At 41.0% G+C, this 121,896-nt stretch overlaps 6 protein-coding genes and 1 non-coding gene across 10 annotated transcripts; 4 read left to right on the top strand and 3 right to left on the bottom strand.

Moving 5' to 3' along the window:
* Positions 1 to 3,111: 3,111 nt before the first annotated feature.
* ppil2 (peptidylprolyl isomerase (cyclophilin)-like 2) lies at positions 3,112 to 29,752 on the bottom strand. Its single transcript, XM_041936877.1, has 20 exons — positions 29,616 to 29,752; positions 29,353 to 29,402; positions 27,766 to 27,811; positions 27,554 to 27,616; positions 26,027 to 26,078; positions 24,870 to 24,921; positions 24,357 to 24,448; positions 23,906 to 23,995; positions 23,722 to 23,797; positions 23,373 to 23,533; positions 20,624 to 20,699; positions 19,867 to 19,973; positions 16,244 to 16,333; positions 14,010 to 14,043; positions 10,895 to 11,012; positions 10,137 to 10,193; positions 7,449 to 7,521; positions 6,929 to 6,991; positions 5,864 to 6,006; positions 3,112 to 3,368 (listed from the first exon to the last, which is right to left on the bottom strand). The coding sequence occupies exons 1-20, from the start codon at positions 29,645 to 29,647 to the stop codon at positions 3,266 to 3,268; spliced, it is 1,578 nt and encodes a 525-aa protein (XP_041792811.1). The 5' UTR covers positions 29,648 to 29,752; the 3' UTR covers positions 3,112 to 3,265.
* A 532-nt stretch (positions 29,753 to 30,284) lies between these two features.
* LOC121606154 (STAM-binding protein-like A) lies at positions 30,285 to 37,691 on the bottom strand. The gene is made up of 10 exons (XM_041936342.1): positions 37,575 to 37,691; positions 35,404 to 35,628; positions 35,132 to 35,207; positions 34,945 to 35,040; positions 34,034 to 34,433; positions 33,699 to 33,823; positions 33,025 to 33,162; positions 32,064 to 32,176; positions 31,848 to 31,947; positions 30,285 to 31,349 (listed from the first exon to the last, which is right to left on the bottom strand). The coding sequence occupies exons 2-10, from the start codon at positions 35,607 to 35,609 to the stop codon at positions 31,293 to 31,295; spliced, it is 1,311 nt and encodes a 436-aa protein (XP_041792276.1). The 5' UTR covers positions 35,610 to 35,628; positions 37,575 to 37,691; the 3' UTR covers positions 30,285 to 31,292.
* A 313-nt stretch (positions 37,692 to 38,004) lies between these two features.
* Positions 38,005 to 38,076, top strand: trnap-ugg. Its single transcript has one exon. It is a non-coding gene; the product is annotated as a tRNA-Pro (tRNA).
* Positions 38,077 to 39,862: 1,786 nt separating this feature from the next.
* On the top strand, positions 39,863 to 63,717 carry slc39a14 (solute carrier family 39 member 14). Of its 4 annotated transcripts, none has more exons than XM_041936340.1 (10): positions 39,863 to 40,066; positions 45,698 to 45,785; positions 47,514 to 47,854; positions 49,912 to 50,089; positions 54,812 to 54,981; positions 56,868 to 56,990; positions 59,705 to 59,878; positions 60,629 to 60,863; positions 60,972 to 61,156; positions 62,156 to 63,717. In XM_041936340.1, the coding sequence occupies exons 3-10, from the start codon at positions 47,543 to 47,545 to the stop codon at positions 62,306 to 62,308; spliced, it is 1,530 nt and encodes a 509-aa protein (XP_041792274.1). In that variant the 5' UTR covers positions 39,863 to 40,066; positions 45,698 to 45,785; positions 47,514 to 47,542; the 3' UTR covers positions 62,309 to 63,717. The 4 variants fall into 4 exon arrangements, with proteins under 4 accessions (XP_041792274.1, XP_041792272.1, XP_041792273.1 ...); XM_041936338.1 differs by having other exon boundaries at positions 45,698 to 45,887; XM_041936339.1 differs by lacking the exon at positions 54,812 to 54,981 and adding an exon at positions 53,559 to 53,728 and having other exon boundaries at positions 45,698 to 45,887.
* Positions 63,718 to 66,116: 2,399 nt separating this feature from the next.
* On the top strand, positions 66,117 to 76,858 carry ascc2 (activating signal cointegrator 1 complex subunit 2). The gene is made up of 19 exons (XM_041937275.1): positions 66,117 to 66,212; positions 67,282 to 67,386; positions 67,505 to 67,663; positions 68,937 to 69,110; positions 69,264 to 69,393; positions 69,526 to 69,593; positions 69,755 to 69,868; positions 70,180 to 70,292; positions 70,380 to 70,454; positions 70,575 to 70,679; positions 70,767 to 70,835; positions 70,965 to 71,039; positions 71,869 to 72,124; positions 73,296 to 73,492; positions 74,121 to 74,240; positions 74,479 to 74,703; positions 74,837 to 74,927; positions 75,230 to 75,321; positions 75,705 to 76,858. Exons 2-19 carry the CDS (start codon positions 67,303 to 67,305, stop codon positions 75,874 to 75,876), a joined length of 2,319 nt encoding a protein of 772 aa, XP_041793209.1. The 5' UTR covers positions 66,117 to 66,212; positions 67,282 to 67,302; the 3' UTR covers positions 75,877 to 76,858.
* On the bottom strand, positions 76,288 to 83,716 carry rnf215 (ring finger protein 215). Its single transcript, XM_041937277.1, has 10 exons — positions 83,201 to 83,716; positions 82,650 to 82,802; positions 82,487 to 82,558; positions 82,275 to 82,360; positions 81,499 to 81,553; positions 81,274 to 81,378; positions 80,714 to 80,830; positions 80,095 to 80,238; positions 79,865 to 79,967; positions 76,288 to 78,721 (listed from the first exon to the last, which is right to left on the bottom strand). The coding sequence occupies exons 1-10, from the start codon at positions 83,432 to 83,434 to the stop codon at positions 78,699 to 78,701; spliced, it is 1,092 nt and encodes a 363-aa protein (XP_041793211.1). The 5' UTR covers positions 83,435 to 83,716; the 3' UTR covers positions 76,288 to 78,698.
* A 653-nt stretch (positions 83,717 to 84,369) lies between these two features.
* Positions 84,370 to 98,234, top strand: LOC121606474 (SEC14-like protein 2). Its single transcript, XM_041936807.1, has 12 exons — positions 84,370 to 84,681; positions 86,273 to 86,348; positions 89,782 to 89,825; positions 90,667 to 90,729; positions 90,854 to 91,042; positions 91,624 to 91,719; positions 91,837 to 91,897; positions 92,053 to 92,136; positions 92,260 to 92,366; positions 95,492 to 95,631; positions 96,320 to 96,489; positions 96,587 to 98,234. Exons 1-12 carry the CDS (start codon positions 84,628 to 84,630, stop codon positions 96,736 to 96,738), a joined length of 1,236 nt encoding a protein of 411 aa, XP_041792741.1. The 5' UTR covers positions 84,370 to 84,627; the 3' UTR covers positions 96,739 to 98,234.
* The last annotated feature ends 23,662 nt before the right edge of the window (positions 98,235 to 121,896 follow it).

Here is a 121,896-nt window from a genome sequence, read left to right as displayed (position 1 = left end):
TGTCTAGGCTTTAACACTTGAGTGCATTATGTGAGCAACTTACTGCCTAAAGTTACAGCTTGTCTGTCACTTCCCAGTCTCTAAGAACCACAGATCTCAATTATTCATTCAATTAGTGACTTACAGCCTGCTGAAGTCATTTTATGCCGCTGCGCTGACAGGACAGTTGGGAAAACGAATGACTTTTCCATCACACTGCGGCTCAGTTTTAGCACTCCATGTGTGAAAAGGATAATCGTGTAGGTCTGCAACTTCAGTTTTGGAGGGCACCAACTTCATTTTCCACCCCCTGTATTTACAGAGCTTCACCTCGCTCAGACGCTGAGGACACTCGAGGGTGTATTCATTCAGGTAAAAGCCCAAAGCTTGGCAGTTGCTGCCAAGAGCACAGCTAAATAATGAGGCTCGAGTGGAGCAGCATTAGGGCGATAACCAAGCATCCAATAAATTACGTGTTATGTGACACAAGGGTGCTATCACCAATACTGTCGTTTAACCAGTGCAAGACGATCTTAAAAGGAATGATCCCAGTTTCATTCAACTTTATACATCCATGTCTGTCCAGAATCTTAAAAAAATAGTAAAAAAAAACGTTATTTGTATAGTACCTTTCATACAGGAATTGCAGCTGTGCTTTATAACAAAGAAAGGTCACATGGAAGACAGAATGGACATAAAAACAACGCTAGAAAAATGTACGTAATGTAAGATTGAGAATAAAAAACACTTGATAATGATAGTACAAGTATATGTAGCAAAGACTTTGAAGGAACCGTGCTGGCCATTTAGGATTTCACCATGTTCAGTTTGGGCCATTGCAGGTCGAATGCTTTCCAAAGAGTTTCAGAAGCATCTCGGCGTCAGCTACATTTTTTGAGTTTTATATATTGGAAACACGTCTGCAGTTTTGTATTTCTGTATTTGCTGTATGTAAAGACAAAAACAAAATCAAGAACTATCAGTATTTACATACAATCACAAGTAAATTTCATGCTTCAGAGACGCAAGCTGCTCCAGCAAAAATAGACCTGGCAGGCAAAGAGAGTGGTGTGGAGGACAGAGTCCGGAATGAGACGCTCTACTTGCATGTATGTCCACAGTGAGCCAGTTCAACTTGAAAATGCATAGTCTTCGTCTCCCTTTAGGTTGTCCATGCAAACATAAGCTGGGAAATAAAAACGCTCTATAGAGTGAATAAATCTGGAAAACTCCAGCTGTGCGTTTTAATGGATGGAGACTGTTTGGAAAACAAAGTCAAAGTGTGGCTGTCAAGTTTAGCAGGGAATGTTCCGTTGCCTCAAATGTACTTTCTGATGGCCAATTTTAAATGCCAATATATAGCTGATCACACAGAACAGGTGTCATGAAGCTGCGTGTATGGCTAGTTCGTCAGACGACTTCACGGGTGGATTTCATGATGTTGGACAACAAAATAGAAATATATGTGAATGAGAACTTAATTAGAAATATGACTGTTATATTGTTTGCTGACTGAAAAAATGAAAAAGATTTAGCTATTTTCCTGGAACGGAGATCTTTACAAAAACACCCTGAAAACACCAGAGACGACCTTCAAGCTTCATTAAATCCCTTCAAAAAGCCACAGATGTCATCAGACAGACACTTAATGTTTTTCTACTGCCTTAGCTTTGTGTATAGATCTGATTCCAAAAATAAATTTAAAGGATGTGTAAAACATAAATAAAACAGAATGTGATTTTTTTTTATTTTTTTTACATATATTTGATTGATAGTTAATGTTTTACCTCATCACCTTCATTGATTTTTGTAAATATCTGCTTATTCTGAATTTGATGCAGCAACACCTTTCAAACACGCTTGGACAGGCGCAACAAAAGACTGAGAAAGATGTGGAACGCTCCAAAAACACCTGTTTGGATCATTCCACAAGTAAACTGGTTGATTGGTAACAGGTGATGGCATCATGATTGGGTATTAAAGGAGCATCCTGGAAATGCTCAGTCGTTCACAAGCGAGGATGGAGCAAGGTTCACCACTTTGTGAACATGATTGGATTAAAGATGTTCGTACATGGGCTCAGGAACACTTTGTAAAATCAATGTTGGTAAACAGTTAATTTGCAAATGACTGCATTGTTTTTATTTATGTTTTATACAACCTCCTAACTTTTGCAGGTTTTATAGTGTAAAACCCTTTTTTACCTATGAGGCAAAAACCATGGCAGGACAACAATTTCAAGTAACCTTCTGGCAAAATAATTAGATAGATAGAACTGCCATCACAGTAGATAAGATGAGCTTTTATAAAAAGGCATGATGCCAATTCAATACACTCTGAATTTAACAAATGACTAAAAATGACTGAAAACATGAGAACAATCCACTGCAACAATCACACCCCAACTGTATGCCACAGTCAGCAACAACAATAGTGTAACTTCCTTCATTGTTGCTCACTGAAACTTGAAACAACCATTCAAGAATATGTCTTTTGTGCTGGTGAAACACAAACCTGGAAGTTCTGCTTTTTTTTTTGTCCATTTAGACTTGCAAAGTGTTTTGAGAAATTTTCAAGCATTTGTGCTAGGTGAGGAGAATCAGAGCTGAATTTTCAGCTCCTCCGAAATAACCAGCCCAGCAAGTGTGAATGTCACAAAAGCACCAAGCACAAGATTAATGTATGTGTGGGCCACCGTGACTTTGATGTAATCTATAACTCATGCTTTCTGCGGCGCGCAGTGCAAAATGATTATGGAAACGTGACAAGCAAATCCATTAAAACACTCTGGAGTCGAGCCAAAGCAGCTGGCTCAGAGCTCCAACTGCCGCAAGTCGTCATTCTTTACCAGAAAATGAACCCTGACATCCTAAAACCTCTCCTCACAGCCACCGCAGTCTGGTGTTGGGAGTTAATGATGCTCACAAATACTGATTAGACCGTCCTGGACCAAAGATATTGATCAGGTGGTTTTAGCTCCTTCTTCTCTTTCTTTGATGATGAATATAAGATGAATTACTTTCTACACAGCGTTTCTTCTTAATAGGTGCTGATATAGTGTTGCTTCATCACACCAGAACTGTGCCAATACAATACAAAACGTATAAAATGAGATTATGACACTATCGTTGAAAAAAAAACAACAACTTTAATGTCTCATTTCACAAGACGGCAACACTACTGAGAGATAATAGACAATTACATTAGTATGAATGTGAAATTAATTTCGCTCACGCTCAACCGGGCTAGTAAAAAGACAGGCTGGTAAATGTTGAATGTGTCCTTGCTACCAGGAGCTGAAGTCTCCGAAGCTGGTCTTGCCTTTGGACTTCTTGGCCACCGCTCCGCTGGTGGACGGTCCGCTTTCATCGTCAGCAGCCAGACGTTTTCTGGGGGGGGGGGGTGTAATTTTACAATCAGCTGTGTAAATACAGATAGTGCCTACTGTCTTGTAGACTGTGGCTTTCTCTGATGTGTTCTTCCTTTTGTTCTTGCACATACAGCTTTGTTCTTTGCAGATTATGTTCTTTGAGTGTTTGAAACGGCATACAGGCCGTCCAGGTTTTTTCTTCTCTTACTGGAAGTGAAACTACAGTCTGGGCAAGTCATCAAAATTTTTGCTTATCTCTTTGTGGTCTGACAAGGTCATGGATAAATTTGCATGAGACAGACGCTGTTTCAAACAGGCTGCACAACATTCTTTGTCTTTAATCAGATATCAACATGAACCAAGGAGAATGCGTGACTTCCTGAATCTGACCTTTGGAGCTGCAGGTAACGATGTTTGTTAATTATCGATTCATCTGCTGATGATTTTCTCAATTAAATAGTCTATAAAATGACAAAAAAAGTATAAAAAATGTCCATCACAGTTTCTCAGTCCACGGGGAACTCTTCAAATGTCTTGGTTTGTCTGAAAACCCACGGATATTTAATTTACACTCAAACACTAATATAAAACAAAGAAAAAGAAACTCTTGGAGGAGCCAGCTTTAAGCTTTTTTGCTAAAAACAAAAACAAAACAAATGACCTACGCATATAATTTCCAACATTATTTCTAAATCAAAAGCGGATATATTCAATATTTTTATATGAGCAACAGATCAAATGACATAACATAATAAGCATAATTTCACCTGAACATTGATCCCAGATCGTCAAACTGGAAAAAAGTGACACCTATTCTGGAAATCTCTCTTCACCTGTCTACCAAAATCAGCTTCCAACATCTCTTTGTCTTCAGCCGCCTCTCCAGCTGCTTATTTACTCCTGCTCTCCGCTGTTTTATTGCTGAGCAAGTAGCTACACTCGGCTTGTTTCAGCTTGTTTGGTGGAAACAGCTGCCTACAGTTGTAAGTGAGGGGTTGTTGAGAGGCAATCACTGAGTCAATGTGCACTTGGAAAGCTAAAACAATTCGCCAAAAGCGGTTAAAAGATGTTTAGAGTCATTTTTTTCATGAAATGTCACATCCCAAAAAATTGTTTGCTGCAGGGTTGTTAAGTGTTTTTCTATCATTTCTGAAATTATTTAAAACATTTCAACCCAGAATCAAGGGTTCAAATTACTGTAATTATGCACCCTGATATTTGAGCTCCATCATATTATTTCAATCAATAGAGCATTAACAATCATGGACAAAACATTCTAAAGTCTACATGAAATGAAAAATTTGACAGCTCCAGATAGTGCATGAGGTATTTTACAGCAGACTGCCTCAGCTGCTTCATCTGTCTCCCTGACGGATACTGCTGTCCTGTCGGTGTACATGTCTCCTATTACACACCCAACTTTCAAATAAAATGATGTCCCAGCTGCCTATTCTCTTCCACCTGCTACAGAAGCTAGAAACGGCCATTTCATCTGGACTTTAAAGCACAGTACTTGTCAGCAATATACTGTATTCCTCTGTTGATCAGAATCATCCTGGAAATGCACTAATGAACAAGCATTTTCTCCACTGATAAAACCCTAAAAAGACCATTAGTGACTGCAGAAACACCCCAGAGGTCACTTTTACATTTAACTGTCTGGGAAAATGGGTGAACTGTTATTTGGCAGCATTAGTACTGACATGTTCCACATAAATCTACATATGTGAATGTGAAGTGAGGACAGGGATAGGATAAAACAGGTCAATTCTGGATATACAATATCAACAAATAGAGAAAAATCATGAGCCCAATTATCTCTTAATATGCGCTCAAGCCACCATACGACATTTTCACTTCCATTAATGCACCTTAGTTTTGGTCATTTCAGTATTCCCACAAATGCTCCTGGGTTATACATTGTGTTAAGTGTCTTAGCTGTAACGTGTTTTTCTCCTCATTGAACAGATTCAAATTCAATAAATAAATAAATAAAAAGTGGGACATAAGGGTTTTTTCTATGAAAAAACAGCTTAAAAACTTGATGTGGCCATTAGGAATTTAATAGGGCAAAGGGACAATAATGTAATGTTTCTATATTTCTAAACCAAGCAAAATGATGGCCTAGATAATAAACCTGAAGTAGCCCCATAAGGAAAATGGGCAGTCTTCTCCATAATTGGCAATTTTACACATTGTGTTTGTACTCCTTCTGTGTCGCTATGTAATCATCATGTTTTATCATCCATTCACTACTATCCTGTTTCTCAAGTCGCAAACATCCCACTGTGAGAAGAAATGTTATACCGCTTTTGTGGGAGGCTGGGTTAACTTTTCAATCCAAATTCTGCCTGGAGAGTGGAATAAACAGTCTTTAACTTCTGTTTTGTGCATATGCAGCTTTTCTATATGTCACGGTGATGCCTATGGATGAGTCACTACTAGAGGCAGAAGCAGAGGGAAGAGTGCAGCTGGGTGAACAGTAAATCAGTATGCGAGTGTGTGTGTCCTTACATCTTGGCAGGGTTGATGTATTTCCCTACACCTGCTTTGAAGGTCTTTGGTGCCTGCTCCTCCTTAGCTTTCTTCAGGGCGATGCTGGTCTGCTGCCTCTCCTCCTCCTCCTTCTGAAGTTCCTTTTCTCGCTCGGCTGCAATCTGAGAAACACAAATTATGTAAATCTCCACAACTACTGTACATACCAGATCAGAGGATAGAGAGGCTGCGCTCACTTTGCACGATTTCATACTCAGTAACTGTTAGCCTTATGCTGACAGTTTCACTGTGCAACCCATGTTTCAAAAGCAGGTGGGACAGCAAGCATCAGGTGGATAATCTACGGTATACAGTGAAGTAATCGTAGCTGTATTGTTGCACTGTTAAAACACTGGAGGGACTGTATGTCATAAAGGGCCATAAAACCCAGCACTGTTCACTACAGTTGGGTGACATGAGGATATAACCGGCTAGACAAACATTTGTCAACCAACAAGTATTTTTCTGTACTGTTGACCCAGGCAGTTGTGCATGTCTTTAATATCTTATTTATGCTATGGAGGGAAATGTTCAATCAATCAACAACTACTTTAAGGCAATATTGGAATTAGATTTTTGCATCAATGTGATAACGTTGCTTTGATTTACAGGTATTTCATTTAGATTGAATGTAAGGCCGACCTCCACTCAGAAATGTGTGTTACTTGGAGGATTGCGTGTCACTGTAGAGAATGACGTATGTGCAGAGTTTGACACTAAAAGGCTGCTTTCACATTCATCTGCTGAGGGGTGAAAGTGTCTCTGTCCTTAAATCTCCGTTTACGGCGTGTACGTATAACATGAATTTTGTGACATTGATCACAACTAGTTTGGAAGCCAAATGCCCCCCAATATGCAACTTACACGAGTGTGGAAACTCGAAGGCTCGCGTTTAGTGAAATAGGAGACATCTTGTGTCCATCAGTAAAACTTTTAAAAATGAAACATACTTATTAATAGATTTTGGAGGGAGTCTTCATCAACCACTCTGTGTTTTATGATGATGTCAGTACTGTTCATGTATGCAAACAGAGAGATACAAACCTGAGCATCAGCCTCTTCGTATGGGTCCACAAACACAGTCGCACTGATGATTTTGATCTCCGACTGTAAAACAGAGTCAAACAGAAATATTAAGAGCCAAAAAGCATTTGGTTCACTCAAAGGAAAACCAAATATTATGTGTCCTTATGCTGGTTATTATTAACTGATCTATAAATGATAAAGCAGAATGACAACACTTCTGATTTGCAAACACTGAATTTAGCTCCTCGTTGTCATTTCAATCTGGCCTCTGCTTTATTTCTTGTCTTAGGACCTGACCTTTAGATGATCCATGTAAGGATCAAACTGGCACAATGGCTGAGTCTTGCACTCCTCAGCTTCTATTAATGTTATGATCTAGGAACTTGAATGGATTCTGCAGTTGCACACTAGACCGGGCTGTCAGCTACATTTCAAGATTGAAAGGTGATATTTTTCTGATTCCAGTGAGAACTCCCATACATTTCAAAGTAAAATCAAATTATGTTTAAGCCAGACCCTAAACATCACTGTTTATTACCTTTGGTTTGTCTGTTTTGGGATCGCTCTCCACATTCTCCATGGCTGTGAGTGTCTCAAATCCACCAACAATCCTGCAAAAGAGAAAAACACAAAAACATTTATTATGTTGACAAATCATCCATACATCCTGATAAGAGCAAGAGGGACCTGGGCTTCTCACAAAGGTCCCAGATCACACTGATCGTCAACAGGAAAGATAAAGCAGAGGCAGCATATCCCTCACAACACTCCTATGTAAGGACTGATGTGCTCAATCATGACAGTAGGGGTGTAGGTTTTTGAGGAGAAGGGTGAAACCAAGTTCAAATCCCTGTGACACCATCCATCCCGCTGACGTGCCCTTGAGCCATCTCTGTAATGTTTTAGTATATCATTTCGCAGCTGAGGGATTTGTGCAGACCTCATTATATGCCTCACACAAAGGTGAACATGAGTTGCTGCTAAAAGCAAATGTTTATAGTCTTTTTCTATCAGCACATTGGCCTCATGGTGTAAACGCAGTAGAAAAAAACAACCACTGAAGATACAGAGTCTGTCAAACGCTGAGGGCCAAAAGGTGATCTGTTAGCGACTCCCCTGGTGCAGAGCACTTTAAAGAAGTTGCTCTCACTTTGCTCTTTAAACTGCAAAGTCTTTATCCAGCTGCCCCTGTGGGGGCTTCCTGTTACCATGTGTGGAGTGAGAAGACATGCAGACATAGTGCACCTAATAGCTAGCAGGGGGTGCCTCTCCCAGCCACGTGTGTTCTGCTTCCACATGTCCAGATGAACAGGACCTCCCACACTTAATAACCTACTGACCTTGTAAAATCTCAAAATATTAAGTCATCTATTAGTACAAAAATATTAAGGTTACAACATTTTTTATGCCTATGATCACCCAAGAAATTCACTTCAACAACACACTTCGTCCCAACAACTCCCATCTCGTTCAGTTAAACACCTAAAGGATCTGGCATAGCATAATTTTCTTTCATTACAAAGCTATTTAGAACAAAAGCAGCATTATCCCCACAGACTGAGCAGCAGATGACAAATCTGTAACCTATGACATTTCACTTTTAACTAATTACCCAGACAGCTGTATCTGTGGTGTTAAAGATAAAGATCTATTGTGATGTCATACAATTTCGGGAAAATAATTTGAGGAATTGTTGCTCGATAAAATAACATGGCAGGAATGTCTGTTTTGGGTAATCCAGTGAATAAAACACCCGAAAAAACAAAGTACTCCATCACATCGATGCAAAAATCATATAAAAATTCAATATTGCCATAAAGTGGCCCTGCTCGCTGTTAGGCAGGCTTACAATGGCCCTTTCAACCAGGAATGTTAAAGAGATAGCTACCACAGCTTAAATACTAGGGCCACATCTCTATATCTTCTCACAGTAATCATCATATCACCCACCAGTACAAGACAAAAGGTAACCCACTACGCTTTTTGAAAATTGTAGGGAAAAGTCAGCCGGTGAACATCAAGCATCATGTCTACCCTATGAAGGTATTCTGAGAGGATTAACAAGTCGGACCAGCCAATGGGATAAACAGTGATTCACCTACATAATACTACATACACAATAAATCATTAAAGCAGCCTTTGTGAGGATTAAGAATGCTCTTTACAGTGCTGTCACTTGAGACAAGAGGAGAAAAAGACCAAAGCCAAAGTTTGAGGTCAAGGAAAAGTCAAGTCATACAGGATGAAGACTGACATCTCAGAGAGCTCTGTCTGAAAACCTAAATCAGATACATGAAGCTAGAAGTGTTGCAGGCTCCATTTGTTTTTGGCTGTTTATACAGTGGGATGGATAAAACTTTCTTATTAAAAAAAAAACAAAAAACACACACAGACACAGACACACACACACACACACACACACATATATATATATATATATACAAACCTATATTTACGTTTTAGATAGATTTATAGATCCTAAGATATAGAGATTTTTATAGAGCCCAAAAAAATGGCAATAAAGACCCTCTGGTCCAGAAAGAGCATTTAATCTTTCAGCGCCACAGTCAAACTACCTGGCTTAAAAAAAGGTCCTGCCTAATTTGCACTTTTAAGGAGCCTTCCTCTGTCAAAGAGTTCACATTATGTATGGAGCAGGTTAAGTGGACTGACTCTGCCAGTTCCATTAAATGTGCAAATACTGCAGTCTGGAAAAAAAGTTGGACACCTGGTTAAAACAGAAGCTTTTTAAATGTGTTGACCATGTAAAGAATCAGTCAGTTGAAAGCAGCCTGAATATTTTTAGACAACGTCCAGGGCTTTTGGCAAAAAGACAACCATTTAAGATCATGCTCAGCAGAGACAGAGAGAGAGAGAGAGAGAGACAGAGAGAGAGAGACAGAGAGAGAGAACCATCAGTTTAGATTTAGCATCTACTAAATTTTTCACTGCTGTTGGCCAGGAGTCATATTGGAAGTCACAGTACTGTTTGTACTGTCTGTCTGGGACTCCAACGGAAGCAAATATGTATTAAAGGATAATATGATGGGGTGACAAGGAGAGACAGAGAGTGAGGAGAAGAATAAGAGGAAGAGGACAAGAAAGAAAAAGAGGAGAAAAAAAGACAAGATGTGGCTCTGACCACACTGTCACTATTAAGTCACTTTAAAAACATGAAGAAATATATAATCAAGTGTATGCACACTTAAAAAAATAGAAGGCTTACCTTCCAAATACTGAGTGCTTCCTGTCGAGGTAGGTGCATGACCGGAACGTGATGAAGCTGAGAGAAAACAGAAGAAAAACAACAAAACATTAGCATGAAACATTCAGAAGATTGAAGGTTCAGTAAATGACGTATTAGAAACAAACAAGACATCTAAAAGAGAGTTTTGCCTTTACATTAGGTGCTAAATTAGTTTACAAAATACACAGAATAACCTTCAAACACAGTAATAAACAGCACATTTATTAGTTCCTCTCAAACGAAATCCATCAGGCAAAAGATAACGCTTGACTTTAATCCCCCACACCCCTTTTTTATCATATTTAAGCCATATGTAATATAAGTACTTAAATTTAACACATTATGATGTGGTTAGAGCATAAATGATTGTAAATGATCAAAAATTAAGTACTTATTAGGTTTAATTATTAATCAACACTTTTCTCTAATTGTTCAAATTGATATGTTTTTTTTATTTATTTATTAATGACAACATTGCCAAAATCTATAATCTATAATGTTAATTACTAAATAAGTACATGCTATAATACATGAAATGTTGCCTGTGCATTACATATATGGCATTTTATTCTGGAAACATTGCATTTTTCTCGTCTTATTCACCTGTGGGGCCTCAGCAGAAAATCAAAAGACAGAAGTGAAGGAAAAAAACAAAACTGAATTCTCTGTTGACTGACTTTCTAACACAGCGACTGTTCAAAGTTTAGAAAAGACTGCTTTAAAGAAACACTTCTTACAACTGGGACTTGTTTGTGTTTGGACCAGAGTTTGCCATGCTGAGAACCCCCCGGCCGGTATGGGACAGGTTGGGCCGAAACTCATCCCTGAAAGGCTTTCCCCAGAAGGACTCCCCTCCTGGGAGTGGAGAAATTGGAAGGAGAGAAAAAAAGACACAAAGAAGGAGGGAGAGAGCGACAGAGACAGGGAGAGACACAGGGGAAGACGAGGAAATGGAAACATTTTTCTGATTATTACTGCAGGTAAAACTGCAGACGGACATATCGACATCCTCAGAAACATCAACTTGATTTGTCATGCTCCAACCAAAGCAGTAATCCCCAAAATGTGTCTCGTTTTAAATGTCAGCAGAGCTTATTGATTGATCTTAATACAGTTTGCAGTTGAAGAAAAAAAGTGTTTCTGTAGGTGAAGCTTGAATATTTGTTCAGACTATTGACCCTTTTCACAGGATAAAGTTTGACATTTAATAGCAGAAAAAGCACAGGTGTAATTAATTACATTTATGATGGCTACAGTCCATTTTGGTGTGCAGGCTTGAGGCATGCTGGCTCCCTGGCTTTGCTAACCAGGACACTAAAATGAAACAGAGCATCATAAAGCTATCAGTTATACCGGCCCTTGCCCTGTTATGACATGTCAAAATGTCTGCTGTGAAAAAGGTCTACTGGGGTGTCCCAATACAGCCAGCTCACATTTCAGTGTGATATACAATATAGAGTTCACAGTTCAATACACTTGCCACATTTTTTTAAAAAGGTAAAAAAATATGGTGTTTCCTTATTTATTCTATCTTGGGCTTGATTTAAACCTGACTGTAAACAATGATTGTTTCAAAAATTAAAAAAAACTGCCAGAAATCACCTCAGGGTACCTTCATGAACACAAACATCCTTGTTAAGAAAAAAGAGAAACTTTGAACGAACTTTTCTCACTTGTCCACGAAACTCAATTCAAACATCTCTGGAGAAACTGATTTCATGTTGCTGGTAGGACAACAGTTAATCTGTCATTCAGTTTTACCATCTGGGATTTACTTTACATAAACACAAATGAGTTCCCTTTGACAGAAAACTGACAAGGTTGAGTCCATATAGCATTTCATTTTCAGCCTCACAATGCATGTTACATTTTCACTTTGTGAAGTATGAGTAAACCTATTGAAAATGTATTTAGTTTGTGTGACACTAATTATTGGCCATATCACCAACATTTATTCAAATTACTATGGCACTAGAGAAACTAGTAAACTAGAGACATAAGGCAGCATGTATTTTTGTAAGACACAAAAGACCTGTTTGCCCTTGAACATGGAGCCATGTTGAGAGCCTTCAGCTGTGAATCATTATTCAGACTGACTTCATCATTAAGAATCATCATGATGAGCTTACAGGAATTCACACTGCAGGAGCTTATTGGCTCTCAACGGGGGGAGAGGATCTGTCGCCCTGAGGTGTGTTTCACTATCCTGCGTCCTGCCAGCTGGTGTATGTGCATGAAGCAGTCTGCACATATATAGGCACAGTGAGTGCTGTATTTGTGTGCTAATGGTGGAGTGTGAATGCATACCACCAACCAATCAACTCTTCAGAGGCTTGATGCAGCCGCCACCTTCCGCGGGTGACATTTTTGCATAATTTATCAAGCAGCTGACATTTTACCTCAGCACGACTGGATCATAAATGAAGGGAAAGCAAGAGAGGAGGATGAGGAGAGAAATTCATTCTCACCAAGGAGTTAACCTATGAATCAAACAGCATTCTCTCTGATGTTCATTTGAAAATTCAATTACAACAGTACAACCTCAGACTCACAGGTTTAACAGGAATGAATGCAGAAATATGAAAATGTCCTTCAGTGACTGACAGCAATGAAGCATCTCCACTAATCAAAGAATGATTTGGACATTACAAAACAGGGGAGCGTGTGCTTTATGTTACACATTTTGAATACGTGTGTGGGATTTCAATCACAAGTCCATGTCAAAAACATTTCTTCCTCCGAAGCATCTGGTTCTTAGATAAATGAGGCTCTTCTGAACTTGTGGAAAGTGTTAACGCTACAGTGAGCAGTTTGCTGGATGTGTGTTTTCCAATTTACTGTATGTACAGGCAATGAAAGAGAGGGATCACTCAAAATGTATGGGCAATTTTTGTTGGACTTTCTTTACACTCATATCTCAAAATCCAAGTGTCAAGAAAGTCACATCATGGTTCAATGTCTTATTTTGTCATCACTACACCTTCCACATAAAAGAGAGCATGTTGCAATGTTCCTGCATCTGCTTCTCCATCTTTACCACTAAAAGTGAGCAGACAAATTACCTCTTCAAAAACCACAATATCAAACAAAAGAAATTCGTCACCCTTTCTTTGATCTGACAAGTTTTAAAAAGGCTATTTCAAACAAAAGGAAGGAAAACAACAAAATGAGTGACATAAGTCGAAAGCTTCACAGCAGCTGCCTGTTTAGACTTGCTGTTCTTAATGATAAACTTAATGGTAACTTCACAATTACTGCATGATACAAGACTGCTGGATACTTAAGAGAAATCCACCATGAAAAAGCCAGTAAGAGATCTGTTCATGGGTTGTGTGCACATGTTGTTCAGTCCAGGTAATGAGGACAATTTTGCCCACAGGCCACGAATTCTACACCTTCATAAATCTGTCATGGTGGACGCATTTTGCGTAGTGTTCAGAGACGCCCACAGATACAAAGCACACTCTGTGCTGCAAACTCTCAGAGCAGCACAGATGACATGAAGGCAGGAAATTAACTGTTTGAGGCCGAGCAGTCAATTACACTGAGCTGCCTTTTAAAAACAGGAAAATCACACCAAATGCTGGTTGACTGGTTGTTCACCATACCCCCATTCTGTACCCTACACTCAGCCAAACACACGCAAAGAGAGAGAAATGATGTAGATGGAAGAGAGCTAAGTGTGTACTGTGCTCCTATGTGTCTTTACAGAGTATATATAGTAACACTCTTGACTTGCATCTTGAGTTGCAAGCCATAATTACGCAAAGCTTCCAAAAAGGAACTATTAATAATTCAACAGAGAGGTGTTATGCAATTCAAAATGTGGTTTGAGTGCAGTCCTCATCTTACCTGTGCCGGTGCCAGTGGGGTCCCCTCCTTGAATCTGGAAACAAATGAACTCTGTTACACTTGGCTGACATTAGATGCTGCACATTGAAAGTCAAACACTTAGAATAAATGTAAAGTGGTCAAATGAGACTTTTGTCACATATCCAACCTGGCGGCATGTTTCTCGTGAGCACTAGTAGCCACTGACAAAGCTCTCAAGGACACAGGTCTCTATTGTTCATTGTTAAGGCTCAACTCTCCTATTACTGTTTACACAGTAGAGTATGATGTATACAATCTGTACATTTGTTTGGACTTCTTGGTCACTGATACACTGTGGGTTTTGATGACTAGTGCAGTTGTGGAGTGAAGCTGTGATGATGGGGTCCCAGTACTGTTTGCGTGCAACAACACAGATGGAAATGAGGAAAGGGCTGGGAAAATACTGATTTCTCCACTTTTTGATTGATTTGGCCGGCCACATTTCACCGGACAAGTTTAATCTTAATTGGCACAAATAGCCATAACAGCTGATTTGGATTATTCATTATAAATACAGTGAGTCAAAAATGTTCAAGTAAAGACTGAGAATGAAATAATGCCTGCATCACATGTGAGACGACAGTGGAAGACTGCAAAATGGCATAAACACGGAAAGTTAGCAATGCACATTACAAAACATGCATAAAGAAGTTTCTGTTTTCGTAAAGAAATGCAAACAACATGCTTGTTAGATTGAGGTCATACACACAGGGCCTGTGTGCTCGTGAGGAATTTTGAATGTAAACTGTTTACTGCAAAACTCTGCCGCCTACCATCAATAGAGCTTAATGGGCATTCAGAATCACAAGCTCTCAGAAATGTGCAACACTTACATACGTGTATATAGTTTACTTTCACATTTTTAAATGAATGGCTGTTCTTTCATTTCCATGTCACACAGCATCACTGGCAAAATGTGCTTTTGGTGATATTTTTAGTTTGTTTCGGCAAACACAAAGCCTATCAGTGCCTTTTTGTTCCCTGACTCAGTGGAGAGCAGCTTTATAAAAAACTGCAAGGTTGCTACGTAATGTTTAATAGTTCCAGGTACCTAGGCAGACTTACATTTAAATTACCTGCATCATATCAGTTTGAGCCTGAGGGGTAGCAGCCTGGTGGGGCTCTCATGTGTCAAAGGAAATCTACCAAATTCTTAGAAGTAACATCTGAGGATGTTATGTACACTCACGACGTCCTGACAAACTGCTTTAAGGGAAGTGAGGGCTACGTTTCTGTTTCCATTAACAAACTGCTTAAAAAGTGTTTGTTGCTATGAAATTATTCCCTCCAAGCCACCCTTCTCTCCTTTTCAGCAGCAGAGGATAAGTCGAAGGCGTAAGTGGCACAGTAATTATGGATAAACAATTCACAGCTTGCCACTGTGTATGAAAACCACGGGACAGGATGAAAAAGGTAAGGGTCCTCTTGAGACCAGATGTCCACTCAGAGCCACTTTAATTATGAGAGCGGCAGCTCTGAAATAAACAGGCGAGTGGCTGATCACAGACCTGTCATTTCAAATTCTCAGTCTGGGTTAAGAAGCTTCAGTTGGAGAGAGAGTGGGAAGAAAAAAAACTGTGTTTACTCATCTTTAAAGCAGTACTCTACACGAAAATATATTAATATTTTCACAAAAGACGAGGTAATTAAACAATGAAGGACACAGTGGGTATTAATTCATTTATATTTTGGGTTAAAACTGTTCAGTCAGTGAGTGACTTGAACTATTTTACACAAGAATGAGGTGGAGGAAAAATCTACCTAATCTAGTGCATGATTTTTCATGAGATGAACTTTGGTCACTTACATGCATATAAAATGTCACAGTAATCAGTGCGTGACCTGAGTTATATAAGGTAAATTAAATTAAGTCCAGTCTAATCACACACTACTAATTAAGGAGCAGAGAGCCCCAATTTTAGCGTCCTCACATTTAGTTTATCCAGTCAAAGCTATGGCCAAACATAAAAAAACATATCTTTATAAATATGGAAATCAGGGTTAGCCTGCTTGTGCTTAATGCAGCCATCAAAGACAAAGGTGGCACTGAGAATGTGCCAAAGTGATTCGGGGGCACTGGTGACCTATACGTTGGAGAAGTGGGCTTGTGAACCCCCCCCCTGAATAAATTAAGGTTAAAAAAAGGCACACTGGGGGCAGGAGTAGAGGTAAGTAACAGCAGAATAGCATTTTTATCTTGTCAAAGTCCTTACCATGAAATTCCGGATGGACCTGTGGAAGACTGTCCCGTCATAGTAGCCTTTTTTACACAGACGGATGAAATTCTCTCCAGCTTTGGGAACCTGGAGAAAAGATCATACAGAGAGTGTTACAAACTTAAATAAAATAAATTTAAAAAATTTAACACTCGCAATAAAACTTTCAATTTTTACCAACTATTCTCAACAATGGCGTAATCATTTATCGACACAAATCCTCACACCCGGTAATGTCAGCTGTTATCAGCTTATTGTTAGTGAAATTAGTGTAAAACTAGTAAGTAGCACTGAGAACACAGTCTGCAGGCACAGTACACACACAGGCAGTGTTGGCAGAAATCACTGTTGAGTCTTCTGAAAGTGCTGAGTTGTGTGCCAAAATTAATGAAATGTCTGTGAAAGGAGGATACCTTTTGATAAACCCAGTCACATACTCACATTCACACATTAAGCTTTGTAACTTTTAGACGAACTGTCTGATGCCACTGCACTTTTAAAACAGCCTAGCCTGATGTCACCTATTATCCATATAATGAATGAATTGAACATAGAATAGACACAAAATAAGACCAACAAACTTTTAACCTCAACAAATGGGTGTCTTCATTCTACATGTTTATGATGCTAAAAATCCAAACTGCTGTTTGTTCAGTCCCTATTCAGCTAAGCAAAGTGATTTGGAACCCACACAAAGCAGACCGGTACTTTATCCTCACCTGGGAAAAGTCACCATTGTAGCTATAGCGATTTTAACAAATGAAAATGATTCATCTTCCTGACTGCCTTCATCCTAGATAAAACCTACAGATAAATAAATGCTGGGTAAACAAGGCCACGTGATGGCCAGAGGTGTTCACATCATGACATCTCTTCATCTCCAATTAATTTCTTACTCGTAATTTACAGTAGATAACCCAAACAAAAATTAAACAGGGAACTACAGCATATAAATACCAAAAATGTGACAGCATTTGACTCAGTCATCTTTGTGCATAGCTGCCTTTAGTGACAAGAGTGTCACAGGATATTGGACAGGTGTCAAGCTACAGAGGCAGGATATATTTCAACTTCCAGGTAGAGCTGACAGACAGAATGAAGCTGTGCATTCTCATAAACAGAGTCACGCATTTGCAACTCTGTCTGACCTGTTGGAAAGTGTGTGTTATACACATAAGTCTGCAGCGAAGTAGGGTTCAGCTGTTGCCTGAGGCATATCTATGCAGCGAGAAGCCAGGCTTAGGAATCATGCACAAAGTTCTGTTTTGCTGAGGTAAAAAACAGACATCTGGATTTTTCCTCTTGCTGAAGGTACATCCTAGGTCATAACAACTTTTAGGCATCTTATAGACCAGTACAAAACACTCGCTGACAGCAGCTCATTTTGACTGACTGATTAGCACTGTGTGAAATAAACCTGTATTTGTCTCCAAAGCAGGAGGCGTGGCTTTGACTATGACGCTAGTCAGGTCTACTGTTATTAATGTCAACAGCCTTGAGGAACACTTCTCTCTGTGTGTGTGTTTGCATGAGAAACTAACTTTTTCCCCTAATGGTTGGTGGTTTCCAAGAATCACCAGATGCTTAGAACCTATTTTTATTCATTGGCCTTTCTCTGTGTGACAGATCCTTCTAAGCTCTCCTGGTCTTATTTCCCCCTACGTCTCAATTTTGCTGTTGGGGTTCAACGCTCTGCCTCTTTTTCCCTCTATTATAAATCCCAGATTTTTAAAGCACTCTGGTACAAAGAGGCTTTTTGTTTTAAACCTCTTGACAAAAAAACTGGACTGACTGTGAGCGTTTTAGCCATAAAATTGATTGTTGGAATGGAAAAGAACACCTAAAAACAGTTATCTAATGATGAACTGTCTCAGATAAATAAGAATAGAACAGAATGTGTGACATCCAAGTATACAATACAAGCCTTTCTTTTTCCTGTGTTTTCCACTACGTTCATCGTAATCATTTTGATATCTAACCACAAACTTTTCACACTTTTCTGCATCTAGACGCTGGTGCTGCCCTGTAATGGTGGTTAATTTAGCATGTCTGGATGCATGCTTTTGTGTTTGTGTGTGAGTTTGAGCCTGGGAATGTTTAAAATGCAACCCAATTTAGAAACATGCTTCGGTGCCTAAAATTGGCAGCAATCAGTGATGTCAGCATGGAAACAATGTTTGCTGACGCAGACAGAAAAAAATTCCCAATTCATGCATGCTCACAGGCTCTTCTCCTTTTCAAGTCTCTCTCAGGCAATAATGCAAAAATGTAAAGGCATGCAAAATATTAAAATCGTTTAATTAATGTAATTTTTTTATCTAATGAAACACTTTTTCTGCCAGAATTGTACACATTTAACCAGTGTTCTATTAGCCTACGTAGTAACTTTAATTTCATGTTTTATTTCTGTTAATTTCCAGCCAAATTTGAAGCGTCTGAAGAATACTGTGAAAGGGAATAAACTATTCTGTATCATAACATATATACATATCTTTTCAACGGTGTGGATTTGCTTTATATTATTTAGGTAGAGGTAATATGTAACCATTATATGAACCATTTTCTAAATCTTACAGTCATCCTGTTTCACCCCCCTCAGGTGAGGCCTATCCATCATATCCACAGTGCTTTTGAAAATATATCATGTGTGACTACGGTACAGGCCATGTCATCTGATCTCCAACATCTGCCCCCGCACATTTTACCTATATTGTGGCAGGGCAGGGGCATCAGCACATCCAAAGGTGGGCAAGCAAATGGGCACTTTACAGGGAGGTGTGCTCTGGATTTGTGTGACTGAGAGTGTATGTGACAGTGAAACAGCACTCATTAATTCATAAACAGCAGGCCACGAATAGAGCTGCAATCTTGTGAGAAAACCACTGGGGAGGAAGGTGGGGAGGAGGAGGAGGAGGATGTGGGGCGCAGAGGGCAGGTTGTCTAACCGCTGCAACTTTCCCCTCATTATTCTGATTCGACAGCTCAGAAGCCAATGAAAACCAAGCACATGAAGCGCCTGGTTACCAGGGCAGAAATGCATTCCTGGAACTCATGCTGCCTCTCTGGAACCCCACACCTAACCTTAAAAACAAGGCACACAAGAAACACATTTTTGCCAAGATGTAAACCTGGCAACCTGGGGGACAGACTCTGCAAAAGGGCTGATTTCAGTGTTATGAATGCGTCACCCTAAACACTATTTAAATAGCTGCTCAGGCAAAACCTGCGTCATGACAGCATTATTTGAGAATCGCACACCAGCAAATTAAATCAGCCAAGTCTGAATCAAAGCCTCAGTGTCAGTTTAGAAAACTATAAATTTTGTGTCTATATCTGGCTAATCTGCTCCAAAGGTCTCCAAGTATCATGAGCACAATCATACTGCTCTTTTTTTCTTTTAGAAATCCCTCCAACACTCCCTGTCAATGGCCTGAAAGTATAGACCATGATCTTCGTTGTAATTCTTTACTTTGGTGATAATGTGGAAATTTTTAAAAGTCACAAGGGAGGTTGTGATATAATGTTGTGCTGGGGAGACATATAAACTCACAACATTTTTCTTCTTCTGATTGGTTGGTCTGTGATTTCTTTGTTGTGTATGTGTGAATTTGAGTTATTACCTTATCACAGTGCAACTCAAGATTCAGGTCTCCCTTGTTTGTATGCAGACGGACATAGCCTTTTTTCTTCACATACTGGTAACGCACGGTGTCATCCGCAATGGCATCTGTAACATAAGAATACAAATTTAGTTATTCAGTATCTTTATAGATGACGTGTGAGATTAGGACTGACCTGTTGTTTTGAAACAAATAATCTTCAAATTTTATTGATTGTTTATGAGTCTCAGCTTGGTGCTGCAGGTAAGATCTCTGACCTTTAAAAACCCTTAGAGCCTCTGCAGTGAGGGTTGTTATTTGGATTTATGAAAGAGTTATTCTCCTGTGAACAATGTTGAAATTATATAGATCTGATATATAGAGAGAGATGGACAGATATACACACATCTCTCTCTCCACACACACAATAATATATGGCGTGTTATCCTTTTTCCAGAAACGTCAACTAGGTCACTAATTCCAAACATTGTCCTCCTCTTCTGAAGTGTACTGAACCTACTATACAGTTGCATAACTGCACATCTCTCCCATGGAGCAGCTCAGAGGCTGACAGGAGAAGAAAACACAGTTGAACTGAGCAGCTCTCACTTGGAGCTACATTCAACTGCGTGAGCATGGAGCTGCACTTTGCTGCGTATGAGCAGGCAAGACTAGACCAGTCTTCCCTGGACAAATAAAGATTACAGGAAAAAAATAAGGGGTGAATGTGTCTGTCTGTTGGGAATCTGCAGTTTTTTTGTGTGAAACGTTCACTTGCCTGCTTCGTGTGTTGTTGCAGGAGTCATGGCCGTGGATGTGAAGGAGGCGGAGACTCTGCCTGTGGAGTAGTGGGCCTGGGGATAAAAAAAAAAAAAAAAAAAAGGAGAGACAAAAAACAAAAAAATAAATAAAAGCTGCTGTCGTGTTTTTTAACCCTACTTTTTAAACATGAGTTGTTGACCTATTAATGCATACAGTTATGGTGTCGGGTAACTTGTCAGGACGATTTTCCAAAGCTACTGAATGTTTAATTCAAATCAAGGTCCACTTATAGCTTTTTCTAGAGCTTTTGACCGCATGTCGGGGTCTTCATCAGTGGTTGGAGTCCATCACTGTCATGCGACCTATGTACTGAACTTCAGTCATCGTTCGTCATCTGGAGATCAGGATCAGCTAAATACGCCTTGCTGGTCTTCTGCTCAGAGGTACTTCAACAGGACGGACACTTAAAGGAGTTTCAAGCTTCATCCTCCAGTTGAAGAATGATCTTTCCCACTCAAACACACCTCTTTCCAGCCGCATACTTGGCTGGCCCCCTCTTTTGCAATAAGTGGTGCATCAACTGCAAACTAACTAAATGACAGCCTCTGCAGCTTCTGTGTGATTAAGAGGACAACCTCCTCATCTTGGAGTGATTCTTAACATCTCATAATTAAAAGGGGCATTGGAGATGCTTTAAGGTTCTTTGAGCTTAAATTATAGTAGAATACATTTACTGAATATCTGAACTTCCAAAAATACCACAAACAATGCAGTGAGCTCGGAGGAGTTATTTAAGTCAACAGAATAACAGCTCAGGGAGATGAAAGCAGAGAAGTGAAAATGTATTTCAAAAGCTCAAGTCTACTCTATAGTCCTGGTTTAGCATTCTTCTGCTCTAGTTCTTGTGAAGGCGCATGAAAGCACAGACTTTACCTTGTGTGCTCCGGCTGACCTATATTCCCTGTTCTCTCAGATGCTGTCAGAGCGTCACCTCAACTGTGAACTCGAGACGGAGAGCAACCAAGGAGAAGCTCTGGCGTAAAAACGAGACATGGCGTGGCATCAAAGGAGAGCTGATAAGAAAAGCGGCGTTGATGCCGTTCAAATTGAATCAGACTTTCTTCCCCCGGTTACTCAAGGACACAGTCACAGTGGTGACCACGGTTGACCTTTTTTTGTTACACTGGGTGTTTAATTCCCCTGCAGTAAAAACAGGTTTATAATAACTGACAGGGTGGCAGTAGGAAGGTAAAAGTCAGTATCCAGAAGGCATTTAAAAATAAAGAAAATAAACCTGGTGCATATCTAAAGAGGCATTTGTACCAATTCTGTGTCTCACTCAGGCTACCAATCTAATATAATATTTGCTTAAATTCCTGTCATGTAAGTGTAAAATAGTTATCTTTTTGGCAGCACTGTAAATGGTCTTTGTGTTGTTTTTGGATGCAACTGTTTGCCTAGTTGCCCACAATAGTCCTGTGACTGTGTGTTTGGTGCCCTCCTGTGCATAAAGTAAAAATTACACAGGACCAAATGAATGCCCTCTTGAAATGCTGCAGCAACAAGCCTGAAGAATTCATTGATAAATCTGATAAATCATCTTTGCTTAATTATTCATTAAAAAAAGTCAGCAAGTGTTGTGCATCAAAGTTCCAGTGTGTAGGATTTAGTGGCCTGTAGTAGTGAGGTTTCAGATTGCAAACCAACTGAACACCCCTCGCCTCACACTCCCCTTCAGTAGCCAGTGTCAGACAGTATTACTATTCTGGGCTACTGTAGAAACATGGCGATGCAACATGGTGGACGCCGTGGAGGAGCACCCGCTTCCTCTGTAGTTATAAAGAGCTCATTCACTTATTTTAAGGCAACAAAAACAAAACTATTCTTATTTTCAGGTGACCATTTGCTAATTACTTTGAATATTATATTACATTTCTGCCAATTGATACAATTTTTCTGATTCAGCAACTGAGAAGGCTGGACACAGAGCGGTAAAAAAAAGGCTCCAGAAAAAGCCAGTATGTGCACCTTGAGTCGAGAATGTCTTGTCAAAAGACTACTTCCACGGTCAAGAATGATCTCTGGTTGAAACTTAAACCAACATGGACAAGAAGGGCTTTGGATTAAATCATGACAGCAACAAAGTTAGCATGTCACCGGATCTCCATGACAAACAAAATCCCATGTGACGTGGCTGATAGCTTCAGGAAAAGCCAGCACGCACACCTCAAGTTGGCATTGTTTTGTCAGAAATAACAATGACGTGATGCTTTACTGATTTTGGGAGGAGAATCCCCTTTAGTTGGCCTCTGCCATGAAGCCAGAGGTCAGCCTCAATCATTAGCGACTGAAACTGGTCCTCAGTCAGATGGAGCTGGTGATTTTTGAATAATCGTGGAATTAGAGCCACAAGGAATCTATTGAGAGATCATGATGAGGATGTTGTTAAGACCTTAGCTTGCGTGCCAGGAAGCTCCTATTTTCGGCCAGACACGGATGATTTATACATTAATTTAAATGCTAAGTATCCAGGTTGACACACAGCCACATCCAAACAATCTTTGGCTGGTTGATTATCCCAGGCAGTCTGGGGATTTCAAACAGCAGTTTTGGTCTACAAATATTTCATTTGCTTAAACAACTTCCATGACCAGGAGAGATTTTTAGATATCCAAGTCTTGTGTCTATATAGTCTTTGGTGGCCTTCCATAAAGATTTCCACCACCTCTTTTCTCATAACTTAACATCATAGTGTTTTTGCTTACAGCATTTAATTTATCTGTCTTCTTGGCCTCTGGCTCCTTCATAGTGGAAGCCAGGAGCTGATCCCCCTTGTAATCTTTGTACAACTCAGCTAAGGTCTCCCTGGTCTCGAGATTGGTGCTGTTCAGGTGGTATGCTGGGTCCAGCTTGGCCTTTTCCTCATCTGAATCATGCCGGAGAGAGGAGAGCAGGAAGGAGGAAATAGTTTAATTAAAGCACTTTCATATTTCCTGGAGACTTAACTCCAAAAAAGGGTTAACTCTGAATACTAATTAGAATTTAACAAAAAAAGCACAATTCCCCATCACAAATAGTAACCAGCTAAATGACAGACAAAGGTTGGGGACTCACCTGGATCCAACACCTTGAGGTTGTTTTTTACATGGAAGAAGTTGGAAACATTGAATTTATCCAGGTTTGTGGGGTCCTACAAACCAAACACAAAACCAAAAACAGTTCACCATCATATTAAAGGTTACTTTTCCCCAAATTACATGCTTTCAACTTTGCAAAGCAAAATAAAGCAATGACCCACCTGAAGTGTTATTATGTCCTTTCTGGTAAAGGGTTCATCCGTCAGCAGATCTTTAAAACTCTTGGTCTTAATGTTGAGTTGCTCAACAGCCTGAGCAGAAACAGAAACATTTAAGACAACAAAAGCCTCTCTTGGCACACAAGTTACTAATTTGGGGGAAAGTGAAAATGAAGTTGATTGTATTAATTTTTAATTGTTGCTCAATATCTGTATGACATGCTTGTTTTCTTTGATTGGAAAAACTTAAAAGGCAGATTTTACTTCAAATCTATAGGTGAAACCAGATGAACTTGTCCTGTACAATGTGCAATCCTTAGCAGCGTTTGGAAAAACAATCCTTGCACAGAACTAATTTGGTGTGATGTAAGGCTGCATCTTGTGAGACCATGTGGGCTGAGCTTCTGCCTTTTGTACGAGGACCAATGCAGGCAAAGTGTGTGAGTTCACCCACCTCATGAGAAAACACGTTGCCGGTGACCTTGTTGGCAACAATGTGAGAATTATTTGTGAAGACGGTGTACAGAACAGGGCAGTGATACTTTCCTGGAACAAAATGAAAAGAAAGTCAGAAGCAAGCAGAGCGGTACAGTCACTCTCAATCTGCTGCCACAGGCTGAACACTCATCTCCTCCAGAAGTCAAGAAGTACCTCATGTAATGTGCTCCCCGCTGAATTATATCATCTCTCCCACGTCTTCCTCCTCCACTTGCTTTAATTTGCTCTTATCCCCTTTCCCAAAAATTACCCTCGAACACTCCAAGTCAAAATGTCTTTTTCAAGCTGCCCTCACACACAGCAGTGCGGGAAGATAAGTGTGGCTTTGACCTATTCAGTCCTACATACTGGCTGATTTCGATTATTAGAATCAGGAAAATTGCGCTAATGACAGCATCGCCCTATTACCCCCCCTTGTTTTTATGTGAATCGTTTAAGGTTAAAGTACATTGAACACATGCATATCTACCATCATTGTTCTTGGCAAAGTTCAGCTTGATGAGGGACTTCGCTTCAAGTTTCTGTGGGACAGAAGAAAAACTGAAGTGTTTGTGTGCAATCATAAAAGTAATGTGATCCAAAATCAATCCAAAATCCCTTCTCCTTAAAAGCTTAGCAAAACATTTTACAAAACTCTCACATAGACAACCTTTGTGGAGTCAATTGAACTGTGTGCTGATGTTTTTCCAGTGCTGCAACATTTCAGTTTTTATCTTCAACTATTCAGTAATTAATACATAATAAACTTACTTAACTGGATATACAACTACTCTACTAATGACACTGAAATACTGGTAGAAGACAAGTTCTTCACCTGAACAACTCCTGACCAACACTGGTAGTTAATAGTTAACATTGTGGGGCCTCTAAAATCAGTATTTTGAAAGATTTATGGAAAGTCTCATTTAATATTTAAAGCTTCTGTGAACAAAAATATTTGCCAATCGAAATTTTGAACTACAACAACTATCAATATCGTCAATGAATCTTTCAATTGATCTGTTCCATTATTTTGTGAATTAAATGTCAGAAAATAGTAAAAAACTTTGTTGGACCGACAGACCAAAACCAAAAATGATTCAACATAAAATGATGTAAAACTGAAAACAACAGCAAATCCTTACATGTGAGAAGCTGGAACAAGCCAAAGTTTGCATTTTTTCTGACAGATTACAACATGAATTATCATTGCTTTTTTTTTTTTTTTAAACTCAAATGATTAACTGTTTCAGCACAATTCTGAAGCAACATATTGAACAGGGCTGGCTGTAATGGCTGGAATTTGTATATACTGTATGTTTGGGTCTATTATTGAATTTAGTATTTACTGCTTTTTCTTGTATTTGTATCAATTGTACTTGTAGTAGTGGTGGTAGTAGTAGTAGCAGTGTTTGTGTCTAGCTGCAGACGAAAAGTAGCTAGTAGCTAAATCTGGTACGATGCATCTCTTCTGTTTGTATGAGATCAATGGGGTTTTTTTTTTTAATATGATCACTGACATATAAGTGTAGGTTCATGTTTCAAACACAAAGATGCTGCCTTGCCAGGATGGCAGTACATAAAAGGGGGAGCAGTGTGTTGATTCCACGTGCTGTTTGGCTGCAGGAAGCTGTGTTAGTTGCTTACCTCACCAGAGGCCGGATTAGTACCATACTTCTTGATCCATGGTACAATGCTCCTGAAACACAAGGTAGAAAGGATGTGATCTTCAAATAAGTACATCTACTACACCGAATGAGCACAACACATGAGCTACAATGTTTTCAACAACATGCTACATCCTCTTCATCACATTTACTAATTAACCTTCATTACAGGGCAGGTTAATCATTCCAAAACACACATAGGTCTATACCTCATTTTCATTTCTATTTGGAGTCAATATCTAGTTTGTTTTTTTAATCTTTTTTTCTCTCTCTCAAGTTCCCTTACTAATAGAGTGAAAAGAGGTAGAATCATTATTTCAGTGGAGTACCCTTGTTAATTTTGGGATACTGTGATATAATACTATCATTAAAAAATAAAAAATAAAAAATAATATTAGGCCATATCGCCCACCCCTAATCAGAGCTAGTGTTGAGTTGACTGACAAATCACGCAACAAACAGACCAGCAAAGTCATCCTTATCATTCCTCCACTAGCAGGGCCAAGTCACAATAACACATGGTTGGTATTTGATTGGTTTGAGTGACTAATTAGAGCATGACATTTAATCCATTTTTCTTCCCAGGTTTGTCTCGTAGCCTGCGTGAGAATTACATAAACTGTTGACAGCTGACAGTCAAAAGGTCAGATATAGTCAGACATGACCAGACCTGTAAACCCTCCTATTTTTCAAGGGATTCTCCTTTATTTTATTCATCTCTTCTGCTGTATAACATTAGCTGTAACATCTAGTGATGAGGAGCCATTCACTCAAAAGGCACCCACCAATGAAACATCAACATGGAGGAGAAGAAGGAGAAGGAGAAGAATGATCACGAGTGGGATAAAATAGCTGTCAAAAAGGATAAAAATTTGAGCATGTCTCTCATCAAATAGGAGGCTCACTGTACTTGAAGAGAAACATCAGTCGAAGTCATGCTCTTTGTAAAATATGCCACACTGATTTTAGTGTATAACACAGAGGGACAAGTGAGGTGAGCCAGCATGACAAATTTGCCGAGCATAAGCACACCCAAGAAAAATGGTCGGCCAAGGACTGCATTTATATTACCTCTAACATCCATTTTCATTATCATTCTCTCCTACCAAATGTCTCACTTGCCAGCAGCCTCTCTTAAAATCACAACTGAAGTATAATGTTCAAGTGACGTGTACACATCCTTCAAGTAAATAGCAAAACGTAAACAAACTAAGTTCTGTATTTATATCACCTTTTGTGTTTTCATTTACATAATACAGGGATGTTCACAGCATTCCACTTTCAAGCAGGTATGAAATTCTGACCAAGTCATTTAAGTCACTTACTTAATGTAGGAACTAGCTGACCCAATCCTTGTTGCTCTGATATTCTAGAGGTTGCCTGGTGGTGATTTTTGGATTCACTGTGTGTAACCTTTTCTTAATGTAAGGGGTATGTGGTGGACAGTGGAAAGGGACAGGTATGCATGCCTATTATAAAAATGTTAAAATCAGCATTATCTACTTACAGCAGATCAAAGACAACTCCCTCCTCAGTACAGACAGGATACTCAAACGGCTGAAGCGACAGGCTGAAATGTTTCACAGAAAACAGTTAAGCCAAAATGGGACAAATGTTATATTATTTATAATTACTCCTACAGCAAATTCATAGTGCAGAATACAACGATGACAGATCTAAGGCACCTCAGCTAGGGATGGTAAACTAATCTCTTCTTACCTGCAGTGGTCAAATGGAAGCCGCCTGAAGTTTGCCTGTGGGATTTCTGAAAAGTAAGAACATAAAGCAAAACTAAAATAAAACACAAAATGTCATTCATTTCCATACATCCAATGGATTTTTACATTTTCCAAAACTGGTCTGTGCAAATAAAAACATCAAATATTCCCACAAGCTTTCACAAAGATAAAAGCTTTAAGAACAGTTTTAAAAGACACTGGAGACTTTGTGTGTCTGAGTTCATTTGGCAGAAAGCCTGATCACCCTTAGACACAAACTGTGGCCTGGGAGTGATCAACACAGCTCCATACGTGGATCCTTATGGTCAAGGGGCACATACCAGGTCAATAAATCAGAAACGTATTTAGGAGAAAGGCAATTTAATCAATATGAAATCTAATATGGAGCCAGTGTAAGGAGGCAAGCACAGGGGTGATGTGATTATGCCTCTTTGTCCCATTAATGAGTCGGGCATCAGTGTTTTGCACCAACTGGAGAAGGTGGAGGAAGCCCTGGCTGATACCCACGTAAAGTGCATTGTAATAATCAAGCTGAGAAAGGATGATAGCATGAACAACTTTTTGGAGATCAACAATTGCTTTAAATGTTTAACGACTAATTTTAGAGAGTACTTGAGCTGAAAGAAACATGACTGAATGACATTTTCGACTTGATCGCTGAAACAAAGGTTAGCATCCAATGCTATAATGATGGGTGGAACTGTGGATATTACAATACTGATACCAGCTTCTATTGAAGTCAGTGATTTAGTATAGACTGAGTTGTCAGAGTATTAAGTCAACCTACTGTCACTAAATTCAATGCAGTCAAATACAATAGTTCCCAACATAGGGTTTGGGACCCTCACAAGTGGTCACAAGATCATAAACAGTCATCCAGTTTTCCAGTCTTTCATCTAACTTTTGCTTTTCTCCTGTGAATTACTGGATAAGTTCACCTCCTTCAGTCTGTAAAACTTATTCAAATAAAAAAAGGACAAGGAAATCATTCTTTGGTTTAACTGGTAGAAATATGCAATCACTGACAAGGACACGCAAATAACATTGCTTTGTTCTGAGGGGTCACAAACGAACTTGGGAACCCCCGGTCTCGACACCAGATCTGCAATTAATTCTACATTTGTTAAAGTTATAGTGGTCAGTTTTTGGATAGTTGTATATTAGACTTTATGGTAATTTTAGAGGCTGTAGTTTGTGGTGCTGTTAAATGTTAATCTATACTTAGTATGAACAGGGTGGACAAAGGGATTAATCAACACAGCAGAATTCAACAGCAAAAAAATAAACAAACAAAAAAAAACGAACACAATAACCTCCATGACAGTAGGACTTATGTAGGGCTATTCTGACTGCATTAGTTTGAGCTAGGTAGACCTAATAAACTGGCAAATGAATGTAGATTCACTAACTATAACCTCTTTAAAGTTTAATGTGGCAGTGTGAAAACAACCTGGGAAAACTATAACGATACATAACGGTCACCAAACAGCGACTTCATACGTAGCTATAACATCAAGCGTTAACGGTACAATTATTATTGGTGATCGACATATAAAATACAACTCACCTGCTCGCTTCCCTCCATAAAAGTGTGTGTACTCTGTACATGTGATGTACCTGTAAAGAGGATAAAACTCACACATAAGTAAGAGGAACGACAATGAAGAAACTTTTAACAAAGTTAAATCTAAAGTAATGCTATGAATTAGCTAGCTACTATGATTTAGCTGGCTAACGTTGGCTCGTTAGCAAACACTATCTGCTAGCTAAGCTAACAACAAGTACGGTGTCAGGGTGCGCTGTATTTTTCAGGATAACTTTGGTACTTACATTTTGTCTTTTTGGTGCTGTCGCTTCCCCATTTTGAGTTTTTGACTTTTTGTATAGGTTTGAGAGATTAGTTCCGATACAACGGTACACTTGGTCGAAAAACAACACAGGACCCTCAGTTTTTGTATCTTCCTGTTTGCGTTCTTGGTCGTCGTCGTAATTAACGGCATACTGCTTATAACAACGGCACTCTGTCGCCCTCCACTGGAAGAATGTTTAAAAAAAAGAATACATTTTCACTTCTGCAGGTCTGTCTGTCTTAATGCTCTTGCCTTAGCTCTACCTGCATAAAATGAGTTGTGATCACTGTATTTCATAAAAACAATCAATGAGATATTCATTTATCATCTGTCATCTGAAGAAATCCATTCACTTCATGAAAAACCCTTGAAAACTCTATTTTTATCTGATCTTTGCAAATGTTGTCTTTGACCATCTGTAAAATATAGATTATTTTGCTATATAATGCACACATTTGGCTCTTTCTCTTGTTCATTTCCAAGCATGCATGTTACACTGAAAACAGCTGTGGGATGTATTATCTAATACATTTTGCACCCTCATATACACTCGGTGCATAGCAATCCCATCCCTGTAGTTATGCTTTAAATTTGTACCTTGTAGCTAACTGCACACACATGACAAACAAAATGATGCAGAATAAATTAATCTACAATGCATTTATTTTATCTTGGCATTTCATTCATTGAGGGTATTTCCACAATTATGGCTAATGATTTACTTCTTCTAACAAGAGAATGGAGAAAACAAAAATGACTAGAGGCATGAACCATGGCCAGGTGGTTAGTAATGTGTAGTAATGTGTAGCAGAAGGTACAGATTGCCTGTTGCACACGTACCCCCTGAAGCATGGACACATTATACAGGTACTACCAACCCCTTTCCACACGAAACACAGAGAGGAAATCAGAACATGTAAAGGTGGATCCATTATAAGCACAAATTAAACTTCAAACAAAACCCTTCATATATAAAGGATAGTGGAGTGATAGTGTTTGTATATAAAAATATAATACAGAGCAGCAACACTGCCTGCATACCTGAGTTACAACTGGCTTTCCTGTCTCTCAGCACTCATAGCACTTCAACAGCGTATGTAGGAAACCAGGTCGAAAGAACAAGACATAATTACAAACAATAGACTCCACATGAACTTCATGAACTTCACAATGAACAACTCGACATGTAAATGTTCTCGTCCTTGGCACTTTATCTGTCAGGCAGAACCAAACTTTGATGACAATTATGAAAGAAAGGTTGGGTTACCAGACACTTATCTGTCACTGACAAACAGACTTTTTTATTAATGGCAAAAACAAAAGTAGAACAGTTTGGAGCTAGAGCATATACTGACAAAAACAGAGGAGTCCAAGAGCCGGAGGTTTGCCAGTCCATGAAGCGGATAGTAGTTGTTTGTTTGAGAAGAACAATATGCAGAATTTTTCTTTAAGAGCCACAACCCCCCACCCCACCCCCCAAAAAAAACAAAAGGTTCACAATGTTGTTCTCTTTGAGAACAACTGAAGTCCATATAAATGGTAAACTTGTGGCGGGCATTTGCTCGGTATCATCCTGCAAATAATATGAGTGTTTCCTCCTGTAAAATGTCTGCAGTCTGATAAAACAGTCTATGGTGAAAAAGTGTGTGTGGGGGGATCACCGCAAATCCACCATGGACACAGTGTCGTCGGTGATGGTGACGTGTCCCGCGTGCTGAGAGGGAGAAACAGATTTGAGTTAGGGTCTGCTCATATGGACAGGAAAAGAAGTTACTTACACACACATGCACGCACGCGCATGTTGCGTTTCTGTCATTTCTGGGGACATTACCTAGACTAACATTCATTTCCTGGAGACTTACCTTTACCATAACGATAGCCACTACTTGCCTAACCCTAACCTTAAGTTTTGTCCACATGAGGAAGGCGAGTCCCCATAAAATGACTGACAGACAGACAGACAGACAGACACACACACATTACAATCAAAAATCTCTCTTAATTTCAGTGGTACAATTCTAGCGTGCAGATTTTCTGGAGATCACATTCATTCATCCAGAATTTTCTCGAAACAAAACTGGATCAGGCAAACTCTGCAGAAATTAAATTGGAAACAGGTGAACAATCTTAACATTACCACATGTCTTTCCCACTTGTTTCAAGAAACAAATCCGTGTTTGCACTAATGGTCTCGGAGTAGAGCTTTACTCACTGTAAATAGAGGGGGGTCTTTGCTGTGAGGGTGAAAGCCTTTCTGTTTACATGTGGAGATCTCCTCTGTTCCTCGATCCGTCAACCTGAAGTAGCCGATTCTGGGACAAACACGATCACACACAGTCACACTTTAGCAGAGAGAAAAAACGAAAGCACACTGGCAGTAAACATCCCGTGTTTATAACGACAGGACACCGGCCGTTTTCTCACTCACTCATTGAACTTAGGCGAGCAGACGATGGCAATGGCCTCCGGCAGCATCATCTGGTAGGAGCAGTGTGTGTGGAGGTCGACGCTGGACAGGAAAGCCGTCTGTGTGGGATGAGTCTGGGAAACACAAATGACAGACGTCACTTGAACTGGCTTTCAGTGCACAGACACAATGACAAAAAACAGTATCAGCACTGGCTTGCATCAGCTAGTAAGTTCAAACATAGCCTAGTTTACATGCTACTGACAATTTAAGCATTGCACCAGCTGAAATAGTTCCAACACAGGTTTAAGTTACAAATTAAATCATACACCTATCCCTCAGTAGGTGTAAGGTCCTCTGTAAAATAGCGGTTGGCATGGCGCATCGTTTCGCAGTTGATGTCACTGTTGTTATTTTTGTTGTTATTTTGCACTAGCTGTAGATTAAAGTTGAATAGTTTTCACTGAATCACTTGTCCTAGTTAACGTACCTTTTGTTGTTATTTGGTGATTAATGTTGGCTATTTTTAGTCGTTAGCCTCTTTCCTATTGGGCAGTGGAGTGTTCAAAGATGATTAAGAACAGTGCTTTTCACTGATTGGCTACAGGAAGCAAAAAGGTCACTTCCTGTTTTGTCTCACAATATTTTAGCTAGTTTGGACTTTATTCCAGAGGAGTTCAGATGAACCTCAAAGTAACTAGTTTTAATATCTTTTGTTATGAGGAATTTCTACCCAAACTTAAGACAGAACTTCCATACAGCTGGTGCAACGGGCCGCAGGTGTTCATGACAAATCACCACGAGAGCTTGTTCTTGCCAAACCACATTCTCATTCATGTGTTCTCTTTATATTTTTCTCAGAGTGAATTTTCCCTTTAAGGCGCAGCATTAGCTCGCACTCCTGAGAACAGTGATGCAGCTGCTGTCGTTTCCACACTGTGTAAAGGCGATTACTGGACAGCACTGGCCAGAGTTTACTCACATGTATCCAGCCCAGGGTGATGAGATCGTACTTGTCCTGTATGAGGAAGAGTTCCTCCTCATTTTCTGTGTCACAATAGTCCGGCCCTCCGCACTGCTTTGGTACGATGACGTGAGTCACGGTAAATGCATTTCTGGTCTGGAACAAACACAGAAAGTGTAGCAGTATTATATTCCTTTAAATTATGCACAGCCACCGTCTGCCAAGAAGCTATCCAAGGACTCTGTCTGAGTTAAATTTACAGAGAGCTGACTTGTTGCTGCTGGCAAAAATGCTCAGTCATGCTCATGAAAAAAAAGGGAAAAGCGCTTTAAGTAAACCCGACCAGCAAATGATATAATTCTAACAAAAACCACAGCAGATTTGGGACAGTGGGAGAAGTGTCAGATTATGTTCTACCCCTCTGGGAGGGGAGGTCAGCTGATGTCTCACTTTCACTTAAAAATCTATAAATGTACATTTCACACACATTCATCGAAGGATGATCACAGAATTTTCTTCTTAAACCATCTCAGGTTACGAAATTCAACAATGAAAAATTGGATTTTTGCTCCTGATTTAAAGGTGTGATAAAAAGCATTTATTTAAATCTAATTAATACAAATGTGTGTGCTTCCTGTAACAGATCTGTTCAGAAGGGGGTTCAGCACAACCGCTCTGGTCCAGAGTCTTACCAGTTTGCCACACAGGATGCCGCAAGTTTCTACAGCTCGGCTTGTGTTGGCCTCAGCCAGCCTCAGAAAGCTCCGGCACAGCTCAGCGGGAACAGCCAACTGCTGAAGGGCATCCACCATTGTATCTGCGAAAACCATGTAGAGAGATCAACAAAAGCTGAATGCGAAAGTTAGATTCTTGTGATGTTCTGAAGCAAGGCATGGTGTAAACAGGAAATGAAGTAGGTCAGGGGGAAAGGAATGAGCTCAGGAGAATAAATACTTTAAATCAGGTGTGGGGCAGTATTTAAATCCTCTGCACGCCAGCCCCTCAGGTCTGAGAAAGATTAACTCACTGTTGTTCCCCGGGCTGACCAAAGACCCGGGCTTGAGCGACCGGTCGAAGCTGGGCGGGCCGGTGCCAGGTGTGCTGATGTTTGCAGGAGGGTGATCGTACTGGTAGTTGTTGCCGCCAGACAGGTCCTGTGGGCTCTGTGGGGCGGTGGGGGAGACCAGCGAGGGGCCCTGGATGCCTGGAATGAGGGGCGTGTCAGGGGAGGGTGTGACGGGCGTGGCGAACTCCAGGAGCACGCGCTGGCGTTCTTTCTCCAGCTCCTGGCGGCGGATCATCTCCTCGAAGGCACTGAACTGCTCCTGCTCCCGCTGCCGCCGCTGCATCTCGGCGACGCGCTCCCGCTCTGCGTCCAGCGCTCGCTGCCGGGACTGCTCCCTCGCCAAGGTCTCCTCCTCCGCTTTCTGAGCACACAGCAAACACATCGCACAAAATACGAGTTTGAGGTTCAGCAGAGGGGCTCTTTTTTTGTCTGTAGTTCAAAAACGATGTGACGTGAGATTTCTGGTCTTCAGATCTTTGGCGATGACGTTGTCTTCTACAGCAGCAGTTTGGTTGGAGAATAATCTTTGTGAAGTGTAAACTGATTTCGTCAGTAACTAGAACAAAAAGTGACTATTCAAGGTCAATGTCACTGTTTTGCCACCACTTATTCTGTTAATGAACAAATGACTCCTTTTATAAGAACCATGGTATGCAGCTGCTGTATTCCTGATTAATGTTTCACCCATTTAGGGTTTATACCCCGTGTTTATTACCTTTGTAAAATCAGTGTATGATGCTTGTTATTTGCAAATGTTTAAATAAAATATTTTTCTTCTAAATATGTTTCTATAAGTGGCAAAACGAATTTATTTAAATAAATTTAAGATCAACAATCAATGAAGCTGTGGCAGGAGATGGCAGACCGTTTACCTTTTTGACGAGATACTGTGCATACTCTTGGTCAAATCTCCTCAAAAGAGCTTTTTTCAGAATCTCTGCTTGAGGAAAGGCCACATCCTTCAGTTTCTGAAGAAGAAAGCAAAACATTAAGCTTAAACATTTTCTCTAATTCACTTAAAGTTTGTTATATAGGGCATTACAAACACTGTATGCATACTTTTAGTGTGTCTTTCTTCTCAGGAATGTTTGCGGTCTTGTAATCCCGATGCTTGGGAAGTTTTTCTATAAAGAGCCTTGGTGAGAAGAAAAAAATGTTGTTATTAACTGATGAACTTTTTGCCGACCTCTTCACTAGAGGACTAAACCAATTACAATGAAGGACAAATTAATAAGCACCTTAATAAATGCAACAATACAATCGAGCAAATAAAGCTCATTACAAAAAGCTCAACAGCTCAGTCAGTCCGGCCCATGGCCAGAAACACTTACGTGATATATTTATTGTAAAGGACAAAGGCGTGCTCAATGTTGCCTTCCTCTGTGTAGATGTTAGCCATGCGGATCATCTCCATGCCAGAGCGGAAGTAGCGGCGCGGGGGCACATCATCATTAACCTCCACTGAGCTTCCCTTCTTGGTCAGGGCGCGGACTCGCTCCTCCGGCTGCAGACTGACGTCAGTGTGGTCCGCCATCATGACAGCTCAACCTGGAACACTGGGAAGACAAGCTGAAGTTTTAACACTGTATTTAGTGGAATCTGCTATTTAACACTGTGGTGATAAACCTGAAGCAAACCATGTACTCTGTAAACACTGTGTGTGTGTTTACAACACTGGTCTGACAGACACTTTTTCTTCCATTTCCAGTATTTTTGTAATTTCTCTGTGAGGCTATCATGGTTCCTTAGAATAATAATAGCTTGTGTTTCCTCTGTTGTGAACTAACATTTTCCTTCCATCGTGACTGCTGAGCTTCTTCCACTCATGACCAAAACCTTAGCATGTAAGAATGCATAAAGCACTCCAGTCCCCAGGAGACTTGAGCTAATTATTAGAAGCTGATAGTCGAATTCTTTAAAAACGCAACACAATCTAGGGTGTTTCCAGTTGAACTTTAAACAAAAATGTATTCATTATGAATTCACAATTACATAATCTAAAGAAATATCAACTTAATAAGGATATGATGTGAAGAGATGAAGACTTGATTATTAATTCTCAAGCATGCATGTGTGCTGTTAGTAAATCAATTCAGTAAGTGTTCAAGGCCACACAATATCCTGCATAAACTAGCAAAAAGAGGCAGTGTCTCCCTCCTCACACCCTGTATTGAGGCCATAACTCAGTCTGAAAATCACTGGCTGAGTATATTTAGAAAAAAGCAATGACTCTGCTGGGAGGGTTCATTTTGTATGACTTGAGGTTTTCTGCTCCTTATTGATCAAATGAAGACAGATGTGAGAACGCTTCATCAGCATGCTGACTAATAGTCAGGTGGCTTGTATTGATTCTGCCATGATGGCTTCTTGGCTAGCTGCCTCAGGCCACAGGAACACAGTACGTCAAGAGACGACCAAGCATTAACGTTTAAGCTGAACAGGAGGTGTGGCTCTGATAAGGGGAGAGAGGTGAAGGCAGAGGTGACGGGTTTCTTCTTTCTTTGTATTTTTAAATAAGTTATTTTCACTTTTATTCAACTGTATTTAGTTTAAACAACTGTACCATCAGTACAGCCAACAAATAGGCAGAAACTGAACATTTATGGCTCTATACACAGGAAAGAAATAAGTAATGTTTTGTAAAATTAAATTTGGCACTGCTATTTTTTGTTCATAACATTTTTCCCCATTAAAACATGGAAAAGGTTATACTGAGATGGTACAACAAGGATCAAGATTTTTGATACAAAACATTCAAACAACTTTAGGACATGATGCATTGATACATTATATAATGTAGTTCGAATTAACTCACTATGACAGGCTACAACATTTAAATGCTCCGTATACATTAATGCATGTGTCATAATAATCTAATAAACAATAGTATGCTCTCTAAAAGGAATCACTGGGCATAATGAGTACTTTTGATACTTTAAATACATGTCGTTGATATTTTTTCTGTTGGTTAACTATAGTAAAATTGAAAATGCAGGACTTTTAATCGTGGCAGAGTATTTTTACCATCGCTGCTTATGAGTGAAAGAGCGAATAATAAGTGTAATCAATCAGAGTTTATCACCATACTTACTGTATGTTTACAATCTGACAGACGCAGTCAGACCACAAAATTTCGTCTCAAAATTACGTCGAAAACCAACGAACCCTTACCTTACTGTCACCTAGTAAGGGTGGACAAAATGCGAAATAGTGGGCCCTTTTTGGTTCAAGTAGTGACTGACAACGTTACTTTCACCTCATTTAGAAAGTCTTTCGTAATGTAGTCAACTGGCATGCTCTGGGTGTCATAAAAATGTGCTTTTCCCCCCCACGGACTCTTGATATCTCGCTCGCCCTGTCACTTAAGTGATCAATGTCTACCAGCGACGTCGCGTTAGCCGCGCTAACTTAGCTAACATAGCAAAGCCTGGGCTCTTTACAGCACGAGTTTAAATGATTAAGCGACTGGCAACCAATCGGGGCACGTCATCTTCATTCTTACCTGATCGAGCTGTAAGCTGAAGTTCCCCAAGGCCTACATACAGCTAGATCAAAATCCGATCAAATGACAGTCCTAACTCAGAGTGCTTCAGTGGGCAGCTCCTACAACATCTGTACACTTCCGCAATCAAAGCAACTTCCGCCCGACTAATCATCACGCCTGCGCAAAAGGATATTGCGATGATGTCAATTACACATTTTTAATAGCGTCAATAAACATCAGTAATGACATAGTTTGCAGGGGAGGGGGGTGTATTTTCTTGTTCGAGTAAGTGTAACATGCATATCAATATCTCATTCGTAAAATAATATGCTTGTTTATTTTGGATAGTAGAATGCGACGTTTGATTGATAAGAAAACAAAACCTACGTAGGTACAACTGCACAAATCGAGACCTCTGCTAAGGCAGGCTACCTTTAGTAGTGTAAGTGGCTCGTTGGTCTAGGGGTATGATTCTCGCTTTGGGTGCGAGAGGTCCCGGGTTCAAATCCCGGACGAGCCCACTATTTGGTTCATGTGAATACAACCTTGATACCATACAAAATGAACTCCATGTTCAACCTCTGTTTGTTCTCCATACATGTTCTGCTCTGTCCGACTATGGAACATTCTAATGACACAAGATATATCTGTAAACGATGGATGTATCATATGACGATGTCTCTCTCAGACAATATATCATCTACTGTGCAGTGGAAATTATGAGTTAGTCTCTTTTCAAATTATTGTCTTATTTGTTTATTTGGGTCTGGCTGTGTAGAGATCTGTGCAGTGGCTCATAGTCCTCACAGTGTCTCACTCCAGTGAGGGGCTGCTGGGGGTGTTCGCTCTGACAGCCCTGGGGAAGAAGCTGTCCCTCAGTCTGTTGGTGGTAGTGCAGATGTTCCTGGACCGCTTTCCTGATGGAAGCGGTACAAACAGTCTGTGGCCCGGATGGCTGGGGTCTGTGGCAATGGATCTTGCCCTCTTCCTGACCCGGCCCGCATATATAGAGTCTAAGTCAGGAAGGGGGCAGCCCACGATGCCCTGTGCAGTTTTAACCACCTGTGCCAGTTGTTTCCTCTCCTGTGCCGTGCAGCTGCCATACCACACTGTCACATTAAGGCAGAGGATGCTTTCAATTGTGGCCCTGTAGAAGTTGATGAGCAACCGAGAGGAGAGTCCAGCCCGTTTCAGTTTCCTGAGGAAGAAGAGCCTTTGCTGTGCCTTATCACCAGGTGGGAGGTATTCATGGACCATGGAACTTGATGTTGTCCACATGCTTCACCACTTCTCAATCCATGAGGAGGGGGGCGTGATCCATCTTTCTGGACCTTCTGAAGTCAACATGACCTCCTTGGTCTTCCCTGTGTTCAGCACCAGGTTGTTGGCTGAACACCACTGGGTGAGATGGCGTATCTCCTCTCTGTAGTGGGTCTTGTTGTTATTTGAGATGAGACCCACCACTGTAGTATGGTCCGCAAACTTCACGACTGTGTTGGTGGGGTGGATGGCAGCACAGTTGTGAGTAAACAGGGTAAAGAGGGCTGGGCTGAGCACACAACCCTGTGGTGTGCCCGTACTGAGGACCAGAGGGGATGATGTTGCTTTCCCTATTCTCACCACCTGAGGCCTGTTGGTGAGAAAAGTCTCTGATCCAGTGGCACAGTGACGCAGGCAAACCCACCGCGTTTAGCTTCAGCGCCAGCTTGTCTGGGATGAAGTTGTTGATAGCTGAGCTAAGTACAAAAAGCATTCTGACATAGGTGTTGGGCTGCTGCAGGTGGGTCAGGGCTGTGTGCAGGGTGATGAAGACAGCATCCTCTGTGGACCAATTCCCTCTGTAGGTGAAATGAAGGCTGTCTAGGTCCGAGGGGATGAAGCCTCTGATGTACCTGAGAAAAATTCGCTCAAAACACTTCATGATTACCGGAGTCAGAGCAACAGGCCGGTAATCATTCAGGCAGGTGATGGGTGTCTTCTTGTCATGTTCTCGAAGTCTTGCCTGACACTTTATCTGGTCCTGTAGCTCTGCGGGTGATTTGATATTGAAGTAAAAAAAAGGAGAAAATTAATACAATGCAAAAAACGGTTTAATCTTGCTAATGTTAATGTCAGTACTCTTAAATCCCTACAATACACCACTGGTTCTAGAAGTCACAAAAATAAGCTTGATTACTTCATACTGATCTGTAGCCTTGCAGTACCGCGACCGACCGCATGAGGGAGACACGGCCATCTTGAAAAGAGCGAAATGTTGACGTCACGACTGAAAATGACCCCACCACATCCTCCACGCGCTGCTACCGTAAGATTATAGTCTGTTTGAATGGTGAGGAAGGCATAAAGGGAAAAAAATCCTCTACGCTTGTGAATGAACGTAACGCACACATCCTGTCGCGCACATGTGGCATTTTCTGTGTGACATCTTGGATCTGTCATTGCTAAAGGGAGTCTGTTGTTGAGAGGAGTTGACGTCAAGCCTTCTTTTCTGCCCCCAGCAGCATCACCGGGTAAGCTAACTGTCAAGGCTAATAAGAAGCTGGCTAGTATACCACAATATGCCTGAGCTAGCCACTGAAACCGGCTTCTAATTAACCGTAAGACGTTTATTTAACGTTACTGAGTGAGGGTTTCGCGCACCTGGTTTGCTTACCAATGGGACCGTAGTGGAAACAAGGACTTGCTGATGAAGCTACCTAATGTAGCTAGATCAAGTTAGAGTAAAAACGCTGTGACTCGTTCATCTAATCCTCTTCATCATTCGGCGGCTCTTGTTTCGTTTTTGTGAGAATCGCGGAGATGAAGGGAAAGAGCCCGTGTGTGAACGTGGGTCCAGGCAACATGAAGTCAAGTGGGCTAACCTGGGAGCGAGCAGTCGTCCAGTCAAAGCATCGAATAACGAGATGAGTGCTCGTCGCGTCGCATAGTGATGGAAGTCGTGGAGGAGCCGTGGACATTTATGGGGCTAAATGTGTGTGAATTCTCAGCAATGACTTAGTGGAATGGTGGGCAAACAAAACCGGCTCGATAAGAAAAAGTTGCATTTAAAATGTGCCTATGCAGCCAGAAGTAAACAGACGGTAATGGTGTTATGTAAGTTACAAATGAATCTCAGAGTTTCTTTTTAGTGCAGTCAGATAATGCAATGGCATGTTGACATGGTACTCGAGCTGTCACTAAACGATCAGTTGATTGAAAGAAAATGAACTGGTAACTATTTTGCAAATCAATATGTAGTTTTCATCGTCTTTTCAAGCACTTGCTGGCTCCAACTTCTTAAATGTAAGAATTCTATTCTTTTTCTTTGTCATTTAGGACAGTAAATGAAGAGTCTTTGGGTTTTGGACTGTCGGTTGTACAAAAGATGCATCATTTTGGGCTCTGGGAAATTGTGATGAGCATTTTTCAAAATTTCTTGTCATTACATAGACTAAACGATTAATTGCCTAATAGTGAAAATAATTGACAGATACATCAATGAATATTGTTGTTAGTTGAAGCCCTAATAAACACCATGTGTTTTACTTGTTAAGCTAAGTTGAAATAGTTATGAAGATGACAAAGATAACTACAGGTTTTAGATAAGTATAGCCAGTTAAGTAAACTGTACAACATTTCTGCATGAAATGTATCTTGAAATGGAAAATATTAATAGTGGCACTTCAAAATTGTGCTTAGGTGCAGGACTTAAGTACATGTGCTCTTTGGCTTTCTACCTCTCAGTGTTTGACCTCTAAGCTTGCCTGTGGGCAATAGTGAGGGGTTGAACCAGACCAAGTCATGTACAAACCCTCAAATTTTGTGGTAAATGGTCCTTTGTTGGATGAGTGGAGCACATGGACAATGCGCTCGGTGAACCAGCATCCTGCCCACTGCCATCACTCCGTCATCTAATGACAGTCTTGTTTGATGATATCAGCCTAAGGACTGGGTGAAACAATAATTATGGGCCTCGGGTAAAGGTCGATGAGCCTGCTTTAACCTGCCCTTCGCCCTCCAACAGTATATAAAGTGACCCAGGATGAGACAGTTCAGTGTGCAGTAGGGAGAGAACAAACCAGAGTCTGCTCTCACAAGGAACCTGCGACAGGCGTTTGCTGTTTTTGTGTCTGCATTCACAGAAGGTACTGTATGCTTTATGCTTTATAAATCAGCAGATTTAGTTTTAGTCTTTTTTTTTTGAAGGGGAATGTGAAGCAGAATTGTTTCTGCCGGTGTCTGTTTCTGGACCAGCAGACACACGCTACACAGGGCTACATTTTATTGTGTGTAGGTGGCGGTGCTGCTAATCAGCAGACCCCACCAGAAACACAATTGTCATGATGTAGTGCTAAAATGATTAGTTGCTCTTCTTTGTCTTGATAGTGAACTGAATACCTTTTGGGTTTTAGGTAAAACAAGACGTGTCTGCATGGACTGGGAGCTTGTGATAGGAATTTTTCCGATTAATGACAAAATCAAGAAAAGAAATCAAAAATGAAAAAAATCATTTAATTTTTATCATTTAGTCTTATCTTGACACAGAAGCCACATTTGTATAATGCTGGGGTTTCAGTGGTTTGCTGAATATTCTGGTGAAGTAAATGATGCTATTTATGTGCTATTCGACCCCAAAGTTTGTCCCCACTAGGTGCACCTGCAAGTGTACACACAGTGTACTTTCAGCTTTACTGCGTGCAAACATGTGCATGCCACAACATGCCAAACACTTAACAAAAGTATTTAGTGTAAGATTTTGGATTAAACAATTGCTGCAACAGTGTGTGGTGTTACAGTACAGCTGTGTATACTTTTTGCATCTAGCTGTAGATGCCACTAAATTGATTCAAAGATTGTCTTGCTCATTTAAAGATCCTGACCAAAAGTAAAAATGGTGTCACTTGAGGTGTACCGTATATGTTCACCTACCACCAAGACTGAGATCCTTTACATGTACGCCAGGGTAGAGTCCCTTTACTTAATTTTGTTGCTGCAGGATGAAAAATAAATGTGGGTGGCTTCTCTTGGACATATTTTTTAGAAAGATAAATGTTCAGTTCAGTTGTGTCAACAGGTGAAAGTAGGATGGAAAATTTTATCACCAAGAGGAAATTTGACTGTGAAAAATGCAAACAAAAAGTTTCCATGAGCACTTTCATCAGTCATGACTTTGCCTTGATTGAGTTTGGTGTTCCCTTTACAGAACGATAGTGTGCTGATGATCAACACCAGTGAAAGCAACACTTTTCCATGCAGACAGGGTCAAACATTTTTTTGGTCACCGTTGTGCAGCACTGTAGCTATTCACTAATTTCTTTAAAAGGTGTTTGGTTTTGGAGTAGTTTGCTTAATTACATAAACCCTGGAAAAACAGGTAATTGGGCGTTTGTGTACCTGTGTTCAGACATCGCTCTTTCTCTGTGCCGTTCACACCCACTTGGTAGATAAGTGTTTGAACTGGCAGCGTTGCCTGTTGGTAAAGGCTCAATCTGCACTCCTGTCAGACTTCTGACTTATCAGATGTTTTATTTATTCTTAGTCAGCTGGTGAAATTGATGATTGCAAGGGAAACTTCTCACTGAGCTATGTTTACATATGGGTGTAGGAGCCATGAGTGTGTGTGACGTGTGTGTGTGTGTGTGAGGCCGTAGCACTGATAACACTTAGTTAGCCTGGTTGTTCACACCCGGTGCTTAGATTGCCAGTTGACAGTGCTGATGAGAGTAATTTGCGTGTGCTTAGTACTTCCTTGATTTTCTTTATTTATTGCGTGGTTAGTTGTGGATTGTTTGAATTTTTTTGTGCCAATTTGTTTGTGGTTTCTAATCTGACAAAAATGCCATGAGAGGGCAGTTAAATATGAGGCAGATTTGCAAGGATGGGCAGAGAAGAACAGTTTCCCACCCTGCCCTTTCCTCCTTTCTCCTCTGCTGCTGGCTCTCTTATAAAACTCATATTTAACATCATGGCAGTGGCCTTCACCGTATTGTTGAAGGACTAACTTCTCTGCTGCAGACTACCTGTCTCTCCCCACCACCCTTTATCTCCACAGCTACAAATAGGCCTTGGACTCTAAATACACATGCACCACAAGCACAGACGTAGTGATTTTGTGAGTGTGTGGTGACATCAGTCCGACCTGACATGCTGACATTTTATAACAGCTTCTTCACTGTTTTGATTGGACTGTAGCCACACTGAGGCCAAGGCCAAGGACTGCCAGTGAAGAAAGCTGCCTCTCCTGATTGGGTGTTGATTGTCACTCGGCTGTCTGGACCTGTATGCTCTCCAGAGTAAAAGAAGGACTTATTTAGGAGCATGAGTGCATGTGTATATTTAGGGTCCGTACCACATCCTGGGTTATTATCACAGCTGAGGAAGCAAGCTGACAGCTATTCTTCCTTATTGGTTAGCATGCTATATTTAGATCACTGCCAGTGCTGGATTTTTGGGGATGACACCAGTATCCAATATAGTGTTTATTTGCTGACACTTGCGTGTATTGTGCCTTTAATCCATGTGTGTATATGTTTATGCAGGGCATGCCTGTCTTTGTGTTTCACTCATGTGCTGCTGCCTTTAGGCACTCCTAAACACCTCCTCACACACTGTGCCTCTTCCCCCTCTCTTAATGAAAAATAAATGTGGAAGAACAGAGAGATATCATTTTACCTTTGGCTGCTTTCCTGCCAGGGAGGAGCAGACCTTATTGTTGGACGTTTATTTGCTTAGACTTTTGACCAGTGTACTTCACCAGTGTATGATGAGATATGAGATGAGGAGGTAGGGTCATACAGGGTTTTTGCATTGCATGGCTAGTTGCCTTGATTTGTCAGGTATTAGTAAATTCATGGATTAGCCAAAAACAAACATTCCCATCTCGTATTTTAGGAAAAAATGGCAAATTAATTGAGAGAAAATGTACTACATCACAGTAATTATAGCCATCCCAGTATGATATAGAATTGTGTACTGTAATGAAAGGACTGCAACTGCAATCACTTTTTTTCACTTTTCACTAATTTAATTTATAATCATCAGACAAATAGAAAATTGAGTATCAAAATTTTTGGCAGTTGACTTTCTGTCAATCAGGTAATTGTTTCAGCACTATTACCCTCTCCTGGCTTCGACCTGTATTTCACCAACAATAGCAGCCAGCAGTAAGGAGGGCAAGGTTCAGAGCTCCTGGAACTTTTACAAGGACTGTGTAAGAGAGAAGTGCTAGTTAGAAAAATGAAAAACTTGAGCTAAAGAGAATTTTATATATCTATATAAGGATTTTCTCTTATTTTTTGTACCTTGCCTCCCCCCTTTCCCCCTACTTCAGAATAAGGCCTCATTAGAGCGAGTTGAAGAGGAAGATTTGGGAGAGAGGGCACAATTCATCTGAGAGAGGGTGTCTTTTCTTTGCCTCCTCAGTTCAGAGACCTAGGGAGAGAGAGATGAAGGGGAAAAACTAATGACTGAACGCAAATTAGAAGTAAGAGAGAAAACAAAATGACCCTTTTCAAACTTGTATTTTATCTTGGGAAAGGCGACTGAGCAGGTTACACATCTTGACAAATCTTTTGCTTTATATTCATATCGTCTCAGATTTCCACACAGCTGGTCAGCAGGGGCACAGCTGTATACTGTTGGCCACTGAGCAGTTTGGGGTGCAGCGCCTTTCGCCAGGGCATCTCAGCAGTATATATAAAGAGAGGGAGGGTTGTCTCTTTTATTTTGACTCTCCTGGCCTGTGGTGTTTTAAGTTTTGTAGTTTTCCTCAGTGACACAAACTTGATCATATTGGCTGGCAGTGTGTTGCCTTCCTCCACAGCTGCAGCTGAACTGTGTGTTGGCAGCTGCAGTACTCCACTACAGGCTGACTACATGACCGTCTCTTCATACAGCCAAATAGGAATCAACATGGAATGCTCATTGCAGTTTCAGTGAAGGAATGATGTGGGTTTGGCTCAGTGCTGGGCTTTGTGGCCTGAGTGCTTGATTGGAATTTGACGAAGGCAAGTCGATGGGTAGAGCGAATACAGAAAATTGCAGCTGCCATTTCAGGTTTCTTTTCTTCTTCACTGCCTCTTTTCTTTTCTTCCATCCTTTCCCATTCCTTTCTTCCTCACCGGTGAGTCGTAACCGTCATTTTATCTGTCTCTCCTCCACAGTCCGCTGCACTCCTGAGGAGTCTGCTGCTCTCTTCAGACATTTCTTGTTCTCTGCCAGCTATTCCCCCGACTCCATCTCTGCTCCCAGGTAACCTGTGGGCATCACTCAGCACGCTCGGAGCCTCAGGGCAGACAGACTGACTGAGGCGCTTTCACGCACCAGCTATCATTAGAGGCTCTGCAGGAAAAGGAAAAGCGTTTCTTTACAAAATGTGAATGAGGCTGTTTATACACCCCAGCATTGCATATGGACCTGCAGGGTGAACTGAAGTGAATGAGTGCTCTGTGTTGAAGCAGAGGTGTGTGTGTGTGTGTGTGTGTGTGTGTGTGTGTGTGTGTGTGTGTGTGTGTGTGTGTGTGTGTGTGTGTGTGTGTGTGTGTTTTGTCACACAATATCATAAGCTGATATCACTTTACAAAAAAATCAGTGCTGATACGATGAGTAATCAGTGCATGCCTGGCTTGTGTAAGCGAGCGCTCCTGTATTCTTTTGCTGGTTTGTTGCACTTGTGTCATTGATAGTGTGCATGCTGTCGGCTGCATGTGTAATAGTCTGTAATTGGTGGCTGTGTTTATCCCACTGGTTTCCTGTTCTCTCTGTGTGCTTTGTGCCAACAGTGGGCCTTTGGGGCGACGTGTGTTTGGTGCTTCATTTGCCAGTAGGATTGACCTACTAAACAATTGGATATTCACATATTTAAAGCCGCACCATGCAAAAGAAATTCAGTTCCCACTAGTGTTAGGTATTGTTCTCTTTTTTGAGTACTGACCCACAGTTAATGTGTTGTACAGAGTATACAGAACTGTTGGGTATTGATCATTGGCACTGGATGCTTAATCAAATTCTCTGTTTTATTACTTATTATTTGATCAGATATTGCTTAATTTAAATTTAAAAACATTTAAAAAACTTTTTTTTATAGTATGTTACTGTACGATGGTATTTTGTAGCTGTATGTGTTGAAATGGGTTCACACACAATTTTGAAATGTTCAGCATTTTTGTTTAAGTTAGTGGAGTTTTCTGTGTAAGGGATAATGCCCGGCGCAATAATTTAGAACAATCAGGCTATTTGACCGGAACTTCTTTTATAGGTGTCCTATAACACTTTTTAACGGACACCCTGCAGCCAATCAGAATCAAGTATTCACCCAGACCGTGGTATAAAAACTGTTAACTCAGTGCTTCTCACCAAAAACACATTGTGTTTTATCCTCAATGCCGAATTAACATGTTGAATGCATTTACCTCAAAACACACAAAAACATGTCACAGTGGATTTTCAATACACAGAAAATCATATTTATATTCACCAGGTAAGATTTCAAAAGGTGTCATTTTGCCATTCATGCTCAGGTGTCATGTTGGCATATGGATTGAATTTCCAGAAAATGTGAAAAAAATCAGACTTCATGCAAATATACAAAACTTTCTCATACTTTGTCTTCTTCCTCTTCCTTTGGTAAAAGCAGCCTTTGGTTGATCAGCCACTCTGGTATACACAAGCTTGCTCTACTGATTTAATGGTGATAATTAAAACAGTGTTACAACCCTCTGTCTGCATGCTGGAGATTTACTTTTCTCCTCTCTTAGGAGCCCACGATTAGTTTAAGTTTGTGTATTTAAAACATTTATTTGCACTTGATCGTGTCTCCCTTCCATGTCACACATTTGGAGCCAGTTTGTGACAACAATTACATTTCTCTGCCATTTGGAGCTAACAGTAAGAAATGGTGTGTAGTTTAGAGAGCAGTGTATTTTTTGTCATAGATTTAAAAGTTTGATTTAAGTGTTTGTTTGTTTGTTTTTTTTTCAGATCAACGCCCTCCAGCTAGTGAAGAAGCCATGCTTATCTGGTCCCCTCATGGCTGTGCCACTATGACCATCACCCTCCTCCGGTCCCAGGTTTTTGTTCTTGCCCTGGCTGTGCTTCTCTGCCCTTTGAGTCGAGTGACAGGTCAGGGGGAAAGTAAGACCCAGTCCCCTGCCCAGGTGCTCCAGGACCTGCTGGCCCGCCATGGAGACAACAGCACCATCACAGTGCCCCAGCTGCGTGCTTTGCTGGCCCTCCTTAGCCAAGGTCAGGCTGAAGGTGACGGTGACAGCAGCAATGTGGTGACACCCACAACCAAACCTCCCAAATCTAACATCTCCAAGGTGAGAACAAACCGATTCTTTTATCTTGTGTTAGCACTTTGAGGTGATAAGGTTCTCCTTTGTGGTTGGTATAACGCAGGGGTAGGGAGTCATTTTCCTGTCAAGGGCCTTTTCAGTTTTTAGACACCTTTGAAGGGCCACACTAAATGACTGAAGACACACTGTGTTCTGTGCTGACTGGAACTAATTTTCTTGGGCAAGGCATCTGATGTCAGATGGTATTGATGATAATGATGCCACTCGCAGTTGTTTTTCCAGGTTTGGGTCAGTCAGCCTTGAGCGGAACCGAGTCTGTGCAAGACAATTTTGAAAATAACTGCTCACAGTAGTAGGTCTTTGCTTTGAGGTGATTTTACGTTATAGGTTGCCAGGCATCATTGAACGGCATAGCAAATATGTTGAGTTCTTGTACTTTTCATGTCCTGAAACCCCTGGCCAAATGTCTGAAGGAGTTTTAACACTCACCAGCATATTCAGAGGTCATAGCAGGCTTGTGCTCTTGCAGAACAGGAAAATTGTTTGTCCATTTCTCTTGGAAAGCATGATACTCCTCATCTGCTTTTTTCTTGACAGTTGTGCACGTTACTGCACATTAATTTTTAGTGCATCATGTTGCTGCCAGTGTTAAGACAGAATCAAACGAAAGAATGCAAGCATGAGTGCCAAGCACCTACCCTGCTTCTTTACAGGTGAGGGTAGCCTCTCAACTAGGAAGGTGTGACTGAGTATTTGGCTGAAAGCCAGAAGCAGAGGGAGACAGATAAAACACCTAAAACACCCCTGCCTAGATCACTAACTCTCCTTAGTTTTTGATGATATGGAAAAGATGACTGATCCTTTCTTTGCTGTGCCACATGTTGTCTTCACAATCAACAATCTCTACCAGCAGCAGAAGCATGTTGTAGTGGTCTTTTTATGTCTATGTGGGGTATCTCCTTAGCTAGCCTCAATGTGTATTCCCATTTTTGGAATAGGAGCGCATTAGTGGCAGCTGTACCTCCTCTGCAATGTTCAGATGGTTAAATCCAAGTTCAGTCTAATCTGGAAGAAGCTGGTGCCACATAGCTGAAATATATAGCATATTTCCCATGCTCAGTGTCGTGGATGATTGAGTCAGTTGCTGATCTGCTTTTGAATAGATTTACTCAGAGTAATGATGGCAAAGTTCTAAACACTTCTGAGATACTGAATAGAACAAGAGGTTAAGGTAGCAAATAGTTCAGATGTTGGATGTTGGGCAAGCAGCATGTGTGTTGCTGTCTTAACTCAGAGAACCAAAGTAAAACTGTGACCCTCCTGATAACTGTCACTGCTCTCCGTATTTACTGAAGTATGAAGCACATACCTCTGTTCAGTCACGTGTGACCTGCGTGTTGTTAAACACCTTTCAGAGGCAGCTATTCATCGCTGGACACGTCACATTGAAACGCTTGTGGCTGCCACAAAGGAAAGAATGTTTTGTTGGCCGTGCTCAGAACAGTTTATACAAACACTGAATGGAGTATTGAATGTATTTTCTGCTGTTGTGATGGGCTTGAAGTGATTCATGCATTTTAATTATGTGGTGAGTCACTATCAAAAGCCCCACTTGTGTTTGATTCAACATCATTTTTTTGTCCTCACAGATCAAAATCCAACTGCCTTTAGTGTCCCAATATAGAAATGAAATATTTGGATGCAGTCTGTTGCCTTTTCAATGTGACTTTCGAAGTTTGATACCTCAGGTAGATGGATGCCATAAGCTGAGTGAGAAATGTTCGCTTTCAATTTTATTTGAAATTATATAGAATTGATGGATTGCATCTTAACCATTGCATTTAGACAGAAGAATGCACTCTCCAACCTCCATTGTGTCTGCATCTCTTTGCCTACATCTGCTTTTTTATATCTATATCTAAGTTTAATTCTAGCCTTCTGAGCCTGCCCACCATGTGTTTGGCTAAAACTGACAGCAACCTGACCTGTTGCTGAATGTGCATCCTGGCAAACTCAGTTGTTTCTAGATTAAACAAAAATTGTAACTTCTTTTGGCCAACTGACTATGTTTTCATTTCCAGTGCTTGCCTGCAGACACGCTGGCTATTTACAGCATCAGCGAGCAGTCCCGTCTTGATGGGCAGGGCTTGCAGGAGCTGTGTCCCACCATGCTGCAGCAATTGGATGCTGGCACCTGCAGGGCGCAAAATAAGGAGGAGCTGAGCGGTGACACCTCCCCCAGGCCCACAGACGCTGAAGGTGAGCGCTGAGTTGTTATTCAAGATTAATGTAAAGTGTTAGCTATTTGTCCATTTGTGTTACCACTCAAGGTATTTAAAAAATTTCCTGTAATGAATAGTCATTCCATTCTATTGTAGATTGAAAGGATAAGTCTGGTGATACTGACATGTATTGTTTGAGTGCATCAGAGCTCCAAGAACTGTCAAAACACTGCTAAAAAGACATCATTGAGCCACAGCTTTGCAATATATGACACTTTTTTGTACAATTAACTTGGCCATTGTTGTGTATTTTGTCTCAATCCTACATACGCTGCCTTGTACTGCCATATACTCATGCTCATTAGTGCACTGACTCTGCAGTTGAAAATAGGAAAGCAAAGGTGGGATTTACTCTTATTTGCTTATCGTTCACTGAAACTACAGTGCCCAGCTGTTCTATAAAGTTATTTAGCTTTTTTTTTAAATGAAAAAATATGCTATTGGCCCATTTTTAAAAAAGATTTACCGTACATCTTCAGTAGGAACCAAGGGGTTTGGGTGCCAGGGGTGGGGAAATTGTGAAATTAAGATGGAGTAAATTTGTTCAAGGAAATTGTGATAATTTAGAAAATCAGTGCAAAGAAAACATTACTTACAGTATGATCAGAAAGTAGTTACATTAAAGCACATGAATAATGAGAGGAAGTAAAGGGGATCTTGTGCTGTGGATGTTAGAAAGATGGCATAAATACAATTCTTATTGCAAGAGAGAGGGAGAGAAAGTCTCTGCATGTCTGTACCAGGACCATCCTTAGACACGAAACAAGGATTAAGTTCATGGAGGCAGGTGTTTCTCTTAGCAACACTTATAATGACACATGAGTCATGTCTCTGCAGTGTATATTACCAATCAGAGAGCTCCGTGTCTTATTATTGACCAATCAGAAACATCCTCATCCCATTAGGAGGAGTTGGTATGGGAGCCGGCTGTGAGATTTAAAAGATGATGGTGGGAGAAATGTTGTCGGGCCGCATTCTGAATCCAGGCCCTTTGTATCGTGGTTATTTAGGTAAAGGTACAACACGTTGAACAGAAAAGAAAAACCACAGCAACAATATTCATGACATTTGTTGACAATAACAAACATATAGAATATCGCCAGCCTTATCCTTCAACTGTACCTATATTATATGTTTTGTACGTTAGATGAACAATGTTGTGTAGACTTTTTAGACTTTTTAAAACATGTGATGGCATTTGTATTGTCTGTTGTTCAAACTTTGCTATTTGCTGTCACTTTCTTTTTACAGCTTCTTAGTCCGTCCATTGTATATTGTAATTATTTTGCTCCTTCTAGAGTGAGTATATCATCATATCTGTCTGTGACCAACTCGATTACAGGTTTTTTCTCTGTGTTCTCTCTCCTTTTACAACCGTGTTTTACCGATGTGTTACCAATGGAAAACCTCATGCAGTGAGACCTCGAAAACACATTTCTTCATCAGATCTGAGCTCCAGAATGTGTGTTTTGTTGCCTAGTGATGGTGATATCATGATGTCCCCGAAGCAGATGAAAGCCAAAATAAGCGTGCACCGTTAGCCAAGGCTCAGATTGCGTTTCGCAGTTTGGCTTAAGAGCCCACACATCCTGCCTATCACATGTGTAGCAGACATCCCATCCAGGTGAAGACAGTCAGGCAGGAAAGCATTCCAGCAACAAACTGCTCCTTTTTCCTTGGCTGCTGATCTACTGTAATGCCATATAGAGTGCAGACTGTACACACACACCAGGATGTCCTTGACAGCCCTGGAAGCCGTTTGGCATCTGCATCCAATCTGAAGTTCTCAGAAGTGTGAAGTACAGCGTAGGCTGTTGATTAAAAAGCTTTTGAACTCTTGTTGAATGGAAGCTGAATTGGCTAACAACAGACTCTGAGACTTTGGTCAACTTACATGATGTTCTGCCATCGAGGATGCAACAGAGCTCGTGTCTGAAAGCAGCAATGCTTCAGGAATGTTCATAGCACTTCATTAGTTTCCCCAAGAGGAAAAACAACAGCTTTCAGTATGAATGTGATGGCTGATGGCATCAATGTCTTCATATTCTTTTTAATCTAATCACACTTGCTGTTGCCTTGCTTAGCCAGCTCACAAATTTCAGTTCGACTTTTAACCCAGTTCAACTCACCTTTGCAGGTGGAGGAGAAATGTGTTAGTGGCCTAAGGCTCCTGGCTATCTCTCCCTCAAATTTGTTTTCCCTTATCCTCCACTCGTATGGCCTCAGCTCACCTCACACTGTCCTCTGTAGGCAGCTTATTTTGGCTTGATAGATATTTTTCTTTGCCTAGGCTCTGGAGGTCTGCCAGCAGCAGGGAAGCAGCATGCCATGGGAATTCATCCCTATTGCAGATCTCACTGACTTCTACATCCTGATCTTTTCTCAATATCTAAATGTGATGCACCTTTTGTCTGAGATCAGATAACTCACATTCCATCAGATACACTATCAAAACACTTACTGGTCAAGTTGAAGACATGCCTTCAGAACATTTTGCACTAGAATTATCCCTCCTCATACAACCTGGATGCCAGAGAGTCTTCACAAACAACCTTTTTACCTGTTTTAACATCATTGATGCTTATACCAGTATATTCTCTTAAGTCTACTACTAGTGCGTTTGGTGCCTTGCCTAGCCGTCTTCAGATTGGCTTTGACTGTTTGACAGCAGAATTACTGCATATTATCAGCCTTTCCCTACAGCTGTTTTCAGTGGCCTTCCAAACTGCTTTGGTTTTACCTCTTTTGAAGAAAAGAGATGCCAGTTACAAGAACAGCTGTAGGCCAATTTCCAATTTGGGACTGTTTTTTTTTTTCTTTCTTCAGTTCAAAAAGGATAGATTTTTCATGCGGTATGCCCCAGGGTTCACTCCTGGGCCCAGTTAAGAAATACAAGAAAGAAAGAAAGAAAGAAAGAAATATATACATAATTTGTGTAGCAGAAAGTTTTTTTTTCTTATTTCCTATCTAGTTAACCACCTTTCAGCCACTTGGCAGGGTCCCAAACCCTAGTTTGAGAACCACTGAGTTAAAGTACTTGTCTACTGCCTCAGGAGTGGAGTATCTTCACCACAATTTTACATAAAAATATGTTTTTGATTAAATGATTGCATTATGTCAATTGCTGAAATCCCAAATCACATGTCAGTCACATGCAGATTTATGGCATTGAAAAACAAGTAAATGTCATTTTATTCAATACAGCTGACACAGATAAAATGTATGAGATCAGTGTTTGATTTCTGACATCATTTTAGGTTACCACATTTAGCATTGCCTTTATTTGATAACAGCACGATTGTTTTGGGGGGGGAAAGTTGTCTGATTGATGATGCATAGCTCAAGCTACATTTACAGCTGCATTACCACACACACTATGCATGGCAGTTTGTTTCAGTGTTAAACTTTCCTCTTCCATCCAACCTCCCTCTCACTCAAACCACCAGTGTGGGGCTTTTCTTTCCTGAGTGTGACAGTGATCAGTGCCTTCTCACTCACCGGAGTCTTCGTTGTTCCTCTCATGAAGACACGCTATATGAAGTATGTGCTCACCTTTTTCATCGCTCTTGCCATTGGCACACTGTACTCCACTGCCATCCTGCAGCTCCTGCCAGAGGTTTGCCATCCATCCACACATCTTCCTGTCTACACCTTTTATCTGTATATCTTTGCACATTCCTATGAACCTTTTTTGCTTCTTGAAAACACAAACGCCAAAGGCTCTTTAGTTTCACTGCAGTGCCACATGGCTGTTTGTGAAACTTGTGCACCTTTGGTCAAGCACTCCTGGTCTGTCCTGTTTCCTCTCCTTCCTGCCTTTGTTTTCTCCCGCTGGTTTTATCGGGCTGTAATGAGAACTGTGGAAGGCCTTTTGGTTTCGCTTTACCCTGTCTGCATCATCGATCATCTGTCAGGGTATTTATATTTGCGTGCACTGTGTGTTTGTATCTGTGTCTGTCACCTTGAGATCCAGGCCAGCTATGAGGTTTTTCTTGGAGAGATGGTTCAGCTCTCTCTTCTGCCTCTGCAACATGTAGAACAGCAAAACAAACTTCATAACAGTGTTTCACTCCCTCTGTTTTTAGGCTTTGGTAATCATAAATTTCAGTTTGTGTAAGACAGTCCAGGAGAAATGGAACACAGCACCCTTAAATCGTCCTTCAAATTGGAATGAGACCCATTGTTAGCAGTGCTCCTTCTGCTACTGTTAGGCTATTTAAAGTTCATCTGAGCCCTTTTGTGTCTGCAGTGATAGCTTGTGTGTACCCTGAGGCTAGGACAGTGATACAGATGCACCTGAGTGGAGTAGGACAAAGTATTTGTGTGTGTGTGTGTGTCTGTGCACAAGGTTTCAGTAAACTGTAGTTTTCCCTTAACCCCACCCCCGCCCCCTCGCCCTTTGTCAAAAGAAATGGGGTTTGAAGAACACTTCAATGGACAACCATTATTGTCTTCAAATGTAGATGAAAGGTGGTGTCACTTCTGTTGATCTGTTTTTAATTGACAAATGAGCCTGTTGTCTGTGTAACGACTGATTTCATTCAATTCTTCCTTTCTTTTCAGGGAGTTGACTGATTGGTGTTGTCTAATTATTTGTTTCCTTACCCTGGTGATTAATCTGATAAAATCTGCTCTCGACTAACTACTTCTCTTTATTTTCACCTTCCCCTCCTTCCTCTTCCTCCTCTCTGTTGATCAGTATGGGGTTATGGAATCCTGTGTGTGACACTGATCTCTCTGTGCTCGCTGGTCGGGGCCAGCGTGGTGCCCTTCATGAAGAAAACCTTTTACAAACGACTGCTGCTCTACTTCATAGCCCTGGCCATTGGCACGCTCTACTCCAACGCCCTGTTTCAGCTCATCCCAGAGGTAGTGTCGATGCTGCTGTGGCTTATTGCAGCTCCTTCACAGAGCCTCAGTGCTGGGTTACGATTCAGGAAAGAGCATTGAATCAAATCAAATCAAATCATCAAATATCCCATAGAACATTTAACTGTTTTGTCCCATATTCCTATATCGCATTCTTATATATTGTGTCTTATCTCAGTTAATGTAATGTTAACATCACAATCAGGACAATGAGTTATTGCTGTGTTTTATATTAAGCTGTAGAGTCTTATGCTCCAATTGGTTGTCGTCTTGCACATCAGCCATCGGCATAAATTGACTTCAGCAACAAGAAAAAGTTCCACCATAATTACAAACATTAATGCAGAGTAATCCCCGTCTCTGGAAATAAAGGTTATGTTTAAAGAGTGATTAAAGTGATTAAAAGCAGCATTTGCAGAGTAAATTCACAAGAAATTCAAAATGCGTAACATTTATTGTCGAAATATGTGATATGGCTGCCCTTCTCAAAAGCAATTCTAAGATGACTCACAGGTAGCAGTGTTCAATTTAAAATATACCAAGTCAAGTATGAGTGCATATGGTGATACAGAACGTTTTCACAAAATTCAATTGGAAAAATAGTAATGGTAATACATAAAATCACTAGATGAGAATCGTTGAACTAAATACCTGACAAATCTAGTTCTGCTAAAAGAGTAAAGGCTATTTCCGGAAAGACTATCAGTTCCCAGCAATAGCTGAAACAGAAATGTTTTATTCATCAGCCTCAATGAATATTTGAATACTTTTCTGAACTGATCATCACTTTTGATCTTTGTGAGCAGGTTTATATTGGTTTCTAAACATTGTGAAGCTGTCGGTGTGCTTTCACAAAACCTGCAGGATGCCAGTTAGAAAAATAAAAACACTGAATACATTTACATGCACATTAGAAAGCAGGTTATTGGAAGAAACCAGGTCAAGGCAGTATTCTGGTTACTTTAAAACCTAACCTGTGTTTGTGTTCAGCTGATGAGCTTTCTCCCCTACAACAAAGCTGGCACATCTGTGTATTAGTAATATGTCTGCCTGAACTCTTTGTACACCCTGAACTGTTAGAAACCAGATTAAAAGTAAATATGGCTGTAGTCCAGTTTCTACAGAAGTAACATTCCTCATTAATCAATTCAGGTTTAATATGTCAGATTACCAAATGAAGCTTAGTGGCATGTCAACACACTGACTGAAGAGCAGTTTTCCATGATGGTTTTAAAAGGTGTCTAGACGGTATACACACCCATCACGGCAAAGATTACAGCTGTTGTGTAATTCAGTGCATCAATTCACCTGGGATGAATAGAATAGAAACACATTTGTATACCTCGTATCTGAAGCAGTTATGATAAGGTTGTGTCTGCTGAATGAGAGATGATTACCTAAATTATTCAGCCTGTCTCTCAGATTAGAGGTTGCTGTGAAATATTTTAGCAATATCTTAAAAGGATGTCCGCTCCAGTTGATGTTATTGCTCATGTATCCACTTAACAATGGACAACAGTCAGACCGCCCAAAGACATTCAGCAGGGTGACGTTCTCAACAGAGATGAAAGCAGCTGACTCTGACAGAGCTTAGAAATGGGGGAAAAAGTTTTCAGTCTTTGCCAGAATTGAAACTTCACTCAGACAGTGAAGCCGACTACACAGCCTCGACCCACTTAGAGTTCAAAACAAGCAATTTACCAACCACTAATTGTTCACTCTAAAAACCCTGCTAAATCATGACTGTACATGTGACAGTCGTTTCAAGCAAAACCTCATTTCAAAAATATGCACAGTGAGTGATGCAAGGCAGTAATGATGTTATTACAGCTACTATAAATATTTCATCATCACAAGCTTACATCATCTTCTTTCCTGTATGGCAGGCCTTTGGTTTTGACCCTATGGTGGATTTCTATGTGTCCAAGTCTGCGGTGGTGTTCGGAGGCTTTTACCTCTTCTTCTTCACTGAAAAGGTCCTCAAAGTTCTTCTCAAGCAAAAACAGGGGGTGAGTAGATAGCAAGAGTGATGTGAAGTTGACCTTATATATGTTCTATTGTTAGATTCGGGTTGTGATAAATTATAGTGACAGCAACAAGTTTATCCATAAGATAAATATGTAGCAGCAATGTGTGTCTGAACTATGATCACTATTATGTGGAAGTTGTCAAAGTAGGGGGCAGCACAAGACTGAACTGAATATGCATAAGCCACTAAAACTCTCATAGTTTGCCATTGCAACACAAGAGAGCAACAGTCAAGACAACATAAGTCAGATGCTCATGATGTCTGCAAAGAACAGTGCTCTAAGTTGACGAGACAGAAAAACAGGTAAAAACAATAGTCTCAACAAATCTGTTTCTGAGCTGGTATTTATGGAGGGTTAAACAGCTTGTATCTAGTTTGGATAAACTCACTATCAGCACACAAATTTTACAGATCATGGAACAATCAAGCAATATGTTCGTAACTGGATCTCGAAAAAACACTGTGCAGAGCAGAGAAACTCAATTGAAATCAGTAGCAATATATTGCTACGAATATTTTTCCAATACCAATATGTAATGAAAATGGTAAATGTGCAAAAGAAACACACATAAAATAAACAAATTGGTGTTTATTGCAATTAGCAGTTTCTAAGATAAGATATGACTTTGCTAATCCCACGCCAGGGAAATTATGTTGTTATAGACACCAATAATAGCAAGACAAGGTTTTGTCTGATGTATTGCATTACATCAGACGAAACTCCTGACAGATGTTCAATAATATATCAGTATTTCATTTATAATTTCTCAGAAACACATTTGGACAACAGAAATTTGTGACACACAAAACATGATGATGTCATCACAGCGTGATCCTACGCAAAATCGATAAATGATAATACTGACTTATCGTTCCGCTTTAACTGTGCCATTATAGTATTTCTATAATCACTTATAACAATGATATACAGTTAACCTGTGAAACACATAGACATTTCACTGAACATCATTTTGTTTTTTTATCTGAAGCTGGTCATGTATTGTTTTTCTTTCCGTTATTCATTCATCCTTTAATATTTCTTTAAGTTATCACACCATACCATGTTGTTACAACGTTATCAGGCAAACAATGGTTTTGTCCAATGAGTTGCTCTGATGTACAATTTAATTGTTCCCACGTCATTGTTCAACATCAGGGGCAGGTTTAACCAGTTGTACTGGAGGATCAGGCCAGAGACAGTAGGGAAGTTCACAGTAGTTCCCTCAGAAGTGTACACAAAGGTACACACCCTAATACAAAACTAGCTACCTGCTATATATTTAGTATAGCCGACTGTTTACATTTTACACTAAAAAAATGCATTCGACAAAATCAAGTGAAAACTCTCGTTTGCTACACTAGAGATATTTGGCTTTGAAGAATCAAGTTTTTTGCACTACATTCATAGCCTGTGTCATCAGAAACAGATTAATATCACAAAGTTTTAATCTGCTCCCAGGCATCAGGCCAGCATACCCTCTTTTCCCTTTGGCTGAAAGTTGACTGTTGAACACACATTCGTGCTCAAGCAGTCAAGTACTATAACAGATTGTTAATTGTCCAAATCTTTTGTAAGTTAAAAAAGATGAACATCTGGTTCCAGCTTCTCAGATATTATTGTATTGAATTTGTGTTTTGGTCTGTTGGTTGGACAAATAACTCTATTTTAAGACTTGTCCTTGTGGGCACCTGGGTAACATTTTGCCCAATTTATTAATTGAAAAATCAAAAGATTTATGAATAATGGAAATGATCATTACCTGTGTCTGTAACTGTAATTCACCTGATAATTTAACATTAGTAGGCCATAGACTGTTTGTTGTAATATCTCTCAAATTTCTCTAAAATCTGGTGACATGCTGCACGCATCTATGAAAGATGCTCTTTTTTAATTTTAGATCATAGCTCTCTTTCGCTGCAGAGATTACATTTTTTTCAAATCTTGATTCCTCCCAATAGGTTGAGTGTTGTATTTGTGACTGTGATGTGATCTGGTTAGTGAGCATGTGTTCTTATTGACTGTGAGCTGTTTAAGTGTGGCTTGTTTTTGGCTTTTGGCCACTTGCCAATGGTGCCTTCCGTGCATATTTGCTCCAGTGCAGTACTGTAGTAGTGTACGTGTCAGTGATTTTTAACAATTTTCCACAACTGCAATACAGTCCTTTAAGTCCTTTGCACTGAATTCTAAAACCAGCTTTACTGGAATGATAAGCTGCAGAAGTTCATTCAGTTTCCAAGTGCTGCTGATTTCGTTCTCAGAAAGCATCAGGACAAGTGAGGCAGCGTCTGCGGGATAGTTACTCCACCTTGTGGTTACTGTGCTTTGAGCCATATGGTCTAGCCAACCTCATTAACAACTAACACGTTGACCTGTTGATCCAATTACAGACGCACTTTGACCCAAATTGGCACCTGCGTAAATGCTGTCGGGTTTTTCATTTCACTGTAGATGAAGAGGAAAAAACCCATTAATAATTTAATAAAAGTGTTGCCGGAGAGGTGTAATTTTGTACAAAGGAAAGTCACGGTAGCTGCTCTGGTGAAGCAAAACACTGAATTTGTTCTGATTCCAGGAGTGTTGTTGTCCAACTGTACCTCCTTCTTCTTTTGTTATTAATTTACCAAAATTCAAGGTTATTTCATTCATCAAACTCTGTTATTGATCACGATATCTGCTTTCTCTCTATCTCTCAGAGCCACGGTCACAGTCATTACCCCGGTGCAGATCGTTACTCGACACCTGATGGGGATGTGGAGGAGGGGGAGAAGGAGAAGCTGCAGCAGAACGGAGAAGCCAGCAGCCTGGCTCTGGGCAAGGTGGACGCAGGGGAGGGCGAGCTCATGCTCAGTCCTGCACAGACACCACAGGTAAGGGTGGGAGATCAAGAGCTTGATTTGTTTGGTTGCCATTGTTTTGTGATTGTTTATTTTTCATAATTGGACTGGATTCTCAGCATTTTTATGTTCCTAGTTGATGGATTTTCATCTCTGAGAATGAGTTCATAAACCCAGCATCATAGAGGGGACATTACATATTAGGCTGGAAGGAAATGATATGAACTCTTTCACTGTAATAAAATAATACTATAGAATATTATGTTAAGAAGTGGTCTGACTGTTTGTTGGTGCATGATTATTAAAGAAAAAATTAGTCTATTTGAAGGTGATTTAGGGTAGTTGTTTCTAACCGTCGGGTCGAGACCACTTGAAGGGTTCACAAGATGATAAAACATAATGTTCTGATTCTGAAATTTAGATTCTTTTTCTCAGATTTCTCTCGAAACTGTTTTTGTTAAATACTTACATTGTTACCTCTTGATGACACAGACTGAGAGGTTAAGTGGAGAAAATCTCTCTCTGGCTGAACTGCTCACTTTTCAGAGATGTGTTCAGCCTGTGACCGGGGATTGGCAGAAATGTTGAGAACCAGTGATTTTAAGATGCACATAATAATTTACCCAAAAACCTTGATATAAAGTACTTCAAAGTCTGTTTTTGTAGCCTGATTATCAGCTGACTTCACCAACATATTTTTGCTCATGATGTGTATTTGCATATTGCTGCTCTGTCCACATGTGTTTACCTGTCATAAAGTGCCCCTCACTCTGTTCCTCCCAGGACTCCCAGAGCCCAGACAGCGGTGGGCGGTCTGCCACCAGCGGCGGTGGCTGCTACTGGCTGAAGGGAACGTCCTACTCTGACATCGGCACGCTGGCCTGGATGATCACATTGAGCGATGGCCTGCACAACTTCATTGACGGCTTGGCCATCGGCGCCTCCTTCACCGCCTCCGTTTTCCAGGGCATCAGCACCTCCGTGGCTATCCTGTGTGAGGAATTTCCCCACGAGCTGGGTGAGTCGAGCTGGGATTAGAATGAGAAATGTGTTCCTGTTGTTTTCTGACAACTTTTTGATACATTGGCTCCGAAATATGTCGTTCTCCCTCTCTCTTTGTTACCAGGAGACTTTGTGATCCTGCTGAACGCTGGCATGAGCATACAGCAGGCCCTGTTCTTTAACTTCCTGTCAGCTTGTTGCTGTTACCTGGGCATGGGCTTTGGCATCCTGGCTGGCAATAGCTTCTCCCCAAACTGGATCTTTGCCCTGGCAGGGGGAATGTTCCTCTACATCGCTCTGGCAGACATGGTCAGTGTTTGGAGAAAAGGGGAGGAGGTCAATACACATGCTTGAGTTGTAAGGTTGGATGTTTGCTTGTGAGCGCTTTCATAAGACTGCAGACTCTTTGGAGAACTTGTTATAAAGATGTATCCGCTTAAATTCCATGGACAGGAAGAGGTGATGTTAAAGAAATTATTCTGTTCTTTACCAGCTACTGCAGAGTTACCAACTAAAGGAAAAGACATGCTGAAGTTACATCATGAACATTTGGTTGAGAAGAAAGAAGAAAAAAATCTCTGACTAAATGAAGGGTTTATCGCCAGCAGTAGACCTTTCAAATGGATCCTTATTAATCCCTATTAAAAGTAACTTCATACCTTGTAGTTACCCAACAAGACAAACAGATGTTGTTTTTGGTTTCATAAATGGGGTTTGTCAGGTCAGCATCTATATTCATGTCCTCACATACATAAGAAAGAAAAGTCACATGTCTAATACAGGAATTATGGTGCATCTAAATCTAAAAAAAGGTACCCCAGAAAAGAAATCAGAGTAATTATCTGCACTGACCTTTATACTTTGCCAGTAGGTGAGTTTTGAGGATGGATCCTTCATTTTATATCGTGCTGCTGCAGATAAACTGAATGTTTAAAGGTGCACTCTAGCAATTTAAAATTGCATCTCAGTAAAGAAGGGGCACTCACAAGAGACAGATCAAAAAATGTCCTGACCTTCAGACTGTAGTATGGGTCAGCTCCCAGGAACACTCCATCTTAAACCACCAATTAAAGTTCCTCGACAGCCAGAAGACATACAACCAATTACACAGGCCATGTCATACTCCTCCTGACAAGTACATTGACTTTGACTTTGACTAACCCTATATTTATATAGTGCCTTTCAAAACAAAATGACAAAGTGCTTTACAGTAAAAAAATGATGATAAAAGTAGATACGATCCAGAACAGAAGATATAAAAGAGGATTTTTAAATAATTACAGCAACTCTCTGTTTTATGCCTCTCAGTTTCCAGAGATGAACGAGGTAAGTCGTGAGCAAGAGGACGCGGGCGGCAGCAGCTTCCTCCTCACCTTTGCCATCCAGAACGCCGGCCTGCTGACGGGCTTCTCCATCATGCTCCTTCTCACCACCTACTCTGGACAGATACAGCTGGGCTAGCACCGGACCCCCCAGACCAACACCCAGCCCTACACCCAGCCCTGACCAGTGCGAAATGAAACTGAGATGTTACCTGGTTTGTGCTGGTGTGAACTGACCCCAAGAGGAGAAATTCTTTCATTTTTCGCTTTATCTAACGTCACTTTTCAGGACCCTGGAGTTTGGGGAGTTTGGCTGCTGTGCGGCAGGTACGCACACCACTCTCAAAAATATGCGAGAGGCCGTTCGTTCGCAGTTCCCAGATGCAGTAGATCCCAGTAAGAGGGGATGGCAGCCTTTCCTGACAGCTTCTCCCTCTAACAGTCTAGAAATATCAACTGAAGAAGTGTTCAGCCGACAGAGACAAAGTAAAGACGTGCGACTCAATCGCTGAACGTGAACTGAAGTGCAATACTCACTTACTCTTCAAACTCTTGACTACTGATCAGCCATTTTTGCTCCTGCTCTTATTTTTTTTCCTCTTTCGGATGTCGTTGAGCTTCAACTGTAAAGATTTAGTAGATACAGAGTATTTATATTACTCATCCTCTATGCCCACAACACTTCCTCAGGAGGTGGGAAAAGCACAATCAGGTAACAGCAGCTGTATTATTGACATCCTTTAGTCTTTGTCTCCTCAGACTTTAACAACCCTCCCCCCCTTCAGTCCCCCTCTCCATACCAAAAACAAATCGGACCTGAACTGGAATTTTAATCAGGAGTCAACATCAAACTGACTTACAGCTGGACTTTGTTGTTTGTGTGTTGATGTTATATTTTTTTATACATGATAAACAAGAAAAATGATCAGACTTGATCAGACCAAATATGGGCCGACCGTTGAGAACGGTGAAGGGCTACACGGTGGCGTTTGGAAGGGGCACACTTATATTCTCCTCAGTTTGGACTCTTGTCTACAACCTCAGCATGCAGTTAGAAATTCCTCATGATGCCTGGGTCAGATATGTAAAGCGACATGAAGTCCAGAGTTTGATATCAGTGGCTTTATCCAGATCAGACGCAACGACATTCAGTGTCCAGCAGCTTTTCTCCACATAGTTTACCATCTGTGCCCTTCATTAATATAGTGTTGAGTATTTTTTTTACTCCTTGAACTAAAAGTGCAGATCGCTGGTCTTCACACATCCCATAGACTATTTTTATTATTTTATATTCTTTTACTGTATTGTAATAGTCTGCAGAGAATACTGTAAGGGGAACCATATGAACATGCACGCTATGACCTTAACCATATTAATCACACGTAATAAGCCCCACTTTATTCCCCTCGAATGTTCTTATTATTTTTGAGTCACTTGGTTAAGCAGAGGATCATTTCTTGTAATAACACCACTGTTCTGAAGGTCTTTCAAGAATCCTCAAAGGCTCTTCTAACCATATGGATGAGAAATATTCTGACTGATGCAAAAGAAAAGAAGAAAGATCTGTAACCAGTTTCCCAAGTTACCGCATGAACTGAGGCTCAGGTTTGGGACGAAACCCCAGTTCCAATAAAGACAGACCTTAAGAGCAGCAACAGTTTGTCGGTTAATCTGTTTGTCAATTAGCGTAAGTTTAAACGGCTGGCTTTTGGAAACGGTTGTAAGCTGCAAGTGGCAAAAAGGTCACTGCTTCCAGCCTCTCAAATATCAGTATTCGCTGTTTCTTTTTTCTGCGAGTGCTCTGCTGCGATCGTTAATTGATCATCTTTGGGATTTTCACATGTTCGTCGAACAAAAAAAGACATTTGGATAAGATTGATGAAAAGATTTTTTTTTTTTTTTTTTTAACCATTTTGTATGGATCAAACGAGTAATCAGTGAATCCAGAAAATAATCCAACGATTAATCAATGATGATTTTCAATTTTAGCCATAGACATTTTGTTCTTATGCTGAAACATATGGTAATGTATTATGGTATGTAATACTGAGCTTCCAACTTTGTGGAACATGTTGTAGAAGGTCATTTCCTGTTTCAACATGACGGCGCCCCAGTGCACAAACTCAGGCCCGTTCAGAAATGTTTTTCCCAGTTTAATGGGGAAGAACAAGCTGCATCAGAAACCAGAGGGAGTGGAGGCTGTAGCAGCAGATTCATGCCCAAAGATTGGATGGATGTTAAACATTAATAGACAGTATGAGAGAAATGGTGGGCGTCTATGTACTTTTGGCCATATAGTGTAATTCAAATCTGACGGGCACTGGTGAAAAACAGTTTAAAATCTGTAATGTTTATTGTTTATTGGAGCGTTAGGGGGGACCAGTTCTTCGTCATATTGTGCTGTGACTGGTTTCACTTGAACAAGCGACAACAGTGTTAAGTATAAAACAATGATGCACACCATAATAACATCATCCTTTGTGCTACGATGTACACTACAAATCTGTGCAAGTTTGGTGGGTCTCTGTTCATCTAAAGGTACTGATATCTTAGTGCTGTTCAGAGTCCAGCAGTGCACAGATTATTCTCCGTACAATATTCAAAATCCAACACAGAATAAGTGATCCTTTACAAAAAGCTATATACCTTTCTGTAGATTCTATGTTACTGTAGAATAGAGCTGTAGTGTATTATTTATTAGAAAGAAACTGGATAGAAGAACTGGATTAGATAAAAACTGGAAGCCTGATTAGGCTGTGACATTGTACATGTCTACTATATATATAAAAACATTTTCTGTTATTCCTGGATGGAAAAGGCAAGCCATTAAAATGGGTACCATGGGGTACAGTATTACCGCTGCTTGAAATGTATGATGAAGATTATTTATTGTTGTTTGAGCCATAAAATATTTATTTTATGTTACACACACAAGATTAAGTATTCAATTTAGCTTTACACCACAAGCCATGAAAGCGGTCTCTTTCTTTTCTTGTCTTTCTGTTGTCTTTGTTTTAGTATGTTCTGTTGAATAAATGGGACAGCTTTTGGCACACATGGTAAACCCTTAATGCGTTGTAGATTTTAGCTATTTGTCACAGTATATACTCACTCACAGTCAATCATGATAATCTGATCATCACAGTTCAGACACAAACCAGTAAATTCAGGATCATGCAGACAAAAAGACAGCTTTATTGGTGCAAAAACAACACAACAGAAGTGTCTCTTTTCCAGCATCACACAAACCAATCAATGATCGACTAAATAATTTATGGATGTGCTTTCAGACTTGTAATGCATCATTTTGAAAAATATTGTATCTAATGTGATCCAAGGGAATCTTCCTCCACCTTCTCTCTGTGTCATGGGAATCTCTCTTTTTTTATAAACTTCCTTTTCCAAGAAAATTGTGTCCTTGAGTCCTTATTGACTGATATTGTCTTTGTTTATCTTCTTTAACAGTTAGATTTTTATTTTGATATGTGTCAGTGCAACTGAACTGCTCTCCCTATAGTCATTTGTTAAAGCAAAGTTTCAATATTCATAATAATAATCTGTGCTTTCTTTTTTGAGGTCCTTAAATTAGCATTTTGGTTAGCTTCAAACTCTGTTTAAAAAGCTGATGTGTTGCTTAGCAGTTGATTCCTTTGCTCTAGGGGTACATAATGGCACAAATGAAAAAAATAAATAAATAAATAGATGGATTTTCTGAGTTCAACAGAAATAAAACTAAAAAAACATATGTTTATCACTATTGTTCCTTACTGAAGTTTCAAATGGCACTTTTGACCAACTCAAATTCCTGTCTGTGTTTAACATTTTGCTGATTAATCGTTCTGATGCTGTTCCGCGCTCTGGTGCCCACGAGGGGGCGGTAAAGACTGTCATATGTCGTTTTATTGCGCATGCGTCTTGACAAAAAGTGCCACTTCCTGCCCCAAAACAGGTGATTAGTAAACGTTTGGAAACTGAAACTGTACAAAGCCGTAACGACTTTGAAGACATGGCTTAAAATGAGTTACACACAGTCATATTAAGAGGTGAGCAGAATTATTAACTTGTTCCATGTACAGTTACTTCATAAGAGACACAAGAGGACAGTTATAAAGTCACTGGGTGGTTAGCCACGTTACATTGACGTTAGCTTCACTCCATTCATTGACGTGCTGTCACTTCTGTTGAACTTGGTAAATAGCGGTTAGCTAGCAAGTTATCTATGCGGACTACGTCGTTTTTTAGTCAGAAACTTGCTGATTAACGACGTCGGATTTGTTATGGTGCTCTAACGTAAGTGGTTAACGGCACTAACAAGACTATTCATCGACAGTGGTGATGTACGTTGATTTAAGCAGCTAACGTTAACTCGGCTAACTAACTAGAGGCTGCTGTAGCTGAAGTTTTCTTGGCTGGTTCCCTGAATAAACAGCTTCTGTTAGCTAGCTAACGGTAGCTGCTCTCGCATCAGCGGTTGAGCCACTTTTTAACTGCGTATCTGTCAGCAGAAGGTAAAGGATGAGAATTCACCCTGCATACGTTTTTTTGCAGTTAATGTAACAACAAGCTAATGCACAAAATCGTGACTGTTGTCGTTTAAAAAGCAGGAAGTCCAGGTTTTCTGACACTACAACAACATCACTTGTACAGATGGTAAACACAACAGCGACACGTGTACAATACAACAGCGATGTTTGAATACAATGTTTTATGTATTATTAGATTTTGTAGGTTTCTAGGTTTTCCAATTGCTGTGTACACTATCTTTCTGCCTCACCTTGTTTTGGACTAAAAGAAATACCTAGAACCAAGATCATATTTTTTAGCTACAGCACTCAGATGTATATATTTTTCATGTCTTGTTTGACATTTTGTGCTAATTTCATACAATTTAGATTCAGATTATAACAGTACCTCTCTGTACAGCATTTCATTGTATTGGTTCATATTGGAAGGCGAAGGGATTTACGTATTTAGTTCCTTGCATAAGAAAATGATAATAAAGTGTTAATTGACAACAGAGGATGGTATGTAAAGTGACTTGCTCAGTTTTTTGACACAAGAGAACAGAAGCAAAATGTATTTAAATTTCTTGATGTTGGTATGATTTGGTAGAATATTAGAGAGGGAGAAGCCATGGCCTGTGCCCGAGTGCCACTGGATGAGCAACAGGTGACTGAGCCTGGCCCGCTGGGAAAAGATCACACACTGCCTGCACTGGTGAGCCATATTACCTGATTTTATAGAGACACACACACTCAAACAGCAGTATGCAGTGCACCAAGAATATCCTGACTTTTTATAAGACTCGATTGCTGTGCTTTCTGTTCAACATCAGCACCCGGTCAGGAAGGCGGAGCGTTGTTTTGTGCCTTACAGGTCCCCGCCAGAAGATGGATCTCCTGCTGACGTGGAGGAGTTTCTGGAACATGCCAAATTCATCACAGAGGACCTGGATTGGCTGCTCGCACTGCCTCATGACAAGTTCTGGTGTCAGGTTAGGGACTGCTGACATGCAAACATCTCTCCAAGCCACATTTATTTATTCAGTTTATTTCTCAGTGTAGTGACTTCAAAGAGTCGCTGAGAGACTGAGGCCGGGCCTTCCACTTTGTTTGACGCGCTTAACAGAAAAAATCACTCAAATATGAAAATATATTTTACCTTTTTATTTACGGAAAAGAATAATCAACTTATCATACCGCACACAAACTTATAATCAAAGTGGTCAACAAAAAATACGGCGACCCCACTCACCCTCTCTCACACTCTAGCCACAAACTGAAACAAAAAGGTGAGCAGGTGCTTATGTTAACTTAACACCTCTGCCCATATCCACTTGACCTACATATTCCCTCATCAACAGAATCACACAAACCTAAACAATACTAAACACCAATATTTCAACCAACACACCTAGAAAAATCCCATTAAACTCATTCATGGCTCCTACACTCAGGGACAGTGCATATGAATAACATTACTGTAAATATGCCAGAATTAGTAAGAGGCAAGTTTTCATCTTGATGGCTCATAAGCCATGTTCCCAACTGTATGGACCTGAGTTCCCTAATGTGAACAGGTAGAGCATTTCATCTATGTGCCACTGTAATTGAAAAGACAGATTGGATGATTTTTCCAGTATGAGACAGTTTTAAAAACTGTTTCTTATCACTGGTTTTCATGGTTTGTTAATATAATGATTCTAGTGGCATCAAGGTTGAACTGCTTGCATTTGACCAACTTGGTTGTGTTAGACCTTGTTGCAAACACCCTTTCTCTGACTTTTGAGTCAGAGATTTTGAGTCTAACACAGTCGCAAGATATCTGAATTATTTAATCTCTGAGTACAAATATGTGTGGCTCAGCGGTATTGCTATTTTTCTTAGTGTAATACGTGCTAGTGGTTTTTGACGTTGTAGATAGCAGTGGTTTCACCGTTTAGTAACATGGGCCATTGTGTTGGATGTAGGCTACTTGGCTTTTTGTATTGCTGTGTACATATATTAAAGTGTCATTAGCATACATTTGAGGCTCGATGTTCTTATGGATGGCAGATCATTAATATATAAGCTAAATAGAAGTGGAATGCCAGTGAAGGAGCTGAAAGCAGTGGACTGATGGTTCTTTTTTCTCCTTTTCTATTCACTCACCCTCAAATGCATGTAAATACACTGTAGATTCAGTGGCAGCAACCAGGATTTTTCTATTTCCTTCTTAGAAAATTTCCTCACCCTCCCTGCTCTAATTTGGTCCGTCTCCTCTATTAGGTGGTGTTTGATGAGTCTCTTCAGAGGTGCTTGGACTCATACCTACATCACGCACCTCGCAGCCTCGATCTCGCCACCCTGCCCTCCTCCCCGGCGGTGGCCGACATGCAACGCTCCATCCACAGGGCGGTCTTCTTGACCTTCCTTAGGATGGCCACACATAAAGAGTCCAAGGTAGGAGCAGCACCCAAATATGAACTCTAGACAGGGAATAATAATCTGCTCTTCAGTAGAAATACCAGTTATAGTTTGATTAATTAACTGTGCTTGGGAGCGGCAATGACAGTACTATGCGCTGTCATATCAAAGTCTTGTCCTCTTCCATAGGAGAACTTCATCACCCCAGCTGTGTTTGGAGAAATTATCTATGAGAATTTCCTGTTTGACATTCCCAAAATTCTGGATCTATGTGTGCTCTTTGGAAAGGGCAACAGCCAGCTGCTGCATAAGATGATTGGTGAGCTGTTACAGTTCATCCTAAATTATCATTTTGATGGAGAATGTAAACATTAGATTAAGTTGCATAGTGAGATTGGTTTGTATCAGTTTGTCACTCTTTGTTAACTTTTATTATGATGTGTTTTTTTAGAGAACATCTTTACACAGCAGCCATCTTACTACAGTGACCTGGATGAAACGGTGCCCACTGTGTCACAGGTTAGATCAGATACCTGTTTATTTGTATAGAAAGTGTAAGACTAGGAAAAAATGTTTTGTTTTATTTAAGGTTTTCAAAAATGATGCACTATTATTAGTGAATAAGTTGTAAATGTCTTCTCCTCCTCTCATTCTCACCTCTTATTCTCTGTCACCCTCAGGTGTTTGACACCATCCTGGATAAGTGTGGTCTTCACTTAGAAGGAGCCACAGCCCTGGAGCCGATGAAGCTGAGCGCACACAAACAGCCCACTGCCATGACCATGAGCCAGCAGGTCAGACAAACACACATCTTCATTCATCGCTGCATGTGAAACTAATGAACGTGTAGCAATATCTAGTATGTTGGCACAAGGCTATTCTGAAATATAAACATCATGATATGGCATGGAAACATCTGGATTGATGACACATCTTCAGGTCTTTCTTTCAGCTTTCTGCTTCAAGCCTCAGTGGTTAAATCTAGGCAGATTAGCCTGATTAGGAATTCTTATTTAAATTTAAAACATGTCAGCAACACAACATGGCATTGAGCAGTGACACTACTGCTACACGATAATATATGTCTTTTTCTTTTCTGTCCTAGGAACTTGAAGATCTTATTTTGTACCTGTGTGACTCAACCACCACCATCCATGCCTTCCTGGACATCTTCCCTGCTGCCTGCTCCAGCTTCCACTCCCACGGTTTCCTCAGCAGGTAGACAGATGGAGTAATTTGGCAATATCGCTGCTCATCCTTTGCAAAAGCTTTTCGTGATTGTTTGTGTGTTTTCTCTCCTGGCAGGCTGACCTCGTTTTATGAGACCGCTGTGCCTGATCTTGAGAAGGCAGTGAGGAAGAGAAACTTTGATGATAAAGGGTGAGTTTCTGCTGCATTTGGTGCTTGTTAAAAGGTGAATGCAAGCGCTAAAGCCAATAGATTGAGACCCGCTGGGTAAATTATATAACCAAGTGAATAATCTCCTAAACCCTCCTTTAGTCTTCAGGAGGACTTGTGGAAGAGGTTGTCCCACTCCTGTCGTAAGATGGTGGAGACAGCCCACCTGCTGCTGCATCACACCTGTTTACAGCCTATCCTGGAGGGGTGAGACAGCCAAACTCTCAATATGCATCTGAGCAGAATTAGCATTACCTGCATTTATTAATTCTGCTGGTGTTTGTTGCTTTGCAGGGGAGAAAACATGCTAACATTTGCAGAGGAGCTCCTTCAACATTTTACATCTTTTTTAACTGAGAAAAGGTAAAATTGCTGATTGACATCAAGGTTCAGCTCCATGGCTCTTGGGGCACTTGTATTTCACTTCAGTCTCTTTAAATTCAATGCAATGTGTGTGAAGGGCTTTGCCGTTTGGTTTCTTCGTCCTTCCAGGTTCCTGTCAGACTACGATGAGCAGTTCCCCATCGCAGACGACGTCAGCCTCCTACAGCAAGCCCTCCCTGTCATGTATCCTTATCAGCTTTTCTGCAATAACTTTGTGTAAACAGATTTTTATGGCTAGTTACATTCTGCATACAGTCATACCTAAAATAAGCAAACTAATGAGATGGTTGTTTTTTTTTAAGCAAACAGAGCAGATCAGGTCAAATGCAGGCCAAAGATGGACAATAAACTGTGAGCCTAGCTTTCCAAATGTAAACATGACGTTTATGTATTTTACTGATCAGTAGAAATGTACATTTACACATCTGCAGCTTTAACTTTAACTCCAACATTTATTTAAGATACAGTTTGAGGATGTATGTAAAGTTACAAGGTAGTTATATTACAATATGTTTAGTGTGACAGTAGTAAACTGAGTGAAGAGCTGCAACAATTAGATTGAATAGTAGCTATTTTGTAATATCTTAAGTCGTTTTTTAAGCAGATATGCAAAACATTTGATGGTTCCACTTTCTGAAATGTAAGATTCTGATGCTGCTCTCGGCCTTTATAGTATTAGTAAATTGAATATATTTGGGTATATTTGACTGTTTGTGCGGCAAAAAAAGATATTTCATGGACTCATCTTGGGCTGTAGAGTATAGTGGTGGGGATTTTCACATTTTTCTGGTTTTCCTATAAACCAAATGATTAACAGATTAATCCACAAAATCATCAGAGGATTAATCAATAATGGTATCAGTCATTAGCTGCAGCCCTAATCAAGTCAGCAGCTCGTTGTGGTGGAGGGACATCTAAGATGGAAGATAGATGTCAGAGCCAGACTTCAGTGTTAGTACTGGACAGTAATGCATCTAGAGGTTTTCTTTCCTTAACCACCTGCTCCTCTCAGTGATGAGACCCGGACGTCTTACCTGCTCCAGGGGGTAGAAAGTGCCTGGGACAGTGTTGGGCGACGGAAACCTCAGAGCCAAGTTCAGCAAAAAGTCCCCTCAACCTCAGCCTATCAGGGAGGAGCAGGAGGTGCAGCTGCGGCATCTTCAGCTGGCTTTGAACTTCAGGAGGACCGAGAGCCAGGAGAAGGAGAAGGACTAGAGAGCCTGAGGGGAGCAGAGGCCATGTTGGATGTTCCCCGAAAAGGAAACAACGTGAGTTCTGTTATTACTTCAGCTAAATAAGTGGAAAATGGGACCACTTTCAGCACTGGTACATACATTGGCATGCAAAAGTTTGGGTGAATAGCTAAATGAGTAAAAGATGATCTGATTTCGAAAATTGTGTAAAGTTAAAGATGACACATTTCTTTAATAACTCAAGCAAGATTGCCTTTTATGTCAGTCTTTTAGAGTTTAATAGCATAAATGGAAAAGGGCCTTAAGCAAAAGTTTGGGTCCCTGCATGGTCAGGCTACAACACAAGCACAGAGCATGATTGATCCACCCTGTGCTTAACAGTTGGAGAGATGTTATTTTCATGATATTCTACACCTTATTTTCTCCAAACATACCTTTGCTCAGTCCAGCCAAAAAGTTCTGTTTCAACTTCATCAGTCCACACAGCTTGTTTCCAAGATGCATCAGGCTCTGACAGATGTTCCTTTGCAAGCATTTGATTCTGAATTTTGTGATGAGGACACAGAAAAATTTTCTTCTGGTGACTTCCATGAAGGTCATATTTTGATCATTTAAGGTTATAGTTGAAGGTGTCACTGTACAGTAGATTAGATCACCATCACTCCAGAGTCTGCTGAAGCTTCATGAAGGTCTTTTGCAGTCAGACAGGGGTTTTTAATTTGCCCTTCTAGCAATCCTACAAGCACTTGACCTCCACCTTAACTGCCATTTTTTACACTTCTTACAGCCTTCTCCTGTTTTGTGGGCATCCATTATTTTAATTTCTGGAGTGCTAGGCAGCAGCTTAGAGGAGCTCATGGCTGCTGATTGGGATGTGTTGGGACAAGGTTTGAGGAGTCAGAATATCTATAAAACTCTTGCATTTGCATCACCTGGCTTGTGCTAACAATGATCGGGATCAAGCCTTCGCACTATCAAACTAGTTCATTAAAAAAATATGAGAGCTCAGATCTCTTGGGGTGCTCAAACTTTTCCTTTGGGTTCCTCTAAGATTGTACAAAACAAAAATAATGTGCTTATCAGTCCATCTTCTACTCAGTGAACTATTCAAAATAACTGAAATTTTGACCAGGTGTGTCCAAACTTTTTGATGCAACTATAGATCAGGCAGGTTTGTTTATTTATGACGCCTAGTAGAGGTGAGGTGAGGTGACCTGGCTTTGACAGGGTTTCTGTGTGTCATCAGGGTGCGGTGTGTCCGGTCAGCGGGGCAGAGCTGGAGTCTCTGCTGTCATGTATCAGGGACCTGTTGCCTGATTTGGGTGAAGGTTTTCTGCTGGCCTGCCTGCAGGAGTACGACTACAACTCTGAGCTGGTCATCAACAACATCCTGGAGGACCGTTTGGCCCCCAACCTGGACAAATTGGACCGAGCCATGCCAAGGTAACAACGCACTGAGATGGCCTTATGATGCACGAAATGCTAATATGCATTTTCCGCCATGTGGATCGTGCTGCCGAGATTCTCATATGGAAAACACTCTGCTCTGTACTTCAAAAAGAGGTTCTTTTCTGGGAGCAGGGAATTTGAGAATATTTATGCCTCATTACAACAATAGCAAACACATATTTCTTATTTTACATTTCATTAGACATTATTCTCAGCATTTCTTTGCAGTTAAATCTAAGAAACAGTATTTGAGTATGTAAGCATCTCATCACGATGTCCATGATCAGCAATATCTAACTAATGATTATTTCCTTTTTGATTTACGGATGGATTATTGTTAAGTCCATATAATGTTAAAAAACAGATTTAAGAAACGCCCCTCCTCTAACGTTTTAAAATGGTTTGTTTTTGTCCGGCCAACTTGAGACTTAAGAAACTCAAAGAAAGTCATTTGACATTAATAGAAAAATAGAAATAGAAATAGAAAAGCGGGACATCCTCTCATTTTAGAAGATAGTTAGTCAATAATCAAAGGTTTTTATGTTTTTTTTTAGATTCAAATATAAAAATCCAAAAGTTGTTGTGCAGATCAGGGACCCCTGTTCCTCTTCTGTTCTTTCAGGCCAGCGAAGGAGGAGCTTCCAGATGTACTGAACATCAGATCCAACGTGTTTGATGATGATGAGTTTGACGTCTTCCGCAGGGACCAGGTGGACATGTCCCGCATCTGGAAGGGCAGGAGGTGAGAACACACAGCGAACGCTCGCTAACCAGAAATTTGATTGATTAATGATATAAACCACTGATATACTGATGACCTAATTGAGCTTTTGCCTGATTAATGTGGATATGAAATCCTGCTCAAACTGTTGAATAAAAGCAAAGGAGGATGTTCAGACGTTGCTACTTGCTTTTTTAATGCTGCCCTGAAAAACTCCTGAGGTCAAGCGTCATCTTGCCGTGCTTTCTCACTCGTGCAGGAAAGGCGAGAGCGCTCGAGAGATCCTGAATGACAAGCGGCACATAGCGGAGCAGAGAGCTCGTTACCAGGCCTACGAGACGGTGGTGGACGAGGTCGTCATTGAACCTGGTGAAAGCGCAACCACCTACGGCCTGGACGACTACGACGACGAGTACGACGACACCTATGACATGAACCAAGTGGGAGCTAATGACCTGGATGGAGACAGTTTGCTGAACAGAAGGTAAATCAGAGTTTTTTGGTGTCTGTGTCTTTTGATGTGATGAACTTGAGACACAGTGAAGTAGACTGAAGCACCTTTTAATAACTCAGTGTCAGTTTACTTTTTTTCATTTTCACTTTGTGTTTTCCTCCAGGCCTTTCACGATCCCACAGGTACTGAGAAAAGGGAATAAACCAGAGGACGATGACGAGGGCGAAGATGAAGAGGAGGAGCAGACTTTACCGGTACTGAAATCATTCCAAATTATCACTACCAACATTGCAGGGGAAAAAAAACATTATTTTTGACTAATTTTAGAACTCAATGAGGATTATTTATCCTGTATATGCATCTTAAATTAAGACAATTTGGATAGCGCACTAGATGAGGGCCCAGGTGTGTAATATTTAACAGGTAGTTTTGTTAACTTTTTTAGTCTTTCAAAATGAATGCTCCAGCAACAAAAACACTATATGTGTTTGTTATGTTATTTGCTTTCTTTTGTGACTTTCCAGCAGTGCTTACATGTGAATCCATTTTATTTCAGAACAATGTGAACAGGGACCAGTTTGTGCAGGACCCGGCTCTGCTGAGGGAGAGGGCTGAAGCTAGAAGAGCTGCCATGCAGCAAAGGAGAGGGTAAAGTCAAACTTCACTTTTAACTGGCTGTTAGCTGGGTTTCCCAGTAAAGATGTTTTTCCCCATCTGAATGGAGGGTTTAAAGATAGAGGGTGTTGTATCAGTCCTCTAAGACAAATCTGGAATTTCGTTGAGATAAATTTGGAATATAAATAAATCTGTCAAATGATAAACGAATGGATGAATGAAAATTAAAAATACAACATAGGCAATCCATTATACGTTAAATAGAAAAAAGAATTGTATATTCTTCCAGTGTCTCGTGTGAAGCTGTTTTTTAAATTAGGAAAAAAAATATATATATATTTTTTTGGATACAAACATATTTAACATGCACACTCTGGTAAAACCTCTGCTAACTTCCCTTCATCCTTCTCCTCCAGTTTCCGGCCAGAACGTCCCAGTAATGTGGTTGGCCAAGCCAAAGGCCAAGGACAAACCCTGGAGACATTCCTGGACCGACGCAAGAAGGAGGCCAACAAGAGCCGTGTGTCAAACCACAACCGCCGCACCATGGCCGACCGCAAGAGGAACAAAGGCATGATCCCCTCCTGACCCGTGTGATGACGCTCTGCTGCTGGAACCAAACAGACTGATGGTGGGAGGGAGGGACGGCGGGAAATCGGTTGAGGTGTGAGGCAGTGAAGGGAAAGAAAAACCGGTGTTCTGGGTTGAAGGTTGTGAATACGGTAACCACAGTTTGTCTCCGTGATCAAACCTTAGCCCCATTGTAGCCGTCTTTGCCAGAAGGGAAAGCCACAGAGGATTTTCAGTTGTTGACTGATGACAGGTTCAAGAGTTGCATTAGTTGACTGACTTTCAAGCAGCTTGCTGAACGTCTGCTTTTAGTGTTTGAGCCTAATGGACGTTCAGCTCTTTGGCCCAATGATCTTCTTTCACAGCTCATTAAAAACCAAAGTCCTGAGTGTGAGCCAGAGACCGAGGACAAAGAATAAGACCTTTATTTTTGCCAAGTAACAAATCAGTTTATTAAGATCCAGGGTGATTGATCTTTGACATCATCAACATGAAACAGACAACATAGGAATAAAAGGAAGCGACATCCAGCATTTCGGAGAGACTGAGGTCCCTCCTGTAGCTGGAAGAACAATGACTGACCCGGTGATCAAGTCTGGACATCAGACGTACTACTCGTCCTGCACTAGTAGCTTGCGTGAGGGCTGCTTGCATGTAACCTTCAAGTGTGTGCATGTGATGTCATCCGCCCTGTTCACACCACTGTTGTCCAGCCTCCATAAAAACAGGACAAACAAGTCTAGAAAAAGAAATCGAGTCTATGACCATCTCACAATGATGCTGTTTGTGTTTGGAAGCACGTGCTGCACAGAGAGACCTCGTCTCTCACAGTAGCTGTGGGACATGTGGGACTACATGTTGCCATGCACACACTATTTTCTATAAAGAGAACAGATCTATCAGAGCATTTTGTAACAAGAAAAGCACACGTAAAAGCTTTTTGGAGTTGACATTGCAAAAAAAACATAAAATAAATACAATAATACTCTGTTTTTTGACATCCTTTGAGTTTGAGTCATCACTGACAAAATGCCAGAATCAGATGGGTTTGACTTTTCCTCTCACTGTAAAATGTGTTGGAGATGCTGCAGAGATTATAATCACAATAATTTTCTTCCGTGTTGAGATGATATTTATTTATCTTCACCCACCTTTGGTTAGTTAAGTATTTTACTGTGCTGCAACTTTTGACAAAAAAAATGACCTCTAATTTCTAACTGTAGTGTAGAATATTATCTACTTTAGTTTAACTTTAACTTTCTGCAAATATTAAAATCTTTAAAGAAATAGTTTGACATTTTCAGAAATATGCTATTAGGCTTTCTTTCCAAGAGTTGGCGCTGTCATGTCTACATTAAGTGTGAAGGTATAGTCGGCAGCCGGTTCATTTAACTTAGCAGAAAGACTATAAGCAGGAGGAAACAGGCTCTGTCCAAAGGTTCAACCAAACCTGCCGACCAGCATCTCTAAAGCACATCTCACATCTTACATCTCATTTGTTTAATCCAAAGTGTAAAAAAATAAAAGTGGTGGTTTTAAGGTGGGATAGGTGCTGGAACATTAACTGAGAAATAATTTCAATCGCACGTTAAAGGTGTAGATTAGTGGATTCTTTAGACAGAGCCAGACTCGCTGATGCCCTGTTTACACTCTTTATGTTAGAGATCCAATAATTGGCTACTGGCTGTTGCTTCATATGTTAGCATACAGACATGAGAGTGGTATTGTCTCTTGTTTTCTTTTAACGCAGTTGTCACTGCACCAGATTAAGATGTGTTTAAGTACAAAATAGGAATTGCACTCATTACCTGGAGTACCTGTGCAGCCGTACGTCAGAGTAGTAAGCGGACATTCAGTTTTTCACATGATTTGAGATGAGTTTGGAGAGCTTTTGTCTGTCAGAAACCATTTGACCTCTTCACACAGACCTCGTAAAAGGAAGGAAGCACATAAAAATGAACGGAGGTTGAAAATCCTGCTGAGCTGTGACATCTACTGAATATTTACCAACCTACCTACCAATCTCTATCACTAATCGTTGAAAGTGGTGCAGCTGCAACTAAATCAGCTTCTGTAACATACAAAACTCAAGCGTCAAAGCAGAATTGAGGGTGTGTGTGTGTGGCTTGGGTTTTTTCACTCTGCAGTAAAGTCATAAGGCATGTTAAGGACAAGTGCAAACACTTTTTCTGCTACCGACTGTAGCACAGTTACTTCTGGACTACAACTACAGAACCTCTACAGCTAACATGTAATAGCAAAGTATGAGTTCGGACACTACATGAGTCATGTTAAAATTCTGTTAGTCCACTTAATAAGTGGATTATTGACATCATTTGGACCTCCGTGCTTAAAACCATAAAGCATTGAATGTCCGTGCAGAAACTACTGCTAACTGCTGTATTGTTGCTCAGCTGTTTGCACCAACACAGAGCAGAAGGTGTTTGCGTGAAGAGCCACGTCTTCACTGCCATATATCACACATACAAACAATTATTACTACAATTGTACAGTAACATGATCCCAGGAAGAAGTACTGTTCACACACAACAGTACCACTGTACAGTACTTCATCATATTGTGTTTACACTACCACTCTATGTCTGTGAGACCTGCAGCACCCACCCGAAGGTCAGACGTCAAAATCAGACTGCTCCACAGTCCAGGCGGCCCACCAGCTGCTGTGAGAAGTGTATATTTGCTCCCACAATCCATCGCTGGAAGGAGGGAGCGTGAGGTCAGTTAAAAAGAACAAAATCAAAACGGCTACTGGAGCGTCACAGAGGAAGAGATGAAAGTTGATTCCCAGAGCTGATGCAGCAGGAGAGGTGAGGTGACTGTTAACTGTCTTTGCAGACGCTGCCTGGGGAGGGTTGAAGAAGAGAAAGATGCTTGAATCTCAGGCTGAACAGCTGATTGTACAGATGTAAACAGCCAAAAAGTCAACAAGTTATTTTCTTGAGAAAAATGGATCCAATCCTATACCAGACATAAATATTTGCTAGCTTGCTTTTGTGCAATGAAACTAAATATCTTTGGATTTTAAACTGTTCTGACAGTATCTGACATTTTGTGGAAATATCGATTAAAAATGAATTGATAATGAAAATAAATGGTAGTTGCAATCCTATTTTAATTTCAAGACTTTCACCTGGAAATGAAAGGAAAAGGTCACATGAAGCTCAGGTTTTTATTGGCACAGAGTGTCTGCTGCAGAAAAAATATTTTTACAGTTGATGTATAATTAAAAAAAAAAAAGGAACAGGATAAAAATGTTCAGATTTCCCAAAGCCACACTCTCCCCTGCCAAGCAGCTTCATCAAACACAAGAATAAAAACTTCTCTCCTAAATGGCACTGAGGTGAAATAATGGTTATCTATGATGAATCAATTTGCATGTAAATGAAGTAACTGTAAAAACTGGTTTAAAATATCAGCTGTGGGGAGCTTCAACACAGAACTCCTGATTTTGGCATTTAGAGAGGACCAGTGTGGAGGATTTATTTAGTATCTAGTGAGTCCAGTTTGCAGATTGCAACCAGCTGAATACCCCTCGCCCCTCCCCTCCCTCTCCAAACAATGTGGGAGAAGCTACGGTCGACACGAAACTTGCGAAAAACGTGAAAGGCCCTCTCTACAGACTGTGTGGTTTGTCTGTTCTGGGCTACTGTAGAAATGTGGGGGACTCTGTAGAAGAGGACCTGCTCCCTCTGTAGACATAAAAAGCTCATTCTAAGGTAACAAAAAACACAAAGAGTCTTATTTTCAGGTGATTGTAGACTAATGAAAACATACATATACATATACTTATTCCATATCTGCCATATCACCTTAATCTTACTCAATTGTCCTTTAACATGCCATTATATGGGGACACTGTGGCATCACTAGTGGGTGACCTTATTACTGATTTCAGTCCGCTGTTAATTTGCGCTTTAAAAACCTGCATAAGTCAAACAGCAGATAGCGTTGTGTATCTGTAGTCGATGCTGTGGTGTGAACTCACTGAGGATGCTGCGTTTACACAGAGGACAGGTGTGCTGCAGCAGCAGCCAGGGGTCAACACAATCTCTGTGGTACTCGTGAAGACACGGCAGCACCCGCAGACACTGAGACAACAAGAAGACACGACACACCAGCAGTTTATATCAAATCACTGCACAATCGTCTGCACCTTTTCAAAATCTGAAAATATCAGCTGAGTCTACAGCAGGGAGCGTAGGAGTGTTGGCTGACCTGGTTGTTGTTGAACGGCTCCAGACAGACTGCACAGTTGTCCGTCTCCACCGGCTGGGACGGGTCACACCACGGTTTGGGCTGGCGATATGTTTTGGTCTTCAGGGAGGACATTCTCTTCAGAACGTCCTGTTTGGGAAGGAGCTGAAGAAAACAACACAGAAGAGCATCACGTGGCATTTTATCAAATGACTTCAGTACAGTGTGCTGTTTTCGTTTGGCCGTGGCCAAATCTGTGTGTGGACACAACAGTAGCGTGTCGCGTACAGCAGTAAGTGCATAGTGTTGACATCAATTCTAATCAAACTAGCTGAACCTCAACACAAGCAGCCCAACAAATACAGCTGCATGTCTGTATCAGCAGGGGTGGAGGAAGCACTTCTACTTGAGTCAAAGTAATAATACAGCAGTGTAGAAATATTCCATTACAAGTCAAAGTCCTGCATTCATAATCTTACTTGAGTAAAAGTCCAAATGTGTTAGCATCAAATTATACTATAAGTACCAAAAGTGAAAATACTCATTTTGCAGAATGGCTCATTTCAGAAGAATGCATATTATTGGATTAATGCATATTGATTGGGTACACGTGTAAAACTGCCGTGATAATTTCCTCTACCTCCAAGTCGTCGTTCAGCTGGTGGTCCTGGTACTGCCAGCGAGCCTGGACGATGACTCCAGTGCTGAGGATCAGAGCCACCAGGAGGACAGTGTCCCACAGCTGCTGCAGGTACGTCTACAGACACCGAGAGAGGAGCAGCAGTACTTTATCATGTGGCTCCTTTACCATTCCTTTAAATGACACTCTGTACATCAGTCTGGAACACACCACACCTCAGAACAAGCTTCCACCAGTACAGAGGAGGAGGAAATGCAAATGAGCTGCAGATTATGCACCAAAGTTAATAATAAAACTACACTTACGCTGCAGATTGTTTATACCTTCATTTTTGCATGATTTTCCTGAATCTTTTACAATATTAATGAAAACAAACACTATTAAATCACCAAATTAAAATACATAAAGCAGATTATCAGACTTCATCAAAGACTTAAAACAGATTTTTTTAACACCTGTAAACAGGTTTTGATGTGTAAAATCTATGTTCGCTCAGTCTCACAGCAGCTTTACGGAAACATGTTAACAGGACTGATGATGTGTTCATTCTGCTGCCCCACCTGGACCTGAGAGTTCGTCTCTCCCGTGCAGATGACCCCCTGCCACTCTCCGTAGCGACCCCCTCTGGATCGACCGCAGCTGGACCACAGCGTGAGCGTGGCTCCCTGCCCGAACACACAGCAGCATGCGCTCACTGTCAGCTCAGCCTGTCATCTGTTCACTCACCACTGGACGGTGCTAACTACTGAGAAACACACTGTCAGCTGATAGACTGAGGGGCTCACCAGGTTGTCCTGCAGAATGGTCTTGTATGTGATTTTTGCTGTCGCTTGCAGACCCCTGTAGAGAGCAAACAGCCATTTAGTGCAAGTTAAGATCCTCCATCACTTCGCTTAGACACACACTAACCTGACTGCCGTGCATAACAACATTAAAATAACAGTGACATAGGTTACAGCAGTTGACATGATGAGAAGGAACATCTTATACTTAGACTGGATGGATTGATTAATAATAATATTTAATCAAGTTACGATCACGTTGATTTTGGGTTTCATGTGGTTGTTTATCATTTGACAACATTCAACACTGGTGCCAATGCAACAGCTGTGTTTTGGTGCCAATCCCAAAACAACACTGCTTTTAAATAAAATATGCCTATCTGCAAAGACCACGTGCCTCATCAGTGATGGAAGCTGTCTGAACATAAATGGCTGCATAAGAACTTATCCAGCAAGCAATACGAATTAAGAATTTTATCATTTCAGGAAATACCAGATATCAGATCAAAGAGTAAGTACACAAGAATAAGGATCTGTCTAAATAAGCTTCAGACTTTCTGAACAACTCAAAAAGGATTGGTTCAGTACATGGTTGGTGGGTTGGGTTTTGCCTTAAACTGGTTATAGTTGAATCACTACTGTGGATTACTTGTATGGATGTAAAAGCACTGTCACAAACAGAGGAAGCATGCACATGATATGCATATGAGGGAAAGGTGCATGTGAGTACTTGTTTCCATTTTGGCTGTATCTGTAAAAAAGAACAAGGTGTTCTGTACCTGAGCAGAGCTCCTATCAGCTTGGTGACATTTTCAGACGTCTGGATCACAATGATGGGTTTGGACAGCACCTGAGACAGATCCATCTACAACACCAGAGCCAGATTTTAGATGATGAATGTGACCTGGACAAAGTCTCTCTCAAACTTTCAGCGTCGACTTCAGGTCCAGGACAGAGGGCCCAGATGAAGGTTGTGTCTGCTCAGATTTACCTCACTGACTGTGTTTTGGTTGAGAGCCAGAATAATCAGTGCAGACGCTCCGAGGACCAGTGCCCGCTTCATCTTTAACAGAGAGGACGCATGTTTAGTTTGCCGTGTAAGTCCATATATGAACAAAATCTGCTGCAGATTCAGAGTAAACTGAACTTCTCACTTTATTGACCATTGCATCAGCAAAGGACTCCTGGTTTCCAGTGGAGGCTTTGCTGTCGTCCATCTCCACAGGCACCACCCCGATCCATGGCTCCTGCTCTTTGGTGTCGTCCTCGCTTTTTTCTCCACTCCCCTGCATCTCCTCATCCTGAACCTGAGGACAGAGACAGGTTGAATGTTTGCACTGCAGGATGGAAACAGTGTGAGATGTAACTTCTCTTTGAAATCCCCTTAAAAATGAGGTGGCCATGCGGTGAGCTGTGGGCCAGTGTTAATATGGGCTGACAGCTCAAAGCTTCCCTACAGATGCTGACACGTTCAGGGGCTCCTCAGCAGTGGCTGTTTATAAATGTAGTATATCTTACATTCCTGTTTACCTCACTGTATATCATGGTTTTACCGTGCAGAGATCTACATTTACAGTGATATTAGTACAGTTTTTTCTGACATGATATTTCTGACATCAATTCATAGTTTTAGGTTTTGGTTTACAGCCAAATTTGTTACAATAATCGTGCACAAGAACAACTCACGCCCCTCTGAGCGACTCACCAGGACCAGCTCTCCCTCCAGCTCTTCTTTGTCCTCGTCCCGGTGCTCGGAGCTCCTGCTGCCCTTGCTGGACTCCACCACCTCCCCTTGGAGCAGAGCGCTGACACCGGGCCGCTGCTCCAGGAAAACCTCCACCAGAGCGACCTGCTCAGCCGCGACCAGCAGCCCCGGCCACCGCAGCAGGAGCAGCGGTACCGTCAGCCAGAGGCAGCGGCAGCAGCGAGCTGAGGCCATGGCCCAAAGCAGCACAGAGCCAAAACACCGCTGGAAACTGTTCTAAATGCACAAACCTAATCACCTGTTACCCATCATTTCGGAAAAGCTGCTAGCGTTTTTGTTCGCCAGTTAGCAAGACCCTCGAAAAACGTAAACAAGCGAAAGCAGCTTCCGGCTTGGACCGGAAGAAGCGGAGGATTTTTATCTTGTACACTATGCTGCTAACCGGTAGGGATGCACTAAGATGCAGTACCAGATATTAAACAGACAGCAGTATAGTTGTGTTAGCTAACTACATACTACTGAGATTAAGATAAAAAATACACTTTAGCGTAAATTCGCGGTTCTTTTGTTCACTGACAGCTGAAGTTTCTTACCACTTTTTACACAACCAGAGACGAACGTAGCAACCTGAGCGTGCCGGTCCGTACTTCCTTCTTCGCTTCAAAACCGCGACTCAGACCGGCTACCCGTACTGCTATGTAGTGTTTTATAAAGCTTTCAGAGCGAGCTTTCACTTTTGTTGAATTAAGCAATTGACTGTCATTGTCACAGTCCTGTACTAGCTCTGAAAGCGGAAAAATCATGTGTGCATGGTCAATAATTTCGGATTACTACCAAAGATTGTATATTGTACTTAATTGGAGGTTAATCACTCAATATCTTAAAAAAACGGACCCACCTGCTTTCAACACAAGTTCGTCAAATATGTGAAACAATGAATGGCAAGCTGCTTACACTTTATCGTAGTCGTAGTTTATTCGCATGTAGCTTAAAACGTTCACACAATACCATTTATACTTTCCATTAATATTGGTGAAAATCTGTTATAATGATGATATTAGCGGGGCAAATCTATTTTTGACAGGGGGTGGGGCTTCTCTTCTCTGTACTTCCTGCTTCGTGCGCGAGTCATCCTCTCGTTATTTCTCTATCTTTGGCCGAGTCAGCTGGTAGGACTGGATCTCGAACAGGCTGTGCGACCGTCGTGTTTACACTTTTTTCTGCCTCTGGCCATTTTTCCACCTGCAGGCAGCTGACAGCGAGGATAACAGGATACTGAAGCCGCGAATGAGCATCACGGGGAGGCGTCAGAGACAGAAAGCCGCCCGCCACGGTCACTGACGGTGCTGTTTCTCTGTCTGTCTGCCGGTCTCTTCATCTGACTCTGAAGCAGCTGTGTCTTTATCTCGCATCTTGTGGTCGCAGATATGAGCGGAAGAGTAGGAGACCTAAGTCCCAAACAGGCTGAAGCCCTGCAGCAGGTAAGTTTTGCTATAATAATAAAAATATAATTATCTTTCTTGGCATCCCTGTCATTGTTATATAATAACCAGACTGCCAGTGCCAGTTTCCAATAACCCAACCTTTATAAATGGTTTGTAATCTGTAAATAATGGTGTTCCTAATGCTAAATTGCTAATTCACTAGTGTTTTGCACATCCGTTATAAACCATTATTAAGAACAACCTTTTGTTTTGCCAGGTTATCTCATGAGCTGCAACTTACATGAGAGTCATTATTAATTAATCATTTTATTTATAAAATGCCAGAAAAACAGTGAAACATGTCTTCTAAAATTTCCCACAATCTAAAGTTGTCTATTTTGATGTCTTTCTTTCTTTCTGTTGTTTTCTTTTTTTGCCTTTCTAACACTCTAACACCTCACCACCCTCCACCCCCCCCCCCCCCCCCCCCCCCCCCCCCCCCAATTTGTAGTTACATGACAAAGAAAAACATTAAAATCCTGCCATTTGAGTCTCTGGGACCAGAAAATATTTGGCTTTTTTTTTAAAAATCAATCGATAGGTTAAATGTAAAAAAGCATTGGTAAAAAACAACTGACCATTAGTTACAAACACTCTTTGGAAAGCGTACCTTCTAAGAAAAATCGGCCAACAACAACAGCTTTTTAAGAATTTAAAGTAAAGCTATAACTCGCTCATGTATTTCTGTGCATCTATGCATGCATTTATTTATTTTGTTCTATTTTATTTTTTGTGGTTTTTGGTTAGAGATGAAAACACAGTTTTCTATCATGAAATTTAACTGAACTGTCAGCGTTTGTGCCACATTTTGTGTTGGCCATTTTAAGTTTGTTTTTTTCCAGTTTGGTGTGAAAGATCTTGACCTGTTTTGCCTAGAGGCCTGGCCTCAACACCTCTGGGACAAATTGAAGTACTGACTGAGACCCAGACCCAGATGCACAACATCTCAATAATGTTCTTGGGAGCAAGTCTCTGCAGTCAGGTTTCTAAAATGTTGTGGAAAGTGGGGAACCAGAAGAATAGAGGCTGTTGTGCCAGCAGATTGATGCCCATGGTTTCAGAATTACTGTCTAAGTCATTTTTCAGCAAACATGACAAAAAATTAATTGGCAGCACCTTGTCAAGTTTGAAATATTTTTCTTCATGTTCTTGTACAGCAACCAGAATATCTTTACTGTTTTTTAGCATTTCATAAGCCAAATCAATTAATCAATTAATCAAAAGAAAATAAAGATAATTTTGCTTGAATGTCCACATACTTTTGGCCAGGGATTGTAGTTGAAACCTAAAATGTCCGCACACAAGCGGGTAGTTGTGACTGTTTGTTTACAGACTTCCATTGCCGAGCCTTGCCATTAAAGTGTATAATATAATTAGTCACAAGTTTCAGCAGCATTAGGAAATGAAACCTGCTAATCTGAAATGAATGAGTGAAACTTTAAATACCTTGGAACAAAGAAAAGGACTGTATTTCTCAAGACTGGTTTTTACCTCCCGGGTCAGAACTGTGACTGCAAAGATTGGTGAAAAAGTTCCCTGAAAACTTGCCAATCATGTGTCTCCTCTTCTCTCTTTTGTCTTGCTATAGTTTCGAGAGAGGATACAAGACATTCTTCCTCAACTTCCTGCGCAGCATGACCACTTCCTGTTACGTTGGCTCAGAGGTGAGTTGAAAATCATGAGGCACCTGCTGCGTTTCCCTGACCACAGCTTGCACCCACAGAAAAACTTCTCCCATAATCCCTCTCCATTGTGGTAAAGTCAGGATTATTTGTCTGCAATCAAATATGTTCACACGGGGAAATCTGAAGATGCCATTGTACTTGTGCAATAAGCAGAAGCTGCAGTGGTTTATTACATGAAAGGATATGATGCAACACATGTAAACACCCATAATTCCAGGAGTTAAGAAAGAGACTTACATTGTTTTCACGCCTGAACACAATGCTCAAACTACATCTGAAAAACCAAGCCTGCTACTCAGCAACAGCTAAACCAAACCAGGAAGACATCGAGTTTTTATTCCCAGATTTTCCTTGCGTAGGTTGAGGCAGGTTATCTGCAGGTCTTGAAAAGTCATTGAATTCAGTTTCCTCAAAAAGTCTTAAAGTCAATTTGAAAAGGTTCTTAAATGTTGTTCTATTTCATTTTGGGCTGCTGGGCGACGTAAAATGAACTAAAAGTAGGATTGTTGCCACAGTGGATTGTTCTGCAGGAGGCTGCTGAATCCTTTTTTGTAGCAAGACACTGTCACTACTGCTGCAGTAGCTAGGAAGCTCATCATTTCATAACACCAAAGTGTCAATATTAACAGAAATTAGCTGTTTGTAATTGCTTAATCCATCCACCCACATCTGCAGGCTGTCCCTGTCCCGACTGCATTAGTTAAATTAATTGTATTTACATCAAATATTGGTATAAATTGCTGGGAAGTGCTGAAAGACATGTGATATTTTCATACTTTGGCCAGTATGAATCATAAAATGGGTATTTCATTGCATTTAATGTGGTATGAAAGGGTCTTTAAAAGTCTCAAATTTATCTTGAAAGAACAAACCCTGGTTGGGGTTCCGTGTTCAGACCCTCGAGGGAATGTCATTGATTAAAGGAGCCCTTGTGCTGATTAGTTCTGGAGCAGAGGTCTAGAACTCTGCGTATCAGCCTAATCCAGGACTAATCGCATTAAAGGTGCACTACGACGGACGGCAGCCCGTCTGCCAGGAGACACTCTGCTGCTGTGTTTCTGTTGCTGCAAGTTCCCTCCAAAGTCATTTCATAACAGGGATTCAGAGCGGCAGTGAAGACGTTTTGTCCTCTTTCATGATGCCTGTGAAACCCCTCTCAGAAAGGTCAGCGTCACAGCTCCAAACACGGACAATGAGGGTCTTTTTAGCCAATGTACACTCTGAATGACTCAAGTTATTTCCCTTTCAACGTGAATATAAAGATGGCTCCCATTCAAGCTGTGGGAACAGTGAGGATAGCTCAGTCCAGTTCATTGATTTGAAACAAACAGCCTGAGGTGGCACACAGTGAGCACTAATGATTGATCTGTTCATAGAATTGTAGCACTGAGCCAAAAGGGGCTTGGTTCAAAATTAAAGTTTGGATTTACCAGCTGATAACTGGGAAAACATAGCTTGGATGGATAGGCCAGGCTTTTCCCACATGACAGAAGACGAGACCTGTACTAGAGGCCAACGACCCTCCTCCACCAGCTAAGCACATGTCTTCTGCCTTCAGATGACTCACACTCCAGCTGGTAGTATACAGTATTTATCTCTGAGGAGCTCCACCTTAAGAGATAAAGGAGCCAGGGTAAATGACACGGTTCAGTCTGTGACTTAATACTGGGATATCAGTCGTGGTGGACTGTATTATACTGGAGTCTAAATTTTGTACCAGGGTTCAGTGAAACAGACAGAAACTTCTGAACACAGCTGTCCAGTTTTAGTCACAAGACAATCGTTTATGGTCATCATGGTCCGACTCAATTTAGAGTTTTCTAAATTTTGTTCATGGCGGTATCTTTAAATGTCATCAGATAACAAGCTACGTACCCTGAGCCTCTGTCATGTCTCAAGATAACGTTATTTCAGGTCATCAACTATCTGCACTTGGACAGTGATCTGAGGAGAGTCTGATATCTCTGTAAGAACAAAGAAATGTCTTGTTCTGCATCTTCACACTGTCTCTTACACACTGTCTTGCTTCCTCATGTGTTTTGTTCAGCAAAATTATCCTACATGCTCCAATCAGAAATAATCACACATAGCCTCATCATACTAGAGGATACGTTTGAGAAGAAGCAGGTGATCCACCCTTCTAGCCATCCATTACTGTGTATATTATTAGTTAAAAGCTGAGACAATCAAAGCGTAACACTTATTTATGATTCAAAATAACACATGGCCTGGTCATGTGCCAGAATCTGCTTTGTGCCTTTGTAATTTTAAGTCACTCGATGTCCTAGTTTAGGTGCCAGGATGGAGCATTAGGTGCAGTGTAATCCACTGCTGGAGTAAGTTGTAGGTCTCACTTCATGGCAACAGCACCGTTGTGTTTTTCCACCAGGCTGCCAGCAGCACAGATAATCACCTTAGATGTAGAGTATTAGACAGTGGACTGTGTGTCAACTCTGTTCTGGATCAGTCACACTGACACAGTGGTTTTAATGCTGACCATGTTTCACAAGTTTATTGCCAGAGGGTATCAGTGAAAAGTGTACAGTTTAACAGTTTCCATCACATGTGTATTCTTGGTATTTTTAGCTTTTCTTCAATGCATTTTCCTCGGTGTCATTTGTGGATGACATCATTTTTTTCACATGACCACATTCTAGTCATCTACCGGCTGTTTACATAAACACATATTCCATTGGTTGTCTAAGAGTTTGTATAATGTTTTCGACACTACTAAAGGATGCTCAAACTATTGCCCTAATAGACAAACAGTAAGACAGGATCTGGGGGAAACTATAACTATTTGTTTCTTAACCTCCCAGAACCTTTCAAACCTTGCTCTGACTTGTTGTTGCTAGTGTTTCAGGGATTTCCTCTTTATACAGATTTAGATACAGTATACGGTCAGGCGAGCATGATCAAGTACAATCTCTACAACACTTCCTCCTCTACTTGGCTGACTGACTGTTTGACCTTTTTTAGTGTGTTACACGAGCTTAAAGATGTGCTGTTATCGCATAAGTTATCGCATGTCAGATGCAACGTGTCTTTGCAGGTTGTAGTTAATCATTATGATGGTTCAGTTCTTAGTTTACTTGTTCACATACAGTCTAATAACTGTGAATGAGACAGTCAATCAAAGTTGCAAATATTCCTTTAATTCATACATTTTATAATATCATTAATTGTTTTATGTGGCTTTTTCGTGAATTATTAGCGACTTCAAGTTTGTACCCCTTATTCTCCTTTTGTATATTTTCTTCCTTGTCTCTTGTCCCTTCCTCCTTTCTTCCTCCTGTAAAGCACTTTGTGTTTTAAAAAGTGCTCTATAAATTAAGTTTGCTTGCTTCCTTTACGATATAAGTAGCAATATAATATATCAAATCCTTTTTATGCTTGTCTTACTCTTTTTCAGCCAGAAACTTCAATGTCCAGAAGTCTGAGGCCATGCTGCGAAAGGTAACACATTCAGCTCCTCTCTTGAGGAGAACAGAACATTTTTAGAGTACCTACATGTGTCATGCTCTTGTAGAAATACACGCTCCCTTCTCGTTCTGTGGCTCATTAGTGTTGTGTGTGAATGTGCAGGTAGCACCAGCAACAGACTGTTGAGCCCATCAGCTCAGGAGTGGCTGCAGATTAGAGAGGAGCTGTGTGGTAACAGGTCGCTGTGGGGAAACTGAGTCATCAAGGGAGATAAGATACACATAAAAGGGATTAAATGAGTTAGAACCACTTAAAGCTGCATGGACTGATTTTTGTCCACTAGGGGGCACAACACATCGACAGACACACAGCCCCGACATACTGACGTCTAGCTAGCTTGTGACTCGTCACTGTAGCTTTGATTTTTGAACAAACCTTTTCAAAGTGATTTGCCTACAGTGCCTCATCACAACCAGCTTGTTCAGGTATCCCGTTATTTCTTGCCCCAGTGGCGACTAAAAATGATCGTCAGCTTTAAATAATCTGTTACTTCTTAAATCTATCAGCCAGGCTGAAAACAAACATGTCCATTTATTTGTCAAAATGACCCTGTGAGCCAGTTAGAAACATTTCTTTCCCATTTGTTGGTGAGCTTGTGGTTGTTATCATATGTAACATATGCTACATAACTGATCCCCTTCCTGCTGAGAGGGCAGATTTCACATCACCTACCGTCTGAAACCTCTTAAGCCACTTAAATCACTACATTGTGCTTAGACTGGTGCGGAGAAATGTAACAAAAAAAGTTTAAGTTACGCCTCCTTACTGTGTATTAATGATCAACTGATCAACATGCACCCATCTTTTCTTCCAGCATGTGGAGTTCAGGAAACAGATGAAAATAGACACGATAATCACTGACTGGCGTCCTCCAGAGGTAAAAGCCTTAGAAATTATAACCTACTGTATGTTCTGTGTAATCATATGAATTCCTTCTTGACAAAAATTCCTGTGCACGACTGAAGAATCCAGGGGTCTTTTAAATTGACTGCTGTTTGCAGGTGATAGAGAAGTATCTGTCAGGAGGGATGTGTGGTTATGACCGTGAAGGCAGTCCCATCTGGTATGATGTCATCGGACCTGTAGATCCCAAAGGCCTCTTCCTGTCTGCCTCCAAGCAAGACTTCATCAAGTCCAAGATCAAAGACTGTGAGGTGCTGCAGAGGGAATGTAACCTGCAGTCACAGAGGGTGAGAGCAGAGTCGCCAGCGAACAGGACGGATATCTGGTGGTTTAGTGCAATGGAGGGAGATTATTTAACTCACAACTCTAAAAACGAGCCAGGAACATGCGTCTATGTGAAAATAGTAAAGAAACTGCCTCGGATCCCCTTTTGGACCGTTTTCGTGTGAAATGCTGTGTTATTATACCTCTTATTGCTTTTAAGAATGATTCAAATGGAACAGTCCAAGAAGGTGACACCACTCTTCAGTGCAACTTGTCACAAATTGACATGGCTTGTTATTAAGTGGTTTCCTTTATCAAGCAGTAACCAAGAAAAGGTGCTTTATAGCCACAGCAATCAGCTCCTCTTCTCAGACTGTATGATCGATCATAAATGTGTCATTTGTATCTTTGTTTGCTTGTTTTTTGAGCTGCGGTATCAATTTTCCTCTGATAAAGTAAAATGTGACTTCTGACGGTCTTTTAAAGAAACAGAACATGCAATATATTGATAGATAAGTATTTCATATTGCTCGCTCTACCACTTCATTGCTATACACACCTCTTTTTATGTATTTTAATAGTTTCTGTCACTGTTTTCAACCAGCTTGGGAGGAACGTGGAGTCAATCACCATGATCTACGATGTTGAAGGTCTGGGCCTGAAACATTTATGGAAGCCTGCTATAGAAACATATGGAGAGGTACAGACACACACACACACAGTGTAAACATAGACCTCACACAGCTAAGACATGAGTCAGACCATTAGGTTGGTCAGCATCTCCAAATATACTAATCATGTTCCTCTGTGTCACCAGATCCTCCAGATGTTTGAAGACAACTACCCAGAAGGCTTGAAAAGGCTGTTTGTCATTAAAGGTGAGTTAGTCCTTCCTCGAACTGAGGGGACTGATTCATGGGTTCCACCTGCTTTTCTGTATTCGTCTTTTTAATCATCGTATCTTGCTTTTGAAGAAAGTTTCCATTATTGCTGGTTAAGGTTTGGTTAACTCCTGAAAGTCTTTTCTCTGCAGCCCCCAAACTCTTCCCTGTGGCCTACAACCTCGTCAAGCACTTTCTGAGTGAGAACACAAGACAAAAGATCAACATCCTGGGAGGTAAGACGCCACACATCACTGCATCTTATTTTAGAGAATATTTTCACCCAGATACCAAATTCCCTCCAGTCACTCACTCCTCCGCCTTCCTGATGAATGACTGTTGTTTCTCTGCTTTGACAGCTAACTGGCAGGAGGTTTTACTGAAGTACATTGATGCAGAGGAGCTGCCGGCGATATACGGGGGGAAAATGACGGATCCTGATGGAGATCCTCGCTGTCGGACCAGGGTGAGTCAGCAAGCCAACATGGCCACCCACGGGTGCTGTGTTTTTGGTACGAAGGTGGGCTGATGATGAGATGGAAGAGACGAGTACCTGTTGCAGATGACACATACGTGTGGAGAGTGGAGTGACCTACAGCTTTTTATACACCAGTGACACAGACAGAGAGTCAGAGGAGAGAAACGGAGATAGTGATGTAACCTGGTGGTTACGATTTAATCAAAGTCCCGCCCTCACGGCCTGAGCACTGTTATTGGCTGGGGAGCTACACACCCACTGCCCAAAGGCTGATGCCCAAAAATGTCCCGAACACAGCAACATAAGACAATAAGAAAATACAGGCAGACAGCAGGGTACACACACCACCACACACTTCTAGTGGTCAGAAGTGATGATTACTTTTCTATGAGTCTATATATTACAAGAAAATCCATCTCATTCTGTCTTTAACATTAATGTCTGGATATAAAAACTGTCATACGTGTATGCCTGCAAAATCACACATGATAGAACAATGCATTGCTGAAGACATTACCCCTCACACACAAAAACTAGCTAAAAAACATTTTTACCTGTACTTATGATTTTCTGGGAATCAGTCATTTAAACAATTTATATTCTTACTGTCATGATACAATTTCACCAAAACAAAGTCAGTATGCAGTCATTATTGCCCAGTTCGCCAGACGGTTGTTTGGAGGAAGATGTGGCAACTTTAGTTTTCACAACAACAGAAGTACCAACAGTCCTGCAACATATACTGCAAGTCTGCCTCCAGCAACAGCTGATCAGCCCTCCTTTAGAATCAGACCTGCAACCTAGCTTTACTCTGTTTTCATAGACCTGTGAGTCCTGTGCTGTAGTTCTTTCACCTGTTTGCATCCTGCGCTAAAGTAATCTGGCAGCTTGCTGCTTTGCTTTTGTTGAGAGACTGGCTGCATGTTCAGCACACTTGACATTTGAATGGCAAACTATGTTTGTGTGAGCTCCCCTCCCACCAGTTTTTCCAGTTTCCCACGGCCGAGCAGAAAACATTAAGAACGAATTTACCTAAAGGGAAATAATGCATTGTCACGTTCAGGCTTCAGCTGTTTTCTAAAACACCCGCTCACAAAAATGTTAACGCTGCTAACGCTGGCCCAGCGAGGATCCCGTTACACATGAATGAGTCAGTTTGATCACATCAGGTCAGTGACAATGCAAGGACTGTTCTGGACTGGCTGTCCATAGCAGAATCAATCAGTATAGCTGCACACATGCTGAGCACAGTTTCCCTCTGCCATACAATCATATACCAATATAACAAGGAAGTGATGCAAAAAGGGTGAAATTTGTGGGTTGCACTGAGCAGATGGTGTGCTACCGTCTGCGGATTGGAACAGGTGATATTTACAGACAATTCACAGGAAATTGAAGATGTGAATTACTTAAAAGAGTCAAGGAAAACTCGCACTTCATCCCTGCTGCAATCCTTCCTTGCTGCGTAGAAATGGCCTCAGCACACGAGTTAGGCAGCGTAGCATCGAGCAGAGTAGCAGCTCTTCTACACCAGACTCCAGACTGACTCTGCATCTGTTACTGTTTCTGTAGATAAATAATTGGGCCCAGGACACATGAGGAACAGGAAGAGAGAAATTCAAGATTCAAGGAACTGAGATGCTCAGCTTCAAAGTGTTTTCTACCTTTTTTTTTTAAATACACTTTTTTAGTTAGCTAGCTGTGTGTCCTCGACATTGTACTGTTTTATTTTGATTAGGTCCTAGGAACTGAGTTATATTATTAAAGGAATAGTTTGACATTTTCTGAAAGACACTTATTTGCTCTCTCCCAAGAGTTAAATAGGAAGATTGATGCCACTCTCATGTCTGAACAGTAAACATAAAGCTAAAGCTAGAGACAGCTGGGTTAGCTTAGCAGAAAGACTGGAAGCGGGGGGAAACAGCTAGCCTGTAAGTCACTCCAGGAAGTCACTACAGCTGGCCGAAAAATAGCACATTCTCCTCGTAAAATTAATCATTTTTACGCTTCGATTTGTTGGTGGATTGTATTTCGGACAGGCTAGCTGTCTCCCCTTCTTTCCAGTCTTTGTGCTAAGCTAAGTATAGCCTTGTGCATATCCCAAAATGTCGAACTATTCTTTTAAGTATTGGGCATCAATCATGGGCCTGAACGAATGCACTTATACCATACAATTGTTTGCAAATTGTATGTAAAGAAATCTTTTGGTAGAGTTTGTAGAAACGTTGATCTTTAGGGCTAATTATTGTCAGTTATTATTCAAACACTTTAAGAACTGATTTATAGATTTTTATCTTTAAATTTGTAAAAAAAAACTGGATTTATTGATTTTACAGGAAACATTTTCTGAGCTGTTAACATTGAAGGAGGAAAACTTATGAGCACGATGCCTCTTGTATGTGAGTTTTTTTTTTCCTGCATTGGGTTCAGTCAGATCTCTGCACAATTTATGTAACAAATCAAAATGAGATGCCTGATGGAGTTTTGCACTCGAATGGACGATATGACCGTTTGTGTGTGTGTGTGTTTTTCTTTTAGAAATGCCTTTTTTTCTGCATCTTTTCTGTTTGTCAGTGGCAGTTTCCCAACAGTGGTTCTCTTAAGTTTGATATTTCTGCATGATGGTGGTTTCAGATGAGTTGGACTTCCCTGATAGTAATGTTCATATCTGAGACAGGTCTCAGATATGAACAGGTCTGAATATTCTTGGATTATTCTTGCTTGAAATGACAGGCTTTCCGTGTATTTTCTTAATGTGCGTGTATGACACTGACACTCTGAATTAAACTCATCACCTCTCACATGAGGAAATCTCTGCCCTCTGTTGGTTGGTTCATGTACGACACTGTGCAGGACTGGAAAACCACAGGAGTTGACTGGATTGAGATCTACTTTATTTCTGTGAATAAACAGAAAAGTGGAAAAGAGAACATTTTTTTCCCCTTTTTTGCAAAAGATGTAAAATTACAAGCATTCAGACAGTGTCACAAAGTCACAGTAAGTGATGTCTTTCTCCTTTTCCTCATTTCTCCCGCCCTTAGACTTTCAACATTTCACATATTTAGCTTTTTCACACCCATATCCCAACTATTTGTGCATGGTCTCGACTGCAGATAAACCACGTGGGCCCAGTTCCTCCCTCCTACTACGTGCGGGACCATGTTAAGGTGGACTACGAGCAGTGCATGACCGTCAGTCGGGGTTCCTCCCAACAGCTGGACTATGAGATCCTGTTCCCAGGCTGCGTTCTCAGGTCAGCTGGATGCCACAAGTTTTTCACTGTTGCAGCAATAAAGAGCTATGAAGTCGCTTTGAAGTTATTTATCAAGCAAACGTTCTCTGGTTCCAGCTTCTTAGATATGAGGATTTGTGGCGTTTGCTTTTTGTTTCATTGTTCATTTAATATTTCTGAGTTTTGGACTGTTGGTTGGAAAAAACTTTGAAGATTACCCTGCCTTAAAGTCAGGAAAATTGTAGTGGGTAATTTCACTATTTTCTACTTTTAACTGAATTGATAAGTGATTATTAATGAATGGGGGTTAAACATGACTTAGAACAAGGTTGACACTTACAATTATTTTCACTGTTGATTAATCTGGCAAGTAACAACTTTCTATAAATCAACAAATTATTTTGTTTTTGTGAAAATCTGGCTTGTGCATAAAATAAATAATTGTTTTAGTAGTTAGTGGTATTGATAGTTATAATGGTCAAATGTGTTCTAATTATTGCTTTGAGAGGCAATTAATAAATACCGGGGGGAAAGTACAGAAGGCAAATCTAATACATTTCAATGCATTTAGCAGGCACAGCTGCAGAAAACAATAAATTAGAATTGAATTTGTGATGAAGAAAAATTGCATCTCTTTTTTTTTTTTTTTTTTTTTTACCAAAAGCAGCTGTTTAATGGATATACAAATCTTTTTTTTCCATCTCGGCAGGTGGCAGTTTGCCACTGAGAGTGCAGACATTGGTTTTGGGGTGTTTCTGAAGGCTAGAAAGGGCGAGTGGAAGAAGGCAGCTCAGATGCAGGAAGTTGTGCCCAGCCAACGCTACAACGCCCACTTGGTGCCCGAGGACGGATCACTGACCTGTGAACGCCCAGGAGTCTGTGAGTAAGCTGTAACACTCAGCATAGACCAGGAGGCTGTATGATGTGTGATCATATGTATGTATGGTACACACTGTGCTTTGTTTGTCCTCCCCAGATGTTCTGAGATTCGACAACACATACAGCATCTTCCAAGCCAAAAGAATCAGCTTTACTGTCGAGGTCCTGCTTCCTGACCACTTACAGTCCCCACAGACCAATGGGGGGTCCAGAAACCAGGTGCAAGCTGAGGGCAACAGCCAATCATAACCAAGAAGATGACACAGTGTGCCACTTCTGTGCTGTCAGATCTGTAATGTTTAGCCACCACTAATAAGCACAGTGTGACAAACTTTGATACGAACAGGAACCACAATGTTCTGCCAAAACACAAGAAAAGCTATTTAACCCATGTCAACATTTGAAGGTTTGAGCCTTGAATTTATCATTCATGATGACCTCATTCACGTGTTGGTCCATGTGGAAACATTTATGAAGCAAAGGAAGAGATAACATGGAACAAATTTTGTGCACTTCTGGTCTGGTTTTTCATGTTTTGGGCGAAGCCTCTTAGTTCCAAATAGAATAAGAGTTAGTAAGTTCTGCTGTATTTATGGAAAAAGTTGTATAAAGTCCTTTTTTTTTATCTTTTGTGTGAAGTCTGATAAACTGCCCCAAGCGATGTCACTGGAGTCAGTGGTGCGCTTCACGCATAACGCACCCAAATTCCGACCACACTGTCGGTGATTGAGTTGCATTGTGGGTAATGAAGGCGCCAGATTTGACAAGGAGGAAGAATGTATGAAATAAAAAAGACAATATTTGTGAATGTTAGGGGAGTGCAATGATCAATCAGTAGAAAACTGTTTTAAGATCCTCATTTATGTGTTGACCATTTTTAGCTTTATGTTAAGTTTTTCTTGCAAAATGTACCAGATTGGCGGCAGGTGAATCAGGTCAGTGCTACCACAGCCTGCTTTAACGATATGCTATGTAAAAGAGGCCACCATGCCTACAAAAGTAGCACAGGAGCAAATTACAACTGTGGTTTTTAATCTTCTGTGTAGAAAAACAAAAGAAAAGCTTTTCCTATGTTTTTTTCCATGTATGTGGCATAAATATTTGCCATGACAATCAACAACAGTAAAAGCATTTCAGTTAATTTCTATAAGAATAAGTTTTGTTACCATTTTCAGACTTACTGAAAAAAGAAATCTAACATCTCCTCATTAGACACGGAAGAGAATAGAGAATATGTTGAGTTTCTAAAATAAGTTTTTATCTATATCTTGTGAAAGCTCTGTTGACATTTGCTACTAATTGATGTACCTCTAATGGTTGTTTGTTTCCCCTCGACATATTTGCAGAAAACATTCCTTTACACACAGTATTTATTTCCTCTTTTCTAATTTATTTCAAGAAAAATTTAAATGGGTTGAAGCAAATTATTATTTTATAATAGCAAAGTATTTAAGTTAATATCAGGTTTTCTCGAATAATCAATATTTATTCTAAGTAAGGAGTATTAATATTCATGTTAACTCATGTGTGAATGTAAATGAAAATATGTTGCTCTCACCAGACAATGACTAAATGTAGATTGCGGTGGACTGTCAGAATGAAGGATTTTTCATATTATTACAGCGGTGCTAAGAGACTTGACCTGTTCAGTTCTGGGGAAACAGAATCAGCTTACTGTCATGGTCATGCTGTCTGGACCCTTTCACATACGATGAAGATGCCATGAACTTGAAAGAATTAGAAGAGACGTGAATAAATGTGTTGACAACACTGGAAGTGCCTCCTGAATATGTTGTTTAGACTCCTCAGCTTCACTCTGACGGGATGAGACAAACTAAAGTGAGTCTGTACTGAATCTGAAGGCGCTCATCAACGAAATGACAAGCTTGTCGGCCATCTTGTCGTCATAAAATAAGTACAGTGTGTGGGTATTTGCCTAGCTTTTACACAGAGAAGGTGTGTATGTGTGTATGTATGTGTGTGACGACGTGTGTTACCCACGTTGCGGGGACATAAATCTTTTTACATGATCACATTGTGGTGCAAATCCCCATAACATAAATAGCTACATTTTAGGGTGAAGACCTGGGTTAAGGTTTGGCTCAGTGTTAGACAAGGAGTGGTTATGTTGTGGTTAAGTCTCCAGCACATGAATGTCTTGCTGTGGGGACATAAATCTGTTTACACAGTCACATTGTGGGGACTCGCTTCACTGATAAGGATAAAATGCAGGTCCCCATAATGTAAATCATTCAATTGTAGGGTGAAAACTTGGGCTAAGGTTAGGATTTGGGTTAGAGTTAGGCAAGTAGTGGTTATGGTTATGATTAGGGTAAGTCTCCTGGGAATGAATGTAAGTCTATGTAATGGAAACCTGACGTGTGTGTGTGTGTGTGTGTATGTCATTATATCAAAAACTATATAATGACATATTTGGGGGCCCTTTGCTTCATGTCATCCCCTCTCTTTCCTCTGCCTTTCCTGTCTCTCCTCAGCCATCACTGTGAATAACAAGGCAGAAGTAGGTCGATCGATCGATCTATCTATCTATCTATCTATCTATCTATCTAAATATCTATCTATCTAAATGCCTGTCAGTCTATCTTTTGTTTTTAATGCAAATTACAGGACATATAGACTGCTGACATTAACACACTGATGCTGCTGTCATCAAGTGACGCGGATTTCCCATCACTGTGTACAACTGCACATTTGCAATACTGTGTACAACCAGTGACTTAGATGCTCTTGTGTAACATCACCTGCACACCTGAGGTACACAGGTGGTGACCACCAGAGGGCGACAAACAATAGCATCGCGTATTGACAAGTTCAGTAAACCAATGCCGCTGCAGAATGTACTGATTATCCAATAAGAGTATAGAGTATAGAGTAGTATAGCAGATAACGTCTAACAACTCTGTCTTTAATTAATTTTGCTCGGATTAGAGACGTTGGGTCACTGATCAGTTACTGGGCTCCGGAGTGGATTCAGCCAAAGCTTTTCAGCTGTTTTCCAGTTTGACTCGATGGTGCAGCATCAACACTTTTTTCAAATCTTTATTCATACCATTTATCTCGGTCAAGCTTTCATTGCAGTGGTTGTTTATTAAATATATGGTTAAATGAACTTGTCCTCCTGCCTGAAGAGCTGTCAGTATTTTCTTTTCACCCACAGACGACTCAGCAGTTCAATGGCTCAGTCATGTTTGGTAATGAAGCATCATGTGGTCTGTGAGACCAAACAAAAACATTTATTTCATTTCACTCAAACCTCAAACAAAAGCAAATTTCAAAGACACTTGTTTGGATTGTTTGTAGAAATTTCATTCTAAATCTAACAATGAGATTTGTGTTTTGTATTAGGCTTATTATATTGTGTATAGAGTTGTTCAGTTTTTAACCTTTAGGTTGTTTACTCATCGACCAACAGGTGGCGCTTAAATGTGCCGCTGCATTATTGCAGCGGAAGCCCAGTCACCTTGTGTGCATCAGATACTGTGTGGTTATTCAGTTCTGCTTGAAAAAGCTTTTTCTTTCCTACATGAAAAATGAATATCCTCCAGATGAATGTCCAGGAGTTATTCGTTTCTGCAAATTAAAAGAAAACTGATATTTTTTATCAATAAATACTTTACTAAAGGTATATTTCAACAAAGACAGATAAAATATGTGGGTCAATGAAGGATTAATGGTCCTATATGGACCTATAGTTTAATAAATACATGTTGGTGTCAGTTTGTGTCTTGTGTAATTGAACCTTTCACAATTATCAGCCCAAATTTGCATTGATTATTACATTTAAGTTATCGGAATAAGCAGCAAAAAGGTAAGTAATTTGACAGACATTCTGCTGCTTTGAAGCTCTGTTTTTAGACTGGGAGCAGCCTTTTGATTCTGGCTTTTTAGCTCCTGGATAAAGGGAAGGGTGAGACCTCTGCAGCTTTTATCTCCTCTCTCATGACTCTACTTGGATCTGGGTAAAAACCTGACAGAACATAGATGCAGCAGATCTAACAGCTGCTGACTGAAAGGAGTTTCCAAGATGCTTTGTTTGCATTTAAAAGCATGAATAAATAGAGTAAATTTGATTTGCAAATAAACATTAAATTAGATCTACTTTTAAAGGTCATAGTATGTCATGGTAAGAACTGGCAGTAGCATTGCACCAGTGGTGTAAGAAGTATTCAGATCCTTTACTTAAGTAAAAGTACTAATGCCAGACTGTAAAATAATCTGGTACAAGTGAATCCTGCAATGCAAATCTTGCTTAAGTAAAAGCTGTAGTTTTAGCTGGTTAGGGTGGAGCTCAATTTGAAATATTTTGTGAAGGACTGTCACTAATGATGATTTTCATTATGGTTTAATCTCCTAATTATTTTCTCCATGAATTGTTTGGTTGCTGTCACAGTTACTAAAGCTCCAAGTGACAACTCCACAGTGCTTTTTTTTGTCCAACCAACCATCCAAACCTCAAAATTATTAAATACTCACATTTGTGAAGCTGGAAACATTAAATGTTTTTCCATTAAAAATCAAATCAAAAACAATAATCGAAATAGTGGCAAATTAGTTTTCTTTCAGTCGACTAATTGATTATCGTATATTCACTTCAGCAGGGCTTATACATGTTTTGTCACAAAGTCTTAATTTGTAAAGTTAGGAGTAGCTAAAGCTTTCCACCACTATGTACAACACCATAAGTCTCCACACAGAAAGACGAAGGGAGGTGCAGTGATACCTCGACCCTCAGATCAGCTTTTACGTTCAGACAATGTGGTCCCTGATGTGGATAACTGTACATACATCAGTGATGAAGATGAGTCTACTGTAGGTCTGGTACAAAGAGCAGACTAGAGCTGTGAAGCACTCTTCTGCCTCTAGAGGGAGACATTATACTGTATCTGTCACTCCACCGGTCTTATTCCACCAGTCTTGTTCAAGCCAGGTTTGACCAGGGCAGCCGGTGCCTTGGGCAACACCTTGTGCTGTGTCTCGTAATGATGTCTCTGCATCCTGGGGTCCTCCTTCCTGAACCCTGCTTATGCAAATTTGTGCCAGGTCTTTCCACTGACGCACTACAACCCACTAACCTGGTGGACATTTTAAAGGGCAATAAGTAAGATTTTAGCAGCAAAAAATGACCATATACAGCTGCAGGGGTTTGATCTCTATAAGTCTCATATGTATATGATAGGAGATCAGAGGATGTTTCATTTTTTGGTAAAAGAGAAACACTATGCTACATTATGGAGCTATTACTGGCAACACGATTAGGGATTTTAGAGTTGTGTAGAAAAACTTGGAGGGGAACCTAAAATTACACTATGACACCCCCTGTGGCATAACATGAACATGTTAATTGCAAATAGGCCACTGCAATTCAAACTACAGGCCTTAAAAAGTGTACATAAAGGTGTGCTCAGTTTTCGGGCTTAGTCTTTTATCGTCCGCACTTAAAGTTGTATGATGTGCCGTGATGGGGCTAAGCTAAGCTTGACCCTCTGACGGACTGGATAAACTCTTCTCCCACCAGGGAATTTGTATCAGCAGTATAATCCAAACTATCTGGACCACAGCAGTACCTGCCTCTGCTCAGAGCGTGGACGGGACACTTTGATCTGAAGGATGAAGATATAGCTTTGCACAATATGTGAGAAAATACCTTCTGTGACTCTAAGAATCCAAACCACCATCTTATCCATTTTAAGTTCTGCCACAGACTTTATGATCCACCTGTCACCAGCACAAAGTCCAAACTGATAAGTGGCAGTTTAATTCATTAGGAAGCTATAAACACACGGTGTTCCAGACTGTTGGGGCCAAGTATCCAACTAAACACAACAGGCCATAAAACACAACCCAACTTTAGAGCTCCTCAGTGATGGTGCACAGCTAGAATTCAATCAAAGACTGTGCAAGATGTTGCTGGGAGGTCTTACAGCTGCCAAAAAACCTGTATCCCAACGATGGCTCACGATCTTAGTGCCAGGAAATGGCTGGCACATTTTCATGATGTTGCGCCCCTTGAGTTGTCTGGTGCCTGAATTAATAAAGCAAACTTTGGTCACCTGCAGCAGTGAAAAGGAAGAGTTAACGCCATGGGTCACAAACAGCTCACATAACCATGGCTGTGCATGGACTGTGTTGCTGGTGGGGGCTAATTAGATGGATGCCACCATGAGAGGGATTTATGTGCATGCAAAACATTTTAATTATTTGTATCTGTCATTTCTGTGTCATTTGCAAACCAAGACTTGTTCCCAAAGAAAGATAACATGCTGGCAAACAGATGCATACTTGCATTTATGGGGAGGACATTGACAACATGACCGACTGCATCACAGAGTACATCAGATTCTGTGAGGACACCACCACGCCAGCCCGGACCTTATGCTGCTTCTTCAACAACAAGCCCTGGATCAACAGCGACCTGAAGGCACTGCTGAAAGAGAAGAAGAGGGCTTTCAGGTCTGGAGACAGAGAGGAGCAGAGGAGAGTGCAGCACGGACTCCAAGATATGCTGAGGAAATGCAAGGACAACTACAGGAGGAAGCTGGAAGCCAAACTCCAACAGAACAGTGTGAGAGATGTGTGGATGGGAATGAAGCACATCACAGGGATGAAGGGGAAGGACACGCAGACATCAGGGAGCCTGGACAGAGCAAACCAGTTTAACCAGTTTTTTAACAGGTTTAGCTCACCTCCTGCCACCTCTCAGACGCCCCCTGCCACCCACACACCCACACTGTCCCAACTGGCTAGCACCACCCCCCAGCATTCTCCCGCACATCACCTCTCCATCTGCCCCCCCTCCTTCTCTTCCTCCTCCCCTTCCCCCACTGAGGACACCAGCATTAACCACCCAACGGTGACTTCAGGCCAGGTAAAGAGGCAGCTGGAAAGACTCAATCAGCGAAAGGCAGCAGGCCCTGATGGCATCACGCCTAGGATCCTGAAGACCTGTGCTAGCCAGCTGTCTCCTGTACTGGAAAATCTGTTCAACCTGAGCCTGAGTCAGGAGAAAGTCCCGAAGCTGTGGAAGAAGTTCTGCCTGGTTCCAGTCCCCAAGAAGCCGAGGCCATCTGACCCAGCCGACTACAGACCAGTCGCCCTCACATCCCATGTGATGAAAGTCCTGGAGAGATTGGTCCTAGCCCAGCTGAGTCCACAGGTGAAGACATTTCTGGACCCCCTGCAGTTTGCCTATCAGCCCCATTTAGGAGTGGATGACGCTGTCATTTATCTGCTGCAACGAGCCCATATGCATCTTGATGGTGGAGGAGGCGCTCTAAGGACCACATTCTTCGATTTCTGCAGTGCTTTCAACACCATTCAACCTCTGCTATTGGGTGAGAAGCTGCGGGGGATGGGTGTTAACGACTCACTGATCTCCCGGATTGCTGACTACTTGACAGGCCGGCCACAATTTGTCCGTCTGGGCAGCGGGCTGTCTGATGTGGTGGTCAGTGATACAGGAGCTCCACAGGGGACTGTGCTTTCTCCCTTCCTCTTCAGCTGATACACCACTGACTTTAAGTACAACTCTGAGTCATGTCGCCAGCAGAAGTTCTCTGATGACTCAGCTGTTGTCGGGTGTATAAGAGAGGTCATCACCACTCCAAATGCCTTGGAGTGGTGATTGACAACAGACTGGACTGGAAATCCAACACAGAGACTGTGTACAAGAAGGGGATGAGCAGACTGTACTTCCTGAGGAAACTGATATCCTTCCACGTGTGCAGCAAAATGTTGGAGATCTTCTACCAGTCTGTGGTTGCCAGCGCCATCTTCTTTGCTGTTGTATGTTGGGGCAGCAGCATCAGAGCCAGCGACACCAAGACTTGATAAGATCATCAAGAAGGCTGGCTCTGTACTTGGACTCAGACTTGAGTCTTTTGAGACTGTGGTGGAGAGGAAGACGCTGAATAAACTGCTGTCCATCATGGACAATGATCAGCACCCTCTCCATCACACAGTGGACAGACAGCGGAGCACCTTCTCCCACAGGCTGCTACAGCTCCGCTGTCGAAGGGACAGATACAGGAAATCTTTCCTGCCACATGCCATTGCACTGTACAATAACAGCTAATATATATATATATATATATATATATATATATATATATATATATATATATATATATATATATATATATATATATGCATTACTTCTTATCACTACTGTTTGCTACTTTTGCTATTTTATTATGTATAGTTTGTTCTTTATAGTCTTATTTCACAACTTTTCACTTATTTCACTGTGTGTAATGCTGCTGCTGCACTGCAATTTCCCAGCTTGGGATAAATAAAGTATACCTATCTATCTATATATCTATATATCTATCATGCCGAGCAGAAATGGAGTAACATTAGCATTCATTTGGAGTCATGCTTTAAGTCCAGTGCTCACTCCTTTTAGCACCTTGCTCTTTTTTTTGCTCACAGTTTGCTGCCTGTCAGGTAGTGTTCTGCTGACATTATTCTGTTATGTTATTATTGGATCCATTGCTAACATCAACATATTGATTATTGGAGCTGTAAGTTTAACAAATGCCTTTAACCCTAACAAACCCTTTAACCTGAAGCAAGGGACTGAAGTTCTCACCTCATAATGCCGATGACACTCCAGTTGTGCCTTGTAGGGTTTGCATTTTTCAGTTTTGTACCAAGGAGATAATTTGTCCTCCCAGGCTTTTCATCTTCTCATCTTTCTTGTGGTTAGTTAGAGTACAATCAAGCAAACCAATCAAGAAGTGAGTGGCTGACATAAAAGCCCCCTCTTACGTTTCCAAAAGACACATTTAATGAGTGAGAAGCCATTCACCGGCTGCAAATGTAGCCTGTAACTCAGAGCTGACAGCATCCCCATAATGAGGTGTTTGTGAGCGAATCAGAAGACAGGCACGTCAAACCACCACTTACACAGGAAGCACTGTCAAAAGCTGCCATTTTCAGGATCCTCGAAGCAAATGAGTGAAATGGGGATGCTTTTGTGTAATTTGTTTAAAATTACACATTTCTTTGCAGGAAACTTCCAAGAAATTACTGGGAAATTGGAAAGAAATTATTAGGAAATTGCCGCCCTATGAAATAAAGACAACAATCTTATGCAACAGAGGTGATTTTGCTTTCTCTTGTCCCTTTAATCCTGTGGTGATTTATCCTAACAAGTCACAGGGCACCTTGAAGAATGGCAAAAAAACAACCAAACTGACCTCCAGCAGACAATTACATAACATGATGCAGACAGTGGATGTCATGGCTTAACTCTGTCCTCCAGACCGCAGATTAATTTAAACCTTATTTTTCCAACATGTGGTGGAAAATTTGAGATGCCACACATCTGGATGAGCTGAAAAATAAGCAACAATATTTGTAATATTACACTTTCTGTGTCCCTCCTCATATGAGCAAAAGAAAAAAAAAACAATAGTGTCGTTTTAACTTGACTAAACAGCACTTAACAGTCAATCATTTATTAATTACTGCACATTTGGATTTTGCTTTCAGTAAAAAAAAGAATAGAAAAATCAGCATGCCGTTGTCCTGACTGTCACCAAATCGACTACATGTTGAATGAGTTGGGGATTATTTCTCTCTGAGCCAGCTGGCATGTAAAACTAGAGGTAAACATGCAGCACAGCCTGTCACACTGCTAAACTAAGCTTCTTTTGCCATTTTCAGGACACGCTGCTGCTCAGAGTGGAGGAGTGTTTTTTCGTGAAATGGTTGAATCAGTGGTGGGAGCAGTGTGGACGGAGAGAATCAATGCATCGTGGTGTCTGAATGATGATATAATGCTGATTCAGGCTGGTTTCCCTTTAACTCCTCACAGTATTGACTCAGCGGATGTTTTGCCCATCGATCATCTGACCTAACATCTTGTGATAAAAGGATCAACAAACAATTACAGTCAAAATTACATTTTGAAGCTGTCCTGTAGAAACTGGTGGCAACTGAAATTTATGATTCTAAGATACGACAGACAAAATGCAGTGTAGCCTCCTAAAGGTTGTTATCAGTGACTGTACACACAACAATATCTCCCATTTGACAGAATCAAATTCACACATGTCAAACATCTGCCAAAATATATAATCAAAGAGAAGCTTTAAATAAGACAAGACAGAGATACGATCTTATAAGGCAGCAGGCAACAGAATAGAAAAATACTAAATAAAAGTGGACTACATATAGATGTGCATTTTATACAAAGAACTATAAAAAATATATTTATACACACATATATACACATGTGTATATATATATGTATACACACACGTATATATATATGCATATATACGTCAAATGGGAAATGTGTGTACAGTCAGTGATAGTACATAACAACCTTTAGGAGGCTGCATCATTGCATTTTGTCTGCCATAGCTTATGATCATATATTTTTTTCACTTGTTCTTTTTGTCACATGTTCACAAAAGCATTTCCTATTAGATTTCTGCGAAACCAACATATCATATAATGAATATTCAAGGCCTTCACAGTACTTATGGTTTTAAATTCACAGTATGGGATCGATTTGAGCTGGAAGCTGATGGAAATGAGTGACTTGGATTCTTTTGAGCAGTTTTAAAGATGAAATTATTAGTGTCAGTCATTTGAATGATTTTATGTGCATGTCACTCATTTCTTTGCCTTTCTGAACATATGAACACATGAATGTCAGCAAAAAAAATATCGAGCTTTGACCTGAACACACACTTCTACACCTCATTAATCCGTGTTGTTAATTGCAGCTCTTTTCTTGAGTGACTGAGCTTTTTTTTTTTAATGATCATCCAGAAATGTTGCCCCTGGAGACAAAACATAGCAGATAGTGGAATCCTCCACGTCCATTTTGTGAGCATCTCTGTGTGGTACATTGTATTACTGTCGTCGACAACGCCACCTAGGGTAGGCCTAGGATCTTGCACAAGGCAGACACAGGTTCGTTTTACCACGTTCAAGTATGGGGCAGAGACAGTACCTTTAAACATTAAAGTACAGATTTTCTTTAATACATTTCTTTTAAGTTTCAGTAAATGACCATTCTAATATATGAATATGGCAACAAAAAAAAAAAGAAATGTCAAACCAAAAATGCACACAACATGCAAAGAAAATAAACACAAAATTCACAATAACAAACCACCAGTTATTTACAGTTAAAATTTACAATATGTACATAAACTCAGACTGCTACTAAGAGTTCCAAAGGACTCATAAAGGGACCTAAAGTTCTTTTTGTGCAGTACCAGTCAAATAAAGAGAAACTGAGTTTTACCAGAAATCCGGAACCCAAGACTGAACTGGGAGGAGGGACATCCAGAATGGACCAACCCAGCACATGCCAGTCCAGAACACCGCAATCCAGAACAGCGGAGGTGGGAGGAGTTGTGCCAGCCGTAGCCAGCGCTTTCAAATGTGTGGGCCAAAGGAAGTCCCCAGGAGACGCAGGAGATGCAGCTTAATCCTGCAAGCAGAAGCAGCACCAGTCTCCAGACCCCCACGGAGGCGTACTCTCAGCCTCCGAATAAACGTGTGTTACTGCGCATACAGAGCCACCACACCGAACATCAAATGCCACTGGACCACACAAACGGCGAGGTTCCCAACCGCAGCTGTAAGTTACTACAGCCGACCAGGTGTCCACACACGCCACCAGTGCACCACGGAGAGCGGAGTGCTATTTACGCGGAGTGAATCCAACGCAGCTGGACACACCAAACGCCTCCACGGGCACAACTCCCACAAACCCACGAAAGAGCAGCAAGGATCCACGCACAGGAGAGGCAAAAGAGGATCTGAGCCACTTCAATTTAAGTTTTTAAGTTTAAATCCCCTCGGTCCTGCCCCGCAATCAGCGCGAGAGCCAGGTGCGCACAAGGTGCGCTCCAAGAGACAGGTGGGGGTGGACAGTTCAAGCACATTTATTCCAAAATAATGACTGAGGATTTTGTATTTTTACTCATTCTGGATTTTGACACTTTTCGGGACATAAACATCACAGAGAGCGCGAGCAACAGCTTGTGTGGCTTTAATGGCTGCGCGCCCACATACACAGACCACCACACAATCACAAAACCCCTTCATGTTGAACATGCTCTGGTTTCCTTTGCGTTGCAATTTGGGATTTATTACAAATGAAAATGTGCACTACAGTTTGTTGTTTTAACGCGAGTGAGACAAAGCCTGGAAAAGGTTCAATGAATGACTTTTATCAATAAAATCGCTCATATAAATAAATATAATCCGTGTTTTTGCAGAAACGTCACTGCTGATGTTCTGTTTGTTGCTCACACCTTTTTATATGAACTTTTCTGTCCTCTCACTTTATGAAAGACTTGTTATCATCACGCAGCAGCTTCCACATCTGCGTCTCCAAGTGCGGCGCGCATTTTACGCACACGGCACAGCCGCAGTGACGACATGAATTACTTCAATCGCTCTATACGTGGCGACAATCAGTCAGCAGCTAACTGTAAATTACCTTCCGGGTCCTTGCTGTTCTCACAGATTCCAGGTTTATCCAGTAAAACATCTGGAACACAGAAGCCGTCCTCAGGACGCGTCCAGCCTCATCACAGCTGTCATGTTGAAGTCAAAGTCCGAATCACAGTAAAAAAAAATAAGACTCATATTTTCAGTGTTGTCACGTTCATCGTCACAGGGGGTTTGTAGTTTTGGTGACTGAAAATAAAGTCTCACAATATTTGCAGTAGCAGAATTATTGCGCGCACAGAAGCGCAACATCCAAATCCGTCAATGTGTTTACACTTGAGGTATCTGATCAGATGAATCAAACATCAAACATTATGTTAGATTCAGCATGATTAGAGGTAAACTGATGTTTAAACTGCAAGCCACTCTCAGCCTTGGTATGTGAGATGACACAGGACAGGCCAGCAAGAGGGAGTCCTGATGTGGAAATGTATACTTAGGGGACTGTTCAGATGTGAATCCCCAACAGAGGTGGACATGTGTGGGTGAGAGTGGAGTAATGCATTCCTCAGTAAGACAATGTACAGAACATGGCCTTATTTGGGAGTTCGGTAAGATATGGGTGGAGTAAGACAAACCATTATGCTATATATTGTATAGTCTTTAGGATAACGGCAGAGTTTTTCTGATCTGACCCTGAAACTCTCTCAGATGGCCAGCATCTGATCTGATACTGCTTGTTATTAAAGTTCTCTTCAACTCAAGCTTGTATCAGCGGGGTCCTTTCTACATCATCATCACACTACTGCTCAGCAGGACCTGGCTGATAAACATCACACTGAAACGGGTTTGTTACCGGATTACTTCCATTAGACAAACTCATTAGAATGAATGACCAAAGCAGGCTCGCCGTCATTATTTCACTGATCTATATTCCATCATATTTAGATCAAGAAGAAAAGAAATTCAGTATCAAACATTCCACTCAGCTAAATATCAGAACTGGATGAAATCAAGCGCACATCTATGAACTTTTCCAATAAAGCAAAATTGAATTTGACTTTTTTGTTTGACCAAAATAAATATTTGCTCTAACAAAAACCCACAGATGTCAAAAATGTCTCCATGTGATTTATTGCAGATATTGGTAGTTTGGAGATGAGGATCTGTGTCTGTACACAGTGGTTTCCTTGTGGCCACTGGACTTCTCTTTGGTAATAAAATATCTGACACAGTATGTTCACAGGAGCAACGCAGGAAATGTGAATATGTAAACAAACATGTTGCTCACAGCGTCACGTCACTTTCATTTCACGGGGCCTCGAAACATTTGTGATCGTTGAGAAAAACACTTTGTACAGTCAGCTTTTATTTCAACTGCTCACAAATGCAAACAAAACGCTTTGCATTTCCATTCTTCATTTTCGTACGACTACATGCTTTCACACAAACACGCTTTCTTCCAATGACAAAAAACAACATCACAGCGTCTTCAGCTGGACCAGTTTTAATTCCCTGCGAACAGAATAATGTAGGCTGATTCTTTGCTGAACCACTGAGAGCAGCTGTTTTCTCTTCCTTCCCTGCAGTGCAGAGGTCAAAGGTCAGGGTCTTGTTGGGGCACTTTAAACCTGAGTTTGGAGTAAAAGGAGCCACATGAAGGAGGGCTCTCAGTTTGGGAGAGGAGCACAAGTTGATGGTTGGAAGAGAGGATGAAGTGGAGGAAGAAGGTGAAGAAGCAGCAGACGAGGATTCACGGACGCTCATGATGAAGACGCTGGAGATGGTCACATCCACAACACGCTGACACAGCTCTGGATCCAGTTTCCTGCAGGAGGGAGGGACAATATACACATTCATTCACTGGAAACAGCTCTGAGATTCTGGCTGCAGTCGTCTCCCAAAGTCTGTCGTGTAGTTGTTTAATTCGTCATCAGACATCAGTTTTCATCTCTGATGAGTGATTTCAGGTTTCATCATGTTTTCATTTCAGTGTTTCACACTTTCCACTCAGAGTGTCAGAGGTGCAGAGCATCAAAACACGTCGTGGCTCTGATTGATTGTTATTTGTTCCTTTTGTTCTTCAGCACAGTGAATTTGACTCTACTGTCTGAAATGAATTCTGCAAAGTGAATTTCATCTTCTTTTATCTTTCCATGCAGCCCACTGTAAAAACACGTCCACAGAGATCATTGTTTTCACCTGAAATTCAGAGTTTGGTACAACTTGAGCCTTAATGAGCTTCATTTCGTTTAGCCAAAATGTATTAAAGGTGGTAACTCCAGTTTCTGATATTCTGTTGACTTTTCCACAGCTTTCATCAGAATAGTTGTTTTAGCTTTTAAAACTAGATTTAGTCTGTAGGTTTAATCACCTCTTAAAACAAAGTTTAATCCACAAGAAACTGTGGCAACAGAATGCTGAGACTGTCTCACATCATCAGGAGACAGACTTCACCTATTTAAGCTGTTCATGATCCTGGTTTTCTCAGCATCTTATTTTCAGTCAAACAGCATTGTGTGGTTTATTCACTGTACTGAATGCTTTGATTGGTTTAGTTTTTGCAGTTTTTTGGATCATCGGATGACACAAAACAAACTATTAACTATTGAAGCATTTGGAGGAAGGTGGAGGCAGCTGATTTTCTAGCATGTACAGCAGCCTAGAGGGCACTTTTTCACCGTCTCCACGGGAAGGGCCTGGACTGATGCAGCTTCACAGTGAGCATCATATAACTCATTCATTCACTCATGTCATTCACATCCTTCATATCAAGCCACAACTACAATGTGCACGTAAAACAACACATTTCTCTTCAGTGTATTCCAGCGATTGTGTGACACCTGATTTTTCTCTTGTGTGAATGATGTTAAACAGGAAAACACAACAACAAAGTGAAGCTCAGTCTGTGAGAGCTCACACGAAAAAACACCCAACAGACTCAGCGAAACGGTCCAAAACCTTGAGTTTCATTTGGTTTTCCATTTGTCACCTTTACTGGAAAACATGTTCTTTAGAAAATGCATAAAAACAGATTAAGTTTCTCAACACAGATGAAGCAATGAAATTATTTTCATGTGAAACATTTAAGTTAGTACTTGGACAAAACCTTGAAGATCAGGGAAAAAAGCCCCTTTCAAAACTTTTCATTGCACAATTTATTTGAAATTTTGTGCAGTCACATGAGCTGAAATAAATAATGCAGATGTTTATATAGTGATGTGACTTGTATCTTCCTGTTGGTATTGTGTTTGTTGGTGTTTGGGTTGTCACTGAGAGATGTCCTGTTATATCTTTTGATGAGTGGTATGTATTGGTGAAAGACATACATGACTGTGGCATGACATGGAAATAAAACTAAAATATTACAAAGCTCCTACTCCAGGGTTGATATCTATCACAGGGACTGAGGAAAGCTCAGCAGATCTATATGTGGCAGCAAAATAAAGTGCTTCAGCTCTGAAGTCGCTAAATCACCACAGCTAATAACCCCAGCTGCCCCGCAGAATGAACAGCACTGATGGCCACCTGAGGGTAGTGATGTACGCTTGTGACCAGAAGGTTTCTACTTTGATTTCCAGGCCGGCAGTATAAGTTTGGGTTTGCCAAAGTGAATGGGTGTGTTTTTTTGTTTTTTTTTTAAGCATATTAGAATGTTGAAATAGAATGTTTGTTGGCCTCCATGACAACACTCAGAATTTAGTCAGATCCACGACTGAGAGAGAGAGAGAGAGGTAAGTCCACTACTTCACAGCTGTGGTAGAAAGACTTTAACTTGACTTTTTCTGTTTAGTAGAACTGCTTTGTGTTGGGGAGGAAGTACATTTGTTTTCCTTCTGCTATTCTGTTAAGGAAATTGCTTTTTTTTAAACACCTTTACAATCAGATGTGCACCTTGTGCTGTAATCAGGACATGCAAATGTATTTTTTGTCTTGCACAACACAGTTTTAACATGTAAACTTTGCATATGTGAAAAATGGACTGTGTTTGTACTGCTCTTTGCGCAGACCAAAGGTTTGCAGTACTTCTGCACTTTCATCTGAGAACAAATATGTGCACTACATCCTGTTCATCCTTAGTTTTAAAGTACACTTAGAGTGGAATATATGTAATGTACATGAAATGTTCAAAAAGTAAAAATACTCTCGCAACTTGATTGTAGTGGATAACCCTAAACTTAAAGCCACTGAGGGGCCGCATGAACGGGCTAATGGGGATAGTTGACGCGCTTGCTGTAACGCTGCCCTGTCCTGTTTATGAAGTCCGACTTCTGTTTCTTTGCTTCGTGGCATTTGGCATTTTACTTCGTGGTATTTCATTTACTCACCCTTAAGCTTCGTTTCCATGACTGATGAGCATAACTACAAGCGATGAACGTTAATACAATACGATACAATACAGCATGTTATCATTCCTGGCACCGCGGTCAAACCTTCTCCTACGTCCAGCAACACCTGCTGCGATACGTCAGCGTGTCCGCCATATTGGATGAGGCAGATCTGCCCGTAAACTAATGCAAGGAAATTAACCAAACTTTATCAAGTGGCTTTCTACAAAGTGAAATAAGTTAATTCATTTTATCTACCCATTCACACGCACGAATACATTTAGGAGAGATACATGCATCAAACACAACGTATGTAGCTTTTAATGTGATGATTATAAATGTTATGTTGAAAATTACTCCTTAGTTTAGGACATAGGTAAGCACCAAACCAACGGATGTATGTATATTTCTAATGGTTTTATGAGAATTGCTGCTACCAGTGTAGGTACCACTGTGATAAATCCTGAAATATTCATATTAATCTGTGTTTATAATAACCAGACCCCTGAAACGTAGATGTGAAAGGTCGGTTTTCTGAATAAAGAGCACGAACGTGTACATTTAACTGATTACGGGGGGGGGGGCACTGATGAACATACATACATACATCTACCTATACGGGGGGCACTGATGAACATATATTTTTGTGTGTGTGTGTGTTCTCCGACCGTTCGCTTTTGCCTCACACAATATGGCGGTATGATTCAGCGCTCGATGCGTTGTCTTCATATGTATGTCTATGGTGACACCTACTGGATCAATTAGTGTCTTGCATTTGCTTATATTAAAATGGCTCTACACTAATTTTAGGATTATTAAGTTCCATTTAAAGTGTTCTAGGAATGCTCAAGCAATACATATGTATACTATTGTACATGTACTTGCAATCCACTAGTAGCACACTTCAGTTATCTTATATATGTATATTGTTATTGCAATAATTCAAAGAAATTAGTAGTACACTTTAAATTCTCACTTCTGATACATTTTAGGAGTTTTCAAGTAAACTTACAGTGTATTGAAATGCTCAAGAAGCATGGAAAAATACACTAGTATCCCAACGTAGCAGTATATTGAAAAATCTTAAAACAGTTCCATTTTAGCACAGTCAAGAATACTTAATACGACTTAAGTTGGACTTTTGCACAACTTAAATTCTATTTAATTGTAACAAGTACAACATTAATTGTAGTTCATTTAGCACACTTGTAGTACACTAAAAGTACACAATTATTAATAGTACACTAATGCCAGACCATTAGTGTACTATTAATAATCGTGCATGCCCACTTTAGTATGCGCAGTGTACTAATATTGAACATATTTTGGTGCATTTTTTTCAGGAGGGGAATTAATTTAAAATTTTAATGTCAACATTATGACTGAATCTTCAAATTATTTGGTGCAGCTCTGTTAGAAAGTCAGTTCAGTGAGAAGGACAGTTTACTGCTTGAAAAAACAATGTGATTACCAGTGAACTGACAGTTGTGTGTGTTTGTGTCTGCAGATATACAACGAGAGACAATGTTTGATTCAATTTTTGAAGAAGATTTACCTACAAGACCACAAACATCACTTCATTTCAACATCAACCCGTCTACCTCCTGGAAAGGTCGAAAGTATAGAGTGGAGGAGAGAGAAGGAAAATGGATGGAGAGAGAAAAGAACAAGAGAGAAGAGCAAGAGAGGTTGGAGAGAGAAAGAGAGAAGATGGAGACGTTAAACAGGAAAGCAATGGAGAAGGAGGAACGGAACAGAGAGAAGCTGGAGAGGAAGGAGTTAAAAAGGCAGGAAATGGAGGAGAAGGAGAGAGAGAAAAGGGCAAGAAAGGAGAAAGAAAGACAAGAGAAGCAGGAGAGGGAAAAGGACAAAAGGGAGAAGAAAGAGGAACAGAAGAGGGAGAAGAAGGAGAGAAAAAGGCAGGAAAAGGAGGAGAAAGAGGAACAGAAGAGGGAGAAGAAGGAGAGAAAAGGGCAGGAAAAGGAGGAGAAAGAAGAACAGAAGAGGGATAGGAAGGAGAGAGAAAGGCAAAAAAATGAGGAGAAAGAGGAACAGAAGAGGGAGAAGAAGGAGCGAAAAAGGCAGGAAAAGGAGGAGAAAGAGGAACATAAGAGAGACAAGGAGAGGAAAAGGCAGGAAAAGGAGGAGAAAGAGGAACATAAGAGTGAAAAGACAGAGAGGAGAAGGCAGGAGAAGGTGGAGAAACAGGAGCAAAAGGAGGAGGAGGGAGAAACACAGGAGAGGGAGGAGAAAGCTCAACATAAGAGGGAGGAGAAGGAGAAAAAAAGACAGGAGAAGGAGGAGAAAAAGGAGCATAAGAGGGAGAGGAAGGAGAGACAAGGACAGGAGAAGGAGGAGAAAGAGGAACATAAGAAGGAGAAGAAGGAGAGAAAAGGACAGGAAAAGGAGGAGAAAGAGAAACATAAGAGGGAGAGGAAGGAGAGACAAGGACAAGAGAAGGAGGAGAAAAAGGAACACAAGAGGGAGAGGAAGGAGAGAAAAGGACAGGAGAAGGAGGAGAAAGAGGAACAAAAGAGGAAGAGGAAGGAGAGACAAGGACGGGAGAGGGAGGAGGAAGAGGAACATAAGAGGGAGAGGGAGGAGTTAAAAGGACAGGAGAATGAGGAGAAAGAGGAACATAAGTGGGAGTGGAAGGAGAGAAAAGGACAGAAGAAGGAGGAGAAAGAGAACCAGAAGAGGAAGAGGAAGGAGAGACAAGGAGCGGAGAGGGTGGAGGAAGAGGAACATAAGAGGGAGAGGGAGGAGTTGAAAGGACAGGAGAATGAGGAGAAAGAGGAACAGAAGAGGGAGACGAAAGAGAGAAAAGGACAGGAGAAGGAGGAGAAAAAGGAACAGAAGAGTGAGAAGAAGGAGAGAGAAACAGACAGATCTCGTTCTCCTTCAGTGGAGGATGAAGACAATGGAGAAACAGATGACGAAACAGAAAGCACGAGATTGGCCACATTAATTGTCCAGAGGTGGCGCAGGAGAATGGACGAGAGAGAAAGAGAATGGATGGAGAGAGAGATGAAGGAGAGGGAAAACCAGGAGTGGCTGGAGAAAGAAAGGGAGAAGCTGGAAACATTAAACAGAAAAGGGAGAAGGAGGAGTGGAACAGAGAAAAGCTGGAGAGGAAGGAGTTAAAAAGACAGGAAATGAAGGAGAAGGAGAGAGAGAAAAGGGCAACAAAGGACACAGAAAGACAAGAGAAACAGAAGAGGCAAAAAGACAAAAGGGAGGAGAAAGAGGAACAGAAGAGGGAGAGAAACGGGCAGGAGAAGGAGGAGGAAGAGGAACATAAAAGGGGGAGGAAGGAGAGAATAGGGCAGGAGAAAGAGGAGCATAAGAAGGAGAGGAAGGAGAGAAAAAGACCGGAGAAGGAAGAGAAAGAGGAACATAAGAGTGAGAGAAAGGAGAGACAAGGACAGGAGAAAGAGGAGAAGGAGGAACAGAAGAGGAAGAAGATGGTGAGAAAAGGACAGGAGAAAGAGGAACATAAGAGGGAGAAGAAGGAGAGACAAGGGTGGGAGAAGGAGGAGGAAGAGGAACATAAGAGGGAGAGAAAGGAGAGACAAGGACAGGAGAAGGAGGAGAAAGAGGAACATAAGAAGGAGAAGAAGGAGAGAAAAGGACAGGAGAAGGAGGAGAAAGAGGAACATAAGGAGGAGGAAGAAACAGGAAAAGGAGGAGAAAGAGAAACATAAGAGGGAGAGGAAGGAGAGACAAGGACAAGAGAAGGAGGAGAAAAAGGAACACAAGAGGGAGAGGAAGGAGAGAAAAGGACAGGAGAAGGAGGAGAAAGAGGAACAAAAGAGGAAGAGGAAGGAGAGACAAGGACGCGAGAGGGAGGAGGAAGTGGAACATAAGAGGGAGAGGGAGGAGTTAAAAGGACAGGAGAATGAGGAGAAAGAGGAACATAAGAGGAAGAGGGAGGAGAGAAAAGGACAGGAGAAGGAGGAGAAAAAGGAACAGAAGAGTGAGAGAAAGGAGAGACAAGGACAGGAGAAAGAGGAGAAAGAGAACCAGAAGAAAAAGAAGAAGGAGAGAAAAAGGCAGAAAAAGGAGGAGAAAGAGGAACAGAAGAGGAAGAGGAAGGAGAGACAAGGACGGGAGAGGGAGGAGGAAGAGGAACATAAGAGGGAGAGGGAGGAGTTAAAAGGACAGGAGAATGAGGAGAAAGAGGAACATAAGTGGGAGTGGAAGGAGAGAAAAGGACAGAAGAAGGAGGAGAAAGAGAACCAGAAGAGGAAGAGGAAGGAGAGACAAGGACCGGAGAGGGAGGAGGAAGAGGAACATAAGAGGGAGAGGGAGGAGTTGAAAGGACAGGAGAATGAGGAGAAAGAGGGACAGAAGAGGGAGACGAAAGAGAGAAAAGGACAGGAGAAGGAGGAGAAAAAGGAACAGAAGAGTGAGAAGAAGGAGAGAGAAACAGACAGATCTCGTTCTCCTTCAGTGGAGGATGAAGACAATGGAGAAACAGATGACGAAACAGAAAGCAAGAGATTGGCCACATTAATTGTCCAGAGGTGGCGCAGGAGAATGGACGAGAGAGAAAGAGAATGGATGGAGAGAGAGATGAAGGAGAGGGAAAACCAGGAGTGGCTGGAGAAAGAAAGGGAGAAGCTGGAAACATTAAACAGAAAAGCATGGGAGAAGGAGGAGTGGAACAGAGAAAAGCTGGAGAGGAAGGAGTTAAAAAGACAGGAAATGAAGGAGAAGGAGAGAGAGAAAAGGGCAACAAAGGACACAGAAAGACAAGAGAAACAGAAGAGGCAAAAAGACAAAAGGGAGGAGAAAGAGGAACAGAAGAGGGAGAGAAACGGGCAGGAGAAGGAGGAGGAAGAGGAACATAAAAGGGGGAGGAAGGAGAGAACAGGGCAGGAGAAAGAGGAGCATAAGAAGGAGAGGAAGGAGAGAAAAAGACCGGAGAAGGAAGAGAAAGAGGAACATAAGAGTGAGAGAAAGGAGAGACAAGGACAGGAGAAAGAGGAGAAGGAGGAACAGAAGAGGAAGAAGACGGTGAGAAAAGGACAGGAGAAAGAGGAACATAAGAGGGATAAGAAGGAGAGACAAGGATGGGAGAAGGAGGAGGAAGAGGAACATAAGAGGGAGAGGAAGGAGACAAAAGGACAGGAGAAGGAGGAGAAAGAGGAACATAAGAGGGAGAGAAAGGAGAGACAAGGACAGGAGAAAGAGGAGAAGGAGGAACAGAAGAGGAAGAAGACGGTGACAAAAGGACAGGAGAAAGAGGAACATAAGAGGGAGAAGGAGAGAAAAGGGCAGAAAAAGGAGGAGAAAGAGGAACATAAGCGGGAGAAGAAGGAGAGAAAAGGGCAGAAAAAGGAGGAGAAAGAGGAACATAAGAGGGAGAAGAAGGAGAGAAAAGGGCAGAAAAAGGAGGAGAAAGAGGAACATAAGAGGGAGAAGAAGGAGAGAGAAACAGACAGATCTTGTTCTCCTTCAGTGGAGGATGAGGACAATGGAGAAACAGATGAAGAAACAGAAAGCAAGAGATTGGCCAAATTGATTGTCCAGAGGTGGCGCAGGAGAATGGACGAGAGAGAAAGAGAGTGGATGGAGACAGAGATGAAGGAGAGGGAAAAGCAGGAGTGGCTGGAGAAAGAAAGGGAGAAGTGGGAGGCAATTAACAGAAAAGCATGGGATAAGGAGGAGCGAAAAAGAGAGAAGTTGGAGAGGAAGGAGTTAAAAAGGCAGGAAAAGGAGGAGAAGGAGAGAGAGAAAAGGGCAAGGAAGGAGAAAGAAAGACAAGAGAAGCAGGAGAGGGAAAAAGACAAAAGGGAGGAGAAAGAGGAAAAGAAGAGGGAGAAGAAGGAGAGAAAAAGGCAGGAAAAGGAGGAGAAAGAGGAACATAAGAGGGAGAAGAAGGTGAGAAAAATGCTGGAAAAGGAGGAGAAAGAGGAGCATAAGAGTGAAAAGAAGGAGAGGAAAAGGCAGAAAAAGGAGGAGAAAGAGGAACATAAGAGGGAGAAGAAGGAGAGAAAACGACAAGAGAAGGAGGAGAAAGAGGAACATAAGAGAGAGAAGAAGGAGAGAAAAAGGCAGAAAAAGGAGGAGAAAGAGGAGCATAAGAGGGAGAAGAAGGAGAGGAAAAGACAGGAGAAAGAGGAGCATAAGAGGGAGAGGAAGGAGAGAAAAACACAAGAGAAAGAAGAGAAAGAGGAACATAAGCGAGAGAAGAAGGAGAGAAAAAGGCAGGAAAAGGAGGAAAAAGAGGAACATAAGAGTGAAAAGAAGGAGAGGAAAAGGCAGGAAAAGGAGGAGAAAGAAGAACATAAGAGAGAGAAGAAGGAGAGAAAAAGCCTGAAAAAGGAGGAGAAACAGGAACATAAGAGTGAAAAGAAGGAGAGGAAAAGACAGGAGAAAGAGGAGCATAAGAGGGAGAAGAAGGAGAGGAAAATGCTGGAAAAGGAGGAGAAAGAGGAACATAAGAGTGAAAAGAAGGAGAGGAAAAGGCAGAAAAAGGAGGAGAAAGAGGAACATAAGAGGGAGAAGAAGGAGAGAAAACGACAAGAGAAGGAGGAGAAAGAGGAACATAAGAGAGAGAAGAAGGAGAGAAAAAGGCAGAAAAAGGAGGAGAAAGAGGAGCATAAGAGGGAGAAGAAGGAGAGGAAAAGACAGGAGAAAGAGGAGCATAAGAGGGAGAGGAAGGAGAGAAAAACACAAAAGAAAGAAGAGAAAGAGGAACATAAGCGAGAGAAGAAGGAGAGAAAAAGGCAGGAAAAGGAGGAAAAAGAGGAACATAGGAGAGAGAAGAAGGAGAGAAAAAGGCAGGAAAAGGAGGAGAAAGAAGAACATAAGAGAGAGAAGAAGGAGAGAAAAAGCCTGAAAAAGGAGGAGAAACAGGAACATAAGAGTGAAAAGAAGGAGAGGAAAAGACAGGAGAAAGAGGAGCATAAGAGTGAAAAGAAGGAGAGGAAAAGGCAGAAAAGGGAGGAGAAAGAAGAACATAAGAGGGTGAAGAAGGAGAGAAAAAGACAGGAGAAGGATGAGAAAGAGGACCATGAGAGAGAGAAGAAAGAGAGAAAAGGGCAGGAAAAGGAGGAAAAAGAGGAAAATAAGAGGGAGAAGAAGGAGAGAAAAAGGCAGGAAAAGGAGGAGAAAGAGGAGCATAAGAGAATGAAGAAGGAGAGAAAAAGACAAGAGAAAGAAGAGAAAGAGGAACATAAGAGAAAGAAGAAGGTGAGAAAAAGACAGGAGAAAGAGGAGCATAAGAGGGAGAAGAAGGAGAGAAAAAGAAAGGAGAAAGAAGAGAAAGAGGGACATAAGAGAGAGAAGAGGGAGAGAAAAAGGCAGAAAAAGGAGGAGAAAAGGGAACATAAGAGTGAAAAGAGGGAGAGGAAAAGACAGGAGAAAGAGGAGCATAAGAGGCAGAAGAAGGAGAGGGAAAGACAGGAGAAAGGGGAGCATAAGAGTGAAAAGAAGGAGAGGAAAAGGCAGAAAAAGGAGGAGACAGAGGAACATAAGAAGGTGAAGAAGGACAGAAAAAGGCAGGAGAAAGAAGAGAAAAGGGACCATCAGAGGGAGAAGAAGGAGAGAAAAAGGCAGGAAAAGGAGGAAAAAGAAGAAAATAAGAGGGAGAAGAAGGAGAGAAAAGGCAGGAAAAGGAGGAGAGAGAGGAAAATAAGGGAGAAGAAGGAGAGAAAAACACAAGAGAAAGAAGAGAAAGAGGAACATGAGCGAGAGAAGAAGGAGAGAAAAAGGCAGGAAAAGGAGGAAAAAGAGGAACATAAGAGAATTAAGAAGGAGAGAAAAAGACAGGAGAAAGAGGAACATAAGAGGGAGAAGACGGCGAGAAAAAGACAGGAGAAAGAGGAAATTAAGAGGGAGAAGAAGGAGAGAAAAAGACAGGAGAAAGAAGAGAAAGAGGAACATAAGAGAGAGAAAAAGGAGAGGAAAAGGCAGAAAAATGAGGAGAAAAATGAATATAAGAGTGAAAAGAAGCAGAGGAAAAGACAGGAGAAAGAGGAGCATAAGGGGGAGAAGAAGGCAAAGAAAAGACAGGAGAAAGAGGAGCATAAGAGTGAAAAGAAGGAGAGGAAAAGGCAGAAAAAGGAGGAGAAAGAGGAACATAAGAGGGTGAAGAAGGAGGGAAAAAGACAGGAAAAGGAGGAAAAAAAGGAACAGAAGAGTGAGAAGAAGGAGAGAAAAAGGCAGGAAAAGGAGGAGAAAGAGGAGCATAAGAGAATGAAGAAGGAGAGAAAAAGACAAGAGAAGGAAGAGAAAGAGGAACATAAGAGAAAGAAGAAGATGAGAAAAAGACAGGAGAAAGAGGAGCATAAGAGGGAGAAGAAGGCGAAGAAAAGACAGGAGAAAGAGGAGCATAAGAGTGAAAAGAAGGAGAGGAAAAGGCAGAAAAAGGAGGAGAAAGAGGAACATAAGAGGGTGAAGAAGGAGGGAAAAAGACAGGAAAAGGAGGAAAAAAAGGAACAGAAGAGTGAGAAGAAGGAGAGAAAAAGACAAGAAAAGGAGGAAAAAGAGGAACATAAGAGGGAGAAGAAGGAGAGAAAAAGGCAGGAAAAGGAGGAGAAAGAGGAACAGAAGAGGGAGAAGGAGGAGAGGAAAAGCCTGAAAAAGGAGGAGAAACAGGAACATAAGAGTGAAAAGAATGAGAGGAAAA

This window comes from Chelmon rostratus, chromosome 5 (assembly GCF_017976325.1).
Source record: "Chelmon rostratus isolate fCheRos1 chromosome 5, fCheRos1.pri, whole genome shotgun sequence".
Taxonomy (NCBI): domain Eukaryota; kingdom Metazoa; phylum Chordata; class Actinopteri; order Chaetodontiformes; family Chaetodontidae; genus Chelmon; species Chelmon rostratus.
Note: the sequence above shows the minus strand (reverse complement) of the source record. Positions and strands in the feature narration are given on the sequence as shown.

Excerpts from the sequence above, each read along its gene's own strand:
- ppil2 (XM_041936877.1), bottom strand. The coding sequence starts at position 29,647 with ATGGGGAAGCGACAGCACCAAAAAGACAAAAT. Across the intron at positions 27,812-29,352 it reads TTATGGAGGGAAGCGAGCAG|AAATCCCACAGGCAAACTTC; the intron begins GTGAGTTGTATT and ends CTTACTTTTCAG. Across the intron at positions 19,974-20,623 it reads TGCAACAACACACGAAGCAG|ATGCCATTGCGGATGACACC; the intron begins GCAAGTGAACGT and ends CTTATGTTACAG.
- LOC121606154 (XM_041936342.1), bottom strand. The coding sequence starts at position 35,609 with ATGATGGCGGACCACACTGACGTCAGTCTGCAGCCGGAGGAGCGAGTC. Across the intron at positions 35,041-35,131 it reads AGAAGAAAGACACACTAAAA|AAACTGAAGGATGTGGCCTT; the intron begins GTATGCATACAG and ends TTTCTTCTTCAG. Across the intron at positions 33,163-33,698 it reads GCATCCTGTGTGGCAAACTG|ACCAGAAATGCATTTACCGT; the intron begins GTAAGACTCTGG and ends TGTTTGTTCCAG.
- slc39a14 (XM_041936341.1), top strand. The coding sequence starts at position 47,543 with ATGCTTATCTGGTCCCCTCATGGCTGTGCCACTATGACCATCACCCTC. Across the intron at positions 54,982-56,867 it reads TGTTTCAGCTCATCCCAGAG|GCCTTTGGTTTTGACCCTAT; the intron begins GTAGTGTCGATG and ends CCTGTATGGCAG. Across the intron at positions 59,879-60,628 it reads GTCCTGCACAGACACCACAG|GACTCCCAGAGCCCAGACAG; the intron begins GTAAGGGTGGGA and ends TGTTCCTCCCAG.
- ascc2 (XM_041937275.1), top strand. The coding sequence starts at position 67,303 with ATGGCCTGTGCCCGAGTGCCACTGGATGAGCAACAGGTGACTGAGCCT. Across the intron at positions 69,394-69,525 it reads GCTGCTGCATAAGATGATTG|AGAACATCTTTACACAGCAG; the intron begins GTGAGCTGTTAC and ends GTGTTTTTTTAG. Across the intron at positions 70,293-70,379 it reads TCCCACGGTTTCCTCAGCAG|GCTGACCTCGTTTTATGAGA; the intron begins GTAGACAGATGG and ends CTCTCCTGGCAG.
- rnf215 (XM_041937277.1), bottom strand. The coding sequence starts at position 83,434 with ATGGCCTCAGCTCGCTGCTGCCGCTGCCTCTGGCTGACGGTACCGCTG. Across the intron at positions 82,559-82,649 it reads CTGATGCAATGGTCAATAAA|ATGAAGCGGGCACTGGTCCT; the intron begins GTGAGAAGTTCA and ends TCTCTGTTAAAG. Across the intron at positions 81,554-82,274 it reads CTGATAGGAGCTCTGCTCAG|GGGTCTGCAAGCGACAGCAA; the intron begins GTACAGAACACC and ends TGCTCTCTACAG.
- LOC121606474 (XM_041936807.1), top strand. The coding sequence starts at position 84,628 with ATGAGCGGAAGAGTAGGAGACCTAAGTCCCAAACAGGCTGAAGCCCTG. Across the intron at positions 89,826-90,666 it reads CTGAGGCCATGCTGCGAAAG|CATGTGGAGTTCAGGAAACA; the intron begins GTAACACATTCA and ends CTTTTCTTCCAG. Across the intron at positions 91,720-91,836 it reads CTATAGAAACATATGGAGAG|ATCCTCCAGATGTTTGAAGA; the intron begins GTACAGACACAC and ends CTGTGTCACCAG.